We start from the raw sequence: 128,805 nt of genomic DNA, 5'->3' as shown, positions 1-128,805 counted from the left end.
TCAATATTGATCATCTGCTGATTTTTTGATCTACACGATTTGAGGTAGGATTTCATTGGCTTGAGTGTGTGTATAGCCCATATGTAGGACATGTTTAATTTTCAGATCTGTATTATGGATTGTATCAATTCTAAACATGTGTTTAGACATATATCACATGATTTCGGAAGGCTACGACTTATGGATGTTTTTACCAAAAATGATTTCAGGAAAACTATATTTATTGTTCGTATTTATGAAAAGTATGATTTATATTTTCATATCTTATTGGATGTGTATTTGATATAATCAGCATGTTGAAATTATATTGGAATTGATATTTATGGTGTTTAATCGAATAAAATTCAAAAAAAAAATCTAATTATGCAAAATCGATTTTGGGAATTTAGTCTTTCTTTTTGGAAACTCCGCCTGTGTAGTTATACACTGCCGGTCCCAAGCCCGGATAAAGGAGGAGGGTTGCGGTAGGCCTGTGACAGCCAGCATAAAAACTTTGTCATATCCTATGAAAATGAACCAATATGAGAATTTCGTTGGGGCGTTCCCTACTGAGCGACGCGTTGTACTCTCTAGGCCCGGAGGCAGTGATAAATGTGCAAGGGTTGCTAGGTCGTCGCCCAGAAGCGACGCGTCACACCGGCGCCCGGGTGTGGTGTCAAATAGGCAAGGGTTCCCTCACTTTGTTGGACGGGTGGGGGTAAAGAAGTTAGTCCAAGACCATAAAATTAGGTTAGCCACTTGGAACATAGGGTCTTTAACTGGTAAGTTGGTAGAGTTAGTAGATGTTATGTGTAGGAGAAAGATTGATATTTTATGTCTTCAAGAGACCAAATGGGTAGGTGAGAAAGCTAAAGTGATAGAACCTTGGGGATATAAGATTTGGTATACAGGAATAAATAGGAATAGGAATGGAGTAGGGATTGTTATGAGTCGTCAGTTTATAGATAATGTAGTTGAGGTCCGTAGGAAGGGTGATAGAATTTTACTTATTAAATTAGTATTAGGTACGGATATTATTAATATTATTAGTGTTTATGCACCTCAAGTAGGTTTAGATGATTCCATTAAACATCAATTTTGGGAAGATTTAGATGGAGTAGTACAAGAGACATCTTATGGAGAAAAGCTTTTCATCGGCGGTGACCTTAATGGACATGTAGGCATTAGTAGGGATGGATTTGAGAATATCCATGGAGGCTATGGTATAGGAGAAAGAAATGAAAGTGGAGAAAGGATTTTAGATTTTTGTTTGTCCTATGATATGATCTTAGCAAACACTTGGTTTAGGAAGAGGGAGTCTTACCTAGTAACATTTAAAAGTGGGGTTAATACGAGTCAGATAGATTTTTTCCTACTTAGAAAGAGAGATAGGGGTTGTTGCATCGATTGTAAGGTTATACCAGGAGAAAGTGTAGCTACACAACACAAAGTCTTAATTTTAGATCTTAGAATTAGACAATGCCGCAAAAGGGATAGACATAGGATAGATCCTATAATTAAGTGGTGGGCACTGAAAGGAGCTAAACAAGGAATGTTTGTAGAGTAGGTAGTTAAGGAAGTTGATTGGTGTCTCGAGGAGGATTCAGAATCAATGTGGAATAAGATAGCGGGTGGTATGAGAAAAGTAGCTAAGGAGGTATTGGGTGAGTCTAAAGGCGGTGCACCACTAGGTAAGGATACATCATGGTGGAACGAGGATGTCAAATTAGCTATTAAGGTTAAAAGAGAGTGTTATAGAAATCTAAGTAAGAGTCGTGATAATGAGAATTTGGAGAAGTATATGATAGCAAAGAAGGAAGCTAAAAAAGTTGTTCGAAACGCGAGGGCTAAGGTATATAAGGAGGTTTATGACAAGTTGGATACCAAAGAAGGCGAGAAGGATATTTATAGGCTTGCAAAGATGAGAGATAGGAAATCGAAGGATTTGGGTATGGTTAGATGTATCAAAGATGAAACGCAAAGGGTTTTAGTCAAAGATGAGGAGATTAAGGAGAGATGGAAAGATTATTTTGATAAGCTATTTAATGATAGTCATGCTCAAGATCTTGGAGACTTCTTCATTCCTTTTCATGAGATAAATCGTGACTTCATGCGCAAGATTCAAAAGAAAGAAATTGCAGAGGCTTTGAAGAAAATGAAATCAAGAAGGGCAGTTGGCCCAGATGGTATACCTATCGAGGCTTGGAAATGCTTGGGAGAGAAAGGTTTAGAATGGTTGACAAATCTTTTTAACTTGATTTGGCGAACAAATAAGATGCCTAATGAGTGGAGGAAGAGTACTTTGGTGCCTTTATATAAGAATAAGGGTGATATACAAGATTGCACAAACTATCGTGGTATAAAACTCATGAGTCATACTATGAAACTTTGGGAGAGGGTGATTGAGTCTAGGTTGAGGAAGGTTGTCATGATATCGGAGAATCAATTTGGTTTTATGCCTGGAAGATCAACTATGGAAGCTATACATCTTCTTAGACAACTTATTGAAAGATATAGAGAGAGGAACAAAGATTTGCATATGGTTTTTATTGATTTAGAGAAGGCATACGATAGAGTACCTAGGGACGTTCTCTGGTGGACAATGATGAAGAAAGGTGTTTCTCTCAAGTACATTAGTATAATTAAAGATATGTATGAAGGAGTAGTAACCAATGTCCGCACTTGTGGAGGGGTGACAACCAATTTCCCGATAACGGTTGGGTTACATCAAGGATCTGCTTTAAGCCCTTTCCTATTTGCAATAGTGATGGATGAGCTTACGAGATCAATTCAAGAAAATGTACCGTGGTGTATGTTGTTTGCTGATGATATTGTTTTGATTGATGAGTCTAGAGCTGGGGTTAATGCTAAGTTAGAATTATGGAGACAGACATTGGAAGCTAGAGGTTTTAAGTTGAGTAAGAGTAAGACTGAATATATGGAATGTCGGTTTAGTAAGCAACGAAGTAGTGATGGGAGTGTAGTGAAGCTTGGTGAGCAAGATATACCGGTGAATGATTATTTCAAATATTTGGGATCCATCATTCAAAAGTATGGAGAAATTGATGGAGATGTAAATCATAGGATAAAGGTTGGGTGGATGAAATGGAAAAGTGCTACTGGAGTGCTGTGCGATCGTAGAATGCCATTGCGGTTGAAGGGAAAGTTTTATAGGATGACTATTAGACCCGCTTTACTATATGGTACGGAATGTTGGGCTGCCAAGAGACATCATATTCAAAAAATGAGTGTAGCTGAGATGCGGATGCTTAGATGGATGTGTGGAAATACAATAAAAGATAAGATTCGGAATGAAGAGATACGTAAGAAGGTAGGTGTTGCACCCATTGAAAATAAGATGCGAGAGAATCGTTTACGGTGGTTTGGACATATTCGGCGAAGGCCTAATGATGCTCCAGTTAGAAGGTTGGAGAAATGGGAAAATATATTAGTTAAAAGAGGTCGGGGTAGGCCTAGGAAGACTTGGATGGAGATGATAGGAAAGGATATGAATGCTTTGAACCTCACCGAGGACATGGCGTTGGATAGAAATGATTGGAGGAAAAGGATTCATGTGGAAGACCCAAAATGAATTTCTTTTTTGGTTCATATCGCTGACCCCAATTGTTTTGGGATGAAGGCGTAGTTGTTGTTGTTGTTGTTGTAGTCTTTCTTTTTGGAAAATTGGTTATAAATATTATTTGTTGTTATGATTTATATTGATATGCATGTATTAAATAATTTGAACCATATTCATATTTGATTCATACTTTTATAATGTCTAAAATTAAATATCATAAAAAAAATTTATAGATAGTACCAATTGGGGTTTATGGGAGTCTTTTTTTAAAAAATATGATTTATATGGTTCTATTTGTAATATGTATTTGATTTATTCATGAGCAACCTATGATTTATTCATTATGTTATATATGATATACATGTGCATGATTCATATTCGATTCAAAAACTATTTGTACTTTTTTGTTATTTATTTTGGTGTATGAGAGCTTGTTTTTCTAATAAATAGTTTCTTGTGTGTTTTGGATTCAATTTCATGCATTAGATTAATTTTGTTATAACATGAAGTCGCGTTGATGCATGTTTATATTGTTATTGATTGTATTATGATGAATCAAATCATGAGAATCATGTTTATATAGTATATTTTATAAAAATATGAAATATACAAGTTTTTCCATAAAAAGGCACATTGTCTTGATTTTCACAATCTAAGGCACCTTTCAAAAACTTTATCTTATGCTCAAACGGCTTGGCAAAAAAAAATCAAATTTTAAAAGGATGTTTCAGAGTCATAGAGGAAGTCCTAGGAGAAATTTAGCTTTGTTCAAGTTTCGGATAAGAAGTTACGATCTCTGGAAGTTGATACAAGAATTGTACCCTGACAGACATCCTAAATTTTGACTCTACTATGTTGTCGACTTTATTACTCTTAATTTGTACAATGGTTATGGCTACAAAAATTATGTGTTAGATTATATATTAAACTTTTAATAAAAATTTGGTGTACAAATTCATTGCGGTATGTGAGTTAAAAATCATGAAAGTTGGTTGTGAAACCTTAAATCTTTGTAGTTCTCCCTGTCCAAGAGCTTGAACAGGCTGCGATCCGTGAATTTTAATTCACAACTCCCAAAGAGTTTGGGAAGATTGTTAAAGACATACTCTTCTATATATAATAATTGTCTTGAAATGAAGAACATTCCCAGGAAGCGAATGGTTCATGATCCAACTCCAGGTATATTCCAATTCACTGTCATGCCCGTCTACTTGTGGACACCTGAAAAGGAAAAAAAAGTAATAGTGAGACAAACATGTCTCAGCAAGACACGACCACCTACCTTACGATAGCGAACTTGGATAGGTCACCTAGCCAAATTGAACTCCAGGCAAGTCCAAGGCTCAACAAGAGTCTCAAACCTTGACTCCCTATGGGATTTCACTATACACAACCTCTAACTCGAGAAGTAACTAAAACAACTATGTAGAACCTAGATGCATGCATATATTTTATTTCTTTTCCATTTAAAAACTTTTTTTTTGCATTCTACCAATTTACACAATAATTAGTTTGGGTTTCGATAAAATTATTATTCTCACAAAGGCACCACTATCGCGGGCTGTTATTATAACGCCCTAAAATTTTAACAAAAAAATATGTAAAAACATTTTTTTAATAGTAGGTCTTATCTATAGCATTGCCTGGACCGAATTGGGTTCTATGGAGTTAGCTTACGCAAGCACCAACATTTAATAGCTTCCTAAAACTGAATCTGAAAAAAGACATCCAAGTGATAAAACCTTTTTATTTCAAAATCATAGTTATTTTAAAATTCACAACAAAAATATTATTTAAAAAATGGTTAAATATTATGAGCGAGTTACAGGCATTTTAAACAATATCAATATATCGCAAAATAATCTAAACAATTCATTTAATAATTAATTGATTCATATTATGGTTTAATTAAATAAATAGTTATCAGAGTCAAGTAAAATTCGTAAAAACTAAACAAAATAAATAAATGGTTCTCATGACACCCTCCCGCAACATCCATCAAATGCTCCTCAGCCCACTCATTATCTGAAAATAGTAAAAATAGGGTGTCTGACTCCCAACCGAGTTTGATCTAGAAGCTCAAGTTTTGCATCTTGCTGATTGCCTAACCCTGTAGAATGGGTAAAAGTTGGTAAAACTACAATATGATTGATTGTTTGATTCACACTTGTTGTAATTAATTGTTTATTTATGCATAATAAGTATGACCAAGGGCTTTGTAGTAATTTATGTTTTTTTGTTATTTCTTTCAGATGTCGCGATATCTAAGAGATTGGATGAGCCAAAGGGACTTTGTCCAAGAAGCCCTCCTGATGCTCAGTCATTCCCAGGCGTAGTCGCAAACACTATAGGCAGTGATATATAAGAAGTTCATGGACCTTAGTCCCCCTTCCTTCAGGAGGAAGTCAGACATTAAGCCAACCAAGTTTTGGATTCAGAATATCGAATAGGTCTTCAAGATCCTCAGTGTGCCAAACAAGAAAATGACTCTCTTTGGGTCATACTGACTTGTAGATGATGCAACGAGGTGGTGGAACACCACCAAGGAGATCAGAAGGAGGAGGAGGAGTCATTTTGTGGGAGGGGTTTTGATATGTCTTCACATAGATTTATTTCCCTAAGTTCGCCAAGATTAAGAAGTCCTAGGAATTTTTGGAGTTGAAACAGGGTAGTTCGACTCTGTTGGAGTACACAAGCATATTTTGACATTTGGAGTGATATTGCTTCAACATCTTTCCGATTGAGAAAACATGAGCACTGAAGTTTGCACAAAAATTATGTGATGGACTGCGAAGCAAGGTTCTAGTTGGGCACCCTAGACACTGTTAGAGGTGATCAAAGCAACCAACATTATTGATGAGGACTGGAGGTCGTCCAAGAAGAATTAGAGCAAAGTCGAGCCGCCATCGTCATCATCAAGGATGAAGAAGGATTCATAGAAGTCCTTCAAGAAGCCATTTCAGAAGAACCAACAAAGGAAGAAACAGAGCAAGCTCCATATCAAAAATAGTCTGCTAGGAGGTGTTAAAAGTGCCAGAGGGACCATGTGGGACAGTTATATCTTAGAGAGACTGGTGCATGTCTGCATTGTGGCCTGAGGGGTCACTTCATCAGATTATGCCTAAAGAGATTGGTTGTTCCTCAACCTTTATAACAACAGTTGATGCCATAATAGATTCAGTTTCAGTAGCCTCCCCATCCGCAACAGACCCAACTATCCCAACAACATAAGAGGATTGTGGGTCATGTGTATGTGACTATAGCAGATGAGGCAGACTTGAGTCATTATGTCATTAGAGGTACTTTAGATATCGCTGACTTCTCAGTTCTTCAATTATGGTGTGATGATGCATGAAATATCCATCATTTTTATACATTATTCATGCTTTTTTGTGTAATTTTAAGGTTTAGAACCCATGTATTGATGCATTTTGGTACAAATAGGCCACAACTCGAATTTCACTCAAATCGAAGTTAAATTGAAGAAAATAGAGCAGTTTTCAAGGTCGTTTGGATCCAGATCCGATCCAAGAGCTCAAGTTGGGATCTTGGACTGAACCCAAACCTTGTAGATCTATAAACTTATATAATCCAAAGTGTTTTCTATGAATCTTTTCTGAAACCACCTCTTCATAATGCATTTAGGTATCCATATGCAAATAGTATAGAGTTTAACATTTAGTTAGAACTAACTTTTATTTTAGGTGGCTTTTAGAATTAGAAATGACTTTAGGTAGTTTAAATAGTGTAAAAAAATTAGGGTTCATATTTTTTGGTTTTGGAAAAATCGCCCTCTCTCTCTCTCTCATTCACATGTCCCCATTGGTGTGTTTTTCTTCTTCCTCCTCTCTTCTCGTTATTGTTTCTTTTCTTTGTTGTCTGCTGCATTTTCTTGCATGTGCTGCAGATTGAAGGTGAGCTTCTCCTCGGTGGTGTGTCATCTTCATCAATGAGGAGCAGTCATGCTCTTCCCCCACGCGTCTCTCTTCCTCTCTTCTTTGATCCCTTCTCTAAATTGGTTCCCCACCGAGTGCAACAGTGAAGGGAACATGGCAGACCATCAAGAAACATGTTGGGCATGCTTTCCAACTCTACTAACCACTCTTCCCCCCCCCCCCTCCGTCGTCGAATGGCCCTTGAGGTTTGTCTTTTTTATCCCCTTCTTCTAGTTAGATCGAGTCTAGCCTTGTGTGTCGGGTCGTATTGTTTGTCCAGTCGTGGGTCAACCTTTAAATGTTGTGTCAATCCAGATTTAATCTTTTTAAAGTTTATAATTTCTGTCAAGATCAAGTTCTTGCTTGAGCAAGAACCGATCTTGAATCCAATATTTAATTGGTTGAACACACTCTATCGATTTCATTTCTTAAATCTCAATCAGTTGAATAATAGATATCTTGTATATAGTGTAGATTATGTACTCTTTTTAGTAGCTAATTACATTTTGAATTTTTAGTTTCATTCATTCGGATCATGATCTACAGTAACAAAACTCGACCATCAGCTAGTTCGATTAGTGTGCACGTTCATATCAGACGGTTAGAATATATCACATTAGAGTTAGTTGATTAACTTAGGATTAATCTATTTAGGTTAGCTTTAGGTTAGTCCTAATTAAATATAATTTAATAGTAATCTGTATATATTTTATTCTGATCATTAGTCGTATGCTACAGTAGGTTAAACATAGCTATTAGGTTTTATTTGTTGTTTGCATAATTAAAATTAACATAGTTAAGATGAACATAGTTAAGATGTTAGACATAATAGTTTAATCCATTGAGTAGCATAACTCTTCTTAATTTTTAGTGTTGTCTTTAATGTTATTAGGTTAGACTAAATTAGGTCAGACTTAGGTCCATATATTTTTTTAGTAAGTCGCATATTAGGTTAGAGTATAGACTCTTTTTGCAATTTGTTGATTGTGTGTCGACTTTTGATTTGGGTCCAATTCTAAAAAACAATGTAGTTTTTTTAAAGTAAGTAGTGAATCTTGTCTCATGTCTTAGTGTAATTTCCACTTTAAATATTAGATTAGATTTTCAATTCAAAATTTGCATATTGTTTTTAGCAAGTATTGACTTTTAGCTAGGGTTTGTAAAAATCGTGAATTGTATTTTAGTTAAGTCTCTTGGTTGCTTAATTAGCTTTAGGTAATTTACATATTTTAAAAAGTGCTAGGTTGACTTCTAGATTTTGAGTCCTTGGTTTGATTTTGGTAAATAAGTCATTTATGGTAGGTTAGTATAGGTAATTTTAGCATGTCATCCTTTAGTAAGAAGTGACTTTGATTAGATTTTTTTTCTTTTGAAAATTCATGAGGTAGGCTAGCACTAACATGGGCAAGTGTATTGAATTAATTCTTTGACATTGATTTAGTTTCTATTCTTAATATTTAGGTTAGATTGTTAATTTGAATTTTTTTTCTTTGCTTTCCATATTTTAGTCTAATTGCTTTGATTACTCGTAGTAACTAGGCCTAGTGATTAGGTCTTAGTCAAAATTGTGTGGTGTAGAGTGTCCATTTAGGTAAGTAGTTCATTTCTTGTATTGAGTATTAGTGGATTTCCAATTTTGAATTCATAGCATAGTTTCCTTCTTTCATCCATTGTCTTGATTAGGGTAAGTACATTAAGAATAGCTTTTAAGAATAGACATTTTTTTAGTTCATCCCTTTCAATCTTGCCTTTTGTATTGTAGCATTAATTTGAATAGCATATTTTTAATTTAATTGCTTAATGTCTTTATTTGATTATTTAGGTACGTTCAATTTTTGTTAAGTGTATTTAGACTTAGTGGGGTCCACCTAGGGGGCATGAGCCTCTAATTCAAATCTCAAATGCAAACTCGCCCCCCTTGTGCCCTAATTAGGCTTGTTAAAGTAAGATAATTTTAAATTACATTTTAGCTTTAAGCAAGTTAAATTAATTTTAAAATTCCATTTTCCATTTCAAGATAAATAGTTAGTATATATTATGTTAAATATATTAGGTTAGCTACTTTAATTCATATTTGTGTTTTAGTTTAGGTTAGTGTAGTCAACTGTGTGCATGTTAGATTTGATTTAGAATTAATTTGTCATTAACTTCTTCAAATAACTTAAGTTATTGTTAGGTTAGGTTAGTTAACTTAATTCCACTTTGATTTACTGTGTTTAACAACATATTAGGTGTGAATGGTCCATTTATTGCATTTGCATAAAGTCAATAGTGCATGAATCATTTGACCTTGGAGTAACAATGAATTGAATTCTGGAACCGGATTTTACAGTCAATTGCACTTATTATTTTATGTGAATTTTTTTAAAGTTTTTTTGGAAAATCACTCTTGTCCTCTTTATTTGTATATTGACTGTCTACAGACAAAAAATCAGGTCAATCAAAGTTGATTTGGTTGGGTTTTAAAACATTTTGCAAAATTTGGTTTTTCGGAATTTTTAATTTCGGAATAGGCCTATTTTCAGTTTTTTACTGATTTTGAAATGCTTACATCTAGAGTTCCCTGATGATTTTTTGAGTTCTATGAAAATTGGCAGATTCTTGTACGTGTTAGGAATCCAACAAAACAAAATTCATTCAATTTGGATTTCATTTGATATTTCAAACTGCCAATTTTCAAAAACCTATCAGAAAGTGATTCGTGCACTATAGCGAGGGCAAAACAGATATTTCACTAAACAATTAATTTTTTTTAGTTTTTCATAGTTTTCTGCATATTGCGTAGTTAGATTTCAGAGCTTAGCATAAGTAGTTTACATTAAATTAATTACTCTTATTGTAATTCACATTTTAGTTTAGTTTTATTTTTAATTACAAAGTAGTGACAAATGCTATTTTTTTAGAATTAGTTCTAGTGTAATTTTTGAATTAATTGTCATAATTTTATTTACTGAATTATTGTTTTTATCTTTATAGGTTACAAGCATACTGCAGGTTAAAGGATATTTATGTCACGAACGTGAATGCCACATTTATTAAAATGACAAAAATGCCTGTGTGACTTGGAGGAAGCTTGAACAACCTAATTTAGAATTTGCTCTAATTATTTTTTATTTTTCATAGTGTGTAACTTAATTGTAGTTGTTTTATTTCATTGTAGACATTTGATATATATAAGTTGAAACTTTTAGAAATAATATTGAATATCATCTTGTTCCCTATGGATTTGACCCGTACTCGCCATGATTATGGAAAGTTGTTTTTTATATATTTGGTTGTTGATTTTCCAAACTTTTATTGAAAAATATGTTTTAAAAATACCATTGCAAAGGTACAACCATGGTGTAACACATTCTTTTGTGTCGAAGGCTTTTGCTCAATTGTTGGACATTTCAATAATCAAGATGGATTGATGTGTGGTGATAGTCACACCCTTACGAGTAGAGATGTATTGTGTGTTGCATCTCCCCAAAGTTGTGGTGTCGATAGACATGTGTAGTTATATACAAACTTTCTACTATATATGAAAATTTAGTGAAATATTTAAGAAGTTTCGATATGTTTCAGTGACAAAAAGTTTGCATATTTAGTTATACAAACTTCATACTATATATATGAATTTAGTAAAATATTTATAAAGTTTCGATAGGTTTCAATTACAAGATGTTTGCAGATTTGGTTATGCAAACTTCGTGCTATATATGTGAATTTAGTAGAATATTTATGAAGTTTCAACATATTGAAGTTCACAAATTCAGCTATGCAGACTTCGTACCATATATAAGAATATAGTATAATATTTACGAAGTTTTGACATCTTTGAATTCAGTTATGCAAACTTCATCGTATCAGTCCTCAAGTTCAAAAAGAAACATTGTGGGATAATCCTTCGTCTGATCCTTTATTATTATTAAGATGACTTAACTGGTTGTGCGACAGCAACAAGGCGGTTGATGAAAAAACCCAAATTGCTATACCACTCGACTGTCCATTTAGCGCTTAACTTCATTCAAGTTATGTATCCAAATGCTCCTCTTTGCAATGCCCTTCGCTTGTACAACCCCATTCTAATTCTCTTCATCCTCCTTTGCATCCAAATGTCCCTCCTCGCTATTTCCTTCACTTACACAACCATATCCTAATCATCCTCATCTTTCTGCACGTCTTTGCAGAGGCACCACTTTACCTACAATTTCATTCATGGTTAGTCCTTTACCACATTATTTATAAAAATGTGGAGAACTATTTCAAGAATACTTACTTGTGTCATCGTCAGTCTACGCAATGATGCAACACAATAGACCCTTCCCATGTGAGGACCCAACACATTTCAATCAATCCCCTCTTCTTCGTTGCGTGATCGACTCTACATTGCAATACATGAAAATTTAGGAAGACAATCATGCTTCAGGGGCCATCCAATATATGCGCTCTCACATCTAAATATGTAAAAATCAATATAATGATCAACACAGATTAATAAACTTTATAGTACATCAACAATGTTAAATAACTCAAAAGTGTATGTACAGTAGAGGAATAAATAGCTCAAACACAACCAAGATGTCAGTGGTGTTTTTCTTTCATGTCTCATCGCATTCAAACTCGCATATAGGCGAGCAAGTGAGGTTGCTCTCCATTTCATTGACATGATCCATGTCTTGCAATAGTTTGATATATGATCAATTGATGAACTTCTCACTGGTGTCAATGAATAAGCATGTGCCAAAAAGGTATAACAAGAATGTTATCACCTCTTTCTCCATTATATGATCGCTCTTCCCTTCAACACATGGAAGATTCCTCTTTATTCTCCTTGCCCACCTGGGATTATAATGTTTCTTCAATCATGATAACTTGAGCATTTCACATTCAAATGCATCATCATCACTTATAGATAAATACTTGAAGCATACTTGAAATTGACTAACCGATGTGCACTCAGTGGCTCCCATAACACTTAAATCTAATGATTTGTGTAATGTTCTCTAACAAGCTGGTCATCTATCTAAGTTTCAACATATTTCAGTTACAGGAAGTTCACATATTTGGTTATGCAAACTTCATACTATATATATATATGTAAATTTAGTAGAATATTTATGAAGTTTTGACATGTTTCAGATATAGAAAGTTTACAGATTTGGTTACGTAGATTTCATGAGGTACACAAAAAAATAAAACACGCAAATCTACCTTTTAGTGAGAGTTTGTGATACCTGGAGAGTGTATCGATATATCGCACAAACTTTAGGAGGTTTGCTCGTGCGAAGGGTAAAATGGTCATAAAAAAGTCAAACATTTGTGAATTTGGACATTAGTAGATTTCAAAAATCATGGGGCATTTCAGGAATTCATATGATACAACCATTTTTTGTTTAGAAAATGCATATTAATTTATTAGCTATTTACAAAATATACTTAACATTTCATTTGCCTGCTTTTGAAATTTATGTTTTAAGGATGTGCTTAGTCCTAAATTCATTCAATCTACCCTTCCTTAATCAAGCAAAGTGACTAAAAATGCCTAATTTGTTGATTTGTTTACAAATAAACATAAAATGACACATGATGAGTTGTTCCACAATAAAAGAATAAAAATGACATTTTATACCTTAAGTCTGCAAACAAATAGGATATGGTCTGATATCTAATCTGAGTCTTACATGTTATTTTTAAATTTGGCTCCTTATCCTACTTACTTTTGATCTTTCTAAACAATATCACAAACATAACATGTGTTTAGATCCAATTTTAAACTAATCTCAGACCAAAGGGGTTAGCATAGTTGGATCAAGCTTCAACTGCTTGACCAACAAACGAGGTTCGATTCCCATGAGCACTACCTTGCATAAGCCAAAGCAAGCATAAGGGGGGGGGGGGGGGGGGTATGACTTGGCATTTTACAATGCTGAGATGGCAACGAGGTTTCTAGTCCTACATGCAGTTTCTCCGTGTGAAAAAAAAACTAAACTAATTTTCCTTCACATCCATAGTTATAAAAAAAAATTAAATTAGAGAATAATTGTAAAGTCTAATCTCTAGAGCATCCAACCATCATTAAACTTTTTTTTTAAATGTAAAGCAGAAAACTACGTCTAGTTTTTTTTCAATATTTATATAAAGAAATGGCTAACATGATCAAAGACCTAGTTGTGATGGCTTTGCCTGTCATACTTATGATCATTGTCTTGGTAGCGTAAAACTTTGTGGGCTTGCACCTTGCCCCTAAGGAGTTGACACGCTTCGGCTTACACGTGGGGTGACACCCATGCGATTTGAACCAAGCCTGCATTCCTAGCGGCCTAAGCCTCACCCCACTACGCCAAACCCCTTTGGGGCAAACTACTTCTAAGATTAAAAACTTGGTTGTGTTGGACTATTCTTGTCATACATATGGATGTCTTACAATTGAAGTAAAACTAGTGTCCCACTCAACTCGGCCCCAAGGAATCTCTTGCTTTGCTATATAAAAAGGAGTGCCAACATGGCGACTCAAACTCAGAGTAGGGGGATATCTACTTATCCATAAGCTCTCGGCTATGCCACATAGGTATGGGGTGCATGTTCTAGTACAGGTAGTGTGAGAGTTCGATACAACAATTTCTAAAATTATAGGTAGAGTACGAATATATATATTGTGTGTATATATATATATATATATATATATATAGAGAGAGAGAGAGAGAGAGAGAGAGAGAGAGAATGATGTAATGGTGGACACCCAAATAGTGAATGCCACCATTGATCGAGCACAACATTGATCATGCACACAATCAACAATTGATGCATGAAAAGGGTCTTTAGCTGGGGTCTTTACCGCCGCTAAAGACCCTTTAAGTGAACAATAGTTACAAGCAATTTGACGCAAGAAGGGCATCCACCATCATGCCCTTCACACACATATATATATAACATGTGGGTTTAAGTTTGCATCGTAACCCAATTTAATTCTAGACCATATTCTTTAAGTTGTATTTTGGAGGATGGCATTCGAGGGAATGAGAGGGCATCAGAAGCCATTACAGGCAACTAAGCATTCACAATATATTTTTCTCTTGTAGCGCTTCGACTTTCAAACTTATGGGAGATTTTTTTTAAATGCACAATGAAAGACTTTTCAAAACTGCCTCCAAACTCTCTTTGATGTGTCACAAGTTTAGAATCAAATAATTTAAATCATTGCAATTCAAAATTAACCAAATTAATTTTATTTATAAATGAATTTTAAAGTCAACAATTTATAAGGATAGAAAGTAGAAGAGTTCAAACAAGTCCATCACCCAAACCCAGAAGTCTTTGTGTCTTGCGATCTCCATCAGTCTACGAGCGCATATTTAAAAAATATAAAGTACGAAGCGTGAGACACATCATATATCTGCACAATTTTTCAGACCCTTACGAGGTCTCACTTATTCAAATAACATAATTTCAATAATTATGATATAATTTCCGGTGATGATGTACGTCAGATCATTAAGGACACATTGAATGACTACTTCCATGACACCGTCGCCCCCTTTCTCCGATATGAGATCAACAATCTTGTGTTGAACAGGAGATCTTCAATTGCAGGTCCCTCTCAGGTATAATCACATATTCAGTTTTTTGACTGCCTTAGCACACATATGAGCATGATAGAATCACATATATAACTTTTTGCCTGCCTTAGAGCACATATGAGCATGATAGAATCACATATAAAGTTTTTTTATTGCCTTAAAGCACATATGAGCATGCTATATTAACATATAGAGTTTTTTTATTGCCTTAGAGCACATATGAGCATGTTATAATCACATATAAAATTTTTTGCCTGCCTTAGAGCACATATGAGCATGCTATAATCACATATTCAGTTTTTGGACTGCCTAAGAACACATATGAGCATGATAGAATCACATATAAAGTTTTTTTGACTGTCTTAGAATACATATGAGCATGCTATAATCACATATTCAGTTTTTTGACTGCCTAAGAACACATATGAGCATGTTATAATCACATATTCAGCTTTTTGACTGCCTTAACACACATATGAGCATGATAGAATCACATACATAACTTTTTGCCTGCCTTAGAGCACGTATGAGCATGATAGAATCACATATAGAGTTTTTTTATTGCCTTAGAGCACGTATGAACATGCTATAATAAAATATAGAGTTTTTTTATTGCCTTAGAGCACATATGAGCATGCTATAAGCACATATAAATTTTTTTGCCTGCCTTAGAACACATATGAGCATGCTATAATCACATATTCAGTTTTTTGACTGCCTAAGAACACATATAAGCATGATAGAATCACATATAAAGTTTTTTTGACTGCCTTAGAACACATATGAGCATGCTATAATCACATATTCAGTTTTTTTACTGCCTAATAACACATATGAGCATGTTATAATCACATATTCATTTTTTTGACTACCTTAAAACACATATGAGCATGCCAAAATCACATATAGAGTTTTTTTACTGCCTTAGAACATATATCATTTATGATAGAATCACATATAAGTTTCTTTGTTTTGCCTGCCTTAGAGCACATATGAGCATGCTATAATCACATATTCAATTTTTTGACTGCCTTAGCACACATACGAGCATGATCGAATCACATATATAGCTTTTTGCCTGCCTTAAAGCACATCTGAGCATGGTAGAAACACATATAGAGTTTTTCTAGCTGCCTTAGAACACATATGAACATGTTATAATCAAATATTCAATTTTTTGACTGCCTTAGCACACATATGAGCATGATAGAATCACATATATAACTTTTTGTCTGCCTTAGAGCACATATGAGCATGATAGAATCACATATAGATTTTTTTTATTGCCTTAGAACACACATGAGCACATGATAGAATCACATATAGTGTGTAATTTATTTCATTATATTTTGTTTATCAATACTGACTGTTCTTTTCTTGTGTAGGTTGCTAGCGATAATCAACGTAGCAGAGCTGAAAGGACAGATAAAGGCAATGAACAATAAAACGCACAAATCTTGGCGATGATTAGAGAGCTGTGTTGATGAAGTTCTATTTTTTTATGTTTCCTAATTGCAATTGTTGAATTATAAATAATTAAACTTGTTAATTTTAAGGTGGAACGATTAATTGTTGTAGATTTTTTTTATATGAAATTTTTTGTGTGGTTTGTTTTTTATTTACAGGAAATATAAATTGTATAGAAAATATAAATTATACCATTCTCGGTATTTAATTTTCAAATAATTTTTTTAATTTTTTTTTCGTGTTTGCGACGGAACCATCCGTCGCTATTCATATAAATCTAGCGACGGCCTAGCGATGGACGTAAATCCGTCGCCAAGCCATGGTCGCTGTTTAGTACCGACGGATTGGCGACGAAATACAACGCTCGTTAGTCCGTCGCACTTAGCGACAGACTTATTCCGTCGCCAGTTAGTGTCAAAAAATTCGCGACGTAAGCATATCGTCGTCGCTAATCTGTCGCTAACAGGCGTAGCAACAGAATGTGGTCGTCGCTAATCTACTGCTTTGTTGTAGTGTTAGGTCATTTGTACAAATGACTATTAAACATTAAGACATGTATATAGGATTTGTATTCGCTACAATTGATTGCACATATAATTAGTTGGGATATCATGATACAAGTTTTTTTTACTTGATCTAACCACATAAATGTGTTGAACATGCTCCATTTAATAGGAATTGACTCTTGCATCATAATTTTTTTATTAAAATAAGTGTTATGAGTAAAAGTAAATTGATGTATTCATAGTTGCTGATTTTTTTTAACGCAAAAAAAGTTGTATACAAGTTAGATTCAGACAATTCAAAATCCGATTCTCATAAAATAAAATGTGTAGATGACATATGTCGTGTTAGATGTGAGAAAAAACACCCAAAAAAGTGTTCTGCCCATTTGCTAGGTAGTTTGCATTTATAGTCAACTATATATATATATATATATATATATATATATATATATATATATATATATATATAGTCACTAGTAGGGATGTCAATGGGCCTGGTTTACCCAGACCTGACCCGAACCAAACCCTATAGGGCCTAGGTATGGTGATAAATAAGATGACCCAATTAAGACTCGGGTTTGGACCCGTAGGTCCAATCAATATATGGACCCATGTATAGTTTGCGAAATTTTATACCAGACCCAGACCCAACCTGATTTCCGATTAAGACCCATAATTTTTTAATGTAAAAATGATAAAAAATAGGGTTTTATGGGGTATGGTCCATGTAATTCTTATCGGGTTTGGGTATGGTTTATCTTATAATTGGCCCGATTAGACCAGGCTCCTGACCCAATACCATACCCAAAAATCTGGTCTAAGTCTGGTTCCATTGGGTTTGAACCAAAACTGACCCATTGACACCCCTAGTCACTATAATATGAGAACTAGAAATTTGGGCATTTTCAACACAGTTTTTACAAAATCCAACCATGTGGATGTGCTTGGCATGGTGAATGTGCTATGAATAAACCATTGGATCGTTCATTTTCAATGAAAAAATGTAATTTTTTAATGCTTGAATATTTATGAAGATTACGTATCATTGATTTTAAAGCCTTAAAAAAATCTCATTTATGCATCAAAGTCTCATGATTCAATTACGGGTTCTTATAAAACCAAACATGTAGATCACATCAATAGATTCAATACAATTAGATTCAAGAAAAAAAAGAACAAAAATCCATAAAAATCATGATTCAGTTCTCGTATCATCATGCTTGGAATAATGCGGAACGCCTAAGACGTCAGACAAGGGTCGAACGATGAGGTTGTTTACCGTGTGTCCAAAAAAATGACCATTTAACAACACCGCCACTAAAGACATGGATGAAAAAACCCTTTAGCGAAGGTCGCTACGGCCGCGAAAGAGGCCTCTGCCCCCCATTGATTTTAAAGCCTTAAAAAATTCTCATTTATGCATCAGAGTCTGATGATTCAATTATGGGTTCTTATAAAACCAAACATGTAGATAACATCAGTAGATTCAGTACAATTAGATTCAAGAAAAAAAAGAACAAAAATCCATAAAAATCATGATTCAGTTCTCGTATCATCATGCTTGGAATAATGCAGAACGCCTAAGACGTCAGACAAGGGCCGAACGATGAAGTTGTTTACCGTGTGTTAAAAAAAATGACCATTTAACAACACCGCCACTAAAGACATGGATGAAAAAAACCCTTTAGCGAAGGTCGCTACGGCTGCGAAAGAGGCCTCCCCCCCCATTGATTTTAAAGCCTTAAAAAAATCTCATTTATGCATCAAAGTCTGATGATTCAATTACGGGTTCTTATAAAACCAAACATGTAGATCACATCAGTAGATTTAGTACAATTAGATTCAAGAAAAAAAAGGACAAAAATCCATAAAAATCACGATTCAGTTCTCGTATCATCATGCTTGGAATAATGCGGAACGCCTAAGACATCAGACAAGGGCCGAACGATGAGGTTGTTTACCGTGTGTCCAAAAAAATGACCATTTAACAACACCGCCACTAAAGACATGGATGAAAAAAACCCTTTAGCTAAGGTCGCTACGGCCGCGAAAGAGGCCTCCCCCAATAACGTGCGTGCGCATTAAATCGAATAGTCAATTAGGTCCATATGAATACATGAACAACCACGTTTCACCAACTCCAAAATTAGTTTAACCACGAGAGTCGATCGATGCACGTCTGTGATGGCTAGGGAGACATAGTGGGGCCCAACCAACGCATTTGACCCCAGGCGTATTTACGAAGTATTGTATTGTTTTTTCAAAAATATATATTTGCCCAAATAACTTCAAATTTTACCTAGAAGGACTCAGCTCGTACGCTAAGAGAGGATTGTGCCACATCATCAAACCATGGGACGTTGCAAGTTCAAAACTCACCGTTATCTGTGTGTGTTGAATCAGGATTACCGAAAACTCCACTTGCATGTGAGAAACCTATCTCCTACGAAACCATTTCTGAAATATGAAATCAATGTTTTGAAAACTTCTGCAAGAAACTTGTGGAAAATTCATGGGAAACAACCAACGGGCGCTCCTCTTGTCTGGTAGAAGCAGCTAGTGCACTTCTGTTGGGACGTTGTAGGTTCAAAACCCAGTGGTATAGTTGTGTATAACTGGTAGGGGTCTGCCTAACCCCAGCTTGCCTTTCAAAAAACAATAAAAATCATGGGAAACAGATTTCCAAAGTGCAAGAAACTTGTTTTGAATAATTGGAAAGACCTATTTACTTTGTACAAAAACACATTTTACACGCGTTTTTCATGCATTTCACTTAAATAATGACCTTTTTGCACAAGAAATAAGTTTCACTCACATGTTTCCTGTATGAGGGTATCACATGAGCCTAAAAAAGTCTGTTTTGTTGTTTCCCTTGCCTTTTGTGTCGAATAACTGGTAGGGGTTGGACTAAAAGTTTTACAGGAAGTGTTTTAATTCTAAACAACATTATTTGCCATTTTTTTTCAAATAAACACATCTTACGGTTGAATAATGGGTACCCAGTAAACGAGTCACTAGAATATGAGAACTAATGTATTAACAGCGATTTTCATAGGTTTTTTGGTTCTTTTCTTTTGAATCTGACTGTATTTATATGCCTGATTTTATAATAAGAACCCACTCTTAAATAACGATATTTTTTTAAGGCTTTAAAATCAATGGATCATGATCTTCATAAATATTTCAACATTCAAAAATCACATTTTTTTATCAAAAAACACACGATCCAATGGCTGATTCCTAGCAAATTCACTATGCCGAGCACATCCACATGGTTGGTTTTGCAAAAAAAAAAAAGTGTTGAAAATGCCTATATTTTAAATTCTCATATTGTAGGCTCGCGGGAATGGTGCCCTAAAGATGTTTAGCGTAGTGGGATGGGACCTAGGCCTCAAGAAATGTGGTCTAGGTTCAAATCCCATGAGCGTCACCCTTTCTGCGCATGGCTACTTCCTGGGAGCATGGGGTAAGCCAACGTAGTTTTAAGTTGCCAGGACAGCGACCGTATACAGAGCCAGCTCCGCGAGGTATCTGATTATGAGGGCGGTTTCTCCGTGTCAATATTAAGAAAGGCTCGTGGGGATGGTGCCATGGTGTGGAGCCTGCGGGGTGATTCGATCCAGAGACCTATGTAGTGCGACAACAATTGACCCACGTACCTTATTGCTACCCGTTTTCTGTGCGTCTTCGTCGTTAATCTCTTGCAATTAGTTCTCTCTCTCTCTCTCTCTCGTGTCTAAGGGAGGACTCGGTCATATATTTTTGGGGTTTTACCGATCGAGGAAACCCTTACAATACCCCCAATCCTGGGCTCTTCTGGTGGGCTGATCAAGGTTTTCATTCTTCTTCGTCTGGCCTGAGTCAGAGATGGCAGGAAGCAACGGGCAGAAGGCGAAGACGGCGAGGGAGAAGCATTCGGATAAGCAGAAACCTGCGAAAGGTATCGTTTTTTCTTCCCTCATTCATTTTCCCGATTGCGAGACAGATCTCCGTTTATTGACTAATTGTTTGACTTCACAATCAGCCGATTCGGGGTTTGTGATATTATGATGCATATGGGGTTTACTTTTTCCCCCATTTATCGTTAATGCCTCATCCTAGACCGAATCTAAGTCTCGTCGTCTTCAAATTGTCGTCTTTCTCAAAATTAGTGTGTGTGGTTTGGTGGGTGCGGATGGAATGCATTTTCTGCATATTCGATTAACCAGAAAATCCAAGTTTTGGTCGTTGTTTATGTAACGACCCGATCCTGGGCCTCTCGAGCCCGGGTTGTGGACGTTAGTTCCAAGAGGAAATTACTCAATAATCTAAAAAATAACTCAAAACTATGCCAAAATTTCTTTTTTCTTTTATTCAATGCATGAAGGTCCATGCATCTAGTTATAATATCATAACCTTTCAAGGACAAAAGAAAAATAAAAATAAAATATAAAGGTAAACCATACTTCTTACGTGGCAGAGTTGCACTAAGTCCTATGAGTGACGGCAGTTGCAACCAAAAGAAGGGGTGAGTCTACAACCTAGTAAGATTTCATTTACAAATAGACACAACCATTGCAACTGTAGTGAGCTCTAAGCTCATAGTCTTAGTTTAGTTTGCTATTTATACACACATGTTATTTATGAGTTTTACTTTCTTTTTATCATATATCTATTATCATTCTCATACGCATCTTATACTCTAATCGGTTATTCCGGACATAGCCTCATCGGGCATAGTAACCCATGTAGGCAACTTAGAGTCTATGATGTTGGTCAGGCTTATGAATCACTTACAACAACGTAGTCCAAAACGGCCCAGATTACAGACATAGGTACTGTAGCTGCTCGTCGGTTGCAAGCCGAGAGTGAAGGAGCTCAATCGGTAGCTAGCCGAAGAGTCAGAGTGACTATACTTGCCCCCAAGGTGTCACAAGGAGCTATACATGCCCCCAAGGTGTCACAAGGAGCTATACCTGCTCCCAATGTGTCATAAGGAACTATACATGCTTCCAAGGTTTTGTGGTTCATGCTACATCCTACATTTCTCAAGTGAAAAATGTTTTAACCCCTAAGGGTCACCTAAAAACATCTGAGGTATTCTCAAGTTACTCACGAGGTACACACCTCAACATTGCCCTAGACCATGCCTCCTAGTAGAGTTCCCATCATACACTGGATGATCATCCTATACACAACTTTTACTCAACATTTACATCTTGAAGTCAGTGTGTTATACAATCCTCAATGTATATCCACTAACTATTTTTTAACACATGTTCACATGTCTGAACTATTATGGATGACAAACCCACCACAGATTAATTCACTACACTTACAATGCTCCTCCTAAGGCATAAGCGTGACATTTCTCAAGGTAATACCTACTTTGAGACTTTGAAATTCTGCCCTCAATTTTCACATAACACATTAATCTCATACATGCAATCATGTCATGCCACATTTATTTCATAACTCAGAAAATATGCATGATCGATTTTAAGCATCACACTTGAACTTTATAAATTTTTAAGCATGCAAAACAGTGTCTATTTACAATAAACAAAAGTAGCATACTTGAAGCATTTGGAATCATATTGAAGAATGCCTTAACTAGCTAGCATGTGTTTTAATCAACTAAGGAGGAATTTGCAAATGTTCACTTACTTGGAACACTTAAATTCCAAATTCTTAATTTTACACAACCTTTGATTTGAAATCAATAAATACCCCGTATCATCATCAAAATTACTAAAATACCCTTAGACTTAACTGTCAAACTCTGGCTCCATTCTTTCAGAGTTTGTCCTCACATCCCCTACTAATAGATTCTACTCAAGTAGTAGAATCCACAGATTCAAGAATCACATGAATCTGACTTCGGGGCACTTAGTTATTCCTTGTATATTTTGTAGGCATATCAAGGGCAAAATGATCTTTTTGCTCTTTCAACCATTAATTATGACATCTATGTCATCTTTACTTCATGTTACTTTAAGATCAACATCCATAATAAAATTGGACCACTTAGGTCCTTAACTCAACTCTGATTTGGATCTTAGATTCAGTATTCTCGATCCAAACCCGCTTGAAATGGTTTGTCCGGATCTGCTTGACTTGAGTTTTGGGTCCAAACTGGGATCCAAACTTGGATCCAATTTGTAATGAAAAAATCGAATCTTCGCTACTTCGATTTTTCCACTGCACCCGTTCAATCAATCACACACATATCTTTATATACCCTACGTGTTCGATTTGTCTCGGTCTAAACTGAGTTGGTCTGACTCATATTTGGTCCGCCTTTGGTCTGGACCGAATCGGTCCCCCATTACAAACCAGACTTGGTCTGCTAACTAATTTGGACCCGACTCGGTCTGAATAGATCGAGACAGTCTCTCACAACACACATATCCTGACTCATTTTTTTTTTCGTTTGGCTTGGTCTGGACACGCCCAGACTTAGCCTACTTGGTCTGGCTGACCAGGCTCAGTCTGGTTTGTCTGGACCTGAGACTGGTTCGATCTGTTGGCTAACTCGTTCTGCAGAATCGCAGACCGAGTCTGTCTCAAACCCAACCCTTGACAGTTCCGAAAACGCGTGTTGTCAGACTGTAGTTAGGTCCATAAAAAAGGGTGACAGTTCTGGCAACCGCACTATTGCCAAACTCAAGCGGGATGGCACCACTGGCGATGACCGATCGCCTGTGGTTGTCGACCCCCTTCCATCCTTTCTATCTGTTGGTGACAGTAGGGGAAAACCCTCTCTGCTACCCTTTTTTTTCAATGTCTACAAACGACGAGGGCAGTGGCCGGACCTCCTGCCTCGTCACAACAAGCGGTCCGTCCCTCCCCGTTTTTCGTCACCGGCAGGTGACACTAGTAGAGGGAAAACCCCCTCTGCTATTCCCTTTCTTCCACTGCAGGGCAGAGACATGGTTCTCCCTGTCCTTGTTCTGCTGCAACTCGCCGACAACCATGAGGTTGCCAGTGACCTCTATATTAAAACAACAAGAGGAAGAAGGCTTACCTGTCGGCGACCGGCGGTGGGTCCTCTCTCGCTTCTCCCTTCACGCTCCCTCTCTGCTCCTCTCGTGTTTGAATGGGAAAGGGGAGGAGGCCCCCCCATGGCTTTTATAGCCATGGGGTGTCGGTTCCTCCTCCTCCCGAATTAAATGTGGGGGCACCCCTCTTCCTCTCCCATGATCTGATTCGTGGGAGAGGAAGGGGCGCCGTTTCCCCCTCCTTCTGTAACCCCCCCCCCCCACGATGGGGTGTTACAATTCCACCCTCCTTACACAAAGATTCATCCTGAATCTTTCTTGAAAAAAATGGGAAAAATTGTGCGCGTATATCTGCCTCATTCTCTTATGTAACCTCATTCTTACTGTAATGCTTCCATCTCACTAGAACCATTGGGACAACCTTGTTTCTAAGCTTATGCTTCTTAAATTCAAATACCTCAATTGATTCTTCCTAAATGCTTAAATCTTATTGGATGTCCAACACCGATTCCACTGTATCCAGTATATGTGCAGGATCTGTCACGTACTTTCTTAACATGGATACATGAAATACGTTATGTATCTTGGAGAGTGATGGAGGTAGTCTCAACTGATATGTTTATGTATCTTGGAGGGTGATGGATGTAGTCCCAACTGATATGTTGTATATCCTATCCTTTTTTAAAATTTCAAACGACCCGATATATCTAAGACTTAATTTGTCTTTCTTTTCGAACCTCATTACTCCTTTAAATTGTGATATCCTCAAAAAGACATGATCACCTATCTCGAACTCCAACTCTCATCGCCTCTTATCTACATAACTTTTCTGACGACTTTTGGCAGCTTAAAGTCTTTCACGGATGAATCTGATCTGCTCCTCCATTTGTTGAACCAACTCAGGTCCTAAGGTTTTTCTTTCACCAACTTGGTCCCAACATGGAGGCGTTCTATAAGGTCTCCCATATAAGGCTTCATAGGGAGTCATCACAATACTGGCTTGAAAGCTGTTGTTATAGGCAAATTCAATTAGCGGCAGAATATCGTGCCATGAGTTGCGATACTCCAGTGTACACGCTCGTAACATATCCTCCAGTGTCTGGATGGTTCTTTCTGACTGTCCATCCGTCGATGGGTGGAAAGCTGTACTCATTTTCAACTGAGTTCCCATTGCTTCTTGAAAGCTTTGCCAAAACTTGGAGGTGAATTTCGAATCTCTATCAGAAACAATGGAATTTGGCACTCCGTGCAATCTCACTATCTCTTTTATGAAAAGACGGGCCAACTGTTCAAAGGAATACGTTGTCTTGCACGCGAGAAAATGCGCACTTGGTCAGTCTATAAACAATTACCCAAATCACATTTAATCCCTCTCTTGTCTTAGGGAATCCTGTAACAAAATCCATCGTTATATATGCCCACTTTCATACAAGAACAGGTAGTGGTTGCAATAGTCCACCCGGCCTCTGATGTTTAATCTTTACTTGCTGACATATTAAACACTTACTGACATACTCAGCAACATCCCTCTTCATTCTATTTCATCATAAATTATTCTTCAAATCCCTGTACATCTTTATACTTAAAGGGTGAATGAAATACCTGGAATGATGTGCCTCGGCAAGCAATTGTTTCTTAAGTTCCTCGTCCTTAGGAATACATACTTGATCCCGAAATCTCAACATACCTTGATCATCTACTTTGAAATTTGGATCTTCACCATTAATTGTTGTTGATTTGATTCTCTCTAACTCTTGATCTAATAGTCGTTTTTCTTTGTTTTTGTCCTAAATTTCTGACCCTAAAGTCGTCTGGACAAACATCATCCGACCCGGAAGACATTGCACCTCTGCTTTTTATTGTACAATGCTCACAAACAGATTTGATATGCATAGTCTGGTGACTGATTCTGCTTTTCGACTGAGTGCGTCAGCTACTACATTAGCTTTCCCTGTGTGATACTTCAACTCAAAATCACAATCTTTTAATAATTCTAGCAATCGCCTCTGTCTCATATTCAATTCTTTTTAAGAGAACAAATATTTTAAACTTTGATAATCAGTAAATATCTAAAATTGTTCTTCATATAAGTAATGTCGCCATATTTTGAGTGCGAACACTACTGCAACCAATTCTAGGTCATGAGTTGGATAATTTATCTCATGCACCTTTAGATGAGGCATATGCGATAACCCTACCGTGTTGCATCAAGACGCAACCCAATCCTTTATGTGATGCATCACTATAAATGGTAAAACTTTCAGTGCCAGAAGGCAAAACTAACATTGGTGCAATGATTAATCACTTCTTTATCTCTTGGAAGTTTTTCTCGCACTTTTCATTCCATTCAAACTTCGCATCTTTCTTTATCAACTTAGTCATGGGAGCTGACAATATTGAAAATCCTTTCACAAAGCGTCTGTAATAACCAACTAACCCCAAGAAACTTTGAATTTCTGTGACATTCTTGGGTGTAGGCCAGTTGGTTACCGCTTCGACTTTTGTTGGGTCCACCATCACTCCTTTACTAATGATATGTCCCAAAAATGACACTTGATCAAGCTAGAACGCACACTTAGAGAACTTAGCATATAGCTTGTGATCTCTAAGCATTTGCAAAACGATTCTTAAGTGTTTTGCGTGCTGTTCCTTACTGGCCGAATATATGAGGATGTCATCCGCGAACTTGTCCAAGAATGCTTTGAACACTTGATTTATTAAATCCATGAATGCAGCTGGGGCATTTGTCAGCTTGAAGTGCATGACCAAGAACTCATAATGATCATATCTTGAGCGAAACGCCGTCTTGGCAACATCCTCTTCCCGAATCTTTAGCTGATGATACTCAGAACGTAGATCCAACTTAGAAAAATAGGCTGCACCTTGGAGTTGATCAAATAGATCATCTATCCTCGGCAGAGGATACTTGTTCTTTATTGTCATTGCATTTAATTTCTTGTAGTCGATACACATACGCAATGACCCATCTTTCTTTTTCACGAACAAGATCGGTGTACCTCAAGGTGATACCGATGGTCGAATAAATCCGATATTCAGCAACTCTTGTAGTTGATCATTGAGTTCTTTGAGTTTAGCAAGTCCCATCCTATATGGAGGAATGAAAATGGGTGTTGTACCTGGAGCTAGATCTATCTGAAATTCGACTTCCCTATCTGATGGAAGTCCTGAAAGTTCTTTGGGAAAAACATCCACGAATTCTTGTACAATTTCTACCTCTATGAGTGAGAGTTTATCGTCAACTTCGGTCTTCATATAAGCCAAGTATCCAATATAGCCCTTTTGTAGATACCGATTGGCTTGAAGACATGAAATAATAGCCGGTTTCACAAGTTTTATAACGCCTTGAAAGGTGATAGTTGAGGTTTCTGGGTGTTGAAAACTGATACTTTTTCCTCGACAATTAATCGTTGCATGATGGTTAGATAACCAATCCATGCCCAAGATAACGTCCACTCCCTTAAAGTCCAATATTAGAAGGTCTACCGATAATAGACGTTCTTCGACTTGTATTATACATCCTTGAATGACTTCATCTATATACACCGACTTTCCTACTGGTGTCTTTACTTGATATTTTATTTCTAGAGATACAAGTGAAATAGGTAATAATGCAACAAAAGTAGGGGTGATGAAACTATGTGTAGCCCCCGAATTAAAGAGAACATGTGCACTAACACCAGAAATTTGGAGTGTACCTTCCACCACGTCAGGGTTAGTTAAGGCTTCTTGCAGAGTCGCTGCATAAACTCGGTCTGGAGCAACTAGTTTCTCACTGTACTGGTTGGAGACATTTCCTTGCAATGTGTTCCATTTGATCGCAATTGTAGCATTTGATATTCTTTTCATCGCAACGACCTTCATGCTTGAAGCTGCAAGTCCTACAACTGTTATTGCCCTTGGAAGGTTCTCCTCGGTATCGAGGTTTCTTAGCTTCTGGTTGTTCAGGCTTCTTTCCGTGCCGCTTATTGTTGTTTTCTGCACTGCTTTCCTCCTATGGCTTCGAAGATCTGTCTTTGCCTTGACTCTTCTTGAAAAATCTCTGGGACAATGAACTAGTTTGACCATGTTGTACTTGCTTGGGTTTCTCCTGTACCTCTGGTTTTGTTGTTCGAGCATCCCAAAACTCGTACCGAGATGTCATCTCCACCCACCTGTTGAACCTCCGAATTTGCAGAGGTCCCACCATCTTCAGAATTTCAGGCTTTAATCCGCGCTCATATAACTTGCATTTTTGCTTTTTAGTAGATACTAAAGCCTTCACAAATCTGAATAATGAATTGAACTTGGCGGTGTAGGCCGCTACACCCATGTTTCCCTGTTTGAGCTTTCTAAATTCTTCTTCTTTCTCCATCCTCTCGATCCTGGGGAAGAATTGTTTGTAGAACTTGTTCTTGAAGGTGATCTAGGGAACAAACTCTCCACTTTCCAGGACATCTCTGATGGATCGCCACCAATACTCAGCATCCCCAATTAAGTTGGATGCCGCGACCCATGCTTTCTGGTCCTCTGGGCACTGTATCATATCCAATGCTTTCTCTGCTTGCATCATCCATTTCTCTGCTGCTACTCCTCGAACATGGGCACTCTCATATTCTTGAACTTCTCAGCCCAAGAACTACTTCCTGACGCTACTTGGTTTTGACTTTGATGCAGTGAATTTTGTAATAGCTCATACAAAATTCTTTCTGTGGTACATCCGGGAAGCACACCACTACCAACTGTAGCACGTTCATGCCGAGGTGAAACTGGTGAAGCACCTCCACCTTCTGCTCCCATGCTCCTTGGTGGTAGGCTGACTGAAGCCTGTGGAGACACATGACCAATGGGGCTTGTAGCACTTCTCCTTGCAAAGCCCTTATTCATATGCCTCACTTGCGAAAGGTTTGCTTGTCTCCTGCTTACTTGAGAACCTCTTGACTGGTACGATGTTCCCTGACGAGTCCTCATACTGCAACATGAGTAGAGTGGTTACTAAAAGTTTACGTTTGCTTACTCATTAACATTCTCGCAGGCTTGCACATTTGTCGTAAGAAACTTACTATTTATTAAGAAAAAACAACGTTTTTACAACTTTTCACGGGTTCTTCCGAATAACACTAGGCAACCATAGGCCTTTATTACATGACTTAAACAAAACAAACACTAAGGTGTCGGAGTACGAGGGGTGTAAATAAGGTCTTCTTCCTCAGAGTCTGAAGGAACCCTAACTGGTGCTGGCACTGCCATGTTGTTAAAAGCACGTAAGTATGCATGCCTATTCATATGCCCTCTGCCTCTCCTCAGTAAGGCCATTCCTCGAAGAGGTTGCACAAATTCTCTTATTTGTTCATCTTCTATGACATTAGTGCCCCTGCCTTGTTGCACCATCGACCTTTGAACACCCTCGTGATCGGATGTATCGGGTTGCTCTTGACTTCTTCCGCTACTGGTAGGTGTAGCGTTGCTCGGCCCTGCCCTGCCCTATTTTGGCTGAAACGAGGTTTGCCGTAGCCCGAACATGTTGTAGCTCCCCTACCACCTCGATTTGCCAGTGAACCTCTCCTGACGTGCCTGTATAGAGGACGTTCTCGTGACCCTGCCGATTCTCCAACTGATAGTTGGGGTGGTGCTACCCCTTCCTCTTGATCGTTGTACCCCCAGTTGTTGATTGTGACTAAAATTGGGGCTGAAGAAGGAACGGGATGTATCATACTCATTGCCCTAGTGACATTCAGTATGGCCGTCACGAAGAGCGAAAAGACAACAACCATCTGATCCGTCTGGATCACTTTAGAATGCCTCTGCCTCCCAAAGCTCGTACCGCCTCTATGGTCGCTCTCATTGCCACTATCATTGTTAGTGTCCATTCCTGCTAACAAAAGACACTCATAAGTTTAGGACCTTCATATGACTCTTTTGCCACATATTCATTTTGATGATTGTAATTATTGTTCTTTTAGGACCTTCAACTTATTTCAAATCCAAACAAAATTCTTCTTTCAAAATCCAACTTTTCTTATCGAAACCTGGTTTTGATACCACTTGTAACGACCCGATCCGGGGCCTCTCGAGCCCGAGTTTGTGGACGTTAGTCCCCAGAGGGAAATTACTCAATAATCTAAAAAACAACTCAAAACCATGTCAGAATTTCTTTTTTCTTTTATTCAATACTTGAAGGTCCATACATCCAGTTACAATATCATAACCATCTAAGGACAAAAGCAGAATAAAAAGTAAAGGCAAACCATACTTCTTACGTGGCAGAGTCACACTAAGTCCTGTGAGCTATGTCACATGGGTGTGGGTGCGGGTGCGACACGGGTGCGGCACAATTTTAAAAATTTTGGACACGGGGACTCCGCTATATATATAAATATTTTTTTTTAAATATATATATATATATATATATATATAATAATATATCCTGTGTGTGCATATATCTATATAAATTTTGGACACTCGGCTCGTGACTCTTCCGAGTTGTCTCAGATCCTGAATTAACTGAGTTAAAATAGTAGTATAACTGGGTTAGAACCAAACTTGGCTGAGTTTATCATTGACTCGGCTGAGTCTTAGCTACCATGGGAATAAAACATCATCAAGGTATTAATTAAAAGCATTAACTAAAAGCATGTTCTGGTAAATGCATTAAACATCTTTTGCTAAAATTATAACATTAATTAAAAGCATTAAAAGCTTTTAATTTTTCAAAGCTAGATTTGAAAAAGAGAGAGAATTAAATGATCTCGGTGGATGAAAAATGTTGGTACTGGTGGATGAGAATTTATTAGCCTTTATAAGAGATAGAACTCGGTGGATGAAAAGTGTTGGTACTCGTGGATGAGAATTTATTAGCTTTTAAGATTGAGAGAGAGAATTAGATGATAATACAACAACAACAACAACAACTACGCCTTCATCCCAAAACAATTGGGGTCAGCGATATGAACAAAAAAAGAAATTCATTTTGGGTCTTCCACATGAATCCTTTTCCTCCAATCATTTCTATCCAACGCCATGTCCTCGGTGAGGTTCAAAGCATTCATATCCTTTCCTATCATCTCCATCCAAGTCTTCCTAGGCCTACCCCGACCTCTTTTAACTAATATATTTTCCCATTTCTCCAACCTTCTAACTGGAGCATCATTAGGCCTTCGCCGAATATGTCCAAACCACCGTAAACGATTCTCTCGCATCTTATTTTCAATGGGTGCAACACCTACCTTCTTACGTATCTCTTCGTTCCGAATCTTATCTTTTATTGTATTTCCACACATCCATCTAAGCATCCGCATCTCAGCTACACTCATTTTTTGAATATGATGTCTCTTGGCAGCCCAACATTATGATAATATTTAAGAATAATTTTTTATGGGGCTTACGAGAGAGAGAATTAAATGATAATTAGCTTTTTTCATGCTATATATATTTTAAAAACTATATAAAAAGATCATTTTTTTTGTTTTTTGCTATAAAAATGGACAATTTTGGACTCGGTCAAAGTTGACCGAGTCCAAAAGTGGACGGACTCGGCCTCGACTCGTTGACCGAGTCCGACTCGGCGTTGACCGAGTCCAAAGCCGCACCCGTGTCCGCACCCGTGTCGGGGCGTGTCGACTCGGGTGCGGCGCCTCCCTAGCCGAGTCCGTGTGACATAGCCTGTGAGTGACGCCAACAGTCCTTGAACCTACAGTTGCAACCAAAAGAATGAGGTGAGTCTACAACCAATAAGATTCCATTTACAAATAGACACGACCATTGTAACTGTAGTGAGCTCTAAGCTCCTAGTATTAGTTTAGTTTGCTACTTATACACACATGTTATTTATGAGTTTGACCCCCTTTTTATCATATATCTATTATCATTCTCAAACACATCTTCTACTCTAATCGGCTATTCCGGACATAGCCTCCTCGGGCGTAGCAACCCATGTAGACAACTCAGAGTTTACGATGTTGGCCAGACATATGAACCACTCACAACAACGTAGTCCAAACCGATCCAGACTACGGACACAAGTGCTGCAGCTGCTCGCCGGTTGCAAGCCGGGAGCGAAGGAGCTCAATCGGTAGCTAGCTGAAGAGCCAGGGTGTCACAAGAATCTATACCTGCCCCCAAGGTGTCACAAGGAGTTATACTTGCCCCCAAGGTTTTGTGCTTCATGCTACATCCTACATGTGTCTAGTGGGCAATGTTTTAACCCCCTAAAGATCACTTAAAAACATCTGAGGTATTCCCAAGTTAATCACGAGGTACACACCTCAACATTGCCCTAGACCATGCTTCCTAGTAGAGTTTCCATCATACACTGGTGATTATCCTATACACAACTTTTACTCAACATTCACATCTTGAAGTGAGTGCGTTATACAATGCTCAATGTATATCCACTAATTACTTTTTAACACATGTTCACATGTCTGAACTATTATGGATGACAAGCCACCACAGATTAATTCACGACACTTACAATGCCCTTTCTAAGGCATAAGCGTGACATTTCTCAAGGTAATACCTACCCTGAGACTCTAGAACTCTACCCTCAATTTTCACATAACACATTAATCTCATACATGCAATCATGTCATGCCACATTTATTTCATAACTCAGAAAATATGCATGATCAAGTTTAAGCATCACACGTGAACTTTATAGATTCCTAAACTTGCAAAGCAGTGTCTATTCACAATAAACAAAAGTAGCATATTTAAAGCATTTGGAATCATATTGAAGAATGCCTTAACTAGCTAGCATGTGTTTTAATCAACTAAGGAAGAATTTGTAAATGTTCACTTACCTGGAACGCTTAAATTTTAAATTCTTAGTTTTATGCAACCTTTGATCTGAAATCAATAAATACCCTGTATCATTATCAGAATTACTAAAATATCCTTAGACTTAACTGTCAAAACTCTGACTTCATTCTTTCAGAGTTTGTCCTCACATCCCCTATTAATAGATTCTACTCAAGCAATAGAATCCACAGATTCAAGAATCACATGAATCTGACTTCGGGGCACTTAGTTATTCCTTGTATATTTTTTAGCCATATCAAGGGCAAAATGGTCTTTTCGCTCTTTCAACCATTAATAATGACCTCTATGTCATTTTTACTTCATGTTACTTTAAGATCCACATCCATAATAAAATTGGACCACTTAGGTCCTCAACTCAACTCTGATTTGGATCTTGGATTCAGAAAACCCCTCTGCTGCTCCCTTTCTTCCACTGTAGGGCAGGGATAGGGTTCTCCCTGTCCTTGTTCTGTTGCAACTCGCCGGCAACCATGAGGTTGCCGGTGACCTCTATATTAAAACAACGAGAGGAAGAAGGCTTACTTGTCGGCGACCGGGGGTGGGTCCTCTCCCGCTTCTCCCTTCATGCTCCTCTCTGCTCCTCTGGTGTTCGAATGGGAAAGGGGAGGAGAGCCCCCCCCCCCCCATGGCCTTTATAGCCATGGGGTGTCGGTTCCTCCTCCTGCCGAATTAAATGTGGGGGCACCCCTCTTCCCCTCCCATGATCTGATTCGTGGGAGAGGAAGGGGCGTCGTTTCCCCCTCCTGTAACCCCCCCCCCCCATGGGGTGTGCCTTATAGCTTATTTATTTTATCCGCTATTTCAGGTTAGAATCTTATGTTTTTCTTTTTCCCCTCCTGTTGCCAATGTCGTGGAGGATGAAATTTCTGGGGGTAATTGATGAGCTTTGGGCGAAAAAGCTCCCAGTTTTTGTGTATAGAGTTTAAGATTATTATTTAAAGGAAAATGGAAGAAAATACCGACATTTGTAAGTTCAGTTCAAAGTGGGTTGCCATTAGAAAATCCTGCGAGAGGAATGCTTATGTTCTTCTAATTTTAGTCTTGCATTCATGTGCTGCGTTATCTGTTTGCCCGAGATTGAACCACTCTTGCCACTTCGAGGACATAGACCTCACTTTTCAATCCATACTTCCTCGATCGCTGACATGTATTTCATATATTGTAATGCCCTGTGATTCTTGGATCCTGTGATCGTAAATCACAATCACCATACTTTTTCAAGGTTTGCTAAACATGAAAGAGTGCAAGTTGTGATTGTTTTTGCCGGTTTTTGCCTTGAATCTTGTGAAAGTTGGTCACCAACAATTACTTTCTCACCTGTGACCAAAGCAAACATGCCCTAAAAGTTGTAAATTTGCTTGAGCCTTTTTTATACTGAGGTTATGTTACTGTATTTTGTTTATAATAATTGTGTTGAATTTGGGTTTATGATATTGATATGAAATTGGCCTTCCATGCACCAGTGTGCATTATTTCTGGATATTGACGATGCTACTTTTGTTTGAACACGTGCAGGCAGCCAACTTGAAGCGAACAAGAAGGCAACAATCGTTCAGGTAACCACTGTCTTGTTAATTGTCTGCATTCCTGTTTGTGTTCTGTGGTAATCTAGAAATTTGCAATGCTGTTCCTGTGAAATCAGAGGATATAGTTATTTCTGCATACATGGATCCAAAATTAGAGTGATATCATCGATTTGATGTCATTGTAAATTGGTTAATGAGAAGGTGAGTTTTCTTTCTTAACTAGTGCAAAACCTTCTATATTCGTTCCATCTTGGTTCACATTTTGCCTTGACTTTAAATAGGGACGTCAAAGGTTGAGGTTTATATCTGACCAACCGTAACCCGATTGGTTGGGTTTGGTAAATCCAATCATTTTTATGATTTGATTGGATTATCACGTGTTATGTGTTTTGTTTAAAAAAGAAAAGAAAAGCATATGAGGCTTGAACACATGATGTCACAAGAACAATGTCTTTAAACTTTAACAGCCAACCACATGTCTGCTTATAAGAATGTGATAAATCGTGGAAGATATTTTACATAAACACTATCATCAGATGCAACTAAAATAAACTCAATCAGATTTCAGGTCAGATTCTGTTCAATCTTACTCGGACTCGGATTCAGTTATGGTTATCACCCTTTCAAGTCCGAATCCAAGTCCAACTCCTATTAGAACATATCCGATTAGTTGGGTATGGATGACTGCTTCTATTTTGGTACTGAACCACCGTAACTTATAGTGTTATACACTTGATTTACATAGACTTAATCTCCAAAATCAAAATCCAACCTTTGGATCATGTTTACGATGCTCTATTTACTATTTTCATATGTTAAAATCGATTCCAACATGATGTTTTAGATAATCTTTTAACCACCCTTATCTTCATGAATTGCGAGCCATCAAAATCTTTTACCATATTGGAAATTCAATTTTTTTGTATATTAGACATGATAAAACCTTCTATGATAGTAAACAAACTAGCTAAACATATAAGGATAGATCTAACATTAGTTGGTTAGATCCACACAAACAAGAGTGTACCATCATATGGTATCGGGGTTCAGAACCACCATGCACTCTCTCTCTCTCTCTATATATATATATATATACACACACACACACACACATACACATGTATATGCTAAATGGGTTATTTCTAATAATCATGCTTTTATTGAGTTTCTCTTTTTGATAGAAAGAATGGGGGCCTTTATTCTCCTAGAAGGGTGTGAAAAGGAGGGTGAGAACCATCCTGCACAGGCCCTGTTGCATCGTGAGGAGCTTACATGTTCAATGCATAATTAGAAAACAAGCTTAAACATAACTTCTACGACCTAATTTTGTTATGGGGATTCCCAAGCAACTGGCCTAATCCTTGTTAGCATAGTCTTGACTACTTTCATCTGCAATCTCTTAGTTTTGTTTTATCAGAGCAAGTAGAGAGAGATAACGATAGAGGGCAAGAATGAGAGAGAACTTCAATTCAAGAAAAGAAAAAAGTTACAATAGAAATAGGTTCGACTCCTTTCATCTAATCGACTGACTTGATTTGGACTAAAATCGTCCTATTGACTCTCCAACAGTGACCCTGCTGATACATTACAAGAATCGACAACTGTGGTTGGTTGGTCATTCTGGTTGCTTTATTCTGCATCTTATAAATGTTTGGTGCATGTCTAACTTGATAGCTCATTTGGTTTAAAAGGAATAAAAGGTTATTTAGAGGTGCTTTGCTGATTTCTTCATGTGAACACTCAAACCAGTGGAAGATGCATTGGTTGTTTCGCAAAAACTTGATTATATTTGCATTGGCTCATGTAGGAAGTGGGTATTCTTTTTCTTTGCACCTTTCATAAAGCTTGCCTTGCAACATGAAGCCTACTTTCACAGAGTATTCAAGAGCAATGGATATAAAGAGATAAAAAGTTGTTCTATTATAATGAAGTATGCGGAAAGATAAAGAATGCTACAAACATTCACAATGTCCAACAATGGACAAATACACAAAGGAAATAATAGCCAAGTCCACTATTGGACAATACATACACAAGCTTTAAGAGAATCACAAACTAAAAATATAAATCTCTTTTATTGAAAGAGAGCACAAAGGCTTCACTAATGAAATACAAGGGGCTTCACCCCTATTTATACACTCACAAAGGATTCAAAAAAGAAGGCCAAAAGGGGGCTCCCAAAGAGTCGTTGGGAGCCCCCAACGACTCTATTGTGGGGCCCCTATTTGGAGTGAAATAAAAACAAAAAAGAAAAAAGAAAAACAGAAAATAAAGAAAAGAAAAAATAGTTGTTTAACAAAACATCTGTGAAAAGACTATAATACCCCTATCGGGTATTATAGTGTTATATATACATATATATATATATGCATTAATACATATGATTTAACACCCTCCTTCAAACTTTACGGGGAGATGACCGAAAGTTTGCCAAGGAGAAACATGAAGTGTGGAGCCGGAAGAGCTTTAGTGAAAAAATTTGCTAACTGGTATTCTGATGTGACATATGGCAGTGTAACTGTTCCACGTAGATACTCATCACGAACATAGTGACAGTCCATTTCGATATGTTTGGTTTGTTCATGGAAGGTGTGATTGCTGGCAATATAAATGACATTTTTGTTGTCACAACAAAGCTTTGATGCTCCAGTAATTTCAACCCCCATATCTTTGAGAAGACTTCGAACCCAAACAAGTTCCATTGTAGTGGTTGCTATAGCCCGGTATTCAACTTCAGTAGAGGATAGTGAGACTTTCTGTTGCTTCTTGCATCTCCTAACAATTAAAGAATCTCCTAAAAAAACACAAAAATCAGTAGTTGAGATTCTATCATTAGGATTACCTCCCCAATCTGCATCAGTATAAGCAAGTAAATTTAATGAAGAAGATGAAAATAAAAATAGCCCTTTAGTTATGGTGTTCTTGAGGTATCGGATGACCCGGAGCACGGCACTCATATGCACAATTGTAGGAGCATGCTGAAATTGACTAGCAGAGTGAACAACGTGAGCAATGTCAGGTCTGGTGATAGTTAGATATGTGAGAGATCCAATGAGTTGTCTGTAGGATGTGGGATCTTCTAGAAGAACCCCATCCTCCGACCTTAATTTTGTATTTATTACTTCTGGAGTCTCCACCTTTTTATCATCTGAAATGTCAGACTTAGTACATATATCTGCAGCAAGCTTCATCTGTGACAAAATATATCATTGGGGAGAATATGCAACTTTAATACCAAGGAAATATCTAAGAAAACCTAAGTCAGACATGTCAAAGCTATCTTTTAACATATTTTTAACATTAACAATACTATTTTGATCATTTCCTGTGATAATCATGTCATCAACATAAAGTAATAAGATAACAATATTCGTACCTACACTTTTCACAAAAATAGCAATGTCAGTATAACTTGAACGAAATTCCAATTTAATCATGATATCACTAAATCGATCATACCAAGCCTTGAGGGCTTGCTTAAGACTATATAAAGCTTTTAAAAATTTAAGAGTTTGACCTTGGCCAATGTTAACTCCGGGTGGCGGATCCATATATACTTCTTCATTTAGATTCTCATTTAAAAAAACATTTTTCACATCGAGTTGATATATAGGTTATTTTTTGGTTGATGCGATAGCTATTAAGGTTCTAACACTTGTCATTCTGGCTACAGGAGCGAATGTTTCCTCGTAGTCAATCCCATATTCTTGTGAATATCCCTTAACAACTAATCTAGCTTTATATCTTTCTAAGGATCCATCGCTTTTGGTTTTAACCTTAAAGACCCATCGGCATCCAATAAGTTTTTTATGCGAAGGTAGTTTGACTATTTCTCAAGTATTGGCATTTTTCAAGGCTTCTAATTCTATCTTCATGGCTTCAACCCAATGTGGTATAGTTTTGGCTTAATTATAATTAGGTTCATAATATGAATGCAGTGTTGTTAGACAAGCTCGATAATTAGGTGTAAGGGACTCATATGACACAAACCTATTGGGAGGAATTGATTCTCTAGAAGATCTCCTAACATGGGTTTCTTCCAAAGATTCGGTAAGTTGAGAAAACTTCTCCAAGGCACTAATAGGCCTTTCTTGTTCTTTTCGGGTATAAACATTAATATTTTCATTACTGATATCACTATTATATGGTGATATATCAATATTGGATACATCACAAGTATCCTCTATATTTTCAAGATGATTCATATAATCATCACATATATCATCTATAAGGTCATGCAAAAACATGTAGTCAATCTCATTTTGTTTATCTAGTTTTTCAAATCCATTCTCATCTTTTAAAAAAGTTGTCTTTTGAAACATATAGTTTGTTATTTTTGAAATCAAAACACCTATAGCCTTTTTTATTTTCTCCATAGCCTAAAAACACATATTCAATCGCCTTTGGGGATAACTTATCTCTCTTATGTAAGAGGACAAAGCATTTACAACCAAAGATGTGAAGGCGATTGAAGTCAGGAGAAAAATTAAAAAGTTTTTCATATGAAGAGACATTCTTTAGTTTGGAAGAAGGCATTCTATTGATTAAATATGTTGAGGTTAAGACGGCTTCGGCCCAAAAAATAATTGGAATATTTTTAGAGATAAGCAATGTTCTAGCGGTTTCAATAATATGCGTATATTTTTTTTGCTAGTCTATTTTGTTGTGGAGTTCTAGGGCTCAATTTTTTATAACAAATTTCATTTAGTTTTAAATAATTTTGAAATTCGATAGATAGATATTCTCCACCGGAATTGGATCTAAGAATGAATATATTGCTTTGAAATTGATTTTGAGTTTTCATATGAAACTCTTTAAAGAAGGAAAATACTTCTGATTTATGACTAAGAAAATAAATCCAAACATATCTAGTGAAGTCATCTATGAAAGTGACATAGTAAGAGTAACCACCTTTAGACATGATCGAAAATGCACCCCAAACATCCGAGTTCACCAATTCAAAAGGTTTTGTAGAAAGAAAAGTTCTAGTTGGAAATGGAATAAACTTTATTTTCCCCAAAATGCAATATTTGCAATTAATGTCTTTTCTTACAAAATTTGTTTTCAAATGAAAAAAGTTACATTTTTGAATAACTTGGATGTCCAAGTCTTTTATGCCAAGTTTCAATGTTTTTATCTTGGACATAAGTATAAAAAGATTTTGTAGGAAGGTTTAGATGATCCATATAGTAGAGGTCCCCCTTCCTATGGCCTTGCCCAATCCGCTTCCCAGACTGGAGATCCTGCACAAAGCATCCATTAGATGAGAAAGATATTTCACATCCATGGTCGGCGATTTGGGAAACGGAAAAAAGATTTAAATTTAGTTTTGGAACAATAACTTTTGGAACAAAAAGATTTTGAGAATTTTTAGAGTTAAGTGTTTCAATACTTGTGATTTTTAAAAAGGTTCCATCGGCCGTGGAAACACATGAACTTTTTGAATGGGTGCAAACATCGGTTAATGCATTCTCATGTGGGGTTATATGAAAAGATGCTTCGGAGTCTAAGATCCAAGAATACATACCGGGAGACGAAGTAGGTGCAATGGCCGCACCCGATGTGGAGGAAGTGGCTTTGAGAATTTGTTGTAGAGCCATAGAGATTTGACAAAGAGTTTCTTTGAGATTGTCGCTCTTGCCTTCATCTTCTTTGGTGGTGGATTCTTCAAGGGAAGCCGCCTTAGGATTGAATGTTCCATTTAGCTTTGAGAAAGCGGATTTAATGTGACCCGAATCATTACAATGATGACATACAATCATCTTTTTCCTCCACTATAGTTTCCTTGTTTTCCAAAATGGTTTATAGGTTTTGACATTGTTGCCGGGTTTGGATACGCCAAGCACTTCATCAATATTCTTACTCATGCCAAGCCTAGTTTTCTCTTGTGTGATTTCGGCTATGACATCTTATATTGGAGGAAAAATAGACCTATAGAGAAGTGATGACCTCACTTGCTCAAATTCGGAGCGTAGCCCAAACGAAAATTGAAATAATCGATCTTGTTGCATTTGTTTTTGTTTTTGTCTTAGTTCAACATCCTCCATAGCAACCCATTTTGGCTCTAAAAGAGCCAACTCATTCCATATTGGATTTAGTGCACTATAGTAATCTTATATACTCGAATCACCTTGTTTGGTGGTTCTAATTTTTTCTTGCAAAAAATATGCTCTTGCAAGGCCTTTTGGGGTATATACATACCCTTCATAAAGAACCAAGCCTCATTGGCTCAACGGAATTTAGCTATATTTGCACATACCTTGAGTTCAACATTGTTTATGAACCAAGCAAGAATCTTGGCGTGATTGTTTTCCCAATTTTCAACTTTCCTTTGATGGTCTTCAATGACTTTGAGGCGAGCATCTCCCTCAAGAGCCTTTTCTTGGTCTCCTTCGATCTTGGTGAGATCTAATTGAGGTTCCAAAATAAAATCCATTATATAACCCCAAAGTTTTTTACCTTTGAGGTTGTTTTTCATTGCCGATGCCTACATCATGGGGTTCTTTCCATTTAGCTTGAAGGATAGATCGATTCTGGCTTCCATGATGTCACCAAAGTGTGTGAAGAAAAAGGACAATGAGTAAAGAGATAAATACCACGCCTTTGCTTTTATGAACCAAATGGCTCTGATACCATGTAATGAAGTATGCGGAAAGATAAAGAATGCTACAGGCATTCACAATGTCCAACAATGGACAAATACACAAAGGAAATAATAGCCAAGTCCACTATTGGACAATACATACACAAGCTTTAAGAGAATCACAAACTAAAAATATAAAATGTCTTTTATTGAAAGAGAGCACAAAGGCTTCACTAATGAAATACAAGGGGTTTCACCCCTATTTATACACTCACAAAGGATTCAAAAAAGGAGGCCAAAAGGGGGCTCCCAAAGAGTCGTTGGGGGCGGTCACATTTGTGACAGTTGGGGGCCCCAACGACTCTATTGTGGGGCCCCTATTTGGCGTGAAATAAAAACAAAAAAAGAAAAACAGAAAAGAAAGAAAAGAAAAAAATAGTTGTTTAATAAAACAACTGTGAAAAGACTATAATACCCCTATCGGGTATTATAGTGTTATACACACACACACATATATATATATATATATGTATATATATGCATTAATACATATGATTTAACATCTATATCAAGTGCTTCTGTTTGTGATCGAGAATAAATACTTTTTCAAGTTGTGAGTTCCACGGAATGTTGTAATGCAAGGGATTCAGATGAGAGCTTTTGGATGTAATGGTAGCGAAACTGTTTAATTCTCTCCCCTAGCTCAACAGATACAGTTTTGTGATTGAGTTCTTATAGATCTTAGAAACAACTCTGTGTATGCCATGCTAGGGCCCAAAGTGTTCATAATGTTGACTTGCTTGAGTGCAATATGCCAATATCTATCCATATCCAGACTCCTCCATCTAGCCCAACCCCAAATGGTAGTTTCCTTGGGTAAAGGTTTGGTTTATTCTCTAAGCAAGGTTTGTTGCAATGGTGCATACACACAAAGACATGAGCTATTTTCTACAAAAATCAATTCAGATCCATGTTATTGCACTCAACCATTCTCTTTGTTGAGTCCTGTATTCCATGCACGATTGAGATAGTGATAGTGATACATCATGTAATCGTACTCAACCATGGCCATGCACCATCTCTTGAGCACCATCTGCCATTTCTAACACGATGGCCCATATTTTGTGCCCCATGGGGAAATTACTCACAACTCTTTGCATTGGTAATACCTTGTATGACGTGAAAAGAACCCAACTTGTCAGCAGCAAGTTCCGTCTTCAACCAGTAGTGAGAGTGGATCATGTCCAAGGTTCCTTGGTCAAAAGATTGTCCAAGGGACTTTGCCTGTCATTCATTGACAAGACAAGCAACATCCAAAACTCATGTTAATATTTTGAGGGTATGCGGGCTGTGCATTTAGCGGCTATGGAGTAAGTTCTATGAATTTCTTGTTAGTATCGTGAATATCTTATGGTTAGACACCAAGAAAGAGATTATCACAGTCCACTTAAGAACTTGTGCTTTTCGTGTTAAGAAACTTTCATGTTGATATGGGTTTATAGGAATGCTAGTTTAGTGTCCTAGATTTCACTGATTGCATTGTCAAAATTCAAAAGAGTTTTTTACATTAAAATAACTCTACCATGAAGATGTTTTATACTAAGTGAACCATAATTGTCACGTGATGTAACAAAAGTGGATCTATAACTTTATATTGGATAGCAGGTTTTACCTAGTGAACCAAATGCTAATCTATCTAGGGATATATTCTTCTAGGATAGATATATGACAATTATTGGGTCAGTATTTGGTCTCACTTATGGGATGAGTTTGGATGTAAAGAATAAAGCAATGACATCATAGATTCTAAATGTAGAACAACCTTGAAAAGCATTGTTGTTAAAATTGTATGTTTGAAGGCCTGAGGTGTATCCTTTAATGAGAGCTTGAGGCCTCAAGGCGCTTAAATGAGGCATGGTATCCACTGAAGCATGCACTTCATCGTGTGAGCTTACAAACATTTCCTTTAGTCTCTCTCTCTCTCTCATATGAGGTTGTCTCGTTATGAAGTGCATACCTCATGCATTAAGTGTCAAATGTGTCGTCAAAACCTCTCATTTGGCTAAATGATGTAAAAAATTTCATAATATGTAAAAATAAAGGGTTTGAGGCCATTGGTGATTAAGTTAAGCAACATTATCAAGCTAAGGTCAATGTTGGTAGCACCATGGATGGGCTGAAACATTTCCAACAATCCATTTTGGGACTTTCTCTTCTCCTGATCCACAAGCTCATCATCACTCTGTAATCATTGAAAGTAATAACAACATATATAGTCTGAGGATGGCTCAGAGGATGATTTGGCTCATGGTGGTGGCAATTACCAAGCATGGTATATTTTCCTAAATGTCCTTGCCATAAAACAACAAATGTGTTTATTCCATGGACATGGCATGTCATACTTGGTTTGTAACACAAACAAAGCAAAAGGTGGCATGATTTGAGAAGAGAAGAGGCAGAGAATGTTGAAAATTTGCGGGAGGTGGTGAATATTGTATTGTTGAGACAACTTGGTGACTTGGTCTAAGTTGGAACTGAGACGTGTTAACGAGTTGAGAGAATACCAAGTTTGACCTAAGCCCATCGTTTACATATATTAAATTGTTTAAATCATCCCTGTTTCAGGTCTAGGGTTTTTAGAAAGGAGGAGGGGGGGGGGATGTAGTCAATATCTAGGGATTTGTTTAGGGCCTGCCTTGCTTGCAAGTTAGGAGCACTAGAACACATTGTTCTACAAGTCCAAGTTGACATCACCAGAAACTGGCCAACGCCTGAAAATTCCAACATGACCAGGTTCTCATTGAGGCAGACCATGTCGCTTAGCTCATTCAATTTGGTGTTTTCTTTTGTGATACCACTCAACCGCCCCCTAAGCTTAGCCCTAGGCATACTTGCATCCGTTCCCCACAGTCAATGGTTCCTTCAGCATGAAGTAAAGGGGGCCATCTTGATCTACCTCAGGGTATGGTGCCATCTTCTGGTCTGAGTGCTTGATAGATGGTTCCACCTTTATTAACCTTTGCTATTTTATTGAGAGGTGGCTTTTGGTGAGTGAGTTAGAACATAGAATTGACTAAAGAAAGATGTATGCAAGGATATGGAAATGTTGGTGCATGGATGAACACTTCTAATTTTTTAATTTTTATGAGGGGCTGTGTTGGATGGGTGACTTTAGAGCATGGAATTAAGTAAAAGAAAGCACCTAATCCATGCTAAGATGGTATTGAGTGTGGAAATATTGGTGCAAGGATGAATATGTTCTATTTTAATTTTTGTGAGCAATGTGTTTTTTAAAATATTTAAGAAATTAAAATTCAGTCATCTACTTTGACTCCCCTAGTGACAAATTGCCCCCAAGTGGTCTTTGTCTAAGTTGCTGGGTTGGTCAACTATAGTGGTGAGTAGGGATATAAAAGCTTGCAGGGTTAAAAGTTCAGATATAAACATGCATGAGAGGATAAATATAACTTGTAAAGTTGCCTCCCTGTAGATTGTGCAATACTTTCTGACGATGATGACATTATCTCTCAAACTTACATGAGTAAAGAAACTGTGAAGTGTTCTCCTAGAAAGCAATGCTATATAATTATAGAAATGAAATAGAAAAAAGGAGAAAAAGGAAAAAAAGATGCAGACATAATATATTATTCCGCTAGATATTAATATGTCAAATTTAACTTTTCAAAAATACCCTCACATTTTGTTACATATTACAACTTACCCAATTTAACTTGAATGATACAATACTCTCTTATTCTTATACTCATATACTTAACATCCCCCCTCATACTATGCATTACAAGTAATAACCATGATAGATTGCCTTTAAAAACCAATGTCAACTAGTAGGTATGTTATACAAATAAGTTGGTTGGTTCTTTGTGTCACATTTTTTTTTCACAAAATGTTGATCTAGTTCATGTTTCATCTTGCCATGTTGAATTTGGATCGGTTGCAATTACTATCACACTTGTACAAAATTCAATATTGGAATCTCTGTCACAGGCATAGAATTTTTCGCAAAGCCTAACGGCCAAAGGCTGCCCACCAACACTTTTTTATGTGTTGAATCATTTCATTGGCCCTGCGCACCACCTCGTGCGCAGCTATCTAGCGGAAGCTGATCAAGCACATCTCCAAATACGTATTATGCTTGGTCCATGCACGAAGTCCATGCACTTCGTGCATAGCCGTCACATACCAGTTATCACTTATAAACAATGCATAGACTGTTTTAACCTCACGTGCCATGGAGCATATTGTGACTCGATGTGCACGCTACAACAAAACCTCGTCACTAAAAGAACAAGATCTTGCGTCCCTCAGTTCAAATACTAGTTGATGATTTAACATCATAGCGAAGAGCACCACTCAGACTCATTCGTCAGGGCCTAGCCATTTACTCGCCTAGCCCCAAGTCACCATAATCGGTTGGAATCACCTAAGGTGATCCTTGGGAGAATTAACTCTAAACCACATGCACTCTCGTGCATCCAAACGCTACGCTTGGGAAACTCATCCAAGTAGAGAGGTCCTTAACCAAATCTCCAAAGGCAACATCTTTTGATCCGGTGGCACTGTTTAACCAAACAACGCTCCACGTCTATGCTATCACACATCATCGCATCAACGACGATATCGTTGCCTATCGCATGCCATGCTACCACCGCACATCACTGATCAAGCCAACATATACCGCACGTTCTTACACTCGATGCATTTTTCACTTACTAAAGCTCTGTAGTGCACATACCCCATTTCGAAGACTCGGTCTAGGACATTCTCCCCTACTCAAACCATTGTCGTCCTCGATAATGTCGATGCAGGTAAAAACACAACCTTTACTTATGCCAGCTTCTGTTTGCACTTATCTTTGGTCTTCTTTTCTTCACTTTACTCAACTTGTTCTGGTTTTCATCCACCGTCGCCACAATCTTTAGCATGCCAAGTCTCATTCTTCAATGCGCCTCAAATCACTTAGAAAACGATCTTCCGCTCTATCAACATCAAGCACTCTTCGCTCGTGGGACCCCAGTGCAATCTCATACACAAGCGGGTCATCTTCACCCGCACGACAAACTTATCGTCTTCACGCTCATGGTTGAGGCTCATTTCGATCCCAACAGGCAATTCCAAGCCCTTCATGGTGATCGCAAAGAAAAACGACCACCAACGCATGTTGGGATGTCAACTCCCTTAAAACACCAACTTGCAGTTTTCCAATGGTTCAACCTAGTGTTCAAGTGGGGGATGCCTACTTGTGTATCATCTCAAAGCAGTCCTTCAAAGCGCCTTCCTCGTCACTTGTCTACGCAAGGGGCAACTCACAACCTAACACTGCAACTCACATTCGGAGCTAGCATGCTGCAATTCTCATCCGAAGCCAACAAACACGTTCCTGCAAGAACCAAACCAACGAGCCATGAACAACTTTTTCTGCACACACAATCCACAACGAAACTGCCAAACTCAAGGGACCAAAATAACGAGCATTCTGCTCAAGATGGGTAATCCGCTAACCCACAATCTTAGGAGAGAACATATAAGTTCAATTGTGTCTCTCATATCAAATGTGCAAATTCATTCAGTCAAATCCAATGTGCATCATCTGCATGCACAAGGCAAACGCCACGCTCCACCTGCAAGCCTGACGCATAACTGGTAAGAATCTTTGGCTTATCCACATTCCCTTAGTCAACTGAACAACAACCTTACCATCAACAATATGACCAACACCACCTTACCAACAACTTGCTTCTGCGCTCGGTCAACTATACTTCAACTACGCAAATTTGCGTAAACTGGACAAACCATCATTGCCCTTTTCAGTGTCGCACTCAGCGAACAACGAGGTCTTCGTGAATCTTTTTGTTTTGATGCCAATTTGTTACGGGCATAGAATTTTTTGCAAACTCGCAACGCGCCTGACTGTTCAGTCTGATCAGCTTAACGACCAAAGGTTGCGCACCAATACTTTTTCATATACTGAATCATTTCATTGGCCCTATTCACCACCTCATGCGTAGCTGCCTAGCGAAAACTGATCAAGCGCATCTCCAAATGTGTATTCTACTTGGTCCATCTACTTCGTGCATATCCGTTCCATACCGGCTATCACTTTCAAACAATGCATAGACTGCCTTAGCCTCGCGTGCCATGGAACGTATTGCGACTCCATGCGCACGCCACAACAAAACCTCGCCACTGAAAGAACATGACCTTACGGCCTCTAGTCCGAAGACCAGTTGATGATTAAACATCATAGTGAAGAGCATCACCTAGACTCGTTCGTTGGTGTTTAGGCATTCACTCGCCTAGCCTTGAGCCACCATACTCGGTTGGATTCACCTAAGGTGATCTCTGGGAAATTATCCCTAACCCACATGCACTCCCGTGCGTTCAAACATTATGTGTGGGAAACTCATCCAAGTCGAGAGGAGGCAGCATCCTCTGATCCGTTGGCAATGCTTAACCAAACAACGCTACACGTCTATGCTGCCACACATCGTCGCACCAAAGACGATACCGTTGTCTATTGCATACCATGCTACCACCGCACGTCACCGATCAAGCCAATACATACCGCACGTTCCTACTCTCGATGCATTTTCCACTCATTAGTGCTCCGCACTGCACATGCCCTATTTCGAAGGCTCGGTTGGGGACACTCAGTATTATGATATAAAGCTGTAAGAAAATGATGTATGCATAAAATCTTGCTTTTACAACACATTAGAGCTGTTGCAGCTTTTTACATTATACTAGACCAAGAAACAAGATGAGGACCTAAGTATATACCATGTCCTGTAACTGATAATCTAGTACACAACTTACCAGCCCAATTTGCATATGGTTTGCTGCCATTACTAGAGAAATTTTAATCTCTCATCTCAGTCTTTTATAGACAAGCCCGTCTAACGTCATTCCTTTTACATATCTCAAAATTCTTTTAACTGCTTCTAGTGAGTTTGTATTGGAGCATGTAACATACTTAAATATCAAAGAGCCCCCACCATTCTTTCTTCAACAAGTGGGACATCTTCACTCTTGACTTAGCTTCATGTTGAGGGCTACAGGTGTTTTGGCAGGCTTACATTTGATCATTCCACTACAATGTAAAGGATCATGTGCATACTTTATGTGTCAACATCAAGATGCTTGTTGGTCTACTGTTACATATCCCAAGAGGCATCCTTCACGTGAAACTTAGTAGAATATGTTCCAGCTCCTCAATCCTCTTTAATCATTATTTCTAGTGACAAGAACATCATCTAGGTAAACAAAAACAATAGTAATGCCAAAATCATCATACTGAGTGAATAGAGAAACAATCACATTGGCTTCCAGTAAAACCAAGAGACCAAACGTGATGTCTGTTTATGTCCATAAATTACCTTTTCTTAATACGAAAATGGCGAGTGTCTCCTTTAGTTAGCTTGACGGATGTTCCAATGGAACTTCTTCATATATATTACCATGTAAGAATGCATTTATAAAATCTAATTGACAACTTGACATAGCTTCCGTCCATAAGCGGATGCAGGGACAATACTAAAAATAAGATTAAATGTCTTGTTGGAATGCGAACCCCACTCCTGCATAACCCCTTTGCTAGGAACCTGGCCTTATAACATTCAATGCTATCATCTTATTTTTGGGCTAAATTTTACGGACTCATATTTTTGTCTAAGTGTTATTAACAACTTCCCTCGTGTCACTTATGGAGTTACCTCAATTCACCGTTGATTTTGTCACAGTTCTACAAAATGCTTGGGTTCTTTTTCCTCAAAAAGTGCTGCAGCCGAATTTTAAATTCAAGGAAAAGGTATATTCTTCATAGTTAAGTAGTTTCTTAAATACAATGATACTCTTGTTCAAGAACAATATTTAACAGGTGTTCTAGGAGAAGAAAATATAATACTCAGTCCTGTAAAATGCTTGATTCTTTGTTACTTCTTTTGTTTTTATTTTTAATCCACACTGAAAGAACTTGACCAGGCCATTCCCTTTCTAAAATTTTGCAGCCATGTTTACTTTGCCCATATCTCTAATTTGTCTATATATTCCACTTAAATGATCTGAATCCTTCTGTTGAATTTATTTTCAGAAGCAGTCAAAAGCTAAAGATGTGTTCCAGATTTTTGCTGAAAAGGTGAGAGAACATAAAAAGCTTGGATCCAGGTGGGCTGTATTACAAGAAACAAGAGTTGAGTACTTTCGGGGCAAGGACTTCGCGACCTTTCTGAAGAATCATGCAGAGGTCAAGGAAGTATTGGGAATAGAAAAAAATTTGGATGTTGAGAGCATTGGTAATACTTTACTTAGAAAGAGCCTTATTGTGCGGTGCGATCGATTAATAAAAATAATCCGACCTGGCAAGAAGAAGTTATCAACATGGCCTGCACATTTGGAAATATTTCCTGTAAGTACTTAGCTGAGTGGAAGAATAGAAGACTATCAAAATTTAAGCGACTGCTCTTCCAGTCAGCATTTTATTTGGGCATGCATTTTACATTGGTTCTTGTTTACAGTTAATATCATCTGCTATGTTTGTGGAAAATTTTGTAGATAGTTCCTATCAGTTGATCTAGTTTGAAGTTTGCATCCTTATTTTGGTTGGGGGGGGATATTAGAGATTAGTATCTAAGCTGCTTTGATTTAGTCTTCATTAAGCAGACATAAAGCTTTCCTTTTACAGTTTTTGTTTCTGACCCCAAGTAATTTGAAAAATCCTGCCACTTTAAATGGTATGCCATCTAAGTTGATGTATCGCTTGAACAAGGCTTCTAGGGAATATGATAGCTGGAGAATTTGATCAGACCAGTGTTAAACTAGTTTTGTTCCTTTCATGGGGTATTCATCTAGGTTGCACAAGTTCATATCCTATGGAATCCATGTTTCATGCATTCTGACTAGGGTTGTTTTACAACTTAAAGGATTCTATGATTAGCTCCTTATAATGGACAATCAAGTTCACTTGTATAAGATAATATGCTGATTATTTTTTGGTGAACTTAAGCTAATCTTATGGATGGTGATGATTTTAGATTCAAGTTTCCAGAACCTGATAATTCAAAGGAAATGGATATCTTCAAAGTTCAAACTGATTTTTCAAAATGCTATTTAAACTTTAAACGTGGTTGAACAAATAAAGTTTTCCATCTTTTGATGAGTACTTGTACCACTTAAAATTATTTGCATATTCAAACTGCTGATATTCGTGTGCCTTAATTTGTTGCAGGATCAGGTGTTTTCTGAGAATGATGCTTTTTTTGCATGGACATTTGTGAAAAGAAGACCCCTCTGGCAGACAGTTCTTTCATTCCTAGTACCTGTGGTTACTCTGGCATGCTGCTTGTTCCCAGTATTCCCCCATTGGTGCAAGCTGCTGGTTCTTTATTTTTTGGTTGGATTTCTGCTGTTCATTTGCAGTATGCTTTTCTGTAAGTTTCATTGAGTAATATTTCTGTATTTATTGTAGTTGTGCCATTGTTTGTCACTTATTTCTTTATTCAACATAAGGGGTCAGCCTTTTGAATCGTGGAGCTTGCAGTGCATTCCTTCAGCATTTCCATTTAGCGTGGAGAACTGTCTTTCTAATATATACTTGATTGAAAATCATTGAGTCATGTGGAACATAGTATTATTCTGCACAATCTTCATATATTGATGCAATAAACCTATAAGTTGGATTCTTTGAACATAGATTTGTGATTAACCAAGATGGTGAGTACAAATAATACAAAACTTGTTTTTTTATCATATATGACCATATTGGTGCATGTTTTGAATTTCATGGACATCATAGTAATCGACAAACTCCATTCATATATCAACTAAAGAAGTGCTTCACATATTGGCTTGTGCAGTGACCTAAATATTCTGTACTTCTCTTTTGTCAGCTTGTGTGCTATTTTTTGTTGTAATGATCTGATAAAGTTCTTTTTAATTTGCAGTTCGATGGATGATCTTTGGTGTCATCTGGATTCTCTTGGGAAAACGTGTGTGGTTCTTCCCTAACATCCTTGTTGAGGAGGCAACATTCTCCGAGTTGTTCCAGTTTTGGCCAAGTAAAGATGAAGAAGAACGCCCTAAGTGGACATCAAGATTGACTTTTGCTGTTGGGTCTGTCATAATCATTTGGCTAGCGATGCGTCACGCACCTGATGAAGCTGCTAGAGCCAGGTAAGTTTGAAATTCGAACGGCTCAGTTTGCAACTAGTAAACAAATCTGTAACTGATGCATGTTGCTTTGCCTTATGCACTCTGTTCTGCATGCACCTGCAGGTACCAGAAGCGTGTATCTAACATTATCGATGATGTCCTCGAGTGGTCCCCGAGGTTGGCCTTGTCTAGTATGATGGAAAAGCAGCAGCCGGTGTTCAATGCAACACACAGCAATTATTCTGCAGATGACAGTAGTCCTGATTCTGAAGAAGATAGCACATTAAAGAATGTCAAGGTTGAGTTTGGCTCGGAAGTCCTTGAAAACGATGATCAGGAAGATGAAGGGGTCAAAGTAGATGTGTCAGATTGAAAACAAGGTTGATGATTGGTTTTTTGTTTTATTGTATAATTCTGCTGAGCTATGAGTAATTTTAAATTCGGATTTGCGTGCAGTTATTTAATAAAATGAATTATAGTTAATATGTGATCTGATCATGATTGATATGCAATTAGTCGTTACTCGATCAGACCAGATGGTCTGAATTCTGTTCCCTCTCCTCTGGATTGAGATTCTTATTTTAGTCTTTGAAAAAGAAATAGTGGCACCATCTCTTTTATATATAATCATAGAAGCTGATCCTAGTTCATTCAAGTTAGATATACTATAACACAAGTTTGGCAGTTCAAGAAAAGGCTTTCTAGCATAGATTAGTATGGTAACAGAGCCATCTTAATGGAGGGGTGTCATGTTTCAATCTCTATAAGGCGATACATAAGCTTGTTCTGCTATGGTGACAATTAGGGATCGAGCGTCTGAAAATGGATCTCACCTTGGTGGATGCTAGAGTTTGTTTTAGTCTGTCACAGGGACACACCATTTTGGAGTGTCCCTGGTGACACAAGTGGACTCGCTCGGACGTGGGCACAAGTGAACAATATTTTAATACTATTTTAATAATTTTATTGTTCTAAGGTTTTATTTCAATAAAAATGTATTTTTAATATTAAAATATCAAAAATTAACAAAATTGTGTCCTTGTGCCATATTTTCCAAACAATAAAAGTTCGAACATGTGAAATAACACGTGTCATACTTCCTCTTGTTCACGTGTCTTTGAGACAGGTTTTAGTTAGTGGTGGAGTTGGTCTGTCCTTTTCTTTTCTAAGGACGAAGGACCTTCCTAGGGATGCAGGTCACTTAATGGGCCTGCCTTCTTATGAAGTAAACCTCAGGTAGTCCACTGACTTCCATGACTTACAAAGACTGAAGGGAGAAAGCAGTGGGGTACATTCTGGAAGCAGAACGGGGTTTGATCTGGCATCCTTGACCTTAAGATCTTCGCTCCCCCCTGCTAGTCAGGTGGCTCAATCCACTGGGGCACATGTTATTGGTCCTTGTTTTTCCATTGGGAATGGGAAGGTGATGCATTTCTCTCATTTTCCAGCCTGGTTGTGTAAGTTTGGTGCAAATGATCTTTCCAATCATACTGTCAAGATTCATGTTTTACTTGGACGGTTGGACTTGTCCTTGTTCTTGTAAAACAGGCATTGATTTGATCCCGTGTATTTCTTAGGTACCAGTAGATGCTACATTTTGATTTTGAGTCTTTTTTTTACTGGAGATTTACTGTTGTGGCCGATCCAATCTGTTGCATTTCGGTTTTGGTCGGGTTGTTTGGGCTTATTGGTCCAGCCCGGTCCATTTAATCGGCTGCAAAGTTTGCTCTGAAAAGTGGAGTTGGACGAGACTCAACAGAGCCAAATGGGAAACCAACAAGCTGCGTTCCACAGTTGGTTGTTGGCAATTCTATCGGGGCGTCCAAGACGGTGGAAACATCTGTTGGCGTATCCTGCATAAATAAACATAGAAAGCGTACCTGAAGACGTCATGGTGTGCGAGTGCGGATGCTCGACATTCTCTTTAGCCGGTCGACGCCCATGATGAGCCTAGGCCTAAGATCGATGGTGAGCAGGACCCTGTAGCATGTAAACCTTATGTGGTATATGGGGTAGGCTAATAGCTATGAATCTCTCATCATTTTCATGGCAGCCTATGCCCCTTATATAATGGGAGGAAGAAGCAGTTACTTGAATGTAGTCTCTCCACATTCCCGTAACTCTCACCCGCTAACACCCCATTATGTGGCTCCATTAATGGTGTCAAACTGGGTCATCCAATGGGTTGGACCCAAATCCATTATGTCCAACATTCTCTCACTTAACTCATTGACACCAAAAGTGCACTAAATCGAAGTTTATACCAATATCTCGATTTAATTCTTTATGTGGGTTCACATGCTACTTTATCACAAGAATGAATCATATGAGTTATGGAGATGAACACTCCTTTATGAAATATCATATTTTCATGTACTACACTATAATTCATCTTCAGCGCTTTAGCATGTTGAAATTACCTTTATGAATAAGTTGGTCTCTTACTTATTCTATTGATCCTTTAATATTGTTATTCTTCTATTCTCTCTAACCCATATGAGAGATCTTTTATGCAAAATCAAAAATATACAAAGCCATAGAGAATCAAATTCATATACACAAATGTGATCACATAATGTATCGTCATACATCAGAAGAAATAAAAAAGACCCATCCCCTTTACATGTTGGAAATACAATCTCAGTGCTAGCCCTTTAGTAACAGGATCCACAGTCAATTCCTTCGTTTCAATTGTATCAATACATACCAGATGATTCTCAGTTCTTTCTTTAACAATAAAGTATTTTAACTCCATGTGTCGACACGCGGTTGAGATCTTGTTGTTATTTGAAAAGGACACGATTGCTTCATTGTTACAAAGATCTTTAGTGGTCTCTCAATAAAGTCCACAATACCAAGACTTATAATGAAGTTTCTTATTCAAATGGCCTGTGACGAAGTCTTGTATAGAGCAATAAATTATGCCTCCATGGTATGAGCAACAATGGCAGACTGTTTTCCACTTCTTTATGAGACAACAACACCTGCTAATAGAAAAATGTATCCAATAGTGGATTTTACTGTCAATACACCCTCCTAAGTCCGCATCAGAGTATCCAACGACCTCTAGGTGGTCAGCTTTCCTGTAAGTCAACATATAGTCTTTCGTTCCTTGTAAATAGCGCATGACCTTCTTCGTTGCCTTTCAGTGAGCAATGCCTGGATTTGACTGATATCTATCAAGCATTCCCACAACAAATGCTATATCAGGTCGAGTGCAGGTCTGTGTATACTGCAAACTTTCAACTACCGAAGCATATGAGACAACTGCCATCTCAGCTTTCGAAATATCATCCTGAGGACAGTCCTTTAAGCTTAATTTATCCCCTTTCACTATGGGTGTCAAATCAAGAAAACAATTCTCTATCCTATATCTTTTAAGAACCTTAAGAATATAGGATTTTTGAGAGAGGCCAAGAACACCCTTAGTTCTGTCATGACGGATCTTGATTTCAAGAATATAAGTGGCTTCACCCATGTCCTTCATATCGAAATGAGAGAAAAGAAAATCTTTTATCTCATATAATAAACTCAAATAATTAGTCGCAAGAAGAATATCATCAACATATAAAACCAAAATTATGAATTTACTCCCACTAGTCTTTATGTAAATGCACTAATTAACAATATTTTCAGGGAATCCAAAGTTCATAATTACCTGATTGAACTTTTTATACCACTGGCAGGAGGCCTGTTTAAATCCATAATTTGACTTCTTTAATTTATAAACTAAATTATTCGAGTCATCTATACTGAAACCAAAAGGTTGTTGCATGTATACCTCCTCATCTAGATCTTCATTCAGGAGGGCAATTTTTGCATCCATCTGATATAGCTCTAAACCAAAATGAGCTACAAGAGCCATGATTATCTTCAACGATTTTTTAGTTGAGACAGAAGAAAAGGTCTCATTATAATCAATGCTCTCAATCTGTGTGAAACCTTTTGCAACAAGCCTAGCCTTGTACCTCTCCACATGACCTTTAAAGTCTATTTTGGTCTTACAGACCCACTTACAACTAATAGGTCTAACTCCATCAGGTCGAGGTACAAAATCTCATACTTGGTTCTTTGCCATAGAGTCAAGTTCTTCTTTTATGACATTGATCCAATGTGTTGATTTTCACTTTCAATGGCTTCTTCAAATATAAATGGATCTTTATCAATGTCTATAAAATTATTAGACTCTAACAAATACTTCACATAATCCGGATGGATTACAAATTTTCTGATTCTGGTGGACCTCTATATAGGTGGTTCAAAATGAGCCTTTGTATCCTGTTGTTGTTGTATATCCTCATCAACAATAGGAACTATTTGAGATTGATGTTTATTGACTGAACTTTCTCTTACATTATCCAAAGGGACAATGATAGAAAAAATCAGTTTTTTATCCTTAACAGGTATGAAACTTATATCTTGCATTTCCTTAAAATCAATATTTTGAGACACATCTATCCCAACAGAATCACTTTTCAGAAATCTTGCTTTATCTGTGGTGTATGAGATGGACAATAAAACCTAAAGCCTTTTGACCGTTCTGGATAACCAATGAAAAATCCATTAGTCGTCCTACGATCAAAGGCTTTTATATATGGGTTACATAACTTAGCTTCTGTCGGACATTTCCATATGCACATATATGACAAAGAAGGTTTTCTATATGTCCATAACTCGTAAGGAGTCTTCTGAACAACTTTCGTAGGAACCTTATTCAAAATATGCAGTGCAGTCCTAAGAGCTTCACCCCACAAGGTCAATAGAAGGTTTGAGTGATTTAACATTACTCGAACCATTTCTTTAAGTGTATGATTTCTTCTTTCAGCTACATCATTCTGGTAAACACTACCAAGCATTGTATATTGAGGTACAATGCCTCCCTCTTTAAGAAACTACGTTAATGACCCTTCCTTTTTCTTTTAGAAGAAATACTTTATAGAAGAGCCTCCTGGTTGGGATTTAGCTTTCGCCTAAGAGTTTGAGCTCTCTCTAGCGACTTTCTTTTGATTCTTCTTCTTGAAAGAGTTTTTTTTTGTCTCGACCTTTGTTTATTCTTATGAGAGGCTATATATGCACTTGGTTATCTCTCACCTTTCAATATCTTCTCTTCTTCAACACACTTGGCCAAAAGGTCATTAAAAGGCCACTTACCATTATGTGTGTTGTAAGAGATTTTGAAGGGTCCATACTCAGTAGGCAACGAGGTTAAGATCAGATGGACCAAGAAGGAAACAGAGATGACAGACTTCATGTTATTCAGTTGAGTAACAATATTCCTCATTTCCAAAATATGTTGTCGGATATGACTGTCGCCAGAATATTTCATAGACACTAATTTGGACATAAGAGTACTGGCCCTTGCCTTATTAGAAGTGACGAATTGAGACTCAAAGGCTCCCAAAAATTCCTTCACTGTCCTGCAGTAGGGAATGACTCCTTGAATATTCTTAGCCACTTGAGATTGCAAAAGCAACATGCTAAGTCTTTTTTAGCGCTCCCACTTCTTAGAAGTAGCCTTCTGATCGACTGTACTCTGCTCTGTAAGAGCGAAATGTTCGACAATTCTAAGGGCCAGATCTAAATCCATATCGCCCAAAATGAATAACACGATTTCTTTCAAATCTGAAAAGTTAGATTCGTCTAAAAAGAAAATATTACTAAAACTATCGATAAAAAAAGAACCTGATACAATAAGGAACGAAAGACAAAGACATTACTATTATTGCTCAGACGAGATTCATGATGAAAAGGTAAACGCGAGACTCTTTATTTTCACCTTTTCTGAGACAAGCATAGTTGAGCCATTATCGTTCCACTTTGGTGAAAACGACAATACTCATAGTTGCTCCATCTCTTTAATTTTCAAGGAATTGACTTTAGTTGGTAAAACTAGCAGATCATGTAACTAGAGGCAATTCAACACTGTACCTTTGGGTACAAACATGCTTCATGGGCTAAAATACACATCTACTATTTTATCCTATGTGAATTTGAAACACAACGACCTACCTTTGGGTAAAATCTATGTTTCATAAATTCACACACAATCATAATAACGAATTTTAATACAGTCTAAAGAATCTTTATTCAACATGACTCATATCACTTTGGTGATTACATGAATCAATCAATCAATCAAGATCTTTTACCGAAAACATATTCGTATTATAGAGCATGCTCATACACATATTTTAATGCATGTATATTCATGACAAAATATACTTTATATCATCAAAATACAAGTTTATGCTTCAACTTATATGCATAAACTAATTTTGATGATAACATATCATGAATTTAGTCATATATCATGCTTAAAATATTAAGCATAACTTAACTGACTTAAAACACATAAATTAACATGCATAAGTCACGCATCCCGTATAATAAACAATTTATAAAGCATGAAAAATAACAAAAGCATACTCATGTGGGTAAAAACCCAAGGTCCTCAAGCAGGAACCGGTCTGAAAATAGCTCAAATCGGTCTGAAATAGCCCCAAACTGGTCATCAAAGGATCCGAACTGATTTTGATCCTTATGAACCAGTACCAAATCATGAACAAATGCTTATAAAACCCTATAACTGAATGAGAAAAACCTTGTATTTTTATAGATTCATGAAAACAGGGTCTCTAGCTTTCGGAACCGGTGAAAAACCATAAGAAACTGGTCAAAAACGACTTTGAACCAGTCTCAAAGAGGGCCGTATCGGACCCTGATCCGATTCAGGCCAAATAGTGTCTAGATCCTGCAGAAGCATGGGTTCAACCCGGTTCGAAATGTCCCCTGGTTGAATCCGATCCGAACTGGTCCCAGGTTGGACCCGATTCAAACTGGATTCGGGTCTGACCCAGTCCAAACTGGATTCGGGTCTGACCTAGTCTGACCTTTACCCGGGTCTGACCCAGCCCAAAATGGACCCAAAACCATTATGGGTCCGGGTCTGATCCAATGGAAACAATATACCCAATCCAGCAAAAATGGGTTTGGATCGGGCCTGTCACCGGATCGATACGCCAGACCTGATTCGGTATCCGGTATTAAAACAGAAACTCGAGGGTTTTTGTTTACTATTTTTGAGAAACCAAAAGGTTTCTTTGTCTTCATCGCCCCACGGTGACCCACATCGCCGTAAGGCGACCAACGTCGGTGCCCAGCTGGCGACAGTCACCTATTCTCGACGACACACCTTCAACGACACCCCAGCATCACACCAGCGAGAGGTAAGAATATTGTATTTACCCCCCCTTTTTTTATCTATCGCTGAAACTACCGATAAATCGACAATGATGTCGGGGAGCCAGCGGCACCGGCAAGGCCGCCATCTACCAACGACGCTCTCATCTCCCTGACGAAATGCCACCGGCTGAAACCTCAACCCAACGGCTGAAGAGGGAAAATAAGGGTTTAAAGATGGGGGTTTTCAAAACCCTGGTTGCCGCACGTCGCTGAACGGACGACGATGATCCGACACCCTCCCCCCCCGACGATGTTTTGCGACAACCCCAACGCAGGCTGACCACCCTGCAACCCAACGATGCAGGGGTTCAATCTTCTATTTTTTTCTTTTTAATAGAGGATCATCGGGACAGTCATCGCCACCACCGGCTAGTTGAAAGGCCACCGATGATGCCCCCCGAGGATTATGATGGCGATGACATCAGCATGACCTGACGCACATCGCCCCACAGTGACATGTAGTTGCAGGCACCTTTCGGCCAGAAAACTATCGATGATGGTGACATGCATCTGCCCTCTCAGATCTTCGGTGACAACCCATGTTGTCGAGGGACTTCGCCGACGAGGATGCTGGTGAAGCGGCAACCCAATGGTTGCCTTCTTCCCGACGAAACACCGCGGCGATGCCTTCCCTCGATGGCCACTGTTACAACCCCGGTAAACAGAGGGTAAAAAAAAATATTTTTTTTGTTGTCGCCCCATGGCAACAATTTGTCGGGAATTCGGCATCGCCATCATTTGTCGCTATTTGCGACAGATTGCCAGAATGACTGGTGACCCATGTCACCCCACGACAACATGCGGTCAGCGGTATCGGTGCGTGGCCTGAATCCAGAAAAATGTCGGAAGGCCCTACACGCAGCAAAATGCGGGGAAGCATGGGCCCATAACCCAATGTTGGCTTATCCTGTATAAACAAACACAAAATGCATACTTGAAGACGCCATAGTGTGTGAGTGCGGGTGCTTGGCGTTCTACTCAGCCGGTTGACGCCCATGATGAGCCCAGGCCTAAGGTCGACGGTGAGCATGTAAACCTTATGTGGTATATGGGGTAGGCTAATAGCTATGAATCTTTCATTATTTTCATGGCAGCCTACCCCCCTTATATAATGGGTAAAAGAAGCAGTTACGTGAATGTGGTCATTCGTGTAACTCCCACCAACTAACACCCTATTATGTGGCCCACTAATGGTGTCAAACTGGGTCACCCAATGGGTTGGACCCAAATACGTTATGTCCAACAACATCTCTTGGTCTGGCTACAATAGATGCCAGAGATTAGGGGAGTATTGAATGCGTAGGAGGCCCACGTGCCCCACACAAACGCAGGGTGCACAGACGGATGGGACACTGCATCCCGGACGTTGCTTTGGGATGTGTTTTGCTGTCCGAGAGTGTTCTGCCCTCTTTTTTTTAGTGTGTGGAAACACCATCCCGTTCCAGGGGTGAATGATTTTATGCCGTTCCTGGGACACAGAGGACACACATTCCTTGTGTCTGCCGTGTAGAACAGCATCCCGCACTATGTGCAATCAAACACCCCCTAGAGGGACTCCACGGGACAAACAATTCAGTCTCCCTTCGTCCCCTAAAATGGTTGGCATCAGAAACGCGTCGCACTTGGAAAACTAAACCTTTTTAGGCTCATGTGAAACGAGAGACGTATCACACTAGTCTCAACTTTATACAATTTTTTTTATTCAAGTGAAACGCATGAAGAACACATAGAAAATGCGTTTTTCATATAAAACACATAGGTTTCTCAAGCGATGGAAAACAGGTTTCTTGCAACAGTAGGAAATGCGTCTCCCATGAGTTTTCCACAAGTTTCTCGTACGAAAAATCCACGTCTGTTTTCAAGCAAATGGATCTCACATGTAAGTGGAGTTGCCGGTACCTTGATCTGGATTGCGTCCCTTTCCTACTACAAAACAGTGTGGAGAGAGAGAGAGCATGCGCTCCTTCTCATGGACAAAAAATCTTATTAAAATTCGGTTGCAGTTTCACCACTTTTCTGATTAGTCATGTAATCAAAATTGTACAATTTGTTATAATCGGCCAAAGAAAATAGTTTTGTATAAACAAAATAAATTTCTCATAGGATAGCAATGCACTGATTAAGTCTACATAATCGATTTGATGAGGTGCTTCCCTCGCATAGAGTTTAGCTCCTTATGCACCCAAAAAACTCCCCTTCTGCTAATCAAAAATCGTCTGCTAGAGTCGGTTATCAGCAAGATCATCATCTGCGGTCGTATCAAGCTCGCTGGGGAAGAAAATCCTGCAAATGAATGAGATACGCTCATCAGAACGCCGGCGAACCTGGGGAAAGATCAGGCATGAAAATACAAACACGGTTTATGGATCCCATGACTCGTGAAGGGATGCAAACAGGGCTGAACTGTGATCTTGATACCACAGCATCTAAAATCAAACTTGAATGAGACACATTAACTCTGTCTCTTTCGAAGCATCAATGCCTATGGAAATCAAATAGACAAAATAAAAGAAACAAAAGATCTTCAAACAAAACTAAGCAAAAGATAAATCCTCTAAAAGAGGTGCTAAAACCTAAGCATAACCGACAAGCTTTTTTATGAAGTCAGTTGCCACAGAATCCAGCTCAATGTATAAGCAGTGCCTCATAAGTTGCAGGTCACAGTTCTTTTTATCTTTGTGAATGCGAGCCGGAGTAATCAAGAAGTTATCAGTAACTTCTCTATTTTCAACTTTTTTTCCCTCTGTTTATGAATATACACTTGATCCTCAGATAACATGGTAGCACCCATGTATGAACTAGGAATATAGAGGACCCAGCAACTCAGATCTATATATCATGGACAGATGATGAAGAGTTGGCTGAAAAAAGAGTGACTTGGACTTTTCTCAAAAGAAACTAAGGAAACAAGGAGAATATGCAAACGCTGTATAGAATCAGCTTTCTACGTCCAATGCAAAGTCAAAATTACCTGCAGGTATTCAGGTATATAGTCCTAGCCAGCCCATCAATATCCTCAGTACCTTTACAAGCTGCCAACACCTCAAGAACTTGCCTGAAAGGGTGACGACGTTATTTAGTTATATACATTCTTGCACTGAAATTAAAGATGATAAATAATATGATTTTGCGCAATTAGTATCATACAATTATAAGCATTCTGATCAATCCAGTGAGCGAACGAGGATGCTATAGAACAAAACATGCAAAGATAAGCCAGACGCAAACCACACTAAAGATTGAAAAGTGAAACGTTCAGATCTGATTTTCTTATGCAATTCAGGTAGTCATACTTTATTCTGAGTTTTGGTGGTGTGTGTGTGTATATATGAATCAGAGTAATAGTGGACGACTTAAATGTCAAACGGGCGGACGGGCGGTCGCGTGCCGTGCATCCGCCCAAAAGGCATCTAGCAGCAGTTGCAACCGCAGCTAAATGCCTTACAGGCTATCACAAAAAAGGCTGTAAGGCCTTTAGCGGCAGTCGCGACTCACGACCTACACTAAAGGCTGTTTTTTGTGCAAAAAAATGTGTGTCATTGATCGTGTGCATGCTCATCCGACGTGGGCATCCACAGTTACTTCCATCTCTCCTCTCTCTCTTTCTCTCTCTCTCTCTATATATATATTATATTGGCGACTCTCATGGGTTCCAATCAGCTTAGTAAATCATAGGGGAGGTCATTTTGACCAAATCTGACGGCATGGATGCCTTCAACATGATCAAATAGTAGGAATTGACTCTTTGGTCATATTTGTTCAATGTAAAAATATAATTTTTTGATGGTTGAAAATTTGGTATATTGTAGGCCGTTGAATTTTTAACCGTTAAAAAATTTGACATACATGTAAGAAAAACATGACCCAAGGGCCATCTTCTACCAAATCAAACATGTAGATCACATCTGAAGGGTTAGATGTGCAAAAGATTAAAAGAAAAAAATTAGAGTTTTCCACTAGGGGGTTTAGAACCCACAAGAGTAACAAATATATATATAGGGAAGGGGGGACCATCCAACCAAAGGAAGGTCCAAAATCTACAACCGATGATAATCAATGGCGTTTCTTCTCTAACGATCGAGTTTTTCATCCATCGGACTTTACATATTAGATTTTTTATCAGTCATTTAGTGAGCGACATGTATTGGATTATGAATTTTCAATGTTTAGATGTGTTGTTGAAAGCGCTAAAAATCAATGGTCCACAATACTTTGTATTGTAAAGTTTTAAAAACATTGTGAGTCATCAATTTTTCACGTTTCGATTATAAATAACAAATATATGAGGTCCGATTGATGAGATGCTCAAGCATTGGAGAAGGGGAGCCGTGGCCATCGTTGGTTGTAGATTTTGGACCTTCCTTTAGTTGGACGGTCCCCTTTATATATATATATATATATATATATATATATATATATATATATATATATATATATATAGAGAGAGAGAGAGAGAGAGAGAGAGAGAGAGAGAGAGAGAGAGAGAGAGAGAGAGACCTAACAGTGCATGGCTCATTGCGGCCTTTAACAGTGAACTTGGGATCATATTTTTCTTTTTTCTTGGATGGCCATACGGAAGTGACAAATCTATTTCCAGCATGAGTGTTCTTTATCTCACAATAGGGGGAATCAGTTTCAATCATGAATCGTTCAATGGGAATGCCTCCAAGAACGTCAAGATTCTCTGATGTCTTCAGGGAACAACCGTTTATACCTGTTGAACTCACCAAAATTTAGAAAATGAGTACCAAGGTTAAGAAGAGTATATGGCTGCCCTGCATAAAATTGCAAGGATTATGACAGAGAAAATGAAAAATAGTTGCAAGATAAAGGCAACCCATTTGCAAGTAAAGCTATTCCATAACACATACATATTCTTTCCAAGATACCGGAACATTCAACTTAGATGCTTAGGCAATACACTAGACAGCACAATTAGGAGCTAATAAACATTAGCAACTAATTATTTCTCGTGAGTGATGTCGCATAAAATCAGATCAAGGGCCAAGTTGTTTAACACAAAAAATGTCTGTAAGTCTAGGTATATTAAGAGCAACTGTCACTAAACAAATTCACTAGTTCAGACCAATTGAAAAAGAGACACTGATAAAAAGTTGTGTAGTCATATCAAAATGAAACAGCCACTCAAGAAAATTCCCTTGAAGAAACAGCCTCACAATTATTGGTACCTATGTTACCTTGACACTTCTAAAAGGCCAACATTGTCAGATACTGACACATGGACATTGTCACCGGCACTCCTAGACACTTCATTAATTGACACTTCACTTTTCAACATAGAAGTGTCCAAGGAAAAAATAGACACTCGATGTCGCATGTCCGACACTTTTGAGTGTGTTAGACACAAAGTTTCGATGTTGAACACTTGTGTCAACCTTGTTTAAACCTTTTTTCCCTTCATATATTTTATGGGATCGTAAGTCCACCAAAATGAGTCAGCATGCCCTTTTACTATACAGAAAAGGGTCAGCCTCTCTCTCTCTCTCTCTCTCTCTCTCTCTCTCAGTTGATGGAGTCAAGTTAGTCGGTAATAAGACTCTCTCTCATTGTTACCATAGGCGTGCCCTGGAAATCAATCCCAATTAAGAACTAACTCTCCTTCTCTTTTACAATTTTGATGACCATGTCCACGTATCTAGTTTTTCAAAACCGCCATGTCCGACACTTCTTACCCGTGTCTGGCACCCATACCCATGTCAATGTTCAAGTAACATAGACTGGTACCTATATACAAACAACTGAGTATCTCTATATAAACCAAGCAGGGAATCTTCCAAAAAGACTAAGTACCTATATACAAACCACTGAACTTTAGAAGCAGATCACGATCTTCTGCACTACCAGTAAATGAATGGGCAATGCCAGTGGTGAACCTAACCAACAAGCAACATGGAAAAATCAGTGTCACGAACAATGCACAACTCACTGCAACAAAGTGACCAATGTCTACATCTTGAGTATTAACTCAGAAATTCAAAGAAATATTTGCACATTATGGCTACAGTATTTGGATGGCGAGAGCAACATCAGATTTATGGCACTGATATAGGAGTCAATTGTGAAAATAATAGGTTGGTTGTACTTAGGGACATCGTCAACATTTTACTGTTTGTTATTAACTATTTCGTAAATATGTATATAAATTAGTGTTTTCAGTCTTTTGTACATATTAAAGGTGTTTTAGTCATTGTACGATTCTTTTGTCAAAGAAACTTAATAAAGAGGGATGACTCTTTATTCCATTTGACTTTTTTGAAATAATATAAAAGAGAACTATACCCGAATCAATGATATGCAAGCACACATACAAAGACAATCGAAAATTAAACAGAATTGTTTGTTAAGACCTATGCCAATGAGAATATCTTACTCACGTTGAAAAATTAAACATTTTGGGTATTTTTTTATGGTCTCAAATTAAATTTAAATTAGATTTTTCTCTTAAAAATCTTGTTTTTTAAGTGAGCTATTGTTTTATTGACTCTTGCGTAAGCATGATAATTCAAAATATATTTTGGGTATCTTAGTATCTTATGTGAAATCATGGTATTCATATGCATATCTTATGTGTTCCCTCATAACTTTTTGTGGCTTTAAAGTTATTAGATTATTGCATATACATGAATTTTGATTTCTTTGTGAGTATCCATGATTAGTTGTACTTGTGTATACTCTTGGTTTTCTATATGGTTTTTTAAAAATCTCTATATATGTTTTGGCCCTCTTTAATATTGTATGTCATTGTTGTCTCATAGTAGACTTGCATATATTGACCATGCATATGATTGCATCATTTGATATCTTGTTGTGCATATGATTGCATTATACTTATTCTAAAGTTTTCAACTACCTTTATTGGATTTGATTTCAAACTTTGTTTTTTCAAATCGGTTCTTATATATGAAAATTGATTTTCATGAGTATTTATTGTTTCCTTATGGCATTTGTTTTGTCCATCACAGTTTTTTATATGATGCCTCATTTATTTTTGGCTTTGTTGTTGAACCAGAGTTGTTTATTGGGGTGAGTTGTTTGCACCTCAATTTTTTGTCAGTTTAGATTGTCGGCTTATAGTTTGGCGCTTTTGATCTATGGTTTCGTGAGTGTGTTGTATCAATTATTTGTTTATTTGGCCATTGTTATTATGGATGCTTATAATTATGTTTATCTGTAATGGCTATCTATTTTGAAACCATGATGTTTTGAAAGATTGTTAAAATTGATAATCGTATATGACATTAGTTTGTTTTCATTACAAGCTCTCTTACCTCTTGTGGTCCTCCTATTATGCCTCTTACTTGAGTGTTACATTTTGTAGACAAGAGATGTTATTTGTGTGGTGAGTTATATGCACCCATTGGTTACTCACACTTTGTGTGTTTGTATAATGCTCTTGTTTGATACACTTATTTAAGTGTCATTTTATATAGATAAGAGATGTTGTTTTGTTAATGTGGTGAGTTATGTGCACCCATTGGTTATGCTCTTATTCTCGTCGTTGATACACTTGTTTTAAGTGTCATTTTATGTAGACAAGAGATGTTGATTGGTTATTTACACTTTTTGTGTGTTTTTTAGCCATTAGAGGCATTGTGATTATGCTCTTTTTCTAGTAACTGATACACTTGTTTTAAGTGTCATTTTATGTAGTTGTTGGTTATTCACACCTTTTGTGTTTTTTAGCCCATTAGTGGCATTGTGATTATGCTCTTGTTCTAGTCACTGATACACTTGAATTCTGAAGTTTGGAGGTCTAGTGAGGTGATTGCTTGCGGTGGTCGAACTATTGTTGAGATTTGCAAAATATCATTTCTTGATATTTGTGGGATTTTAATTGATCCATAAGCGACTCTTTCATTGGTTCTAAACTATTGCATGATTCTTTCATGTATGCATTAGTTGTATGGTTAATATTGTTTCTAAATTATTGAGGTTTGTAAAATATCACTTTTTGATATTTGTGAGATTTTTAAATCTCTTCATATCTTTTGCAAATTGGTGTTGATTTGCATATATCATTCCCTTTGTTACGTGGGATTTTTATTGAATTGTTGTAGTTTATATGCATGTTGCCGTGTTTGCTTAGTATAATTAATGATTTGTTATTTCATTTGAAGTGCTTTTGTAAAACTTTTGGGATATTATTTATGCATGATTGTTTATCTCTTCTTGATAATTCGTTTTGGTGATCAAATTCCCTTATGATCAATAGTTATGTTTTCTTGAAAAAATATGTTGATTTTGGGTTTATGATTGTCTAAAATTGATTTCATAAAAATTTCTCTTTGAGGTATACTCCTCTTATCTTTCTTAATGATTGTTTAATGTTTCTAAAATTATTGCAAATTGTTTGAAAAATTCTACTTGAGTGTTATTCTTATTCAATATATATATATATATATATATATATATATATGTTTTGAAACTTTATAACTACTTGGTTGAGATATCTTCTCTTGTATAGTTGGAACCTTTGTTTTGTTCTTTTTTTTAGGTTCTTAAAGATGTAATGTGATGAGAAAGAAATTCTATTTTGGACGCATCATGAAGATGAAGATAGCTGATGCAGGCTCCTTGGTGAAGATTATCATTGAAGACTTGGATCCTTCTTGCTGTTTCTTTTTGTATTTTCAAAGTTTTGGTATATCACACTCTAAGTTTGAGGGGGAGTGTTAAAATGTATTGGATCATATTGTTAAAATATTGTATAATTGATAAAGCACAATACCCAAAGACAAACCGTATTTCATCCGGATCACCTGCCCAAACCTTATTTCATCCGAATCACCTGCCCAATCAACATCTAAAAAAGCTATAACTGATAAAGCAACTTTATCAATATCGTTTCTTCGATAACAAGGCTCATCACCAAGAGTGCCTTTCAGATATCTAAGGATTCTTTTGATAGCCTCAACATGAGTCACACAAGGGCAATGTATAAACTGAGAAACTTGATTGACTGCATAAACAATATCTATCCAAGTAAAAGTAAGATAGTGGAATATACCATAATACTCCTATACCTTGTAAGATAATAAAAAATGACTCTTTCATCACGTCCAAGTTTCTGCTGCAAAAGACTTGGAGTGAATATTAGTTTTTAATCTTTCATTCATGCCCGATTGAGTAAATCAATAGTGTACTTATGTTGTATCAACACTAATGAGTCTTTTCCTTGATCAACCTCAACGCTCAAAAAATATTTAAGGTCTCTCAAGTCTTTCATTTTGAATCTACTATTTAGCACACTTTTGACATCATCAATATGGTCTTTGAAATTTCCTTGAACTATGATATCATCAACATAAATGAGTAATACTGTAATCCATTTGTCACCTTTATAGATGAACAAAGAATGATCAAGATGAGATTTGCAAAAACCATGTTGTTGGATTTCAAGTGAAAAAATCTTAAACCATAATTGAGAAGCTTGTTTTAGCCCATATAGAGCTTTGTTCAATCTACACACATAGTTGGCTGGATCTTTCTCATTATACCCTTGCGGCTGCTCTATATACACCTCCTCCTTGAGGTCTCCGTATAAGAACGCATTTTTAACATCCAGTTCACTTAAGTGCCAACCATGATCCATTGCTAGTTCCCATCTTCACTATTGGACCGAATGTTTCATCATAGTCCAACCCATGTTCTTGACTAAAACCCTTTGCAACCAGCCTTGCCTTGTATCTCTCTATGCTGCCATCTGGTTTATATTTTATTTTAAAGACCCATTTTGATCCAATTACATTCTTTCCTGCAAATCTTTTTACAACATCTCATGTTTTACATTCATATAAAGCCTACATTTCTTCATTCATAGCCTCAATCCATTTTTTGGATTTTGAGGCCTAATTGTATGATCGAGGCTCTACATGGTGAGATACTGCAGCTAAAAATATTTGATGGTCCATGCTGAAATTTTCATAATTTACCCATCAATCAATGGGGTGCCGCACTTTTCCAGATCTTTCGATTATTTGTCCTTACTCATTGGGATCATTTTCATATTCAACATTTTCTTGTTTTGAACTACTCTCAGATGTATTTTCAGATTCAATATTTTGAATCATGCAGCTGTATATAATTCCTTTGAACCTTTCTTCTATGCCTTCAGAATGATGAACTTGGCTGGTCTGACCCCACATGTGAAGCTTCTAATCTGTCATTGTTTTGCACAATTTGTTGTTGTTGCCCCCGATAGAGAACATATCATAATCTAACCAAGGCTGATATAGTTGTTTTGACTACAGTTGAATACTTTGTATATTGTTGTCCTTTTAAACAAAATCAGATTCATCAAAAACTATATTTTTGGATAACTGAATGCATTATTTTCAATGTCATAGCATCTATATCTCTTATAGTCATCTGCATATCCAACAAATTTACAGAGATAAGCCATTTTGTCAAACTTGTTTCGTAGAGAGGCATCAATGTGAACATAACACGTGCAGCCATATGCCCTTAGATAATTATAATCAGGGTGCTGGCCAAACAATTCATAATGTGGAGATTTATATTACAGCAGTTTCATAGGCAATATATTTATGGTGTGTACATTTGTATGGAAGGCATCTTTCCAAAGGAATAAAAGAACAGATCCTACATTCATCATGGCTGGTGCACTTTCAACAATATGCTTGTGTTTCCTCTCAGCAAGTCCATTTTGCTGAGGTGTCCGGGAACAAGATACCCTTCTATTAACTCCATTATCCTTAAGATATTGAATAAAGTTATTTGAAGGGTTGATGCAGGGCAGGACCCGATTGGACCCATCGTGCCACCCGACCCACCACAAAGGGCAGACGATCCCGATCCACCACAAAGGGTAGATGACCGGACCCACGTGTTCGACCCCATTGCAGGTACGGAGCCGCGACGCGTGGTGCGGTTCGAACATCGCAGAGCCAACAACCGATTGAAGCTGACCCGGATCGCGATTCGGGTCCAAGGCTGGACCCGTGACCCGGGTCCAGCAAGTCTTTAAAAGACCCTCTCCTAGGGTTTCATGGAACACATAATATGAAAGACTCAGCAGCATTTTCCTTTTTTCTTTAGTTTTGACATTGCTTGTTCTTTTTCTTCATTCCCTTTCAGTTAATCGTTGTTGCTTTATTCCTTTACTGTTCCTTGTTTCCCCTGTATTGTTGGAACCATATTGAAAATAAAAAAACAGCATAAGCCACACCGATTCCAGGTGGGCATCGATTCTTTCTCCCCAAGAACGCTGCATCAAAGTGGTATCAGAGCAGGCGTCCACCTTCATCAGCGAGATAACTCTTGAAGCAGGGACCGATCCGGCACGAGGCGAGGAGCGTGAGGAGACTGGCAACGAAGATCCAATGCTGCGTGTGATGGATGTGCTGACGAAAATCCAGGAGAATATGCTGCGAATGAATAGGGACATCGCCGGCTTGTCAAAGCGTCTGGATGGGTTTGATGAGCGCCTGGTGGCCCTTGAATCACCCAAAGAACAACACGCAGCAGCAGGCGCAGATCTGGTGGATGATGCGACTGCAGGCGTGAGCCCCAATCTTTCTGCATCCTATCAACCGACCCAACTTCAGCATGGTCGTGTCACTTCGTTCTCGTCGGCTCCGATGCCCACCACCGATCCGGGTATTTTCCAGCTGCACCAGGGTGTTTCGATAAGCGACCTTCCCCCTGTGGGGGTATCACAACCAAGGTGGCTGCGTCGCAGGTTGGACCGGCCCTGCAGCGTCCCACTGGGTCCACCTGCAGGTTCGGGTCTGGGGTATCAACACCCTGCGATCACGTCGCAGGCCGGCCCGAGTCAACGGGACCCCATCATTACGCTGGGTCCACCTATAGGCCCAAGCTCGTGGCATCTGGCAGCACTACCGGTCGGGTCGGGACGACAGGGCCCCAGCGTCACGCTGGGTCTCTCGTCGGTCCCAGTTCTGTCGGCCCGACCCGGGAAGGAAATCTTAAACCCCCCTGACCTAGTGCGTGGAGGCCTAGTGACAGCGTACCCGCGCACTGGAGCAGGTGGGCCCCTTTTGAGTGGATCGAACCCAGGAGGGTCCGGTCCAGCCTTCATGTCTACAGGGCACAGGCCCGATTCGCTGGGACCGTCCGTTGGGTCTCAGGGAGCGGGTCTGAATCCAGAACCCCTTCACCCGGCTTACCCAGTTGGGTCCTGTTCGCGGGCTGCTCCGAACTAGATCCAACTCGTTAATTTTTATCCCCAAGATGGATCCACTGCTGACCCAGACCCATATCGGACCCAGACGGAGCTCCAGTTTGGATTTGAGTCGGGTCAAAACCAGACCCATCATCATATGGATCGCGGATCGAGTTCAAACCGAGCCTCTTATCCCCACAACTCGACCCACGATCCAACCTATCCAAATCTGGGTCTGACGAATAGTCTAGGATTAGGCCCGACCCATATCCAATCGGCCAAATCATCTCAGTCCTATCCCAACCTAACCCGATACCCAAACCCCAACCAACCCATTAGCCCCTTACCGATCCAAAACCCGATACCTCACCCGACCCAACAACACTATCATAACCCAAACCCGTAGTACCTTGCTCCTACCCAGTTAGAACCCGAAAGCCACCAGACCCACCCACCTTACCCTGGACCTCCTTTCATTTCGGTGCCCCAATGCCAGCCGCAGATGGCTCCCGTCCACGGGCAAGCCAAACCGAGGCAGAATCAACAGGGAGCGGCGCGACCTGAGCGCCAACCACCCATCAGTGGAGTTCGTCAGCACCAGCATCCAGGCGAACAGTACCGCACCACGGACGATGAAGCAGTATGGGACGACAACGCTTTCTGGAACGAGTATCCTGCAGGAATGGTGGAGCCTCGACAACAGAGAGCACCAGAACACTCCTCCACTTACGAAGTGAAGCTGGATCTTCCGGAGTTTGCGGGGCGATTCGACGCGGAGCAGTTCTTCGACTGGTCTTATGTCGTGCAGTTCTTCTTCGACTACCACACCGTCGCTGAACACGGTCGTGTCTCTCTAGTGTCTACTCGACTGAGAGGCCTAGCACAGACATGGTGGGTGGAGCTGCAGCGATCGAGAGAGCGGCAGGGATTAGAGCGCGTACAGTCATGGGAGGAGATGCAAAGATTGATGCAGTCAAAATTCGTGCCTTCAGATCACGCCGAGAGAGCCTACAAGGAGTACCTGACACTGCGTCAAGGCACCCGAACTGTGGCAGAGTACACTGCGGAGTTCCATCGTCTTTCCCTACGTGTGCAGATCGAGGAAACCGCCCGCCAGGAGGTCACGGGGTACATTTCAGGTCTCCGCCCTGCCATTTCTGATGATTTTAGTTGTGTCACAGTTAAGACATTAGATCAGGCCAGCAGTTACGTCATGAATGTCGAGGAAAAGCTGAAAAGGAGGCAAGAATATAGGACCTCCCGTAGTGAACCCACCAGTCGACCTAAGTCGGGTTTCCCAACCAGGGGAGCAAGCTCCCCTAGTGACTCAAAGCCTAGAGCAGACGTTAGCAAACCTGACGAGTCAGGACCAGCTTTCCATACCCGGTCCAAAGCCAAACCTAGTGAGTCGACCCTTCGTTGTTTTAGGTGTCAGGAGTTAGGGCATGTCGCGTCTAAGTGTCCCACCATGAGCAAGAATACCCATCTTGTTGAAGGTATTGTAGAGTCAGCATCTGAGAGTGAGAGTGAGAGCAAGTCATTAGTTGAGGACGAGGATGAGAGGAAAGTTATAGAGTTCGACGGTAATGTCGAAAGTTTGTTGTCCATCCGTCATGTGTTGACCACACCCCGAGAATCGGCCCCATCGAAATGGTTGAGGAATAACATTTTTAGGACCCGGTGCAACTGTGAGGGTCACGCATGTGATGTTATCATTGATACCGGGGCATGCGAGAACATGGTGTCTGAGAGTGTAGTGTCTACCTTGAAACTCAACACCGAGAAACTGTCCCAACCCTACAAGATGGCTTGGTTCAAGAAAGGAAACGAGGTCCCCATCACTCAACGATGTCTAGTCTGGTTTTCCATGGGGGAACACTACCATGATGAGGTGTGGTGTGATGTAGCCCCTATGCACGCGTGTCACATCCTTTTGGGACGTCCCTGGCAGTTTGATCGCCAGATAACTCACGATGGCCGCAAAAACACATACTCTTTTATCTTTAATGACCCTTCGCAGTTTGATCGCCAGATAACTCGCGCGATCAATCACATCACGGTCAAATACCGTTTTCCCATCCCCCGTTTGGATGATATGTTATCTGGTGCCTCCATTTTCTCTAAAATAGATTTAAAAAACGGGTATCACCAGATTCATATACGGGAGGGGGATGAGTGAAAAATGACATTCAAGACACGTGATGGGCTGTATAAGTGGTTAGTCATGCCGTTTGGGTTATCTAATGCCCCAAGTACCTTCATGAACATGATGACCCAAGTCTTGCGTCCGTGTATCGGGAAGTTTGTTGTTGTCTACTTTGATGATATTTTGATTTATAGTTCGTCTGTGTCCGATCATTTGAGTCACCTGCGTCAAGTCTTAGAAATTTTGAGGAAAGAAAAATTGTATGCCAATGCGAAAAAGTGTGAGTTTATGACGTCCAATGTCGTGTTCTTAGGTTTTATTGTGTCATCTGATGGAGTCAAGGCAGATCCCGCAAAAGCCCGTGCGATTGTCGATTGGCCTACCCCAAAGACTATAGGAGAGATCCGTAGTTTCCACGGGTTAGCCACTTTTTACCGACGTTTCGTGAGAAATTTTAGCACCCTCATGGCCCCCATCACGGAGTGCTTAAAGGGTACTAGCTTTCATTGGACGCCCGCGACTGGAAGAGCCTTTACGATCATCAAAGAAAGAATGACTAGTGCCCCTATCTTAGCTCTCCCTGATTTCAGTGCAGTCTTTGAGGTTGAGTGTGACGCCTCTAAAGTGGGAATTGGTGCCGTATTGAGTTAGAATTGTCGCCCTGTTGCTTTCTTTAGTGAGAAGCTGACTCAGGCCAGGTGCCAGTATTCCACTTATGATGTTGAGTTCTATGCCGTTGTACAAGCCCTTCGTTATTATAGGCATTATCTTATTTATAAGGAGTTTGTCTTATACACGAATCATGAGGCATTGAAGTATTTGAATAGTCAGAAGAAGCTAAGTGCTCGTCATGCCAAGTGGGTCAGCTTTCTGCAAGAGTACACTTTCACGATTCATCATCAATCGGGTACTCTGAATAAGGTGGCTGACGCCCTTAGTAGAAAAAACAGCCTTCTGATGACTATGTCAGTGCAGGTTATTGGGTTCGAGCAGTGCAAGGAGTTATACCCGACGGATCCTGACTTCCAACAAGTCTGGGAAGGGTGCATCTCTTCAGATCACCCCGTCGACCACCGTTTTAGTATTCATAATGGTTACCTCTTTCGTGGGAACAAGTTATGTGTGCCTGATTTTTCCCTTAGGCTTCAGTTGATTTCCGAGTTACATGAGGGAGGGTTAGCTGGACATTTTGGACATGATAAGACGTTCGCCTTATTAGATGAACGATACTTTTGGCCCAAAATGCGCACAGACGTGGTCAAGTTCATTCAAGGGTGTTATGTGTGTCAAGTGTGTAAGGGTCATCGTCAGAATAGTGATCTGTATACTCCGTTACCCATCCCTGAGCGACCGTGGGAGCACGTATCCATGGACTTTATCGTAGGTCTTCCCAGAACTCCACGTCGTTTTGATTCAATTCTAGTCGTTGTTGACCGGTTCTCCAAAATGACTATTTTCATCCCGTGTAAGCGAACCACTGACGCATCATTAGTAGCTTCCTATTACTTCAAGGACATCGCCCGTTTCCATGGCTTACCCCGCACCATCACCTCTGATCGTGACACGCGTTTTATGAGCCATTTTTGGAAATCGTTATGGGCTTTATTAAAGGCCAAGCTTCAGTTCAGTAGTGCATATCACCCCCAAACAGATGGCCAAACCGAAGTTGTCGATCGCACCTTAGGTTACCTGTTACGGAGTCTAGTGGGGGAGAATGTCAAAACTTGGGACCTCGTATTGCCTCAAGCCGAGTTCGCATATAACAATTCCATTAACCGTTCTACAGGTAAATCCCCGTTCCAAGTGGTGTATGGTCGGTCGCCCACCCATGTCGTTGACCTAGCCCATGTGTCCGATCTCCCAGCTCCGGCTCCAGACGCATTTGATGTCGTCGAATATATGCGTGACATCCACAGACAGGTCCGCACCAAACTTGTTGAAAGCTACGAAGCCTACAAAGCTTTCGTAGATCAAAGTTGTCGTGATGTCCAGTTTCAAGTCGGTCAACTCGTCTGGGTTTACTTGCGTCCCGAGCGCTTTCTAGTAGGCACCTATAGCAAATTGAGTCCTAAGAAGTATGGTCCTTTTAAGATCCTTCGGCAATTGGGTTTGAATGTCTACCTCCTTGAGCTGCCCGACGATTGGCATATTTCCCCTATTTTCAACGTGACTGATCTATATGCTTACTGTGGAAACAACAAGTCGTCAAAGCCGACTTCTTCCCAACCAGGGGAGAATGATGCAGGGCAGGACCCGATTGGACCCATCGTGCCACCCGAACCACCACAAAGGGCAGACGATCTCGATCCACCACAAAGGGCAGATGACTGGACCCACGTGTCCGACCCCATTGCAGGTACGGAGCCGCGACACAGGGACGTACCCCTGTGCACCTACTCCAGGCGTGGTGCGGTTCGAACATCACAGAGCCAGCAGCCGATTGAAGCTGACCCGGATCGCGATTCGGGTCCAAGGCTGGACCCGCGACCCGGGTCCAACAATAGTCTTTAAAAGACCCTCTCCTAGGGTTTCGTGGAACACAGAATATGAAAGACTTAGCAGCATTTTCCTTTTTTCTTTAGTTTTGACATTGCTTGTTCCTTTTCTTCATTCCCTTTCAGTTAATCGTTGTTGCTTTATTCCTTTACCGTTCCTTGTTTCCCCTGTATTGCTGGAACCTTATTGAAAATAAAAAAACAGCATAAGCCACACCGATTCCAGGTGGGCATCGATTCTTTCTCCCCAAGAACACTGCATCAAGGGTATTTACCCCCACCATCACACTGGAAATTAAGAATGGGTAAAGAAAACTGAGTGTGAACCATAGCATAAATTTTTTTAAAAAATTGTGAAAACTTCATACTTATGTTTCATGAAAAATATCCATGTATATCGAGAATGATTATCAATAAAAGTGACATAATATCGACCCTCAGAAGAAGAAACAGTTGGAGCCAGCCGGTCTCCATGCATCAAAGTGCAGAATTTCAAACAATTTAGAAGCTCTTTCATTATGACTCTTAGATACTTGTCAACTAGAACAAATTTTATTTAACTCATGACTCAAACTAGACGCTGGAATCAAATCTTTGGAAACAAGCTTCTCAATAAAGGGCTTATTACAATGGGCTAAACGACTATGCTAGACACTTGACTTATTGGACTCTAATTCATTGACCAAACAACATGATTTTTCAGCATCTTGAACTGGAACACAAGCCAACGGATTCTCCTTGAAGAGATACATATTCTCCCGTATTTCTCCTTCAGCGAATATCCACTTCATATAAAGATCCTCCACATAAACATGAGTAAAAATGACACAAGAATTGGTATCATCAACAAGTTTATAAACGAAAACAAGGTTCTTTTTTATATTAGGAACAAAAAAAAACATTTGATAGGCAAAGATTTGTATTGGACATAGAAATGAAAGCATTTACACTGTGTGTGATGGTGTGACGAGTGTCATCTTCGGTAATAACTCTATCTCTACCAAAGGAGACAAGTTTTTAAGATTACCTTCATCCCCAGTAATATGATTTATTGCCCCAGAATCAACGTACCAAATTCCTTGATCATTCTGCTTTAAATTCAACCCTACTAAGGTGGCTAATAGAAGTTGTCTATCCACTGGTTCCGTCCCTGATCCCCCAGTCTTATTTGATGCACTTTTACTCGGTGGGCTCTGCTCTCTAACATACCTAGGATCATCTTTATACCAGCAGTCTGCTTTAACATGTCCAGGTTTCTTGCAAATGTATGACGTGGGTATTTTCTTGCCCTGATAAGAAATAGGAAGTGGGAGCAGCTTACGTCCTCCCTGATTACCTCTTTGCTCTCTGCCTCATCCTCTAATGCCTCATCTTCCTTTCCTAAATTGTGTGCTTGAAATAAGTACCTGATGACTTTCTGTTGTCCTCGTAGGATTCTCAACAGGCCCTCCTAAATTCATCTCAAATTGCAACAACTTAGGATGTAAAGCTTCAAAAGTAGGCAGCTCATCAAAACAAGATAAGATAGTATAGATAATGTTGTATTCGGGTCCTAATCCATTAAGAACATATTGTACCTTATCTTTATCTGAAATGATGTGACCAAGCTTATTTGTGATTTCCTTCATCTTATTAAGGTCCTCCATGATAGACATGGATCCCTTTTTGAGATTCAGGAACTCCCATTTTAGAAACATAACTCTAGCCTCAGAAACCTGTGAAAATGTTTGCACAAGTTGGGTCCACATAGCGCCACCAACGCCTGACCGTGTTTCATCCAGAAAATGTATTCTGGGTTTCGAACCTGTGAGGATTTAATAACAACCCCTTTTTCATCCTTTTCTTCCCTTAGTATGAATTCTGGTGGAGTCTGAATCGATCCACCCAAATGACCAGAAAGATATTGGCTTCGAATGAAAGGAAAGATTTGTCTTTTTCAAATAAGAAAATTTGAGATTTGATTTTTCGAAAACTAACTGATTGAGGAAGCTTGCTGAAAGGACTGAAGAGGAAGTAGAAGAATCCATGGTAGGTAAAAGGAGGATGAAAGGGATCAAAAGAGGAAACGCTGCAATGACAAAGACTGTCTGCATTTTTTTTTTGCAGCATTTTAGTCATTATCTAATTCTTTTGACATGTAACATCAATAAAGGCAGTTGACTCTTGTGTTTCACCTCACTTCTTCTTTGATATAACAGTATAACACATTATTGAGTTTTGGGGCCCACTCGTATGTGTGTGTTCTGTTTACTTTATTGATGCTTGTTTGGGATCACTCCCCAACAATCAAAAAATGGTTTGTGGTTTTAATTGCATTAGGCATCAGTTATATGCCAATATGGCTGTTACTGGATTGGTGGATATAAAACTAACCATGACCAGCTACAACATGTACAAGATGTAAGAACAAAAAATAGAATAGAAAACAAAAACCAAAAAAGACCTACAAATAGGTGCATGCATTAATGCCAAACAAGTACAAAGCACAAGCATTGAAAACCTGCATGGCCAGTAGATCCCCACTTATCAACCCCCCCCCCCCCCCCCCCCACCTCAACCACACACATAAACATAATTTATCAATGATCTCTAGAAGAACTTACAGATGCTTATTTCTCGATAAAATGTCACAAAAGTCTTCGGCAGCAGCACGCATATGAAGAAACATGGGAAGCTTCAAAGTTGCAGCCAATTCAAACTGCCTTTCAAAATATCTAGTTTCAAAGGTAAGGGTTATTCAAAATAAATTCACATAAACCAAAGATGAGAAAAAAAAAGGAAAACAGTGTGCAAGGATTTTTTTTGAAATTTTGTCTCCGAGTTTTAAAGGACATGAAAAAAATTGAAGTATCACAAAGTGCTATGGTACTTTTGAAATGTAACTAATTCGTCATCACCATCCTATCTAGCTGGAGATCCTAGGTGCAAGCCGTATCTACTCAATCTAACACCATAAATGTGTTCAACATGGTCTGTTTAGGGGTGCACATGAGCCGAGCCTAGGTTGTTTGAATTTGGCTCGCTCAGAAACACCACTGTTCAAGCTCAGCTCGAGCTCGGAGTTGAGCTGGAACAGCCTTGTCCAGACTCGGCTCGGTTCTGAGCTCAAGCTGAGCCGAACTTGACCCCAAGTTTTAAAAAGTTTTTTTATCATTCACTTTTGAAAATGTGGGATTCGATCCCCAACCTCTCCAAAAAGTGGGCAACTGCCTCACTGTTAGGCCAGGCTGGCCTGTTTTGACTATTATGATGAAATATATATTCCAAAAAGATGGGCAAGGTTATTGTAAAACGTGAAAAGTTTTAATAATGGGAGATTCAAACTCACTACCTTTCATGGAGATGTCCACAACACTACACGTTAGAGAAATGCCAACTTTTAGTTTTTTTTCTGCACACATATTTATATATGCTATTTCCAAGAGCTTAATCGAGTTTTTCGAGCTTTATCAAGTTTAGTGGCTTGATCAAGCTCGGCTCATTTATGTAGATCGAGTCTGGACTTGTGTACAAGCTCGGCTCATTTACTTTCATGGACAATCTTGAGTCGAGCTTAAACAAGCCGAGCCCGAGCTAGCTCGGTTCGTTGTGCACCCCTAGGTCTGTTTGTTAAGAATCACACCCTGGATCATGTTTGACATAAAAGCACAATCTTTTGAATTGTGAAATTTTAGAACATAGTTGGCTGAAAATTTTAAGCTCTTGAAAACCTGCTTACACATCAAAATGACATGTTCCAAAACCCATTCCCAACAAAGAGAACCATGTAGATCACATTTGTAGTGTTTGAGCTAAAAAAAGAAAAAAAATGGTGGTTTTTGCTAAATAACACAAACACACACACATATATACATATATAGATGCCAAGGAACAGGGGTCACTTATTGGCTCCCAAGTTCCCAACCCCCACCCCACCATCCCTCCTAGCAGAAACTCATCGGTGTGAGTTTTATATGATCAACCTCACCATGGAAATACACTCCACATGATTCATTTATTAAGAATTACTTGCAATACAATATAAACTACAATTTTCAATATAATAAATCAGTGGTTCAAAATACATGAAGATGAGGATGGTTTCAGAATAGCCCAAAAATTATGGAGTCAATTTTAACACTTGAAAACTGTAAACAGATCATGCTAAACATAATCCAATGGTTATTTTTTGCCTTTGGATATTAGATCTATGTAAATCAAGAATTTCCAACCTAAAATGGTGGTACAGAATATACATGCATACAGTTGATTGTATATACATGCATACGTATGTATGTATATAAGGTTAATGTTTGCTACAGTCGATTATATTTACAATAGACTTAGCAAACTGTGTTTTCTTCTCACATCCAACACCATAGATGTGGTCTACATGTTTTTATTAGTGGGAACAGGCTTTTGTATCGCCGGAATCCAACCTGTATACAGGTTTTTGTGGTGATCTAAAAATCAATGATTATGCATCAATTTTTTTGACTCATAAAAAACATGTTTTTCTTCGAAAAAAACATGATCCAATGGTTAATTCCTACTAAATTGAGCATGTTGAAAACATCTATGGGGTTAGATTGAGTTAAAACAACTTGCATCATAAGATTCCAACTCGATTGTAAGTACAATTGGTTCTAGCACATATATGTATATATATATATATATATATATATATATTCTTGCAATATCATGTCAGGATCTTGAACTACTTCTTTTGAACTTCAGGTGGGCAAAAATGGGTCCTATCATAGTCCAATCCACACTCGCCAATGGCCACTACCTGAAATAGAGCAGCATCAAGAGAGTAACATCAGATATTGATAAAGAAATATCAAAGGATATGCTCTTGAAAGTCCTCTAACATACAAGAAAATAACATCAACAGCTTAGGTACTGTAGTTGCTCAAATAGTTTACAAAGACATTGGCTCAAGTTATAAATCTTCCAACTACTGAAGTAGTTTGAAATGAACCAAAAAGATCATATGCACAGCAGTTAATATCCAAAAATATGCATCTCAAGCAACAATTCAAATAATACATGAGAATTGTTTTTTGAACTTAACCACCTGTTAATAATCGGAACAAAATTAGTATATTCTGGAAAGACGTAGAGATCAATATAAATCATTTGTAACTTCAATTAAAACATGATATTCTACAGTTTCATGACTATGGTCCATGCTTCCACATAATGAGCCGTAATTCCCACATGATAATGACACCACATCCTCATTTTGCAAAAAAATCCCCATGATGTTTGACTTCTTTAGTAACTTTAGATTTAAGTGAGTTATAGAGATGGATGAGCTGAGTAGTAGTAATAGACAGGGTTGTTACTACTCGGTAACCTAATAGACAGGGTTGTTACTACTCAATTCCCATGATGTCCCTTGTCTGTTTACCATCAAAGATGTATTGAAGAAAGAATTTGACACCTACGATGAAAGTCAATTCAGCACTTGGGTTTTCTAATATAATAAAGGGAAAGTATATACTGAATGGTTTCAAAGACTATTTAAAAGATAATGGAACTGGGCACTGGTTTCTTGTCCCACACTGTAAAACAAAATGGAGTGATAAAAAGAAAACACATATATCATCAAAGTCGCTTTACCATTAATGTTCACCAGTGACCTTAGATTTGCATGAACATAAAGGCTTCTGTGCTAAACAATTTGATCATTCATGAGAGATACTCCTTTAAAACTGTCCAAATTACTCAATATTAAAGGCCTTTGGTTGTTCAAGTTGTTGTCATACTGATTAATCGCAAACAAACAAACTTGATCTTAAATCTGAAACTTGTGTTATTGATATTCAGATGTATCCAAAGGATACTAATACTGTTCATGTTACATACCCTCCCTTTATCAGCTCCTTGTCTAGACAATGACTCGTACTGATAAATCGCAAAGAAACTTGTGTCTGTAATCTGTATTGATATTCAGATGAACACAAGGGATACTAATATTGTTACGTCACATACCTTCCCTTTATCAACTCCTTGTCTAGCCAATGACAAAAGCTCTTGAAAGTGATGTTCAGGATCGCCACTTTCCTCAAATTCCTAACAGACAAAAAAGAGTTTGCCTTTCAATCAGATCATTCTTCACATTCAATAGTGGCAAATTTATCATGCAATGTTATCTTCATACCTTGCATCTGGTAGGGTGCACACCAACGGTACAGAAAAGGCGTCCTGTATTAATAAAAACAAAGAAGCCTTAGGACTCCACTCACAATCACATTATCTGAATCTACTGTCAACACTAAAAATATCACTCAGAAGTTTGAAGAAAGAGCAGAGTTACCGGAAGCTTCATAGATAGGTGGAGAGAGGGCTTCTCAGAAATTCGCTTGGAAGCACAAAACTCTTCGCTTCCTAACCTTGATAGGAATCTAGATTCGCCTACACTTTTACTATATTTCTCACTCTTCCCTGTTTTCCTACATGATTCCTGTGCCCTTTTCTCAAGCTTCTTTTCATGTTTTTCATGTATTTCCTTTCACGCTTCCCACTCACTTTTCATATACTTTCTTTAAATTCTTTTTCATATACTTTCTTTAAATTGGCAACCATCATTTTTAGATTTTTAAAATAATTTAATTTTTCCACTGCAAAATCACAAAATTTAAGAATAGTCATTTTTGTTTTAGTTTTCACTCCCTTCTCCTTTAATTAGTATTTTCAAATGTATTTCTCTTTTCCCCGCTTCTTATAAATTTTAAAATAACTAGCTTCTAGCTTCCTTTTCTCATTCCGTTTCCCGCTTTAGCTTCCTAGACTGGAAACCTCAAGAAAGACACTACATGAAGGAGTAAGGAATATGCAAAAAAGAAAGTTTTGGTAATGAAAGAGACCATATGTATCCTGGCCATTTAAAATGTTTTTGGATCTGTTACAGGTAAAAGAGCTCCATAGGAACACACACACACACACACACGGTCCGAGGTACAAATGCATACCATCCATTTCAGCAATAGCCAACGCCTCTTTGGACTCTTCGAGCGATCCTCCAGTCACCTTCAAGGACAAAAATTGCAGAATCCGTGACCTTTTCAGGGAGGAGGTATAAAAAACGAGGAATCGACAAGCATCATATACTATTGAAAGGACGTCACTGCATATCACCCACAATTATCCGATCGACCCCTGCATTCCACGCCCTTTGCAGCACAACAGGAATATCAGGAGCGTGACAATTCTTGCCATTGTAGATGCCCTTGAACATACCATCTGCCAGAGGAGCACTTCAATGAATTATTTGGCGGAAACATGCAAAGGAAGGAGAGGAAGCGACGGGGATAATGAGAGAGGCGTAACAATTGAATCGGGAATAGATTACCAGTAAAATTAACAGCTATATCTGCTCATGTGCCAAAGAGACGTGAACATGCGGCCGCACATACAGCACCAACCAGAATGGATTGGCATAAGAAAACATTGAGCAAACAATAAGCAACCGGCAAACATTATCGAGAAATGTGATGAGAAAATTGCACAACCACGTTACCTATCATCCTTAGACCGGCCATCCCACCCCCCTCTATACTGACACGCGAGGACGCCTGCCACACTCCCAACCAGCTGGTCTCTGCAATATCTAGTCTGACCTACTTGGATTCCGATACATGACTGGCTCAAAATCTGACATGCACATGTATTCTAACATCATAACTTCGAAACACAAGGCTGGCATCCCTTTCTGTAAGGTCGAGTCTGGGTGTATTCTCTAGTGGGTATGAGAGATATCAAGGGTTTTACCAAATGGATGAAAACCAATGTGTGGTCAATGATGATTTTTTTTTCTTTGAACTATAATAAAAAAAATTTACATTCTAATCGGATTCAAAACAAATATAATCACAACCATATTTGAATATGTATGAATTTCATCATGACACTATACAAATTTCAACATCAAATGTCATGTTGTACTTGGCACCTGCCATTTGCTCATTTGCTGTTGACCCCACAGTTAACAAATCATATGAGAGAGATGAAAAGTGCTCGTAGCACATAAAAAAACGCAATGTGACTGCACGTTAGAACATAAATGGGAAAACAAATCTCACTTGCAAAGCCAAATAACAGTTGGTTTCTCACCACTCATTTTTTTTTCTGATGTTAACCAGATTCATTCTTTAAGTTGCACGAGGGTCCAATATCGTAAGCACCTTAGATTCATAATTTCATTGTCAAAAGCCAATGGAAAGACAATGCCAATGCAAATTTGTTCTACAGAGGATGCTGAGGTTAGGCAGACCCCTACCACTTATGCAACTTATACCATAAGGATTCGAACTTGCAACGTCAACACAAGGTGACATGCACTAACTGCTCCTACCACTGCAATTTTTCAATCACACCAGCATAACGACGACGATGGTGATCGAGCCTACGTGAAAAAACAAAGGTTTTCAAGAGCTTGATGATGAATGGCCCATAATAAATCAAAATTTCACAACCTAAGAAATCATATTTTTATTTGAAAACACAATCGCAAGCTCAATTCTTACAAAACAAACCCTCCTCAATGCATCCATGTGGTCAGATTGAGATGATATATTTTACAACCAATGATTTTGTACAGTCATCAGTACCAAATATAAACCTATGAAAGAATACAAACATAAAATGTAAACTATTAAGTGTAATATAAAAAGTATTTCGCAATACAGGAGCTTGCACTATGGGCATTAGCTTTATACCCGGCAAAGACAAGCCTAGATATAGCTCGGCTCGTGACTCGTCCCGACATGAACCAGACGCGCCATCATGAACTCAATCCATTGGTAAACGAGCCGGGTCCCAACATGCCTTATTCAGTTAGTTCAGCTGGTTTATCAGTCCATGAAGAGAGAGGGAGAGATTGTGTGTTTGACGGCCTAACAGTCATTATTCATAAAACCTAAAGAAAAAAAAGAGCAGCTAGTCACCTTGTCTGGGACGTTTCAAGTTCAAATCCCAATTGTATCGTTGTATAAAACTGGTAGGGTCTGGCTTTAAAAAAAAAACAAAAAAAAGAGAGTCAGACTCCGGCCGCCCAAACCGAAAGGTGTGCAGCCGTACTTGTGACTGCCGAGCTACTATTAATGTGTTTATTATTATTTTTTCTCTTTTTATTTTGTTCGGAACGCCGGGAATCGGACGGAGACCGAGGGTCATTTTTTTTTTTTGTTTTTTTGAAACAGGGAGAAAGAGTTTTTATAAAAAAGCAAAAGAAAAAAAAGGCAAGAAAGAGAAAAACAAGGAGGGGGGGGAGGGGGCTTCGAGATAGGGAAAACAAGGAGGTGGGAAGGGGACGAAGGAGTTGGAGATTTTCTTTATTTAGCTGCTTCTCCGTTTTTTTTTTCCCCCATCTCTTCGTCGCAAGTGAAAATGGCATCCAACAACTAATAATTAGAAGCGGAGGGCGGGGAATTTTCTTTTCCCTTTTCTCTCATCTCGGCCGGGCCAGGAGGCGACGGTCCGCGATCGGATCTCGATCGAGGGCAGCCGTTGATCCAGGGCAACGAAATTCCGTCATTTTTTACCGATGAATCAACAGGTAAGATCATGGTTTATCGGGATCGATCGAGGCTTTCGCCCCCTCTCTCTCTCTCTCTAATTTTTTTCCTTTTCTTGGCTAGGTTTCTTGGCAAGGGCCGAACCGAAAAATTGGGGTTCATGAGAAAAATGGTTCCTCACAGAGGCTGCCGTAGGCTCGTCCCTCTGATCCGAAGAAGCGGTGAGTCGACGGGTTTCTTGCGAAGAGGATGGACGTGGATGGGGCGATGGTGACCGAGGGCGATCCGCAGGATCAGAGCCAGAGCACGTCCGGTTCGATGTCTCCTCAAGATCAACACCTTCACCACCACGACGAAAGCAACGAGCAATTGCCGCAACAGCAGCAGCAGCAACAACAAGAACAACAACCGGAACAGCAGGAGCAACAACAACCGCATTCCGCACCGCCGGTTGTCGGCCCTAGACATGCCCCGACGTACAGCGTCGCCAATGCGATCATCGAGAAGAAAGAAGACGGCCCCGGTCCCAGATGCGGGCACACGCTGACGGCCGTCGCTGCAGTCGGGGAAGAAGGAACGCCGGGCTATATCGGGCCTCGGCTTATACTCTTCGGTGGCGCCACCGCTCTGGAGGGCAATTCTGCAGTTTCTGGGCCCCCGACGTCGGGAGCAAGCACTGGCATAAGTAATTCATCATAATTTTTTTCTTCTTTCTTAGTTTCTTGAGATATGGCTTTCTTCCTCATGGTTGATTCGAGAGCAGTGCGTTTTTGGTTGGTTACTGATGAATCGCGGGCAATTCTTTCTTAGTATCTGATAGGAGAGGATTACTTGCCCACAACATGGGGTTCTTTGGTACAAGATTCCTTTCCCAGCAGATTGGTGGTTGTTTGTTTTCTCAGTTCTTCTTTAGAGAATCGTTGTTTGCCGCCCTTCCTCGCTTGATTTCAGAATTGATCAATATTCCCTAGAATAGTGGCTTATTATTTATGGGCAAAACCATTATTGGTTATGTACAGTTTCATAAGTTAGATTGGTTATATGTGTAACCGTGCTGTTTCTTGATCGGCTCAGAATTTTGTATTTGCAGGATTAGCTGGGGCTACTGCTGATGTCCACTGTTATGATGTGTTAGCAAACAAATGGTCGAGGTATGTCTTGACAGAATTGTGTGATGTGTCTTTCTCTTGTAAATCAGATTTTGGTGCCAAGCGTCATATATTGCTTATCATAAACAACCCTAATGTTTGTATAGCTGTGTTTTGTCCATGGTGTTGAAGAAATCTGAATTTGGTCATTCGGGGTCTTCATATGTTTTCCTCGACCGTCTAGAAGCTTAAAACTTTGAATAAGGGCCATTTTCATGTATTGTTCTTCAGTGTGTAAAGCAATTCTTGTTCTTGTAAGCATCTTTCTGATGGAAAATGAAAAAATGACAGACTTTCGCCACTTGGGGAGCCGCCATCACCTCGTGCTGCGCATGTTGCAACTGCTGTGGGTACTATGGTTGTTATTCAGGTTATTTCTACACTTGGTCTAGTTCTTAGATTCAGAGTGTAGTATTTAACAGGGGATTAAGATCTATTGATTCTTTTGATTGATAGGGTGGGATTGGTCCGACTGGTTTATCTGCTGAGGATCTACATGTTCTTGACCTGACACAACAAAGACCCAGATGGCATAGGTTGCAGTTATATTAAGAAACTTTCTTATTTCCAGTCGGCACATTCAGGCTTGTGCTTATTGAAAACGGTTGTCCTTCTGTAATAGGGTGGTTGTGCAAGGCCCAGGCCCAGGACCTCGGTATGGCCATGTCATGGCACTGGTTGGCCAACGGTTTCTTCTGGCAATTGGTGGAAATGACGGTGTGTCTTCTGTTATCTCTTGGTTTGTTTATGCTGTATATGTTGGGCATTTTAGTAAAACTTACAAGGTTAACCACTAATCCTTGTTCTGAATTGTAATTCCAATTTTTCACTAGGAAAGCGGCCGTTAGCTGATGTGTGGGCTTTAGATACGGCTGCAAAACCTTATGAGTGGAGGAAATTGGAGCCGGAAGGAGAAGGCCCACCCCCATGCATGTAAGTCATTGGTGGTTATTCTCTTTTCTTATTGTTGTCATGTAAACTCTGCACAATGTGTGTCTATCATACTGTGTTCTTGGATATAAGAGCTCACTGATGTGGATTTGGAGTAACTTGCACACTCCAATAATTACTTTTAGTCATAGAAACAACTACCCTTGAGATGTTGAAATCATGGGTGAGTAAATCCAAAATTAAGATTTTCTTGATATTTTTACAAGGCCTAAATGTTGTAATACCTTTACTCTCTTTCACGAGATTTTTCTGAGACATTTGTTGAACCAAACAGTATTGTAAAAGTTGTACCATGCACCATGACATATACTGAAAGGGTCAAATTACAAAAAAGATTGTATTGATATTGTATTTCATCATAAGACACAAAAAATTTGCAGTCTAAATGTAAACAAATTGAAAAATCTAAACAATTAGGTGGAAAAGAAAGAATGAAAAAAACTGTTTGACTACAGAGAAAGAAAAAATAAGCACTCATAAGCAAACAAAAAAGAGAGGAAAAATAGCAACAATGCATGATGAATCTGCAATACAATAAATAACACAAGAATCATGATGCTAATATCAAAGCTAATTGGAGTTGATAAACATTTGGTTAGGTTAACTAAAGGAACAGCTATTTAGTGAACATCCATAAAAACCTACATAAAATTAAAGTCATACAGGATGATGATATGTAACCATAAAGGCATAAATACCAAGATTTGAGAGAGCAGTAAGAGAGAAGGGGAGCTTAAAAAAAAGATAAGAGTATAATTTCCAGCAAAAATAAGAGCCAAATCCAACAACAAAGATTGTTACAATACATTGATTTGGGACGTCTGCGATATCCCTTAGTCATACAACACAATTGTATCGTACATTTACTTAAAATATTTATAGGATTTGCCAAGGAAACCAGTTCTTGGTAAATCTGCCAATAAATTTTGTTGTCTAGAGTATCCCAAAGAGTCTGTGATCATGACTAGGTTTTGGTTGGTTAAATCTCCTGCTTAGCTTGTGAGAATACATTTCAATTGGTTCATGACTTTAGGATCTGTTAAATATAAAATGGTGCCATCATGTCACTTACAAATATTTGATTAGGAGGAATTCACATGTCTCCTTGAGGATATTGCATTCACCTCCCTGTTTATGTCATGTTTGCAATGTTCAATTATAGTTTTGTGCCATTCTTTCTTGGAGCTCTTTTTTTGTTACATTTTGCCTTCTTCTTTTTATGTTTTGAATCTTTGATCCTTATGTGGTGGGGATGCGGGATGCCCACACTTAAGCTTAGGACCTATGTGTGTGTTTTTGGAGCTTCTCATGTCTCAATTTCTTTGTTAATGCAAGTAATTTCTTTTGCTTTAAAAAAAGTCCTTTATTGCTGGTATCGGAATACATTTGTTCTTATATTACAAGGTTTGTTTGCTCTTTTCTTAATATTTGTTTATTTATTTATTGTAGTTTTATGTTTACTGTTTCTATGTATTTCTTAGAAGTTACATTTTAAGACTTAGAATTAGGATTCTTTTCTTTTTTTCATTTTCTAAAATGAAAGATTCTCTTAAAGTTATACTAGCTTACAGTGATTCCTGTGCAGGTATGCAACAGCAAGTGCACGTTCTGATGGTCTACTTTTGCTCTGTGGGGGGCGAGATGCAAACAGTGTGGTATGTGATTGTGTGGACAATTTTTTATTGTGTTGGTTTAGGACATATTTCACTAGTAGAAACAGGTTTATTGAAAAATCAATCATTTGTTTACTGTATTACTTTTTTTTTTGGAATTATTAAATGCTTACATTTAAGTGTAACTTGTTAATCTACCTAACAGGTTTTTGGTTGAGTTGCAAGAAATTACTTGTACCATTGCACTGATTTTATTTGGTATTTCCTGTCATTTTTTTCCATCAAATTGTCGATGTTGCTTGGGTGATGGTGTTGTGTCCAGCATGTGTGTGGCTGGTCAATATTCTTAGGCCTCATCAGGCTTGAAAGCATCATGAGCACAATCTTTTGGGATTTCTTTATATGTAAAGATTTGTTTCATATAAATTTGATTAGCAATTCCCTTAATCCTTGATGGATTTATTGTAGAAATATCTATTGTGTCGCTTGAGAAGCAGTGGGCTAATTCTAAGTAAAACCCATATGCGTGTCTTCATGTATATGTATGTACGGAATGTGTGTTACTTGCTCGATAATCTTGTGTCTGACATAGATGACATAGGATGCCCTCATGTCCTTTTATAATGTGTTTCAATCTGCTGAAAGATGATTTAGTTCAAAAGAAACTTCTTAGCACATCTTAATTAGATTCCTCGAAGAAATGGCTTCTCATTCTCCATTTGTAGGAGATAAAGGTGAGAAGTATTGCTCCAGCAGTTTTATTAGAAGCAGCACAATTTGAAGTAAGAGCAAACAGTTTGGTGGATCTAGATTCATTGAGGAAATAGCTAGATGGGAAATCTTACCTATGGGTGGTGAGATGCAGAATATAGCGTATGGTAGTTCAGCTACCTTTTATAAACATATCAACCATAGCCATCAGGGTTGTGAGAACCAGGACGTTTTCCTACTCAAAATTAGAAAATCTGGTAACCGTTGGTGTTATCATGTTTGAATGGGGGAGGAATTTGAGCCCCTCTCACTGTTTCAAAGCTAGCCGTCTGTCAATGAAGTTGAATGGCACCAGGTTAATTATATGGTGACGTACGTTCTTCCACTGTTGGCCTTTAAGTAAATGTTTTTTCTTTTGACATGTTGTGCCTAATAGAGAACCACAAGAAACATCTTCAGTTTGCTAGGGTATGTAGGGGCATGCTTGTGATGGCATAAAGGACACACGAACCTTGAATGCATATGTTTCCCTCATCCTTTGTGAGTTTGATTTGGGATGACATGCAACCATTTCAGAGCAGTGGTTAGATTTGGTGGTTGAATGGTTCATGTGGATGTGTTTTCGCAGCCATGGCATTTTGTGGTATGTTTGTTGCTAACAAACTGACAGTCTCCTTTGGGGATAGATTGATGATGCAGGGAAGAGGTGAATGCTCTCAGTTTAATCCAGTAGTCACATGCATCACGTTACAAGGATGAAGTACAAAGCAAATGATCACAGTGGAGTTGGACAAAGACTCGTGGGGCCAAGTTACTCAAGGCCCGTTAGTATAAGATTGGCCACTATGGTGCTATAAATTTGATCATGACCACAACCATATGTAGATGTTAATTTTTTTATAATAAGTTTTGAAATGTAAAATTGTAAATTAGTATGAATTTTGCTCCTTAGCTGAATTCCAAGATTTTTAAATAAAAATCCATCAGAAGTCTTATGATGCTAGCAAAAGACTCATGTTTTTTGGTATTCTAATACTTTGTGCAAGAAATTACTGGTTTAGGCATCTCTAGACTGATTAGGATGATTGGTATGGAGGGCGTTAATTTATTAGTGGAGCCAACAAAACCCCAATTCTTGATTCATGTTTGTGCATCATATTGAAGCATGAGTCTATATGAATTAAAATAAATGAATAAATAATATGTATATAGGGAATATATTTATTTGCTAGTCATTTATATGTGCAACAGTGCAAATGACTAAGAAAATCTTTTTTTTTTTAAATTTTTTTCCACAAATCTAATCCCATGGATGTAATTTGCATGCTCCGTTTAGTGGGGATCTGATGCCGGAGCAGGCTTCATTGGATGTTGAAAAATCAACGGCTGTAAATGCATATATTTTTTTACTTTAAAGGACATTTTTTTATTGAAAAATATGATCCAAGGGCCGATTCCTAGCAGATAGATCATGCTGAACACATCTACAATGTTAGATCGAGTCAAAACAACTTGTATCATGAGATCTCAGGTTGATTGTAGCGTGCACACACACACACAAAGAATATATATATATATATATATATGCTTGTATGTAAGCCCTCAGTATCATAACATATATCTGACATGGGTTCAGATGCACATAATTGAGAAAGCCCAATATTCCTTGGCCTCATTGGGGGTAAATGTGGCATAACACATTAGCCAACATGTTTCACACAACTTATATTCCACATTAGTTGGATTTCAGTGACATCAGTGTGAAGCGGTTCAAATTTCTGAAGACAAACTCTGAAAGGATCAATGCTGATCATAAGCTGCCTATGGATTACAAAAGCATCTAGATAGAGTTTCTATGGTTGGTTGTGATAGATTTGCTGGATGGGATAATACCCAGTGTTTGATTTACTTTAACCTATAACGAATGAAGGTAAGGAACTAATGAGTAGAAATTGCTTTTTTCTTCAAAAAATTCTATTTTTTTGTAGATCAAACGTTACAGATGTGATCTATATGGTTTGTTTAGTAGGAAACATGTTTTGAATCATGTGATTATGACAAGTAATTAAGTTTTTAAAGGGGTCGAAAAATCAATGGCCCATAATGTGCCAAAATTTTATAACTCAAAAGATCACATTTTTACACCAGAAAAGCACGATGCAAGGCTTTATCCTTGGCAAACAAACCATGTTAAACACATCTATGTGGTTAGATTGAGTTGATACAACTTGCACCTATGATTTCTAGCTCATTAGTTCCTTACCTTCATTAGTAGCCAATATTTACCCATATATATATATATATATATATATATATAGGAATGAAAACCTACCCACCAAAAACCATGCCAACCCTACATACTGAAAAAGTTTTGGTGGTTTTTTCAAAATTCTGACGGTACAGGTGTGTTCAGCATGATTGATTTACTAGAAACCGACACTTGAATCATGAATTTTGGATATAAAAAATGGTATTTGGAGCCTCAAAAATTTATGAAATTGTACACCGTTGATTTTTGAAACTTATAAAAACCTATCCATGCATCGGAACCAAATGCTCCAAGAACTGATTCCTGTAAAAACAAGCATATAGATCACATCTGTACAGTCGGAAATTTGAAAAAAAATATCATAAATCTAATAAAACGTGTGGTGGGTAGGTTTGGTAGGGTTTTTAGCTAAGTCATACGGACTCGGCTATAAGGTTGACGCACCCCGCGTCGACATGCCCCGACACAGGTGCGGCTTCAGACATGGGGCGGACACGGTCAACCAAGTGTCTGACTCGGTCAATGCATCGGGGCCGAGTCTGTCCACATTTTAGACTCGGTCAACTTTGACCGAGTCTATTTTTGTCTATTTTTAGGGCAAAAGACGTATATAAACTAAAAAAAATTGATCTTTTTATATATTTAATATATATATATATAGCCGTGTCCCCTAACGGGCACAACTTTGACCGAGTCTTATTATTGTTATATATATATATATATATATTTTAAAATATATATAGCCGTGTCCCCGTATCCAAAATTTTTGAAATTGCTCCGCACCCTTACCCGCACCCATGTGAGAGGTTTTTAGTTGGTAGGCTTTCAAAAACATATATATATATATATATATATATATATATAGAGAGAGAGAGAGAGAGAGAGAGAGAGAGAGAGAGAGAGAGAGAGAGAGAGAGAGAGAGAGAGAGAGAGAGAGAGAGAGCATGCAGCATGCATCTCCATATAAACTGTATATTGCACATCCTACAAGCTGGGGAGGCTTGCCTCCTGAAATCCACCTTTGGATAAGTTGGAAAGAAAATACTATGGAAAGTTGGAAACCTTTCTGCGCATATCTCATGGTCATGGACATGGTTGCATTTTATCTTCTTGGGATAAGTGTGTGTGTGTGTGTGTTTCTCTGTGTAACACAGATAAGGGCAACACACCTGCGTTAGTGTGGGTGTGACACTTCGACACAGTTTCTGTAGTGTCAGGTGTGATCAACCGCACCAGGGTCCATTTCTGTTTGAATTTGGACTCGACCCTAACCAAGTCCACTTTTATCTATATTATATACATAAATATTTGCACACTGTACTCACACCCACACCCACCCACGTTTTTTGAAGCTGCTGTGTTGCACCCTTTACCCTCACACCCACACTTATGTGACATAGAGGTATGTGTGTGTGCGCCTGTGTGCATGCGTGCATGTGTGAGGCTTATCTTGTCCTTGGGTATCCAACCTGTGTGCCTCTTTTTCTTCACTTCAGTTTCTATAAAACATCCTGGTGCATCTGCAGTTCTTATAGATGAATTATCAAATGCATAGTTTTTGTCAGCAGGTAGTGTCATTGGTCAGACACATCCTACAAGTAGGAGGGGTTTATCTTGTTTCCCTGATCTGCCAACTGATTTTTTGAGGAATGTGGTGTCTGAATTACGAAAGGTCACCATAAGACCACGGACAGAGGAATGAAGTGAGAAACTAGTTGTACTCTTTTTTTTTTGGATGCGAAAAAAGCTTGGGGTAGCTCGCATTGGATTCAAACTTGGACCTAACCATCTAGCTATCTCATTGGACCACAGCTAGGTGGAAATTTACTGTAAGAAACTAAAAATATGAAAATTTCTTCAAATGATTTTAGAATAATGCACAAAGAAGCTGAACTGAAGTTTATCAAAATATCTTGAAGAAATTGCGGAGTGAATTCCTGCAGTAAGGGTTAAGGCTTCTCTCTCTTTTAGCTATGCAGTTTTCTTTTATTAGTATAAAGGCAAAACTTACAGGGCTGAGAAATACATGATATATATGACTATACCATGTTCATTGTGGGAGCGAGAGGTTTGTGATGTAAACCTCATGTTCCTGTATGAACTGTTTGCTGCATATGCCTTCAGATGAAGGGGTATATGCCGATATCTTGGGTATATCTATAATTTAGTCATCTTGTACTTTATCATGTGTTGACAATACAATTTGTTTTGTTTTTTTCCTCTTTGAAAAATGAATCTTTCAGGATTATGCTTCATTTTTCTGGGAAAGTTGATTGTTTTTGTAGTTTTGGCCCTGCATTTTCTGCTTAATAATTCTGTGTGCTCTTTGATGTTTCTATGTAGCCTTTGGCAAGTGCTTATGGTTTGGCAAAGCATAGGGATGGTCGGTGGGAATGGGCCATTGCTCCTGGTGTTTCTCCGTCCCCTAGATATCAGCATGCTGCAGTAGGTTTTCTCTTTTTTTTTTCTTTATATCATTGAAATCCATCTTTTCAATTACTTTTATTTCTTTTCTTTTCCTCTCCCTCTTCTATAAATGAAATCATCCTTGCTTGTGTTACCTGTCCTTTTCACCCTTTAGGTTTTTGTCAATGCACGGTTGCATGTTTCTGGTGGGGCACTCGGTGGTGGTCGGATGGTGGAAGACTCATCCAGTATAGCAGGTATGTCCTTGTGTTAGTTATGTCATTTGAAAAGTTATCCTTTTCTTTTGAGCAGTTTCCATCTTGTCAAATTCTGGTTGGGAAGTTTATTAATATGAGTAACTCTCCATCATCTGTTTTAAGTAATTCTAGAAATCAGGCATATAACTGCTTGCTAGAACTCTGTCATGAACTTGCTTTCATTATCTATGATGACTGATATTATTTGATTGCATTTATATTTTATTGTTACTAAGATATGAATAATACGATGGTATACATTGAAATGATGATGAACTTTGGCGTATCAAATGCTTATCTGTTCTTGAGATCGCCCTACAAGGACCTAAAATATTGACACATAGGCTTTCAGCATTTTGAAATAATCCCTTTAATAAGGTGGCTTGGCATTACCTTTACTTATCATAGTCTAGTGGTATCAAATCTCAACAACCAATGAGGCATCTTCTGTTCTCATACTGCCCTTTTTGATATTTGATTGAAGCGTGGATGCTTTATGATGTCTTCACATGTCTATATTGTATAGTTTTTCTGCACTTGTGCAATTGCAATATCCCTACAGTGGCAGCCTTGAGCACTCCCTGTTTCCGCTATACTGCATAAGACATCTGTAGTTTCACCACGAAGTCAACTTGATCTAATTGTGTTGATGGTGGTTGCCATCTGTTGACAACGGGTCTCACACAGTTTCCCTTTTCTGATGTTTCTCAAATGACGATCATGGTAAAAAACCATCTATTCTTAAAGAACAGTGTTCTACAGTTTCTTTGTATCCTCTGAATACATATACTGGCTAAGCTAATTGCGAATTACGTTTGGAGATTGTCATTAATATGAAGCTATGGATTGGGCTCTAGGTTTTATTCCAAGGAGAAGAGTCCACAGTTCCAAGTTTAGTTGGTATGGCAGATTATGAGTAGGTTCATGTATGTATGGATGCGCTTGACAAAGGTGGTTGACGCTAGCAAATCTTTTTCATCTCAAAATGCCCTGAGAGGTATATGAAAGATCTTACTGCCTGAAACCTGGCCTTGCTAAGGGCCCTTGCTCAGTTAGCAATTTAGTAGGTTCATTGGTAATCTTAAGTAAAAAATTAGCAGTTGCCATTACCAGCAAGCAAGAATAGAAGTTCAAAAGAAAAGTCAAACTGGCTATATAATGGCCAATTAACTGGCTGGAATCTGATGTCTTCACCATCTATAATTTTCCTATATAAACTTCTTCATATGTATTGAAGTAATTCTTAAAATATTTTCTTTCCTCACGTTTCAAAGGCATTGTGAGAAGAGCTCTTTCAAAATCTTGAAGAAATAATTAAAGGGCATCTTGCTGTACTACTGAAAAAAAAATTGAACCATGGTAAGTGGTTGATTTTGATTCTTGAAGCATGCTGGTAAGCTATTGCTGTGACTGAAGAAGAGATAGAACATGCTCCAAATTTTCATATCTTTTCTTGATCTGAAATTTGAAAGGGTCATGAGGGGTGACCATTACCTAAAGTGAAATCTGAAGAAAGTTATAGGAGTCGGTCTTCTATGGCCTTCTCATGATTATCATTGGTGAAGCACTACCCCAGTGGTGTTGATTTGAAAGAAAAAAATTAGTGATGAAAGGAAAATTAAAGTTGTCAATCGAAATCAAAGCACAAAAGCTTCTCGGAATATGATGATGCAGCAAAAGAGTAAGAGAATAAACAGACTTCTGCTTGCAAATGTACGAGATGCGGTGAGCGTCAGAAAGTGCATCACTGTTTAACCATGTAGTTTCCATCTTTTCATTTTTAATGAATGAAAGCATTCTTCAAATCAAGCAAGAAGAATGGTTTGTATTGCCCATCACAATTAAAATGATTAGATTTGTAAGTTTCAAAACATGGCTTGCTTTTTTTATGTAGATATTAGTTGAGCAATGCATAAATTGGCATGTCTAATTAACTGCATAGACAATGCTACAGGTCGGGTAATGGTAAGATATTGTAATGCCCAAACCATGCTTATGTTCGTATGTGCGTTTGGCATCTTTTTCTCATTATGTCTAGACTCTTGACACTTTTCTGCTAAGGGCAACTGGAGTGTCTACTGGTTTTCTAGTTGTTTAAATCTTTGTAGCATGTCCAACACATACTTTGTTGTATCAGTCATACTTCTCTCATCTCCATCAATCTCTATACTAGTAAGTATTTCTAGATGCTTAAATCCTTCATCTTGAATTCTTTACATTTTTACTTAAAAATTGAATTATCTAAAACTGACCTTATGAAGCCCTTGTCTTGCATGGCATTATGGAAACTTTGAAACCAAGTGCGTGCAGCTTGCTTTAGCGTATGAATGGATCTTTTCAGTTTGCACACAATCTTTCTTGGATAGTTTGGTGGAATCCCATAGGTTGTTCTATGTACACTTCCTCCTTCAGTTCCCCATGTAAGAATGCATTTTCAGCGTCAAGCTGATATAGATGCTAGTCAAGAGACAATGCATGTGATAAAACAACATGCACTGTAACTATTTTAATGACGAGGTTAAATGTTTTTCATAGTCCATATCGTGTGCTGATTGAAGCCCTTGGCTACAAGCCTTTCTCTATATCCTTTTACGGTCCCATTTGATTTATTCTTTATTGTGTAGACTCATTTGCTTTCAACTATGTTTGTGGTCTTGCGATATGGACTATACATAATTAAGATGCATGGCTTCTATTTCTTTGCTCATTGCATTTATGTACTTTTGGTCTCTAACAACTTGATGATAGGAAATTGGTTCCCTCAGTTTATTAATTTGATGCAAATAAACTTGGAATTTATGTGTGAAAGCTTCATCAAAAAACAAACCTCTTGATTAGATGACTTTCTCTAGTAGATCTCCTTGGCTCTTGTGAGGCTGTAGTTTGAAGTCAAAAAAGCATGTTTCCCATCAAATGGATATGTTTATTTGTCTTCCATATCTATTTTTATTAACTGCTTCTATTTGTACAGTTCTGGACACTGCAGCAGGGGTTTGGTGCGACACAAAGTCTGTTGTCACAAGCCCCAGAACTGGCAGATATAGTGCTGATGCTGCTGGTGGGGATGCTTCAGTTGAGCTAACAAGACGTTGCAGGCATGCTGCTGCTGCAGTCGGTGATCTGATCTTCATATATGGTGGATTACGTGGTGGTAAGACCTGGTGCTTCTGTTACAAACATGTGTAAATATGTTTCTTCAAATGATTACTAATTCTTGAGCAAAACAAAAGGTAAGTGGTGAAGTTTTTTGCTGTTCGTTGTTATAATCTTTAGCATTGCATGGGTTTCAGTTGTGGGATATCTCTGGGCCTGTTTGCTTTTCTTGATTCTTTTATGAATTTGATTCCCAAATTATTGTTTATTTCTGAAGCCACTCATTTTGTGTTTCTCTTTCTCACATCAAACTACCTGAGATTGTGTCCAGCTTGCTTTGGATTGCCTTGATGATTCTTACCACGTCTATGCCATTTTGAGAAAAAAATACCTAGGTGAAATTGGTTTATTTGCATGCTGCTATACTCTTGCTTGAAAGCTCAGACCAGTGCTTTGCTATTGCTAAACAGTTCTATTTTTGTGTTCTATAATTTCTTAATTAATCAGTTATAGCTCCTGATTTTGAGTATTAGGATGATCTAGAAGTTGCACTTCTTGAGGTTTGTGGATGGAAATCTTCTGCTTGTCTGGGTACAATGAAATGAGAAATGTTACTGGAGGAACTTCAGAGAAGCATGTTAATTGAATTCTTTGAAGGCTATTCTATGTACGTAGACATGTTATTTTACATGTATTGAATCACAGTGTTAGGTTGCACTATGATCCTATATGTTTATTTTTACTTGTCACATCCACTGTTGGTTTCTTATCTAAACAAATTTCCTTCCATCACCTTCTCACGGTAATTATATCTTGTAGCATTTCTAAAATTTAGGATATCTCACTCAACAAGGAGGGGTAATCATGATCAAAAGTTTCTTCCTTTTATGATTATTTTTAAAGATGACAATGTGTTTCAAAGTTAGAGTTTAAATTTTGTTTTGCCCTTGCTGTTGTATGAAAAATGTTGCTCACACCCTGAACCAGTGCATATGCGTCCCCCTTCCAAAAGCCAAAGCCATCTCTCTCTCTCTCCACCAAAAGACATTCTTTTTTCTCTTTTAGGAATGGACTTTTCAAATGCCATTGAAACCGAATGCAAAAACATTTTATTTTTCTTAGCTTTTAATTGAAATTATTGATAGGCAAACCCCCTTCCCTCCCTCCCTCTTCAGTTCTTTTGCATGTTTCCATTTATATTATTTCTATTTATTTTGAGATATAATGGTTTAAAAAAATGTATGTAAAATAATAACAAAAAACGGACACAAGACATGCCCGACCTATGAGTGGTGGGCACTTCCACTTGTTTTTATAAGTTTTTTACCCATGTGAATATAACTTGATTCATGAGCATATATATAAAATCTGTTCCATTTGTTTTCTGGAAGTTTTGTATTGCAAGGAAACAATATAGGCTTGATGAAACTTCTTTGTTAAAATGGGCACTGAATTTGTCTCCTCTGACTTGGAAGCTGGTTATTATTTAATAGGAGTATTGCTAGATGACCTACTTGTTGCTGAAGATCTAGCTGCAGCTGAGACAACAAGTGCTGCGCTACATGCAGCGGCAGCAGCCGCTGCTGCAAATGTTCAAGTAGGGAAATTGCCAGGAAGATATGCATTCAATGATGATAGAAGCAGGCAAGCAGCTCCTGAGTCGGCTCCTGATGGTGCTGTTGTGTTGGGGAGTCCTGTTGCACCACCTGTAAATGGTGATATGTATACTGATATAAGCACCGAAAATGCCATGCTGCAAGGTCAAAGGTGATGTCCTTGTGCATTTGAAAAGTATTGATTGAACATACACAAGTTATTATTCTGTGTTTATTTGTTCTTGCTACTGCTGGAGAAGAGGTTTGCCGCATATCCTATCTCTCATTAACATTGATTAGTAGTATTGATACTTAACAACTAAACTCTGCAGGAGATTGAGTAAAGGCGTAGAATACTTAGTTGAAGCTTCTGCAGCAGAAGCTGAGGCCATAAGCGCTGCATTAGCTGCTGCCAAGGCACGCCAAAGTAATGGAGAGATGGAGCAACTTCCAGATCAGGATCATGGAGCAGAGGATACACCAAGTGGGAAACTGTTGTCTACACCCACGAAGGTGTCAGAATCTGCAGTTCCAAATAATGTCACACCTACAACAGTTCGGCTTCACCATAGAGCTGTCAGTAATTCTACCAAGTCATCTCTGACATTCATTTTAAAGAAAAATGCTCTGATGCTGATTATGTATTTGTGCACTTTGCTGTTGTGTGTTTGTGTGTTTTTTCCTTAAATTCAGGTAGTTGTAGCTGCGGAAACTGGGGGAGCATTGGGTGGCATGGTCAGGCAACTTTCTATTGATCAATTTGAAAATGAAGGCAGGCGTGTTAGCTATGGCACTCCAGAAAGTGCAACTGCAGCAAGAAAACTTTTAGATCGGCAAATGTCTATTAGCAGTGTGCCAAAAAAGGTGACCAAGAAACTTCCATAATCATCATTTTATGCATAACATGCATGCTATTGAAGTGTATGGTATGTTCTCCCTAAAAATATCTTGAATTTGAGATGGTTCATGCATCTTTAAAACCATGAAGGCATGAGTTTAAAAAAGAAACAGAGCAAGATGGTATTAGAGTTACTGTGTGTAGTTTTCTCAAAAGTGATTATGATCAAGAGGCTAAAGATCAACAGCTATGTCACCTGTGTACAGGTGCGGGTACGACACGGCAATTCCAAAAAATGTGGGTACGGGGACATGGTTATATATATATATATATATTAAACATCACATAAATACAAAATAAATTCAAAATAAACTGAATATAATCTAAATATATATGTTATATCTAAAGTATAATTAAAGCATTTTCATCTAGTGGCGAGGCATCCCAAGTGTTAGCATCATCTTGGATTAGGACTATTTTAGTGCCAACATGGCCCTTCTTTTATCTTGAAATTAGTCCAGAATATTTCTTTTAGAATGGTGACCTATTTATAGTTTTATACTCTTTGTAGTGAAATCTCTTAGAGGATGACTCCTTAGAGAACTGGTAGTTTATCCACAGAATTGGTTCGTGCTAAGAAGTTTTTAGCCATTTTTACATCTTGCCATTAATCTGCATGCTTAATAGTTTGGTATCAACAAGTTAGTATTATAAAACAGCCTACTTTTTAGAAAGCTGCTCGTGTGAGGTACCTGTCATGGGTTGAGAATATTATTTATAAAAGAATCAAAACCATTGTCACCGATATCGGTGATATTTTGAAAATATCATGAGAAATACCAACATTTTAAGGTAGTCGATATTAAAGGTAATATCTCGCTATATTATCACAATATTTTTGGGATTTTTTTTTAAATTTTGAGTTTATGTTTCCTATTTTTTTGTTTCTTTTATATTTTAAAACCTTTAAAACATGTTTCTTTATATTTTTGGAAGAAAAATAATGCAAAACTTATTATTTTCTTAGTTTTTTTATGTTAATTATATTTTTTTTCAATTTTTTAAACTCCTGAGATGTTTCCGAGATTTATCAACTTTTGAAAATCTCTCTGAGAAATACCCTCGCCGAACAATTACCTTCAACAATACAGGTGACTGTTCAAAACATGGCCATCACCTCTTCTTTATGACTAGAAATTTGATAGCTTTTCCATCCACCAGATATCCTTATTTGGCATTGCTCATATTGAGAAAAGTTGAGGTTTTCACTGCAGAAAGTGATTGATTGGGACAATGTGCTATTTCTTTCTGAATGAAAATTATTCCTGGTGGACTCTTGGCAGTTATTGTTTGAACTCTCACTCTAGCACTGCTTGCTAGAAAGTGCTGGGTGTTCTTGATAACCATTAGTGGCTACAACTGATGAGAATGAACTACATCCTGCTTTCACCTTATCGGATAAAAATAGTTGAGTCTACAGCTTAGGCTTATGAAGATGATGGACCAATCTTTTGAACCCACCATTCATCCACAGTTTTACTTGATAAAGTATGTGATTTAACAAGGATGCTTTGTGGGTGATTCCTTAACTATTCAGTAGCAGTTTGCTTGTGGTGGTTGCCTGGATCAGTCAGGTTGGTGGCTGCAGTACTCTTCAAGAGAGGTCTTTTCATTGTGGAGTCTCAATAATGCTGGGTGTATATGTCCAGAAAATCTGTTTTTTTTTTCACTGCATGTGCTTAATAGCTGCTACTATATCTGATGAAGCCTTTCCTATTAAATCTCTATGGAGTAACATTTGTACACTCGGGATCATGAGTCTGCCTGGTTAATTGTTTAATGGGATGATTCAACCTATGATAGAAGTAAACCCTTCCTCTAATTAGCCATAATTGGATTCCCACAATAACTAGAGAATAACAAAGAATATTATGAACAATTGAAAGTTCAACCTTGCATCAACTACTTTCATTAGCCTCCAAAGATGTTATTTTTGATACAAACAACCTTAGGATGGACTTCTCTTTTCTTAATTAGAGCGAGACCTCTCTTCTCAAACAAAGTGTTGATCCAACTCAACGTGCTTCATTGTGCCATGCTGAATAGGATTAGAGGCAACCCCATGGCACTTCAATTATCACAATATATGAGACTTATCTATCCTTTGCTTCAATGTTGAAAAAAGATGACAAATCCATAAAATCTCAGTTGTGACAGCGACCATGACTATATTCAGCCTCTGTACTCAACCTTGGTACCATTCTCTGCCGTTTACTAGACCAAGAAATCAAATACCTTTCTAGAAATACTCCATAGCCTGTAACAGATCTTCTTGTTGAAGAATCTCCTGCTCAATCTGCGTTTGAATACAAAACCACTATAAGACTCATATGATAAGCATGATTCATTGGTTTGGAGTATAGAAGACCATCAGTGACTGCCGTATCTAAGGATTTTCTTAATAGTATCCATATGACTTTGTCTAGGAGTATGCATAAACTGAGATACCTGGTTAATAGCATAAGCCAGATCTGGGCATGTGAGGTAAGATATAGGAGTGCTCCAATTATGCTTCTCAATCTTTCAAAGAGGCAAGTAGATCATCACTTTCACTTTCTTCATGCAGATTCAATGCCATCAGTCTCTTAGCAGGCTTACATTCTGACATGCTACTTCTCTGCAAAATATCCTAGGCATACTTACTTTGAGTAAGAACCAATGTTGTCAGTATCGGTGCATATCATCCGATACATTTCACCCTTGAATCAGCTATTTTTTAATAAATATAAAAAATACTAAAAATTTAATTTTTAATATTTTTAAATATTATTTTAATGGTTTTAACTTTTAACATGTCACGTTCTGATTGACACGTAATGTTTTTTATTTTTATTTTTTGGCCGATACATAACAATTCACTTGAGTATCGATATGGACCAATACAACTGAATTGTTGGCCAAACGATTCAGGGCCGATACTGATACTGACAACATTGGTAAGAACCAAGGAATTAGTTGTCTTGTCCACTTGAACACCAAAAAAATACTTGAGAACACCAAGATCTTTCATATAAAACTTATCATTCCGTAAGATCTTAAGATCTTAAATACGTGACTGATTACTTGTAATAATTATATCACAATCATCAATATAAGTGAATAAGGAATAATCACATTGACTATGTGTAAAGCCAATGGATCTCACTTTTGTGTTAAAGGTTTCAATCCAAGCTCTGGAAGCCTGCTTGAGCCCATAGATAGCTTTCCTTAATCTCAAAGTTGTCTTTGCAACATTACCTTCTAGATAGCCAAGAGGATATTACATATATACTTTCTCATGCAATTCACCGTGAAGAAACACGTTTTTAACATCTAGCTGATACGCCTGTCAACCAAAAGTAACAAGTGAAAGAAGAACTCATATAGTCCCTATTCTAATGACAAGACTAAAGGTTTCATGAAAATCAAGTCCATGCTCCTGAGTGTATCCTTTGACAACTCATCTTGCCTTATACCTTTTGATACCAACTTATTACTTAATCTTATAGACTCATCTATCTACATCGGACAATATTTTTATTTACGGGTCTATCTACCACTCCCAAGTGCCACACTCATGAAGAGCATTAATCTCCTCATTTGTAGCATCAATCCATCGAGTGTTCTTGCATGCTTCAGTAAAATTGCACAATTCCTTCTCTTGACTAATAGATCCCATAAATAATTAAAAATCAATAGAAAATGCTCCATAACTTATTTGGTGGATGACACACCCTAGTGGATCTTCTTAATTGGACTTGCTTTCCAGCAGTGTTAGAATGTATATTAGCTATATCTTGAGGTAATTAAATCATTTCAATAAAGATTTCTAGCTGCATTAAATGGAAGTGAATTAGAATAAAAATACCTCCCTACTTTTTTATCCATCTCCTCCATTTCATATGTATTGAATGATGCTTGTTTCGTTTCTATACCTCTTACATTTACTTTTTTTTAGCATCTTCTTGGTGGATTGAAATGGTTACATTGATTGCAGAAAAATTAGTCATTCTCTTTCTCTTTTCTTATTCATCTTGTATATTTTTGCATTGTCTCTACACTGCCTCATCAACTTTATTACATCCTGAAATGCCATATCCTGATATCTTCAACAAATGAGCCTTAATTCTTGTGTATGACCCAACAAAATTTTTCTCGCAAAGAGTGCACTAAAATCTCATATTCCCTTCACCTCCTCTAGCTTTTTCAAGCCTCTCCACATGTGCCCGTAGTGGTCCATCATCACATGATGCATCTGAAGAATGAGAGCCGACACTACCACTGTGAGCAACACTAGTACTAGCAGCAAAACTTACATGTGTAGATGAGGATGCACAATTACTTTCCCTTTGTTTACGAGTCCTTTCTCTTTATCTATCATTTTTGTCCTTAAAACCAAAAAAAATAAAATTTATAAAGAAAAACTGTCCGAATTTAGAACCCAACCCAAGCTTGGGTTCAGATCTGTTGAACCTAGCAAGCCTGGGTTCGGTTCTTGGGTTCAGCAGAATTGAACCCAGGCCTGTTGGGTTCGGCCTTTGCGCCAATGAGGAGAGGAGGAAGAAGAAGAAGAAGGAAGAAAGAGAGGAAGCAACGATGGAGGGAAGAGGAGAAGGAAGAAGAAAGACATAAGAAAGGCAGAGAAGGAAGAAGAAGAAAGGAGGAGAAGGAAGAAGAAAAAGTGGAGGTTGAGGAGGAACAAAGAGAGAGACTTACCGTCACCACTGTCGAAAGTGGAGGAGGGGTTGTGGGGGGAGGGGAGGAGTCGTGCCCTAACCTCCTGCCTAATTTTTTTTAAAAGTGGACCAAAATAAACTCGATCAAAGTTTACAGAGTTATAGAGTCCATTTTGAACCCATATAATCCTGTGGGCGGGTTGACCACACCCAGTGTTTATTGACCGCACCCGGTGTGGAAAAATGTGAATTTTGCCGCACCCGCACCCTCATCGCATCACGTCGACATGGGTCTGGCGGGCTCTTTGGCCAATCCCTGTGACAGGTTAGGTTTAGTTGTAATGACTGGTTTTTTCATCATTTACGTGTGGGTAATATGTAATATATGCTGTGTGTAAGAGCAATATTGTAAAATCAGTTTGTTTTCTTTAATGTAAAAAGTAAGATGTCCCTTATTCTCATATGGGATAATCTCTTGGCCATATATCCTTCTCTGTCGCTTTCTTCTTTTTCCCTGCTTATAGAAGGGTGAATTTCCTGGGGTGCAGGAAACCAGAAAAGATGAAATGTAAGGGAGAAGGAAGGATGAAATTCTGATGCTAGTTCAAGACAATAGCGATTCTTCCTTGTTTGTACATATATTGTAATGAAAAGACCTGGCATTTAATATTCAAAAGATTCATTGTCACAGGTACTAATACTAATATGACTTGACATGGCTTGGACATGCCAGTTTTGCACATCAAACTGCCTGGCAATGATAGACACAATGTATTGATTGTCTCCAAGTTTAATGTAAAGAAATTTCCTTGAGTTTTAAGAAAATGCCCAACACTATCGGACACTTTATCATAACTTCACAAATATCGTTTTATTTTTCTTTTTTAAACCTCTTAACTGCCTTAGATTTTTTTATCAAAAACTTTAACATACTGGAATTTATCTTGCCAAAAACCTAGTTTTCTTTTGGTCAACTCAAAATCTGGTACTGGTATTTTCCCTGTGTGGTGAAACAGTCAACTAATCTGTGTTTCCGGAGGCTTATCTCACCAACCACTCATCGAATCACTGTGATTCCAGTGACATTGGAAAGATAACACTCTTTTTTCTCTGTTCTTTTTGCTGCATTTCCGGATTTCCGGCACAGGTGGCTGAAGAATATATTATGAATATCTTCACTTGGTGTGGTGACTGATTCTTAATTGGCCCCTAATGCATAGTGCACCCATAATTGTGGAGTTTTCATTACTATTAGTTTATAAGAGGATACAACTGGAGCAATAATGAAGTATCCATTTAAGAAAGAATGCATACTACAAAAGCTCTTACAAAAGTGTCAAGAGCTTGTAAGGTTGTTCATAAGAAATACAACAGGTTTTATTCTTTTTATAAGCTAAATGTAGCATGAATGCATAAAGTGTTAGCTTTTGGTTCGTTCATGCAGACGTGTCATGGGAACTTTTTCAGCCTATTGTTGATTTGAAGTTCTGTAAGTTGACTGCATGTTTTCTCTGTTACATTTTATAGCTTGTTAATTTTAGTTACTTCCATTTCTGAGTTGCAGGTTATAGCACATCTTCTGAAGCCACGTGGTTGGAAACCTCCTGTTCGCAGGCAATTCTTTTTAGATTGCAATGAGATTGCTGATCTTTGTGAAAGTGCTGAGAGAATTTTCGCTTCTGAACCAAGTGTTCTGCAAATTAAAGCTCCTGTAAAGATTTTTGGTGATCTGCATGGTCAGTTTGGAGACCTTATGCGATTATTTGATGAGTATGGATCTCCTTCAACCGCAGGCGACATAGCGTAAGTGTTTATGGTATTGTGTATATCCATGAATTTGTGTGCCTCTCTCTCTCTATATATATATATCATAGTCACCTGTATTGTTAAAGGCAATTTCTTGGAGAGATTTTCAAAAGTTGATAAATCTTGGGAATATCTTGGTGGTTTAAAAAATTGGAAAAAATATAAATAGCAACAAAAATGCTAAGAAAATAATAAGTTTTTGCATTATTTTTCTTGCAAAAATATAAGGAAACATGTTTTAAAGGTTTTAAAATATAAAAAAAAACAAAAAATGGAAATGCAAACTTTAAAAAAAATTCTAAAAAAAGATCACAATATTTTGTTTTTGGCGATATTTTGAAAACATCGCGATATATTCCCGATATTATCGGCTACCTTGAAATAGCTGATAATATCACGATATTTTCAAAATATCGGTGATATCAGTGACAATGATATATATATATATATAGTATTGTCAAACACACAAAGCGTCCTATGAAAATCAAATGCTTTCCTTCCAAACATCTTTTTTATGTAAACAAAGAGGACTTAGAGGCGGTCGCGACCATCGTTGAATCCTTTTTTTCTGCCACGACCTTTAGTGGTGGTTGCAACTGCTGCTAAAGGTCAAAAACACAAAAAATATAGGCGGACGTACTGGGCACACCCAACGTTGTTCGATGCCTAGCGCATACGTACTGGGTGCACCCAACGTTGTTCTAACTCTCTCCATATATATGCACCATACTCTAGTGGAAAATTATAGGTGCAAGCTTTATTTGCTACAGACTCACATGTGTTTGGCATAGTTTGTTTTAGTAGGAAATGCACTTTGGATCGAGTCGTTTTGACCAAAGTACCAAACACACATCATCCCCCACTGACACACACCTTTTTCTTATCATGATGTTTTGCTGCATTATGGGCAGTCAATTTTTGAAACTCTTTAAAAACCTGTTGTTACATCACAATTGCACAGGGTAAAGCATGTTGCTTCCTAAACTAGTTGAGTAGGTAATTTGTAGGGCTTGATCCACAAAGCAGTCAAAAAAGACACAAAAAATCAGTGGGGTGTCTTAGATAGTATGGTACTAATGACATGATCACTCATGTGCATGCAAACCAAGGTTGTCAAACTAGGAAGCAGAAGCGGAAAACAATACGGGAAGCGAAAGCGAGAAGCGAGGCATTTTAAAATTTATAGGAAGCGGGAAGCATATTATCAATTTGAAAGCGAAATAGGAATAAAAAGTGATTCAATATGGTAATTGAATAGAAATCGAACAAGAAGCAAATAAAAACTAAAATAAAATTTGATTATTCTTCTATTTCATGATTTTTCAGTAAGAGTTAAATTTTTGTTAAAATATAACGATGATGGTTACCAATTTAGAGAAAGTACATGGGAAGTGAGTGGAAGCGTGAGAGAAAATACCTAAAAAACATGAAAAGAAATGTGAGAAAAGCATATGGGAAGTATAAACCATGTGTGTGGAAAGCATAGAAGAAGCGTGGGGTAATTGAGATTCCCATGAAGTTTTGGAAGCGAGGAGTATCATGCTTTCGGGAAGCGTGCTTTCCACCTACCTAAGAAGCTTCTGGTAACTCTGATGCAAACACACATACGCAGTATTATGAGAAATACAAAGGGGTGAAACCCCTATTTATAACAACACAAGAGGGGCCTTGGAGGGGATCCACTCATAGACGTTGGAGCCCCTCCAACGGTCACAAATGTGACCGTTGGAGAGGGCCCAACGTCTATGTTAGTGGGCCCCCCAAGGTACCTTTTGGTACTTTACATAAAAGAAAATAAAAAATAAAAGAAAAAGAAAACGAAAATAAATTACAATCACATTCATAAATTGAATGTGAGTAAAATGGAGGAAAAGACTAATCTACCCCTACGGCTAAACAAAACAGAAATATATATTTTATATATATAATAAGTAGATACATATACATATATATTAATATATGTATATGTATTACCTTATATATATAAAATATATATATTACATTGAATGATTAGGTATATAATTTAACACCCCCCTCAAACCTAGGGCAGGATGACCGAGAGTTTGCTAAGAAGAAAGTTGAAACGCGGAGCACACAAGGCTTTAGTGAAGAAGTCCGCCAATTGATATTCAGACGTGACATATGGAAGGTCAATGATTCCTTTGAGGTACGCCTCCCGAACGTAGTGACAATCCATCTCTATGTGTTTGGTCCGCTCATGAAAAGTGTGATTCTTAGCAATATAAATCGCACTTTTGTTGTCACAGCAAAGCTTAGTAGGCCCTTCAATAGTGATCCCCATGTCTTCCAACAACTGATGAATCCAAACAATTTTCATGGTAGTAGTTGCCATGGCACAATATTCCGCTTCAGTTGATGATAAAGACACCTTTTGCTGCTTCTTACATCTCCATGAGATTAATGAGTCTCCTAAGAATACACAAAAACCAGTGGTGGAGTGACGGTTATTTGGGTCACCTTCCCAATCAGAGTCAGTATAAGCAATTAATCTTAACTCAGAAGAAGAAGACAGAAAAACTTCCTTATTAATAGTGTGCTTTAGATATCTTACGACATGTAAGATAGCACCCATGTGAACAGAAGTTGGTGCATGCTGAAACTGACTTGCCGTATGCACCGCATGTGAGATATCTGGTCTGGTGATACTTAGGTACATCAACGATCCTACTAGTTGCCTGTAGGGAGTAGGATCAGAGAGAGGAACACCATCATCAATCTTCATTTTAGCTCCTACTATAGCAGGAGTTTCACAAATTTTATCATCTGTAATACCTGACATGTCAATAATCTCAGATGCAAGCTTAGTTTGAGACAAAAAATATCTTCTATGAGAGTAAGCTACCTCAATACCCAAAAAATAAGTTAAGAAGCCTAAGTCAGACATTTCAAACTTATCCTTTAAAATGGATTTTATGCTTTTAATCCCTTTAGAATCGCTCCCAGTTATAAGCATGTCATCCACATAAAGTAGTAGAATAACAATCCCTGCATTAGATTTTCTAACAAACAAAGCAGTATCAGTAAAGCAGGATGAGAAATCATTTTCTAACATTACGGAGTTAAACCTATCATACCAAGCCTTGGGAGCTTGTTTTAAACCATAAAGTGCTTTCCGAAGACGAAGCACTTTTCCTTTAGGATACTCTATTCCAGGAGGAGCATCCATATATACTTCTTCGTTTAGATCTCCGTTTAAAAACGCATTCTTAACATCCATCTGATAGATGTTCCATTTATTGATTGAAGCAACGATTATAAGACATCGGACGATGACCATTCGAGCAACAGGGGCAAAAGTCTCCTCATAATCAATCCCATATTTTTGACCATATCCTTTTGCAACTAAGCAGGCCTTATATCTCTCAAGAGACCGATCACTCTTAGTTTTGACTTTAAATACCCATCTACACCCTATTGCTTTCTTGTCTTTAGGAAGGTCTTGAAACTCCCAGGTCTTTGCTTTCTTTATGGCTTCAAGTTCATTATTCATAGCGACTATCCATTCTGGGCATTTTCGTGCTTCCTCGAAATCCCTAGGTTCTGTGTACGAGTGAATGGCACTTAGACATGCTCTATATTTTGGTGAAAAAGACTCATATGAGATGAACCTAGAGGGGGGTCTTCTTGATCTTTCGGTCCTACGAAGATTTCCTTCACTTGAAGGGGTAGACTCACTATCATATCTTTCGAGGGCACTTCTAAAAGTATTCCTATCTCTATGAGAGTAGGTTATAGGATCTCTATGTGATTCTTCATTGATGCGTTGATTAGAATGAGTTTCATTATTATTCAAGTCATTTTGATTTGTTTCATATCACTAGTATCATCTTCTTCAGTTAATAAATCAAACAAAAAAGAATAGTCTATATTCTCGTCATTAGTTTCAAGTTTTTCAAAACCACTAATATTTTCCAAGAAGCTTACATTTCTGGAAACATATAGTTTATCACTTTTAACATCATAACAACGAAAGCCTTTATGAGTTTCAGAATAACCAAGAAAGGCACAAGGAATGGCCTTAGGGGAGAGTTTGTCATTTTTATCAGTAAGGACAAAACATTTACATCCAAAAACCCTTAATCTGCTATAATCAGGTTCTTTTTCGTATAATTTTTCAAATGGGGAAATTTTGTTCAAGTTTTTAGATGGAAGTCTATTTATGAGATAGACAGAAGTAAGAGCGGCCTCCGCCCAAAGTTTTTTCGGAATATTTTGGGAAATGAGCAAAGTTCGTGTGGTTTCAATAATATGCCTATGTTTTCGTTCAGCCAACCCATTTTGTTGGGGGGTTTTAGGACACGACTTTTGATGGAGAATTCCATAATTTTCAAGATAGCTTTTGAATTCATTGGAAAGGTATTCGCCACCCGAATCGGTTCTAAGAATTTTTAAATTTCCATTGAATTGATTTAAAACCATCATATGAAATGTTTTAAAAGTTGAAAAAACTTCATGTTTATGTTTAAGAAAATATATCCAACTAAACCTAGTGAAGTCGTCCACAAAGATAACATAGTAAGAGAAACCTCCCTTGGATATCATCGGAGCCGGACCCCATACATCGGAGTGAACGATTTCAAAAGGTTTTGTTGTAGACATGGATCTTTGAGGAAAAAGAAGACTTCTCATTTTTCCAAGAATACATTCATTACAAACAAAATTTTCATTACAAAGATGCTTAATAAAAGGCAAATAAGAGATTTTAACAATGTTGGGATGACCCAATCTCTTATGCCATACATGAATATCTTTTTTTTGAGCAACATTACAAAATTGATTCTTGGGAATTTTAAGAAAATCAACATAGTAGAGGTCTCTTCTCCTAGAGCATTCCCCAATCAACTCCCCGGACTGGCGATCCTGTATCCAACATTTATCAGAAGAGAATTTTATATCGCAACCACAGTCCGAGAGTTGAGAAACAGAAAGTAAATTTAAGTTTAGTTTTGGTATAAGACGAATTTTTGGGATAAAGAAGTCTTGTTTTTCAAAATTGCCCATTCCTTTAATTTCAAGAGGTGTTCCATCCGCCGTTGAGACAAAAGATGGAAGACAATTTTTAGAATAATCAGAAAGAAAACAATGGCTTGGAGTCATATGAAACGAAGCACTGGAATCAAGTAGCCAAGATGTCTTACCAAGAGAGGAAGATGATGACATAGCGGCTCCAGAAATGCCTCCTTTGAGAAGAGGTTGAAGAGCATCCATAATTTGATGAAGCGAAAGAGGTTCATTTGATGTCGAAGGCCGTTCCTTCGATTGGGATGCTAAAGCCGCGGCAAGAAATTTCTTCCATTTGGGACAATTGGGTTTGATATGTCCCGGTTCTTTACAAAAATGGCAAGTTAATTTGCTATAATCTCTCTTGCCATATCGATCATTTTGCCCTTGATTTTTGAAATGGGGCGGTTTGTAGGTCTTCAAATTATTTCCGGGTCTTGACACAGCATTAACCACTTCATAATCACTTTGAGAAGGCGTAGCAAGAATGCTTGGATTATTTTTACTAATCCCCATACGTGTTTCCTCACCACTTAGCTTGGTGATGACATCTTCAATAGAGGGGGATGTAAAAGCGGATAGAAGAGAGGACCGAATTTGCTCAAATTCGGGTCTAAGACCATTTAGGAAGTTGAAAAATCGATCTTCCTCTAGTTGTTTGTGCCTTAATTCAATAGCTTCTCCGCTCCATTTTGGTTCGAGCATGGCAAGCTTGTCCCAAATAGATGATAATTTGGCAAAATATTCCCGAATAGATAAATCTTTTTGTTGAAGAGTCGAGGCTTTCTTTTGGAGATAGTATTTGTGAGACAAGTCCCTTGAAGTATACATTTTTTCAAGGTACAACCAAGCTTCGGAGGCCCTTTTAAACTTAATGATGTTGGCATTGATCTTGGTTTCGACGGATGAAAAAATCCAAGACAATATTTTGAAGTTCTTCATTTCCCACTCATCATGCTTTTTGGAATATTCTTCTAAGGCCTTTTGTCTATCTTCTCCTTCAAGAATCTTAATTTCCCCTTTCTCTATAATAGAAAGTTTGGGTTCGGGTTCCGATATGGAACCTTGAACGTAACCCCAAAGGCCTTTCCCTTTGATATGGGCTTCCATATTGCCGGCCCACACATGGTAGTTCGAACCACTAAGTTTAAACCCAAGGGAGAAGTGGGAGTCTTTTTCACCCATTAGAGAGAAGAAAAGATGAAAAATAATGCGTACCTTAACGGTTTTTCAACCTTTTCTTGACAAAAGTTGCTTCTAAAATATTGCCCGAAGCAAATGCTTTACTCCAAAACTTCACTAGCTTGAGGGCACATTTTTCGAGGTACTTCACAAGAGACGAGATGCACGATCCTCCTCCTTCCAACGAGGCTTTGATACCATGTGAAAGTATCTCCAATAAGATACTAATATCAAGACCTTAATATTCTTGATAATAAACCCACCACGAATGCACAATAAGAACACTTGTGCACAAAGGCACAACTCACAAATAACTCACAAATGCACAAAGGCATAAAAACAATGGAATCAATTTATTGAGAACTTGGGCTTTGACTCAAAGCCATGAGAAATACAAAGGGGTGAAACCCCTATTTATAACAACACAAGAGGGTTCTTGGAGGGGCTCCACTCATAGACGTTGGAGCCCCTCCAACGGTCACAAATGTGACCGTTGGAGAGGGCCCAACGTCTATGTTAGTGGGGCCCCCAAGGTACTTTTTGGTACTTTACATAAAAGAAAATAAAAAATAAAAGAAAAAGAAAACAAAAATAAATTACAATCACATTCATAAATTGAATGTGCGTAAAATAGAGGAAAAGACTAATCTACCCCTACGGCTAAACAAAACAGAAATATATATTTTATATATATAATAAGTAGATACATATACATATATATTAATATATGTATATGTATTACCTTATATATATAAAATATATATATTACATTGAATGATTAGATATATAATTTAACAATTGCTAACACTTTTTCTTCCTCCTCTCCTCCCCTCTTTCCTTTTTTTCTTTCTTCTGCACTTCCTTTCTTTTCTTCCATTTTATTTATTTCTTTCTTCTAAATTTCTCTTCTTGACACCGCCATGGATGCTTAATCTCACAAAAAAGGAACAAACAATACCTGACCAAATTTATGATGTCTTTCTCTATTGTAGTACTAACAAATTATGAAAGACAGATGTTTCTTTCCTCCCCACATGCATAGATGAAACACATCTTTTTTGAAACATGTTAAAATTACTAAAATGACCTTGTTTCAAGAAAAAGCCTGAGCTGATACTATGTAGTTGAGTTGAGGTTTTTCTTTTGAAAAATCTTCCACAATCAATTGTTGTGAGAAATAATGTCTTGACTAATAAAGACTAAAATATTTTTTCAAGATTTTATGTATTTCAAAAATTTGGCATTAAAATATTTCAAAAGCTTGGCATGTTATTAACTTCAATTGTTTTGGTTTCTTTTTGTGAATTCATTTTGTGATTATTGTTTTTCTGTGGTTTTGTATTATTTTCTGATTGGAAATGATCAGGATTTGTATAATGATAACTCTTTCTGATTGGATGCTTCGGGCATTCCTTCTAATAAGTTTGTGTTATCAAAATGATTATCTGGTGGATTTATGGCCCTCACATTCATGTTACATTACTAATAGCAGAAGAAATTTTCTCCGCTGGTAGTTTTCTTTGCTGGTGAACAATTCTCTGTGTCGCCTACCTTTGCAGTTATATTGATTACCTATTCTTGGGCGATTATGTTGACCGAGGCCAGCACAGCCTAGAAACCATCTCTCTCTTGCTTGCTCTCAAGGTATTCTACCCTGTTAGTTATACTTCATTTCATGTGTATGGTGGCCTTTACTTGATGTATTAGCAGAAAGTTTTGGTTTCATGTCTTTCTTTTTTATCCAGGTCGAATACTCTCACAACGTGCATTTAATTCGTGGGAACCATGAGGCAGCAGATATCAATGCTCTGTTTGGTTTCCGGATTGAGTGTATTGAACGCATGGTATTTAATGGCCCTGTTTTATTTATATCCTTTTGTGACTGCAGATTATTTGCTTGTGGTTTTCAAATTTGATTCACTTGCATCCAGGGAGAGCGGGATGGGATTTGGGCTTGGCACCGTATAAACAGATTATTCAATTGGCTTCCTTTGGCAGCTCTTATTGAAAAGAAAATTATATGCATGCATGGTGGAATTGGCCGTTCTATAAATCATGTGGAGCAAATTGAAAACCTGCAACGACCTATAACTATGGAAACTGGCTCTGTGGTTCTCATGGATCTTTTGTGGTGCGTGACTTTCCTTTCTTACTCACACACGCACAGGCTTGCATCCTCACGCACCCACACAAAGAGAAACAGGCAGACACCCCTCCCTCCCTCTCTCAAAAGGGAAACCGATTCTAACCAATTCAAAATATGTGTTTCATGTGATTATTTGCAAACAAGTTCTACAGATGTATTCTTTATAATTTATTTAGCGGAGAACATTCATTAGATTAGAGGATTTTTATGTTCGGACAGTGCTTTAAAGAGAGCTAGAAATTAACATCTGATATAACATCTGATATTGCATTAGAACATTACAATAAAAATCATCAGTTTCTTTATTAAATGATTTGATCCAGAGTATGTCTTATAGTAAGTGAGTACCGATGTACGCTACAGGTTCAGTTTATGTGAAAGCACCTGTAATTATGACTTTTTGAATAGGTCAGGACTGGCTAATCACTTGGTGAGGGCCTCGTCATCTCTCTCTCTCTCTCTCTCTCTCTCTCTCTCTATATATATATATATATATATATATATATATATATATATATATATATATATATATATATATATATATATATATATATATATAGGTATGAGGTACCATTTTTGAAAGCATGATTTTTTTAAAATTAAATTTGAGCTGTTGCGTTGAATTTAATCCAATGGCTTAGATGATGTCATAGATGCACCACATAGAATTGGTTGCACATTCTTGATGCAGACGTTACACACACGTGTATGTATGTTATGCATGTATGTGCTGATAAGTTTAATAAAGCTCAAAAATTGGTTTATTTACAGGTCTGATCCTACAGAGAATGATAGTGTTGAGGGCTTACGCCCAAATGCAAGAGGACCTGGGTTGGTTACTTTTGGGGTGAGCTCTTTCTTGAGTATTGATCATCTAAACTTGAATAGTTAGAACATATCCTGTATTTTCTCAAGCTCTTGTTTATGTTATCACTGTGATAAAAAGGTCCATATTGGGCTTCTTTCTGTAGTGCATAAAGATTAGGAATACATTCAATACATTCTGGTAATGGATTTTGCAAACCTAAAGATATGTTGAAATTCTAAATTCTAGCGAGTTTTCATGAAATTGGCTGTTTTCTCTTTTTTGTCAGTGAATGCAGGCTATTGTTATTATAATTGTTGTTACTTTCTAAATCCATAGCCAGAGATTTCGGGTCTAAATTTTGAAAACGTATGTAAATAGTTCTGCATTGAATGAACTACTTCTTGGATTACTGTATATTCTTGGTAATTGTTTCCAAAACAGAGGGAAAAAAGCCGAGTATCAAAATATTCATCAAAACTAAAATTTGATATGGTATTTTTCTCACTTCTATCATGAGGGGTTATATGTCTCCCAATATTTTCCCAGGACTTGAGGAAAAGAGATTTGTTAGAATTTCCTTTCAAACATCTATTTTTCTGTTTGAAAAAACTTTGTAGCTTGTGTAAGATTTTTTTAGAATGACATAAGTGTCATGCTTGCTCACTGTCAGATCTCTTCTTAGAATGCATTATCTGTGTTCCATAAGGAGCTGCAGTCAATTGACAGTGGATAAAACTGACAAATAGCTCATTGTCTGGAAAATGAATGATAATGAGTGTGTTTCTCTTTAATGTAAAATAGTTTGATAAAAGCTTTCCAGTTTCCATTTGTTGTTATATTTGAGTTTTGAATTTTATTCCTTTTGTTAAAGATTTTGAATTTTTTCCCTACTATCTTTTTCAAAGAACAAGACTGATTGATAATCTTTAAAATTTCTTTTTCACTCTGACCCAGTGGCTGGACTGACTTTTTGGAGCATTGCTCTTCTTTTGAAGTATGGAATTCAGTAAGATCATTTAGTTGCCTTGCCACCAAAGGATGAATTTCAGAATTTGGCTACAAATGGATTATTTCTAGTCTTTCTTTCACTGCAGCCTGATATGACCCCATTTGGGTCTCTGTATGCAGTTAATTCCCCGTCCTTTTTCTTTTTGTTTTTGGGACACAACTTTGATGATAGTGAAGCTTAATTCGGTACTCCAGTTGCAGAGATGGATTTATTTCTCCGTCATTGTTGTGGGGATATTCTTCATTTCTTTCTGAAGCTTTGGAAGTAGATCTTAGTGGTTTTATTGTTATGCACTTGTATTTCATGAGAAAAGCTGATACCGACATGCCTAATTAGAATCACAATTCAAGGTAACATCTTAAACTACAAAGAATTCTTCCGCGTCATAATTAAAATTTTGTAGGTTAATCCTCATTATCAACATTCATAAGGTCGCTGTACTTGGAAAGGAGGAAATCAACCACCTATGCACTTTTATGATTCTTTCTGGGATTGACAATGTCAGACAAAAAATTGCACGTGAAAAAACAAAAATACAGTAGATCAGGAAAAACCAGACACAAGTTAAAGATTACTTTATGTAATGCATTTATTTGAGAAGCCATCATGCAATGCAACTTTCATTAATTTAATGCTTCGTATGGGAAATGGTTTTGCTTATCACTTGTATTTCGGGTGTTATTCTTGGATTCTTTTATTCTTTGCAGATGTTCTCTTGTACTCGGTCACTAACTTTGTAGAACACTTTCTGCAGCCTGACCGTGTGATGGAGTTTTGCAATAATAATGATCTTCAGTTGATTGTACGTGCACATGAGTGTGTGATGGATGGTTTTGAACGATTTGCGCAAGGCCATTTGATCACTCTTTTCTCCGCCACCAACTACTGTGGTATGCAGCTCATAAGCTCCCTTTCCCTTTTTCTGTGTCAATTGTCAGTGCACCTTATTTTGTTGTGTCAACCACACAGGTACTGCAAATAATGCGGGGGCGATCTTGGTATTGGGAAGAGACCTTGTTGTTGTCCCAAAACTCATTCATCCTTTGCCACCAGCAGTTTCGTCACCGGAAACATCACCTGAGCCTCATATTGAAGACACATGGATGCAGGTATCCTTTTCAGTGAGAATTTAAGCATGTGAACAGGTTTGTGTAGCTTTGCTGATTATTGTATGTTTCATGAAAATCAGGAGCTTAATGTTCATAGGCCGCCGACACCAACCAGAGGCCGTCCTCAAGTTGCAAATGATCGTGGCCCTCTTGCCTGGATATAAGATCCTTCAGTTACATTTCTTGTGCAATATCCCGCTTAGCTCTCTACTTTTCCATGTTCATACTGTGGCTGCTCACGCTTTAGGAGTACACAATCAAGAGTCATCTGACAAGGGATGGAATTATTCACGGAGAGCACCCTTAGCATACTAGGCTTACCATGCGGGAAAGAGTAACAATCTGCTGGGTTAGCTTTTATTTCTAAATCCATGTCTGGCCGCTGAGATTGGTGGATGAAGAAGGTATTACAAGTTTATTGGGTGTTCCAAGTTCCGGTGAAGGCATCTGAACTGTTCGAACTGCCAGTGATGTGACATGGATGTCACCTTCTTTGTCAGCTATGTGAAAAGGCATGTTCTGGAGGCGGATGCCGAATTTGTTGAGTTTTTGGCAGCTGAGGCTCCTACATTTCCAATTGGAAAGTTTTATGGTTGTAGGTGTATTCTTTTCTCGTTTGCCTTGGCTGCCAACCCCTCTCTCCTCCCCCCCCCCCCCAACCCTCCTCGCTTATTTTGGGTGTTGACAGGTGGCTATTTATGAGATATGAAACATGTGGTAGGCTGAGTATGTATCATAGTATTGCTGGATTGCAGCACAATGTTGTGTATTTTTTTCTGTGCTGTTGTACATTGTAACTTTTGCGTGAAGTGGGGAAGATTGCTTGTAGATCCAAGCCGGAGACCTGAACTAGATGGTTTTATGTGAATAGTGGAGCGCTGCGCAGGTGTGTAAGCTAATTTTACTCTTTATTATTTAATACTGGACATTCCCTCTTCTGATGCAAACCTTTTAGATTACAGGTGTATTATGTACTAGATATCTTTCTTTTTCCACATAACAGAGCTGGGACAATTAAGGCCTCTCCTTTTTGCAACAGTTATTCAACCACCTATATACCAGTGGGGTTCGAACTTGTGACGTCCCATCACATGGTGACGTGCACAAACTGCTTCTACCAGACGTGCAGAGATTGGTTAGATATTGTTTACTTGTCTGCCCTCGAGCCGGTGCATTTTATTTGTTTTTCCATGCGCTTGATCTAGATTTGGACTGCAGAGGCAAATTTGCATTGCTTGCTTGAGCATGTACGATTATCTACGATTCATTGATAAACCATGGTAAGTTGGTAACTGAAGTGTGGCCTAAAACACAGCCATATATACACGAGAGGGTCGTAATTGTTCTGGGCGAGCCTTCGGAATGGGGTGGGGTATGTGCAGTGCGGGAGCTCTACTGAATGAAAAATATAGCACGATAAAAAAAATGCACCCTTGTTCTAATGCAGTGTTACAAAAAAAATATTAAAAATTGGCTGTATCGTGTGATTCTGAGATAACACACTAAAATAAATCTTCAAATGCATAATTTGGAATTATACAGAAAGTGAGGCATTCAAAATTTCAAATATATTCATAAATGCAGTCAACATTGAAATACAAGTTGAAGTTCTAGGGGCCGTTAAGATAATGCTGAAAACTACAATTTTGAGAGTGGGACTCTGTTTTCCATTAGTTGCTGGCCACTTATAGCTGGAAAGTCTCTGGAGAAAAAAAAAACACAATCTGTAATTATAATTTTGGTGTTGATTATGGTGATGACTGATAGTTTTAGGTTGTGGTAATGTTGGTGTTAATAATTGTGTTTTTATACTTATTGATGCACGACAACGGGCCATAAAAACGATGTGATGGAGCTTTTATTATTGGTGATGTTTGGTTACTGATAATGGAACTGATGATGTACACTCCATCATTGCATGATGTAATTGCATTAAAATTGGTTAACCGATACTAGAATAAGTAAGTGATTAAAAATATTTAAATTTTTTAAAATAAAACAAAAAGTTCTATTATCGGTCTGATAAATGAAAATTTACTGTATTTATTAGTATGACTAGAAAAAAGCCGCTCATGTTGAAAACCGGTTATACAAAGGTCGATCCTCACAAAGGCCATCATATTTAATGGGTTAGATTTACAACATAAAAATAAAAAATAAAGATGGATTTGCTAAGATACACTCACAGTGTGCATGAGTGATTGGTAGGTGTGCACTAGCTAATGTTTGCTCAGTCTAACCCTTGGTTGGATCGTGTTTTTTCATCTTAGTTGCCAAATTTTGATATATGATGGGCCGGTAGCTTTTGAGCCTCTTAATGATGCTCTTGCACATCATGATCACAATGAACTAAACCTGCCTTTTGTAAGAAAGAAAGGGCTTTATTTACCCGCTTGATAGGTGGTAGGGATGGCAGTGGACCAGGGCGGGGGACAAGGTCTCTACCTCCACCCCGTCTCAAAATCCTGCCATTTATCCCTGCCTTCATCCCCGCACAGGTTTTGATTTTATCTTTCATCCTTGCCTCCATCCCCGTTTCATGTCCTCCATCCCCAGTCCGAACGGAGTAGGGTGGGGCGGAGAAAAGCGTAAATCCATCCCCACTTCAAACAAGGTGGGGTGGGGCCCTATTTTTTCAGGTCCACTGCCATCCCTAATAGGTGGCGGTGGAGATATGAACCTGCAGGGAAGCAAATTGTGGCTTGGGTTTCCACAGTATCAATCGTGGATTGTGTGTCTATACAAGAATGTCAATCTATTTGGAAAGAGTTGCCAAATTATGAGTCTCCCAGGGTTAATTTTAGTACATTCTAATATGCAATGTTTTGTAATATTTGATGACATTGCATTGTTACTTTTCCTTTTCCCAGTTTTAGATACGCGGATTTTCTTGATGCATTATATTAAAATAGAAGTTTAGAACAGAAAAAACCCATAAAATTGGAATCATTACAAAAGAAAAGAAAAGAAAAAAAAGAAGAAAAAGGAGCTGTGTGTCTATATTTTTATTAAACATGTCATAACAAATAAATAAGAATTATAACACCAGGTAGAAACTAAAAAATTACAATGTTAAAACCATTGTTACCGGATGCTTCTTGTCACATGGGGAAGCAGGAAACTTCCCCCTTCTTCGAAAGGGGAGAAAGCTTTGAAAAAACCACTTCCAAAATATGAAAAACTCGATTCTCTTTAATAAGAAACCCCCTTCATCCTCGTTTCCAAAATTGTTTCTCTTTCACTTTCTTGTTTTTGAAAGAAAAATAAAATTATGAATTAACTATTAAGTTGAAAAGAATTACAAGGAAGATTTTAAGTGATCAAAATATCACTCTGGAAGGGATGGTACATTTAGATGATGCTCATTCATCTCATTGGTAAAGAGCCAACAAGATGGAGATTACAATTGTAATCTAAGTACATCTTGAGGTCCTTCTTAAACACCTTACGGATATTACTTAGAGTTCGCATTTAGCATCTCAATTTCAGTCTTTTTTGGCCATCGTACCTTTTTAACGCTCTCAAGCACTAACATAGGGGGCAAGAGAGAAATGGATATGCAACTAGTTTGGACATCACAAAGTGTCTATGCAAAGGTACGATGAGTCCCTTTAATCGATGGTCTGAAGATCATGTTTGAAGGTAATGGAGCAAGATCACACAAAAGATCTACAAACCTTAGTCACTAGATGAACCTTTTGTTTTTTAAGATGACAAAATCCTGAAGGAGAAGTAGGGTCAAAATAAAAAAGGTTGCCAAAAAAGGTCTCTTCAATAGTATCTTTTATAGTGTGATGCAGAGACATAGATAAAAGATAAGTTGGGCTATCAATGTCTTGGATAAAAAGGCAAGCATCAACTTCTTTCTTTAGAATATGACAACCATCAATATTAACAATAGAAGAAATATGTTATTTTCTTAGATGTGAAGCGTCATCAAGAGGAACATCATCCTCAATTTGCTGCTGCTGTGTGTGTGTCTGGGGGAAGAGGGCAACAACCTCTTCACCTTCCTGATTCTCCTACAGAATCTTAAAAAAATTATGATTTTCAAATGAGATTTTCGGGACCCATACCTTTTTGGTTTTACTCTTCTTCTGTTGCTACCCTTTGCTAAGACTAAGCACATTAGATGTTGGATTCTTGCATGTGGAATTTATAGTGGCATGTGATCTTAACTTACACACCTCACAAATATGTGTACTCGATTCAGTTTCAATATGTGTCTTCCTTATAGAACCCACCCAAGACAATGAAGATCGAATAAGAGATCTCTAAATTAGATTAAACTTCTACAAGAATCCTTGTAAAGTGCAAGCGAACTTGGGCAGATATCCTTTCATCAACAACAATCAGCTTTTCCTCCAATGCATCCACTATCAAACAGAAGACATCATTGCACCAATAAGCGGGTGAAAGGTCATGCTCTCTAATCCATACCGAAATAGACCTTGAACCCTGAAATTTAGGCATGCCACATCCATCCTAAGTTTCTATAAGCAAGGTGTGACCAACAACCATCCACAATCTTCTTAAGATGAAAAACACACTAGGAGCTCACTGTCTGAAAGCGTAGAAAAGATCAAATTAATAAGAAGCTTTAATCACTAACAAAGCTCATGAACATAAAATTCTCATTCTATTGCCTTGGTGTCCCACTTATAAACCACACAATGGCATAAAGATTTATGTTTCTCAACATATAACAATTGGGGAATAATAATAATAATTTTTTTTTTATCAATCATTGAGGGTCAGAGAAAGTTTTGATTAGGCGAAAATGCTGAGCAACCTACCACCTAGGATTAAGAGCGATAAATAGCAAGACCGTCACCAAAAATACCACTAGTCGTAGGAACATCCTCATGAGAAACAACTGGAGACACTGAATCATTTCTTTTATGAGCTTGTTTGTTTATGTACGAGCCCCCAACAACAAACCCACACACATTTGCTTACAAACTAAGACTGTAATCGGTGCCCCCAGATTGACCAGCTTGGCCCTCAAGAGCATGACCTAAAATAGAGGGCATATCAATCCCATCATTGTCATCATAGATTGACGGGACGATCAAAGCATCCCTATCGAGAGGATGAAACTGCTGAGCCAAATTCACCAACACCATAGAAGAAAAACCAGACCCGAGATCCCCAAATGTGCGAGAAGCGCGCTGGACAATAGACGTCTTTATTAGCAGAACTATCAATGTAATACAACAACAACAACAACTACGCCTTCATCCCAAAACAATTGGGGTCAGCGATATGAACCAAAAAAGAAATTCATTTTGGGTCTTCCACATGAATCCTTTTCCTCCAATCATTTCTATCCAACGCCATGTCCTCGGTGAGGTTCAAAGCATTCATATCCTTTCCTATCATCTCCATTCAAGTCTTCCTAGGCCTACCCCGACCTCTTTTAACTAATATATTTTCCCATTTCTCCAACCTTCTAACTGGAGCATCATTAGGCCTTCGCCGAATATGTCCAAACCACCGTAAACGATTCTCTCGCATCTTATTTTCAATGGGTGCAACACCTACCTTCTTACGTATCTCTTCGTTCCGAATCTTATCTTTTATTGTATTTCCACACATCCATCTAAGCATCCGCATCTCAGCTACACTCATTTTTTGAATATGATGTCTTTTGGCAGCCCAACATTCCGTACCATATAGTAAAGCGGGTCTAATAGTCGTCCTATAAAACTTTCCCTTCAACCGCAATGGCATTCTACGATCGCACAGCACTCCAGTAGCACTTTTCCATTTCATCCACCCAACCTTTATCCTATGATTTACATCTCCATCAATTTCTCCATACTTTTGAATGATGGATCCCAAATATTTGAAATAATCATTCACCGGTATATCTTGCTCACCAAGCTTCACTATACTCCCATCACTACTTCGTTGCTTACTAAACCGACATTCCATATATTCAGTCTTACTCTTACTCAACTTAAAACCTCTAGCTTCCAATGTCTGTCTCCATAATTCTAACTTAGCATTAACCCCAGCTCCAGACTCATCAATCAAAACAATATCATCAGCAAACAACATACACCACGGTACATTTTCTTGAATTGATCTCGTAAGCTCATCCATCACTATCGCAAATAGGAAAGGGCTTAAAGCAGATCCTTGATGTAACCCAACCGTTATCGGAAAATTGGTTGTCACCCCTCCACAAGTGCGGACATTGGTTACTACTCCTTCATACATATCTTTAATTATACTAATGTACTTGAGAGAAACACCTTTCTTCATCATTGTCCACCAGAGAACGTCCCTAGGTACTCTATCGTATGCCTTCTCTAAATCAATAAAAACCATATGCAAATCTTTGTTCCTCTCTCTATATCTTTCAATAAGTTGTCTAAGAAGATGTATAGCTTCCATAGTTGATCTTCCAGGCATAAAACCAAATTGATTCTCCGATATCATGACAACCTTCCTCAACCTAGACTCAATCACCCTCTCCCAAAGTTTCATAGTATGACTCATGAGTTTTATACCACGATAGTTTGTGCAATCTTGTATATCACCCTTATTCTTATATAAAGGCACCAAAGTACTCTTCCTCCACTCATTAGGCATCTTATTTGTTCGCCAAATCAAGTTAAAAAGATTTGTCAACCATTCTAAACCTTTCTCTCCCAAACATTTCCAAGCCTCGATAGGTATACCATCTGGGCCAACTGCCCTTCTTGATTTCATTTTCTTCAAAGCCTCTGCAATTTCTTTCTTTTGAATCTTGCGCATGAAGTCACGATTTATCTCATGAAAAGGAATGGAGAAGTCTCCAAGATCTTGAGCATGACTATCATTAAATAGCTTATCAAAATAATCTTTCCATCTCTCCTTATAAATATCTAAGGTAATGAATATTTTTGGCAACCTATTTTATGATTTTATATTGCACGATTGTGATCGCATCGAAGTTCTGAAAAGAATGCAAGTGATTTCTTCAATATCAGGGCTCGTACGCTTGTAAAATGTGTCCTACAACCTCAAGGGTAAAATCATAATTTTGAAGGTTGATTTTATGAGTTTTGAACACTTAGTTGCATTAGTATCGAAAAACAAAAAAGAGCGGTGCTGATTTCATCCAAATTGGAGTTTGTAATGCATTCGAAACATGCTTGGCAAGTTTCAAGAGCAAAATAGTAATTTAAAAAAAAAATTCAAGAATAGTATAACCCAAGGGTCATAGTCATCCGAACCTGGGTTGACCAATCCGAAGATTTGCATGTCATTATCTATTAATATAAAAACCATTATATATAGTAAAGATTGGGTAAAGAATAGGATCTAGTTTCGCTAACTTGATTAAGCACGTATTTGGACCAGGGTTGAACCACATTGGATCTAACCCCAATCCAAACCCAGCCATGCAAAACCATACACAGTTTGCATGACCTTCACCTTGTTTGATTCCCATAGTTTTATAAAACTTAACAAGTGTTAAGATTCTTTAACACTTGTATTTGTTGGTGTTGCCAATTATTCTCTTCCTACCCACCTATTTAAAGGGGGGCTTCTCCCCCAACTTTCACCCACTTCTGTCCTTCACACCCTTCTCACACATACTCCTCCTCACTTTCTTCCTCTCCCATTTTAGCCACTCTCCCCTCCCTCACCACCAAATTTGGTGGTGGACCAACCACCTTCAACTACACCTTCCATGGGGTCACTCGATCGCACCCTCACTCCTTGCACACACATCTTCCCTACACTTGGCTTGAACTTGCTCAACCCTTGCACCCATTCGGTCAGACCCTTCTTGACCACCCACTCCTCTCGTTTAGTACGATACCACCACCAGTAGAAGTGTTGCTTAGACCATCCCCACCTCTGTTGCCCTGCTCCCAGTCCCAACACCCCCTCATTAACCCGATTATGTCTATTGGTGGGCGTGCCCAAACCAAGCCTAGTCCAGTTTAACCTAGTTATTGACTCAGGTTCCTCACACTTTTTTATTCGATCGCTATCATTGTATCATATGTCAAATTTTTTTGGAGAAAATTTCTCTCAAGATTTTTGAGACTTTTTTGTTTCTTATCACCGCACTCTACAAGGTAAGTTCTATTGCTAAATGTATGTGAATTTTGAATAATTAAATATATTTTGGAAGCATGCTCACTTATATATATATATATATATATATATATATATATATATATATGCATGAGATTTCAAATAAAAGAGTTTTTAAATAAAACAAATATATTCCAAATAAAATAGCAAGTGCTGGTACGTATTCTACTTGAAATAAAATAATCATCATTTGAAGCAAATAATAATTTTCTATGTACCTTACTTTAAGGAAAAGAGATTATATTTCAAAAAGAATAAATAGTTGTGCCTTCGAAGAAAAATATAAGAATAAGTGTCTATACGAATCATCCTCTGAATAAATAATATAAGCATATGCATTATGTTTTGGTAGGCATCATACTTCAAATAATACATTATAAAAATGTATGCATTATAAAATAATACTTTTTCACTTATATTTTTACATACTCATATTTCAAAGATAAAATACTTTAATCATGCATAGAACAGCAAAACTCTGGGTTCAGAAAACTCTACTGACAATAGAATAGTTCACTCCAAATAAAAAGGAAAAGAAAATGGTTACAACCCAAAAGAGGCCAAGGTTTTAGAGACCTTTTCGGTATACAGTAATGTGTAGGTCATACTTATGTACTAAGATTGACTTGTGTACGAGCTTGAAATAAATTAACTCTTAAAGTATGAAACAAAGTACTATATGCTAGATAAATCATGCTTACATACAAAACTTAAGATATTAATCTGTCATAATGACGAGATGCTCGTATATACAGAGCGAGTACTGATTAGGTCAGGTATACATACAAGACTCTGATTATTACCTTAGAAATAGGTACTTGAATTACTTAATCTCCATTCTAGCCTATACAATATAAGGAACTTAAAACTAATCCTTATAATAAAGATAACCCTTCACACCTATTTTGTTCTGATCTTTACCTTGGAGAATGTAGATGATATTTTTTGAGAGATTGTATTCTGATTTTTTTGAGAGTGAGGCATCTTAGCGATCACCACTCAATTGTAGGTTTTCGAAGGTCGGGGCTATCCATGTGTCCTAAGTGATAGATTCTCAACTACTACAGTAGTTCATGATGCATCCTACTTTTTGTTCTGCCTTAGCGACAATTCTCTCAGTCATAGACCATCCGCTTTGAGTCCGGCACAGTCAAGTATCTGAGATTAAAATATCTAAGAATAATACAGCCCGGGATGCCTAGACTGTCTGCGATGGTCTTTCCTCATGTACCATGGTGGATGGTTAATTATCGATTTTAATCATAGTTTAAAATGAAAATATGTCATAATTATGTTAACTATTATGTTTGTCTTATTTTTTTAGAAAAAAATGTTTATAAGAATTGATTAAATATATTTAATATTCTTAATTACCGAAATTGGTATAAACTTACCAAACTGTCAGAGCCTTTAAGGAGTTTTGTTCAAGGGACAATGAATGCCACGAAGCTGGAGCAACATCGAGGACTAGTACTCTTCAAAGGATTTAGGGCTCAACTTGAGACTTTTTGGTGAGTGATATGTTGTTCCTAAGTTTTGAACCTTATGTACTTTTGTCAAAAGTAACGTAAATAATATTTTGGTTTTTTGATAACTTATTATTTGACCCAAGGTTTCCAAACTAGGAAGCGGAAACGGAAAACGATACGGGAAGCGAAAGCGAGAAACGAAGCATTTTAAAATTTACACGAAGCGGGAAGTGAAATTTCAATTTAAAAGCGAAATATGAATAAAAAATGAAGTAATATGGAATCAAACAAGAAACAAATAAAAACTAAAATAAAATTGATTATTCTTATATTTCATGATTTTTGCTGTAAGAGTTATTTTTTTTTTTAAATCTAACAATGATTGTTACCAATTTAAAGAAAGTACATGAAAAGTGAGTGAAAGCATGAGATAAAATACATGAAAAAGATAAAAAGAAATGTGAGAAAAGCCTAGTATTAGTATGCATAGACCATATGTACGAGAAGCATAGAAGAAGTGGGGGAATCGAGCTTCCCATGAAGTTTAGAAAGCCAGGAGTATCGTGCTTCCGAAAGTGAGTTTAAGAGACCCACCTACCTAAAAAACTTCCGATAACTATGATTTGACCTCTGTGACTCGCTCAAAATTATCAAATCCAAACTCAATATTAAATCGTCTTTTCGCTGTCAATATTAAGAAAAAAAAATCAGTAAATTTGTAGGTTTTAAATTTTGGGGCAGACGTCCCAACAACTCTAGTATGCTGTAGGGAAGCACCGAATGTGTCCTTCCCCGCAGGGAGAGGGAAGGTAGGGCCCTTAACCTGAGAGTTTGAGAGTTTGGTATCATTGATGTTTGCTACGACTACAACTAGCTGTAAGAAAGCACCAGACGAGACTTCCCCCCAAAGAGGGAGGAGAATTTGGGTGCTCAATCAGTGGGTGGATCTCTCAACCACACCCAACACCCAAAACCCTTGCAGGAGAAGCCCACAACCAGCAGCGAGCACCACCCACCAGTGAGAGAGAGAGAGAGAGAGACGATTACAGAAAGAGAGAAAGAGAGGGGTGCAAAGAGATAGAGGGGTTAAGAGAGGGGAAGACAAGAGGGTTGCAGAAAGGAGGAAAGAGGGGTTTGGAGAGGGATGCAGAGAGATAGAGCGACAAAACGGTTGCATAAAGAGGAGTTAAGAAAGTGGGAGAGAAATACCTGTAATAGTAGCACTACTGACCACTCACCTCCCCCATCGTCGGATGCTTCCACCGACCTGAAGATTGTCATCACCAGTTCGCCACCTATGCGTTCCTCTCTCTCTCTTACTCACCTGACTAGTTGCTAGTTTCTCTTATCCTTTCTCTCTCTCTCACATCCCCTTAATGTTCTCCTCTTACTTTTTGCGGCTTCTCTCTCACTTTTCCCTAACTTTTTATGTTTTCGTATTGAAAAATAATAATATTTTTTATACCAGGTTTACATTTTGGTTTTATATGCCTTTATACTTGTGTTCATGCCATCGGGCCGACCCGGTAAACAACCCAGCCAGTTTACTTACAAACCGGGTTTTAGCTCGGTTCTTAATGGGCTTGGGTTTAAATAGAATCCCATGGCCCGGCTCATTGGCTCAATGGGCTAATGTGAAGTAGGTCGGGTCAGGTTTGGGCTGGTCTAGTCCAATCTTAAAATGAATAAATGATTGATTGAAATTACTGGTTAATAAGAGAATAGTAAGTCCACATGCAACTAATTCTTAATTACTGTAGCTAATTAAGTAAATAGTAATAATTAATAATTAACAAATAACAAGTTCTCATGCAACTAATTAAGTAAATAATAATAATTATTAATTATCCATGTTACTATGTAATAGTTAATTTAATTTCTTTTTATATTATTAAAAAAAAATAATA

The 128,805-nt window shown here is 38.0% G+C and overlaps 3 protein-coding genes across 5 annotated transcripts; 2 read left to right on the top strand and 1 right to left on the bottom strand.

Moving 5' to 3' along the window:
* Positions 1 to 20,766: 20,766 nt before the first annotated feature.
* Positions 20,767 to 51,629, top strand: LOC149831793 (uncharacterized). Of its 2 annotated transcripts, none has more exons than XM_090012237.1 (6): positions 20,767 to 20,969; positions 34,342 to 34,382; positions 49,043 to 49,357; positions 50,177 to 50,378; positions 50,892 to 51,120; positions 51,223 to 51,629. In XM_090012237.1, exons 1-6 carry the CDS (start codon positions 20,897 to 20,899, stop codon positions 51,470 to 51,472), a joined length of 1,110 nt encoding a protein of 369 aa, XP_089868363.1. In that variant the 5' UTR covers positions 20,767 to 20,896; the 3' UTR covers positions 51,473 to 51,629. The 2 variants fall into 2 exon arrangements, with proteins under 2 accessions (XP_089868363.1, XP_089868364.1); XM_090012238.1 differs by having other exon boundaries at positions 20,812 to 20,969; positions 49,046 to 49,357.
* Positions 51,630 to 60,340: 8,711 nt separating this feature from the next.
* Positions 60,341 to 82,768, bottom strand: LOC149831792 (TatD related DNase). 2 transcript variants are annotated; one of them, XM_090012235.1, is made up of 12 exons: positions 82,656 to 82,768; positions 82,488 to 82,508; positions 82,278 to 82,378; positions 82,108 to 82,165; positions 81,297 to 81,340; positions 81,128 to 81,208; positions 79,849 to 79,919; positions 77,752 to 77,862; positions 64,153 to 64,235; positions 62,839 to 63,055; positions 61,313 to 61,396; positions 60,341 to 60,624 (listed from the first exon to the last, which is right to left on the bottom strand). In XM_090012235.1, exons 1-12 carry the CDS (start codon positions 82,675 to 82,677, stop codon positions 60,561 to 60,563), a joined length of 957 nt encoding a protein of 318 aa, XP_089868361.1. In that variant the 5' UTR covers positions 82,678 to 82,768; the 3' UTR covers positions 60,341 to 60,560. The 2 variants fall into 2 exon arrangements, with proteins under 2 accessions (XP_089868361.1, XP_089868362.1); XM_090012236.1 differs by having other exon boundaries at positions 64,165 to 64,235.
* Positions 82,769 to 84,229: 1,461 nt separating this feature from the next.
* LOC149831791 (serine/threonine-protein phosphatase BSL3-like) lies at positions 84,230 to 118,267 on the top strand. The gene is made up of 22 exons (XM_090014135.1): positions 84,230 to 84,692; positions 84,775 to 85,336; positions 85,742 to 85,802; positions 86,091 to 86,169; positions 86,256 to 86,335; positions 86,422 to 86,516; positions 86,633 to 86,732; positions 88,336 to 88,405; positions 93,687 to 93,788; positions 93,925 to 94,006; positions 96,978 to 97,157; positions 98,593 to 98,866; positions 99,027 to 99,270; positions 99,388 to 99,558; positions 105,812 to 106,050; positions 113,817 to 113,901; positions 114,003 to 114,101; positions 114,189 to 114,388; positions 115,175 to 115,250; positions 116,975 to 117,110; positions 117,190 to 117,329; positions 117,410 to 118,267. Exons 2-22 carry the CDS (start codon positions 84,901 to 84,903, stop codon positions 117,491 to 117,493), a joined length of 3,033 nt encoding a protein of 1,010 aa, XP_089870261.1. The 5' UTR covers positions 84,230 to 84,692; positions 84,775 to 84,900; the 3' UTR covers positions 117,494 to 118,267.
* The last annotated feature ends 10,538 nt before the right edge of the window (positions 118,268 to 128,805 follow it).

Source organism: Nuphar pumila, chromosome 7, assembly GCF_984573655.1.
Source record: "Nuphar pumila chromosome 7, dmNupPumi1.hap1.1, whole genome shotgun sequence".
Classification (NCBI taxonomy): domain Eukaryota; kingdom Viridiplantae; phylum Streptophyta; class Magnoliopsida; order Nymphaeales; family Nymphaeaceae; genus Nuphar; species Nuphar pumila.
The sequence above is the reverse complement of the archived record's forward strand: the minus strand, read 5'-3'. Positions and strand labels throughout refer to the sequence as shown.

Coding starts and splice junctions, on each gene's coding strand:
- LOC149831793 (XM_090012237.1), top strand. CDS start 20,897: ATGGCAGGAAGCAACGGGCAGAAGGCGAAGACGGCGAGGGAGAAGCAT. Junction 50,379..50,891: donor CATTTGCAGTATGCTTTTCT/GTAAGTTTCATT, acceptor TTTAATTTGCAG/TTCGATGGATGATCTTTGGT. Junction 51,121..51,222: donor GATGAAGCTGCTAGAGCCAG/GTAAGTTTGAAA, acceptor ATGCACCTGCAG/GTACCAGAAGCGTGTATCTA.
- LOC149831792 (XM_090012235.1), bottom strand. CDS start 82,677: ATGGCCGGTCTAAGGATGATAG. Junction 82,166..82,277: donor CAGGGGTCGATCGGATAATT/GTGGGTGATATG, acceptor TTGTCCTTGAAG/GTGACTGGAGGATCGCTCGA. Junction 77,863..79,848: donor CCACCTGAAGTTCAAAAGAA/GTAGTTCAAGAT, acceptor CTTTGAAACTAG/ATATTTTGAAAGGCAGTTTG.
- LOC149831791 (XM_090014135.1), top strand. CDS start 84,901: ATGGACGTGGATGGGGCGATGGTGACCGAGGGCGATCCGCAGGATCAG. Junction 85,337..85,741: donor GGGAGCAAGCACTGGCATAA/GTAATTCATCAT, acceptor TTGTATTTGCAG/GATTAGCTGGGGCTACTGCT. Junction 88,406..93,686: donor GGCGAGATGCAAACAGTGTG/GTATGTGATTGT, acceptor GTTTCTATGTAG/CCTTTGGCAAGTGCTTATGG.